Source organism: Lepus europaeus, chromosome 9 (assembly GCF_033115175.1).
Source record: "Lepus europaeus isolate LE1 chromosome 9, mLepTim1.pri, whole genome shotgun sequence".
Classification (NCBI taxonomy): Eukaryota; Metazoa; Chordata; class Mammalia; order Lagomorpha; family Leporidae; genus Lepus; species Lepus europaeus.
The window spans coordinates 70091441-70235619 of record NC_084835.1 but is presented as its reverse complement, the minus strand read 5'-3'; the positions used below and the strand labels follow the sequence as shown (position 1 = coordinate 70235619).

Sequence of the window (144179 nt, the reverse complement as noted above, 5' to 3'; positions counted from 1 at the left end):
CCATTGATCAGTTTTTTCTTTTTTGATTGTGCTTTTAGTATTTTATCCAGAAACTTCTTGCCTAGGTCACAAAAGTTGTCTTCCATTTTTCTTCTAAACATATCATTTTTATGTCTAGGTCTATAATCCATTTTAATATGTATAAAAAGGTGTGAGGTTTTTAACAAGTCTTACATTATAAAAACAAATTAAATGGAAATTCAGAGTTGAAATGTATAGGAGCAGTGGGTGGGCACTGGGTTTAGTAGACAAGGTGCTGGTTAGAACACCTGTGTTCCACGTCGGCGTGCTGGGGTTTGATGCTCACCTCTGCCTCCTGACTCCAGCCTCCTGGGAATGCGGATCTTGGGAGGCAGCAGGGATGGCTCAGGTAGTTGGGTCCTTGTCACTCACAAAGGAGACCTAGATTGAGTTCCTGGCTCTGACCCAGTCTCTGCCACAGCGGCATTTAGAGAAGTAAACCAGTAAACAGGAGCTCACTTTCTCTGTGTCTCTTTGTCTATTGCTGTCTACTGTCTCTCTCAGATAAGTTAAAAAAAAAAAAGATAAAAATATAAAAGTACAACAGCAGAAGTTAAAATTAGATAGACCAGCAGTATAACTGAGGTGGCAGAAGAATCAGTGGGTTAAAAAAACTCAATAAAAAGCAGTAACTAACTATACACTGTCTATCTCAGGAATAAAGGCTGGCTCAACATTTGAAATTTAAACAGCATAGCCACCACATTAGCAAACTAAAAAAGAAAAACACACAATCATATTAGTAGATATAGAAATGGATTTAACAAAATTCAACATCTATACATATTTTTAAATGTTGGGGCCAGCGTTATGACATACATAATGGGTTAAGCCACCGCTTGCAACTCTGGTATCTCATATGGGCTCCGGTTCATGTCCTGGCTGCTCCAATTCTGATCCAATTCTCTGCTAATGGCCTGCGAAAAGCAGTGGAAGATAACCCAAGTGTTGGATCCCTGACACCCACGTGGGAGATCTGGATGATGCTCTTGGCTTCAACCTGGCCCAACTTTCTCTCTCTCTCTCTCTCTCTCTCTCTCTCTGTAACTCTGCCTTACAAATAAATAAAATAAAAAATCAAAACCTAGAAATGAAAGGAAATTTCTGATAACTGGCATTAACAGAAACGGTGGTTAACGTAATTGGTAGTACAAGACTTTTCCTGTAAGATCAGCTATAAAGCAATATCATATCGGAGTTCTCACCCACACTAAGGTAGGGGAAAATGGCATTCAGATCAGAAAGGAAGAAACAAACCTTGGCATTCATAGATGGAATGGCTGCCTACATAGAAAATCCCGAGGTATCTTCTATGATGAGTAAGTGTAGCACTGTTTCAAGATGCATGGAAAAAACTATCATATAACTGTGCTAGCAATGAACAACTGCAAGTAGAAATTCCAAGAGCAGGATCCATTTCATAGCAGCTCCAAAAATTAAAAGACTTATGAATCTACCAAAATGCGAGCTGGTCTCATATGTTGAAAATGACAAAATCCTGCTGAAAAAATCATTAAAGATCTACATAAACAGAAAAATATACTTTGCTCATGAGTTGAAAGACTCGGTGTTCCCCATATTGGCATAGATTCAGTGCAGTCTCAAACAAAATATCAGAGTTTTTGCAGATGTAAAAAAGTTGACTCTAAATTCTTATGGAATGGCAAAGGAATTAGAATAGCCAAAAAAGTTTCAGAGCAGAATCTGTAAGCGGGTCTTTTTGTTAATGCCATTTGTAAGAAACTTTATTTCTAGGCTTTGACATTTTAAGATATGTATAGATGTTGAGTTCTCTGAAATGAATTTCTGCATCTGCTAATATGATCGTATGTTTTTCTTCTGTGGTCTGATAATATGCTGGCTGTGTCCTTGAATTTCAAGTGTTGGCCAGCCTTTATTCCTGAGATAGTGTATAGTTAGTTACTGCTTTTAAATCTGTTTTTTTAATCCACTGATTCTTTCTTTAGCCACTTCAACTATACTGCTGGTCTCTCTAATTAATTTTAATTTCAGTCATTGTACTTTTATTTTTTATCTGACTGTTTACTTGAGAGACAGAGACAAAGAAACAGACACAGAGAAAGTGAGCTCCCGCCTCCTGGCTTGCTCCCTCAAGTGCTGCAGTGGCAGGGGCTGGGTCAGGCTGAAACCAGGAGTCAGGAACTCAATCGAGGTCTCCAATTAAAAAAAGATTTATTTATTTGTTGTGAAAATTAGAGTTACGGAGAGAGACAGAGAGGTCTCCTCTCTGCTGGATTATTCTCCAAATGGCCACAGCCAGAGCTGGGCCAGACCAAGCCACAGGCTTCAACTGAATCTCCCACATGGATACCAGGAGCACGAGCATTTGGGCCATCTAATGCTGCCTTTCCCAAGTGCATTAGTAGAGAGCTAGATTGGAAGTGGAACAACCAGGACGCAAATGGGCACCCATACAGGCTGCCAGCATTGCAGGCGGCGGCTTCACCCATTACACCACAATGCTGGCCTCAGTCCAGGTCTTCTTTGTGAGTGACAAGAAAACAACTACTTGAGCCATCACTGCTACCTCCCAATGTGTGCATTTACAGGAAGCTGGAGTTAGGAGCCAAAGGTGAGCATCAAACCCCAGCACTCCGATGTGGAATGCAGGCATGGTAACCAGCACCTTGACCATTAAGCCAAATAGCTGCCCACTGCTGTTACACATTTCAACTCTGAATTTCCATTTAAGGCATGTTTGTGGTGTGTCTCATTGAAATGCTCCATTCATTGAATCATTCTAGACACACTTCCTTTCGTTCTTTAAATGTTGCTGTCTTTAGTTCTTGAACACATTTATAACCCCTGCCTTGAAGTCTTCCCTTCTAAATCTAACATTTGCCACCAGGAGGCGGTTGCTCGGGACTTCTCTCTCCTTCCTGAGCATGGACATGCTTTCCTGCTTCTTTGAGGGTCTCCTAATTTTTTGTTGAAAATGGGGCATTTAGGATAATGTCAGAGAGACTCGGCTCTCTCCTCTCCACTAGCTGCTGTTGCTGCAGATCCTGTTGTTTATCACTTTGGTAATTTACCCGGATCAAACCTGTAAAATCCACTTCTGAAGTGTTCAGCGATTGGCATCTCTGTATTCGCCTTACTGATCCCGGCTCCCCACGGTCATCCCTGAGTGTGGAACACTTGTGACTGAGGAGAGTTTGCGCCCCTCCTCCTGGAGCCAGCAAGCTCTCTGTACTGTGTCATCGGATCTGTGCAGGGGCAGGGGAGGAAATGAAAAGATCTGGCCATGTTCAAGTCTCTCTGGCCAGCCATCGCTTCCCCCTCCACCCCATGCACGCACAGAGCCTGGGGATCGATGGGGACCATGGTGCTTGAGCACTCTCCTGGCTTGCCTCAGCCTGGGAAAGCTCTGTCCTGCCCACCCCTGAACCCCCAGCCCATAACCCGTTCCCTCACTCGACTCTGAGACCTCGCTGCCACACACACCGTGGGTATGGGCAGGGCCCAGTGCTCCAAACCTGAAACAAGTGAGCCCCTGTGGACGATGACAGAGAGGCTGCCAGTCCTCACCTGGCAAAACCCTGGTGTGTATGCATTCTTGTAATTGTTTTGAATTTGTTCTTTTATATATTCAACCTGATGCACTGACATAACACAGAATTCTGTCATGTTCACATTCCATAGACTGCAAGGGTACTTGTCAAAGTCTAGAAATGCAGTTCTGTGTGGTGGTTTCTGCTGTGGGGTGGATATGACTTGAGTGTCTCCCAAAGCTTTGTGTGTTGAAGGTTTGGTTCCCAGGGTGGTAGAATTGGGAGGGAGTGAAATCTTTAAAAGGTGGGGCCCCAGTGGGAGGTCCTTAGGTCAATGAGGGGTGCTACTCTCAGAAGGTGCTATGGGATGCTGGTCTCTCCATCCTCCCAGCACACCATGGGAGTGCTTGTTCCTGCATACATTCCCGCCGTGATGCCATGAGGTCTCCACCAGAGCTGAGCTGGTGCCAGCCCCGGGCCCTAGATGTTCCAGAACTGTGAGCTAAATGAGCCTCTTTTCTTTATCCAGTTAACCTACCTAAGACATTTTATTGTAGTAATACAAAACAGACTTACATAGTCTGGAAGCCAACATGTTCTTTTCAGGTTTGTCAGAGAGCTATTCACAGGCTTTGTGAAATAAATATTCTTGTCACCATTGCAGTGGCTTCTTATAGATCCAGTGAGAATAATCTTACCGACTGTGAAAAATATCTAACATTCAAAACATTTGTGACAGGCTGTGAAATCCCAAGCTTATTATGGTAGTGAGTAATTGCAGTATGTATAAAGCCACATTGTGATATGTAACTGTGATTTATAATGCTTTGGATACCAGGTATCATATTTTGGATCAAACTCTTATACCCCACCCTTCCAATCATTTCCACATGGCATCTATTTATCTAGCTTTATCTATATATATTCATGCATATATAAAGTGAACTGAAATCATTTCTAGAAATAATCAATATTTTCTAGCAATCTTAGAGATGATCAGATACATGCTGGGTATCACAAAACCAAACATGATCATTACAGTGTAACTGTTAACACTTAACTTTTCAAGACGTATTAATCCTGTATTGGATGAAAATGCTTTAGATCAAAAGGCACCCTAGCAGCAAAATTCCATAGTTCCTAAAATTCCATGAAAGTATGTATCTCCAAAGGTATCAGGCCTCCATTGCATGTTTATTACTGAACATGCTAAAGTTATTGAGCCTTATTTCTATTTTCCACCCTGTTGCAACATAAATCAGATTGATTTGGTGTGGCCTAGAGGTAGCACATGCTAATGGACCAGGAAAAAAAAAAGTGCTTTAGGAAAAGCAAAAAGAAACATAAAGAGGTGACAGTTCTTCTTCTGAATCCACACACAGTAATGTAATACATCATGGCTACCTATGGATTTTATAGAATTTTTGAAAAGACCCTTTATAAAATGCATGTCTTGGTCCCTTAAACATATTTCATTAGTGAACAGCTGTTTAAGGTTAACCAAAATAAGCCCTCACTGTAGTCTCATGCGTTGGCTTCCCCAGATCAGCACATTGCAGGCCTCATTTAGGGCTTTTGAGAAATCAGTTACACAGAGACCGGAGAGGGGACATGACATGCGGGCAGTTCCTGTGAAACTGAAGTCAACCACAAACTCTGTAAGGGCCAGCCCACGACACGGCTGCCAAAGCCAACAAAGTGGACGGGGAATGCAGGACCTTCCCACGAGGGAATGGTCCACTCCCCTACACATGAGCATCAGGGAGACTGGGCTGAGCTCCAGCATAGACCAGAGCCACACATAGGAGGCCAATCAGAAACAAAAGTGGGAGAATTGGGTAAAGAAACAATATATTTTAATATCAAAGAAAAATTATGATGAGATCTGAAGGCAATCTTTGAATGTTTGAACTGTGCTTGTCGCAGGTTCTATCCCCATGGCTCCCCACTGGCTCCCCACCGGCTCCCCACCATCCAGTGATCCACCCCCACCCCTTTCCTTCTGGTAACCGGGCAGAGTTGTTTAGGTTGCTGCAGGGACCCCTTGATCTCTGGAAGAAGAGGCTCTACCAAAGCCCCAGGCATAGAATCATGATGAGTCTAAAGCAGCCTTGGAAATCTCAGTCCTCATGGCCAGCGGTTGGTGTGGGGAAGGGCATGTGACCCCATTCCGGCTAAGGAGGAGTCGTATGTACAGATGTAAGCTTTCGCCTGTCTTATAACAGGCAAATCCACTAGCTGCCCTTCACCCCTTGGTGCCGTCTCTTGCTTGCAGCATGAGGATACAGCCGCCAATTCATGACAAACATGAGCAGCAAAGCGGGAGCACTAAGCGTGGCAGTGCCAGAGTGGGCACTGGGCCTAGTGGTTAAGATATCAGCTGGGACACCTTCACCCCGTTCCAGAATATCTAGGTTCAGAGTTCCGGCTTTGCTCCCAGTTCCAGCTTCCTGCTAATGCAGACCCTGAGAGGCAGCAGGTGAAGAATCAAGTACTTGGCTGATCACTTGCGAAATGTGTTGAGGGATTGCTGCACAAGCTGAGAGGCTCCAAAGTCCCTTTCAGTTCCAATGACTATGCCATGCCTTTACGTGCAAAAAATGCACTAGTGATATCTTCTAGCCATAGATGAAAGAAATTGGCTTTAGAGGAGTTAATTGTTTTCTAGGATTAAGAATTCTGCCTTGAGAATTCTGCCTATTCCAGTATTTGGAAATGAGTAGACTTTGCTGAGTTTCTCACCTTGCATTTGTGTTGAGTCAGTTGGTGGCCCATGATTTGCTGCCACAGGTTGAATTTGAATTAAACACTGTCTATTTCAATTAAGACTTGCTCAGGCCAAGTTTCCATTTCAGTGCCTTGCTCTGAATGAATCCCCTCAAGTAGCTGGATCCTTGCCACCCACATGGGAGACACAGACTGAGTTCCCAGCTCCATGCTTCAGTCATGTCCATCCCTGGCCACTGCAGAAATTTGGGGAGTGACCCAGCACATGGGAGTGCTCTCTCTCTCTCTCTTTCTCTCTCTCTGGCTCTCAAATAACATGCATATTTAAGCAGTAAAGAATCTACAGGCATTCATACTCCTTGAGATGAACACAGGCTATTGAGGGCTTCAAGATCAGTAAGTTCAAGTTTTGCAGCCAAGTCAATGATGTAAACCCTCTCCACTCAGAGCCCTGTGGGTTTCAGCACTACAGAGGGAGCCATGGGCCCGTTCCAGCTGTGGAGAGCTAATCTACTTGGATTGCAGAGTGGAATCAAGGGAGATTTCACAAAGGAAGTGACATCTTGGCCAGACACTGAAAAACCAGTAGGATTTCAAAACCCAGAGAAGTTGTGTACCATCTCTTATGAAGGGAATCAAACAAAAACAAAGGGGGCGATATGGTGCAGAAACAGCGCTTCGGGCTATCACGAACTGACTTCATGTGATGTTTGCCACAATCCCAAAAAGCCCCACCATCTGTTAGGGTGCCCGGCTGTCCCAGCCTGTCCAGGACTCACCTGGCTTTAACACTGAAAGGCCCGTGTCGTAGAAGTCCCAGTCTCAGATAAACTGGGACAGTTGGCCACCCAACAGCCCTGAATCCATTTTCTTTGTTGATGACAGCCTTGTTCCGCAGAACTCGGGGCTACAGTCTAGGTTTGTGCTGCCACTGAGAGCCCAGGGCTGTGCCCAGCTTTTTTCTGACTTCCAAGTTATGAACTGGCCTCGGCACAGGGCTGAGCTCAGGCCCCAGGCTTTCTCACGAGCCAGCCTGAACGCAGGGGCTGTAGTACCTTCACAGAGGGGTCTCCTACCCTGGCGCGGGGCCCTTCTGGGTGGTTCACCTCCACAGCCCAGCCCACAGTGAGCATCAGGAGGATCTCAAATGCAGCATGTGGGAAAAGAGCTTTTATTTCAATGTTTTCTGTCCAAATAACTCACTCCTGGGAAAGAGACTGGGAACCTCAAGAACACCTATCAGGATTATTTGGGAAGCTTTTAGCTGATGGCCATGATTCAAAAATATCAAGGAAGGCCAGGAAATCTATACCAACAAATGTAAATTTCAGTGGAGAACCCGAAGCTAGCGATAATCCAGATGTTTGGTGTCCTGTGGTCTCGGCCTCGATGTTGATCACTTGGAGTTAAGCTGAGGGTATGAGGCAATGTTCTTAGAGCGTGTCACACACGAAAATGTAAAGCTGGATTTAATAGAGCAAAATGATAAAAGCCAAAGCCAGATAACATTTTCTCTAAAAGAAGCAAACATGCCCAAACAACTTGGCTAACACCTATTCTTAGTCATAAGGATTACATTAATTATCACCAAGGGGCCTTGTCCTCTGTGAATAGGACATTGCCTGGTGCTCTTCCTGTCCCTGGTTTCCCAGAGACTAGAACCAGAGCTGTCACTAAATTATGTACGCGCCCCCTGAAGCCCGAACTGGGCAGCCCTGTGAGGGCTCCACTGGCTCAAGCCGGGACACACAGCACCCAGCCAAGGCCCTCCCTAATCCTAGCGGCCACGTAGAGAGTGTTGATGGGAATTGTTCTAATTCCAAGGGTTACCAAGCCGTACATGTTCTTTAAGTGACACAACCATTATTTACAAACGAGGGTGTGCCTGCCTTGAGACATATTTGTAGTTTTCTGAAATAATCATAACCACAACCTTGGGCAACATGAATAAGAAAAACTGAAAGAAGATACGACACACACTAATAGAGCAGGCTTTACAAGATCAGATGTGTTTGGCATCGTTTCATTGTCAAGAAGAGAACCGGCCACAGTGTGCCAAAAAGAAGAGGAGGAAACTAGGAAATGAAGACTTCAGATATTACAAAATAATCAAGATATGCATAAAAGCTGGAATAAAGCATGAAAAAGTGACATGTAAATAATGTCCATGGGCTTCTTTGCCAACCTCAAGAGAAGAGCATTCTCCTCCCCAACCTCCATTTGGTAAAACACTACGTGTCAAAGACTGACTTATATCTTGCCCATTCATTGATCGTTTATTTATATACTCACTTAACAAACATGGATTCAGAATATACCATGTGTCCCACACTAGGGTAGAGTGTTGAAAATACAGGATTCCAGGGTGGGTGTGTGATGCCGTAGTTAAGACATCACTTGGGATGCTCATATCAGAGTGTTTGGTTTGAGTCTCAGTTAATCCACTTTCAACCCAACTTCCTGCTAATGTACACCCTGGGAGACCCCAGGTAGTTCAAGCACTTGGGTCTCTGGCCCCCATGTGGGACACTCACGTTGAGTTTCACCTCCAGGCTTATGGTTGGCCCAGCCCTGACTATTGTGGGCATTTGGGGAGTGAACAACTGGATGAAGCTCGATTTCCCCACACCCCTCCTCCCTAGGCCATCTTCTTTCAAAAAAAAATCCCCTTCTAGCAGGGAGACAATCAAATAAAGATAATCATGGAATAACAAGGAGAATGATGTGATTGAAATAAATGAAAGCCTTCCCATTTTGAGAGAATTTTATCATTTTGTCTTTCTGAGTCATTACTGTTAAGGTACATCCCTTATAAGCAGAGTATGGGTGACTGTAGTCTCCAGTATCAGCTAATATTTCCTGCCTTTTAAGTGAAGAATTTGTTTGTTGATATCTCAATTCCTGTCTACCATTCCATTCCATGTTTACTACATTTCTTGCTTATTTTTCTACAGGTTCCTGTCTTCTAATACATGAAGTTTTCTTTATTCTCTTGTGTGTCTTCTTGACTTCCAAGTTATAAATTGTATCTCTATTTTGTTAGAAAATTACTATCTAAAAATTTAACATGGGATTCAACAGTGAAGCCACTGCGATGCTGGCAGCCCATAGGATCACTGGTTTACATCTTGTTTGTGCCACTTCTGATCCAGCTCCCTGCTAATGCACCTGGGAAAGCAGCAGAAGATGGGCCCCTGCACCCGGTGTGGGAGACCCAAAAGAAGCTCCTGGCTCCTGGCTTCAGCCTGGCCCAGCCCTGGCTGTTGCAGCCATTTGGGGAGTGAACCAGTACAAAGAAGATCGATCTCTCTCTCTCTCTCTCTCTCTCTCGCTATCTTTCTACAACTCTGCCTTCAAATAAATCTTAAAAATAAAGTTCATGGAAATTGAATGAAAAGATCAATTGCTTTTGGTGCAAAAACTTGTTTAAATCTAGGCATGGTTTTTTTCAAAAAATGTATTTGCCATGAAATTTTTCCTTCTTTCTTTTCCTCTTTTTTAAGATTTATTTATTTGAAACTGCAAGGCAGAGCAAGAAGAGAGAGAGAGAGAGAGAATTTTCCATCTGTTGGTTCACTCCCAAAATGACCACCAGGAGTCTAACCCTCTACTCCACAGCCCTGGCTCCTGCCATGAACTTTTTGAAAACTCCTCATCGGCATGGATTTCAAAATTTTTTGCAACAAAGTTACCTTATCTTTTCATTCCATTTTCCACCAACTTTCTGAAGTATGTTTTATATGTGTGTGTGTGTGTATAATAGTCCGTATATGTGTATAATAGTATATATATACACAAACATAATTTTAAAATACAAATCAATAGTAAATTATGATTTGATTCAAGAAAAGTAATTCTTTTTATGATATATCCAGGATGCATCAGTTCAATGCATAGAAAGAGATTAATTTTGCAGAAAAAAAAAAAACACTAAAAAAGAAAGACCATTTAGGAAGGATAGAAAGCCCACCTTCCGATTCTACATCTGACTTCACCACTCACAAGCTGTAAACTTTTAATAAATATTCATCTTTTTGGGTTTTCCTTTAAGAAGGAGTGAATGACAATGGCCCTCAGAATGGAAAAATAAGATAATACATGTAAAACGATGAGCCTGCTACCTGGAACATAGTAATAACTTTAAAATTAAGTATTATCATTCCAATCATTTTTAAGGGAGACACCTTGATTATTTCACTGTTTTGTTGTTCCCCAGGAACACATATCACGATGCTTTGAGAGCAGGACTGAAAATGTAAAGCGAAATCACTATGTGATTGAGTGTAGCATAGTTTATGTACCTTGAAGACAGATATCTCCTTTAACCCTATCTTCTAAATGGATGTATTTGGGTTTTTTTAAAGATTTATTTATTTATTTGAAAGGCAGAGTTACAGAGTAGCAGAAGCAGAGAGAGAGAGAGAGAGAGAGGGAGAGAGGTCTTCCATCAGATGGCTATGACGGCCAGAGCTACGCCGATCTGAAGTCAGGAGCCAGGAGCCTCCTCCAGGTCTCCCATGTGGGTGCAGGGGCCCAAGAATTTGGGCTATCTTCTACTGCTTTCCCAGGCCATAGCAGAGAGTTGGATCAGAAGTGGAGCAGCCAGGACTCAAACCCATGCCTGTATGGGATGCCGGCACTGCAGACAGAGGCTTTCCCTGCTTCACCACGGTGCCTGTCCCCTAAATGGATGTGTCTTTGAACTGCATATTTAAAGCACTGGTTGTCATGAGGTCCTGGCAGTGGGTAATAGTGTGCACTCCAAAGAACCTGGTAGCCCTGTCATTCGAGTATCACTCTTCTAGTTTGTGACAGGACAAAAGTACCTCTGCACTTGGATTTGGGCCATCTGTATTACACACAGCTTTGTGTTTTCATCTTATCTATTTTCCAGAAATGGAACATACTATGTAGTGTGAATAGTTGTTTGCACTTTGTCTCACCAATACTTCATGGAAATCCCTTCAACCAGAGTTGCTCAGCTCCGTTCTCAGGAATGGCTACCGAATGTTCTATTACTGAACAACCACTTTGTCACCAGGTGTTGGTTTTACACTGGGATTTTGCATGCCTTATTATTTTGTCACTACAAATGGATCCTTGATGTTTCCCAACTAGTCTATTCCTGGAATCTGTGTCATAAAAATAAAAACTCCAATTCATAAATGGCCCTTTCAAGTCGAAGAGCATGTAAATTGTAAATATTAATAGGCTCCACCAGCTGCCTTCCAGAGCATCTAAAATGCTTCTCATCTCGATGACTACACAGATGCTGACACGAGTTTTAAGGGATCTGGAGGAAGCCCCAGCCTTAACCACTACAGAGAGGGGGAGAAAGGAAACTAAAATCTAAAAATCTAAGAATTAAGCCTATCACAACTCAACAAAAGATGCATGGTATTAAAAATTGCATTATAATGTCTGCACAAATATGTAAAAAGAAACTTAAAGAAGACCATGCGTGTTCTTTGCATGCTGTACCATATTACACTGTAATTCATTCATTGGAATGAAGTAGAGCTCCAAATTATACTTCCTCATGATTACAACCCCCCAAAATCTGTGTTTAAGTTTAAATAAATAGAAACGCAGTGTCTTCGGAGATGAGATTAGAATGTATTTTAAATAAACTTATTTTAATAATAAAATTATTCTCAAATATATCCATGGGGTTTCTTTTCAAGTGAAGCCTGTTTGTCTTGTATTTCCTTTCATGAGATTCATCATTTGAAAACCAGGAGCCAGTGCTGTGGCGTGGTGGGCTAAGCCTCTGTCTGAGGCTCTGGCATCCCTTGTGGGCACCAGTTCGTGTCCCATCTGCTCCTCTTCTGATCCAGCTCTCTGCTAATGGCCTGGGAAAGAAGTAGAAGATGGTCCCAAGTGCTTGGGCTCCTGCACCTTCGTGGGAGACCCAGATGAAGCTCCTGGCTCCTGGCTTCAGATTGGCCCAGCTCCAGCTGTTGTGGCCATTTGGGGAGTGAACCAGCAGATGGAAACCTTTCTCTCTGTCTCTCCCTCTCTCTGTAACTCTACCTCTCAAATAAATAATTTTTTTAATAAATAGTAAAAGAAAACAGTTTCCCTCTAAAAGCCTCCTTGCAGGAGAGAACGCCTGTCCTGGTTTTGGACTTATCCAACTAAGTGGCCTCTGCCCTGTGCCTAGGAACTCACCTACAGGAAGAGCATGGCTCATAGGCCCACTCTTGTCCAGCACGCACCCTGGCCCGCGCTGGCCCTTGACTGCACTCTAGTCCCTGGGATGTGAGCTGAACCAGCACACACCACTTCCAGAGGGCCCACAGCAGCACTTCCACACGCACCACTGCAGCTCTCGGGACTTCTGCAGGCCTGAGGGAGATTCCCACCACGGCTTGGGAGGCCGCCTGGTGATAGGGAGCCCACGCCTGGGAGAGCCTGCCAAGGGCTGCCCTGTGATCAGAAACACCCCTTTTAGATCTGACTGGAGCAAGACGTGCCATGTGGAGTGGCCACTAGTGAGATGCCTGGGACCAGAACTTGAATTGGGGATTTTTCCGATTTGGGGAACATTTGCATATACAAATGAGATGCCTTGGGGCTAGGACCCACAATGAAACATGAAATTCATTTATGTTTCACATACACCTTACACATATAGCCTGAAGGCAACTTTATACAATATTTTTAGGGTGCTTGTGTTTTTGTTTTTGTTTATTTTTTTTGACAAGCAGAGTTAGTGAGAGAGAGAGAGAAAGACACAGAGAGAGACAGAGAGAGAAAGGTCTTCCTTCCGTTGATTCACCCCCCAAACGGCTGCTGCGGCCCGTGCGCTGTGCCAATCCAAAGCCAGGAGCCAGGTGCTTCTCCTGGTCTCCCATGCGTGTGCAGGGCCCAAGGACCTGGGCCATCTTCCACTGCCTTCCCAGGCCACATCAGAGAGCTGGACTGGAAGAGAAGAAACCGGCACAGACTCCGGCGCCCCAACTGGGACTAGAACCCGGAGTACTGGCACTGCAGGCGGAGGATTAGCCTAGTGAGCCGCGGGTGCCTGTGTTTTGACCCTGACCTGTCCCATGAAGTCACTGTGGAATTTTCCAGGTGAGATGTCATGTTGGCACTCCAAGTTTTGGATTCGGGAGCATTTTGGATTTCAGGCTTTTGATTAGAAATGCCTTCCTAGCCTGTGCCTTCTGATTGCATTAATCTACTGAGATTTGGATTATTTGCCAAAAATACAAAAACAAAAAAAGAAGAAGGAGGAGGAGCAGAGAAAGAAAAAGGAAAAGAACAGAGCTGTGGAATGACAACAAATTAGGTTTGAAAGTACAATAAAAGTCCACTTTGAATAATTGGTTTTCTGCAGCTCTTCCACATCAGTGGTGTTTACATAAGAGTAGTTTCCTCCACAGCCCTTAGCAACTCATGAATCACAGTTCTTATCCTCACTCAGAGACAGCTATGGGGACAAACGCAATGAATATGGCGACGGGAGGGAGCAGCCCTGAACTCCCCTGGCGGCTGGCTCACCAGCTCCCACAGGCCTCATTCTCCCAGTGCAACCTTTATCCCCACCGTGACGCCTTTGGGAAACCAGCAGGATATCACTTCCAGGTGTGAGGGGCTCCCCACCACCCTGCCTTCACCCCGATATGCAGAGGTTGCCAGGATCCCATCTTGCTTAGCGCCTTTTCCACGCACGGAGGGGCGCCCGAGCCGTCTGAGTGGGTGGCAATGGTGGCGCTGCGTCAGCTCACAGTCAGGAGCCCCAAGGCCCCGGGCCCAGCTCCCAGTGAGCACCCTGAAGCTTGACCACAGGCCCTTCCTGTCGCTCTCCTTGGGCCTGCTGTTTTCATCTGGGAAACAGACGTCAAGAAGCTGCTGGGCACCTACCTCGCAGCGGTGCTGCGAAGGACACAGTGAGATCACACGCTTTAAGGAAGACGCAAGCTATTGTATTTATTTTGAGAACTGGCAGAAATACAACAAGCATAGTGACTTCCTCGCACTGAGGAAGTCGCCTGAATGCTGTTGCATATGGACTTTTACCCCAAGGATATGGAAGCTCCCGCACAGCCCCCTGCTCGGCCTGAATGAGCTCCCCACGGTCCATCTCTTTAGCAATGGGGGTTCCTGTAAATTGGCAACCATAACCGCAAGCGTTCTACAGACTCCTGAATTTCCTTATCTGGACCAATCCGCCACCATGCTGGATGGGAACAGTCAATAGTTCCTAGGTTAATAAGTCTCTGCCAAGTATTTCCTGCTGTTATCGGATGTCCAGGAAGCGCCCTACACTTATCAGAGGACATTGCCCATAGTGGAGTGACACTTCCCTTCTCCGGCTCATCTTCTTGCCGCTACATGTCATTCTTCTCTCTCATAGTCCGCACCTCCACTTTAACACGATGTCCCCGATTCCTAAAAACAGTCAGTACAGCAATGTCCCTGAGAGGCCAGATTTGCAAGGATGCTTGCCGGCAAACGCAGGAAGTTCAAATTTGGCTGTGCTATTAAAGTCCTTTTAGAGGAACCCCGGTTCATGGCCACATTCAGTACAGCTGCTTGATGTATTAACTTGCACTCAGGAGTCCAGAATTTCATCTGTAGCCACTTCCTGTTCCCATGTCTGAAGGAACCAGTGAGGTCTCTCTGTGGCTGCACAGTCCGTCTGAGGTGGTGACGCTGGCTGGGGAACTCTCCCTGCCTTGTGGACTGTATCAGGGCACTTGGTCACTGCGCACCGGTAGGCAGGAATGCAGGTGAGCTCTGCGCGTGGAGCGGCTCCCCGCCGTGGTTTGATGTCTGACACTGGAGACCTGCGACGTTGAATTTGGGGCTGATTCACACAGAACCTGTGTTAGTCATGGCATGCTGCCCGCTGGGAGGAATCTCAGAAGAGTGGAACTTGATGGACTCAGAGTAAAAACAATTTTAAGTAATTCTTAGAAAGCTGACAGACAAGAGAGAAAAAGGGAGGGAAGCAGAGAGGCCCATTTCCAAAGTGACTGAGACTAATTTTTTTTTTAATTTATTTGACAGGTAGAGTTATAGACAGAGAGAAAGGTCTTCCTTCCATTGGTTCACTCCCCAATTCCCCAATGGCTGCTATGGCTGGCACTGCACTGATCTGAAGCCAGGAGCCAGGTGCTTCCTCCTGGTCTCCCATGCAGGTGCAGGGCCCAAGCACTTGGGCCATCCTCCACTGCCTTCCCGGGCCACAGCAGAGAGCTGGAATGGAAGAGGGGCAACCAAGACTAGGACCAGCACCCATATGGGATGCTGGCACCACAGGCAGAGGATTAATCAAATAAGCCATGATGCCGGCCCCATCTGAGACTAATTTTGTCTTTGACCTGTTTTGATTTGAAGGTCAGACCTGCATTAGAGAGGTGGCTGTGTGGAACTTGGATGCAATCAGACCAACCTTCAGCTGTTTTTTTTTTCCTTAGATTTGTTTATTTGTTTGAAAGGCAGAGGCAGAGAGAGAGAGAGAGAGAGAGAGCTCTCCCATCTGCTGGTTCAGTACCCAAATGGTTGCAATGGCCAGAGCAGCTGGGCCGATCTGAAGTCAGGAACCTAGAGCTTCCTCTGGGTCTCCCACGCAGGTGCAAGGGCCCAAGGACTTGGGCCATCTTCCACTGTTTTTCCAGGGCATAGCAGAGAGCTGGATTGAAAGTGGGGAAGCCAGGACTCGAACCAACACCCATATGGGTTACTGGCCCTGCAGGGGGTGGCTTTATCCACTATGCCACAGCACCAGTGCCCCCTAGCTGTTTCTAACAGACCGTTTGGTGTAGTTAGGAGCACACACGCTAAAGCCAGATCACCTGGGTTTCAGTAAGGACTTGGTCTCTAATTCACAGAGTGACCTCAGCAGGTTACCTGAGCTCTGTGCCTCAGCTTCTTCATCTGTAAGGTGGGAATTGTAAGCATGCATACTTCACAGAGAATCCCATAAATTGATACATTGAAAGTGCTGAGAACAATGGTGGGCACCCAGAGAGCTCTGTGCATGTTTGTCTCACCAGCATCACTTTTCTAACCAGGGACACAGCCAAAGAGCCCTGACACTTAAAAGTGTCCTGGGGCGGGTGGCAGTAACACAGTGGGTTAAGACTGCTTCAGATGCCCACACCCTACTTTAGAGTTCCTGGTTCTGGTTCCAGCTACTCCGCTTCCAACTGAGCTTCCTGCTAATGTGCCTGGGAGACTGCAGATAATGGCTCAAAGACTTGAGTCCCTGCCGCCCACATAGAGATCCAGAAGGAGTTCCTGGCTCCCAGCTTTGGCCTGGCCCAGTCCTGGCTGTTGTAGGCATTTAGGGAATCAGCCAGTAGACAGAGATCTTTATCTATTGATCAATCCTGCAATCCTATTTCTATCTATCTAAATCCGCCACTCTGCCTTTCAAATAAATAAATCTTGTACAAAAAAATGTCCTTTGGTTGTGGCATGAAACTGGTGGCTCCCAAGAAAAGCAGGCAGGGAAAGGGAAGGGAGAGGGCACAGGCCGTGATGGGAGAAGACTGAGGGGGGCTGGGTGAAGAGGTTGCACTGATCTCACCCGGTTCGGTTCAGCTCGTGACATTTCACGAACATTTGCTTGTGAGGCACTGAGCTAGACACAAAGGCAGAGGAGTTCCAAAGGCGCCCAGGCTCCGAGCCAGTCCTTGACCCAAACTCATCCCTCACTGCCACGCCTCCCTCTGCCCCTCCCTCTGTGTCCTTCAAGGACAACCCCAGGCCTCCTGAAACTCCTGCCCACCCCACTCTCACTGTCAGGGCTGCCGCAGCAATTACAACCACTTGATACAATTTGGAAGAGGGTTATTAAAGCGAAAGTTTCATGTCTTGCTACTTACCTTAAATGGGCTTCTCTGTCTCCCTTCCCCAATACACACACACACACATGCACACACATTCACACAAATACAAACACATTCACACACATGCACATACATAAACATACATGCACACAAAATACACACATTTACAAACATGCACATACACAAACATGCACATATACACACAAACAAAACACAAACATACACACACATGCAGCCAGGGAACAGAGGACACCACAGTGGGCAGCAAGATTAAAAGTCCAGGCTCAGGAGTGAGCAAATCCGTGTTGAAGGTCCCACCCCTGCCACGTGACCTTGAGAAAGTCATGCTGCTTCTTTGAGCCTCCGCTGTTCCATCTTCAAGTCGGGGGTTATACTCAGTACCCATCTGCAGGGGCTGCTCTGAGGTTCACACCAGACACCCCATTAATGGTTAACGGTAGCTATCCATAGGATGGGACATCTGATCGATCATATTTCACTCCTTGAGCTGCTTTGCCAATGACTTTCCGCTATGGAATCCTACGGGAGACAGAAGAGTGGAAGGTTGGAAAGTGGTGCTCTCAGCTCACTTCTGCTTCCTCAGTGCATGGTCTAGGGCAAGTCACCCAACTGCTTTCTGCCCTTTGCTCTCTGAAATACTGGGACCCTGCGGACCACTTCACCTAAGTCCTGTGAGGCTTGAATGAGGTCAGCTACGCAGGGACTCAACACACAGTGCAGGGCCCAGAGTAAATCCCCAGCAAATGTGAACATTTGTGCCCTGGACAGAGATATGCTTTGAGAACTGCATGTGCTTGGGCAGGAAATCCTCACTTTGTTTTCACTTCTTGCCTTGTATAATCCCCAGCGTTGCCCAATAGGCAGTCAGAACCCTCCACTGGATGCCCCAAACCTCGCCTTATGGACTACTCACGTATCCCAAGAAGAGCTTACTCATTGCTGAGCAAAGAGAACACTCTGATCTCTTTCCCCTTGTTGACCACGGGGAGGAAAATGCTGTGTGTGTGTGTAACACCATCATGCTTTCCTTCCAAACCTGACAGAGCAGGCAGATAGCACAAGGTTTAACGCAGGCTTGTTGTGTAACTGTCTGCAGAGAGGGCTCCGGGCCATAAAACCAGCACCCTTTACCCACAGCCTTTGAAGCAAAGTAACTTGTACATAGAGCAGAGAACACCTCTGGGATAGCTTCCTCCCTGCCATCAGCACGGCAGCCTAGCGTGGCATCATCTCCCGGACACTCTGAGTGCCTCTGGGTGCCCAGCTCAGCGGCGGCTCTGCCACCACAATGTGGGTCCGCCTGTTCCCAGCGCGGACCAGCCCCTTGCATCTTTCACCAGCTTGTGTTGGGGAATGAGCAAAATGTTCTGAAATGAGCTTGTTTCGAACTGTCTTCGAGGACAGCAACCTAGAGGATGGAGCGGACAGGCGCGATGGGTGTGCTGTTTTGCTCATGCGCAAGGAACTGGGAAAACAGGGTGGGGGGGGGCGGCAGAGAGAGCTTGGCAGTGAGACAGGAGTGAACCAACAAAAAACAACACAACCTAAAAGGGACTTGAGGAGGCTGATGGGGAAAGGGGGCATCACATTGACAACTTGGCCCGAAATCTGGACACTGTAAGAGACAATTTAGTGCTGGGTCATGCCCTGGGCTGAATTTATTGCCGCTTTCCTTGTTAACTCGCCTCATGTTTAAAGTCAAAACTGCCATAGGCTCCGAGGGATTTTTATCTTTGTCATTTGTGTGATCTGCCTCAAAGTACATACTTCCAAGTAAGGCAAGTGACGCCCCACTGCCGCCGCCGCCACCACCACCAGGCCCTGCCAGGCTGGAGGGAGAAGAGGATTCGGGGATGCTGAAACAGATGTCTCAGAGGCCCTGCGCTTGAAGTTTGGCACCAAGCGTGTGCTCTGGGAAATGAGTGCAGCGGGCAGACTGCGCTGCCCGGGGAAAAGTGACAGGGACACAGGATGTCGCTGGCTACGCACTGAAGAGCCCTGCGGACCCCAGCCATGGCTCCTTGTCCTGGCTTGTGGAAACGGGCCGGCCCCGGGGATTCGACCCTAATTCGAAGCCCCACTTTGCCAGCTCCAGGTGAGCAGGGCAGATTCATTCCTGAGCCAAGACAACGTTACAAATGAGGTGCGCTAAGAACCCAGCTCGCACTTAGCCCCCAGAGAGCGGCTCCTGTCCCTCAGCGGCGGCGTCGGGGAAGGCGGGGAGCCCCGCGGAATGCACCCCAGGGGCGGGCAGTCGGGGTCTCCATCCGCTCCGCAAACGCAAGGAGGCCGCAATTTGTAAGGCGCAATTAGAAAACGCACGACGTGTCGGCTCGGAGGCTAATGATGTTTATACAGACATACCACACCGATGGAAGAGGCCCAACATTCCGCGCGCCGCGCAGCCCGGGGCGGGGGGCGCGCCGGGCCCGCCCCTCCCCCGCCGCCTTCCTGCGCTGCAACCTGGACTTGACCCCCTCGAGCCTGGCGTGGCGCGGCCGGGCCGCCCCGCCGGAGCCGGGCGCTGAGACGGGCCCGGGCGGCCGGCGTCGCCGCGCGCCTGCAGACGCGGGCGGCCAGACGCGCGCGCGGAGACCCGAGGCCACGAGGTGGCCAGAGCGGCTGTGGGAATGTGTCGAATGCCCGGGCCTTTCGTTGGCCGTGGCGGGAGGTGGGTGCGGGACGTGCACGGAGGGAGAGCTTGTTTCATGCGAGACGCGGGACAGCTCCACGGCGAGAGTGGGGAGCAGAGACCTGGAGCTGCGCAAGCCACAGATCCAAAGCGCCTCCCCCGACCCTGGCCGTCCTGGGCAGGCAGCTGATTCGGGCCGTCTCTGCGCCTCTCCAGGCCTGGATGCCTCCACCTTACACAGGGACGCGTAGCTTGGATGTTCCCAAGGTCCTCTCCTGCCCCAACATTTGCTATTTCTAAACTTGATTTCTTTGTGGGTATCAAGACTTCGGGCAAAAGGAGAAAGTACCCCATTATTAAGAATTAGCCAGAGGGCAGCCCTAGAGACCAAAAACAAAACAAAACAAAGTTGCAGAAAGCCCCCAAACACTAGAACCCAGTGAATTTTACCCTTATTGCATTTTAGAGATTACTTGTTTACTTCTTAAGTAACAAAAGTAATTGATTAGTGTTAGTGCTGGGAAAAAAATAGCATGCGCTTGGGTCATTTGTCTTACGGAGGAAACATAAATCCATAAATCCTCCCTTCTCTAAGAACTAAAACTCTCTTCATTTCCAAAATACACTAGGCAGATCTTCCAAACAAGCCTTCTTTCTTCTTGCTAAATCTTTGCTCTGAGCTATCTGAGACCGAGAGCTTTCTTTCCCTAAGATTCATACCATCTCTGAATAAAGGGAGAAAAAAAAAAAAGCCATTCAGCAGTTGCAGCCTGGGAAAGCTACACCCAAGAAGAGACACTTCGATTTTATTTGGAGAGAATTTTTCAGTCTGAAACAGAATGACGCCTCATCTCCTAAAAATGCATGCAAAATAGTTTATCAGCTGTTACACAAATCTTTATCATGATCCTTATGTATCTCGGACTGGGCAGAGGGACATCAGGGCTTCGAGTTAGGCCACAGAATGTACCCTATGTAGGTGATTCAGACGCTGCTAATCTCACTGCCCCACGGTTAGGAGTACAGTCCTCGCTGCAGTCCCAGAAGGGAATAGAAACTTCGCTGATTCAAACTGGTACCCAGGTATTCTGCGATCAGGAAGTGTTGCCAGTGCAAAGCAGCTTTCTAATGAACAGCCTCTGGGAGGATCTTCCAAATGCTCAGCTGAAGCCTTTCCTCTCTCAAGGTCAAGGTCACCCCCAACCCACTCCGGCCCTCCCCACAATGCTCCCTCTGCAGCCAGCAGCCTCCTGTGCTGGCCTCTGATAGGCAAGAGCCTGAGGAGACACAGAAGTACGCACCCTGCTCCTCCCCCAGCCTCCCAGGGACAGTCCTTGCAGCGGGTGAGTTTGTTGTGGTGACCTTGTGAGCCAGTGACCCACCGAGAAGGACACTGTGTCCAGTCGCTGCCGTTCTCTGACCTCATTTGTCTGCCTTGAAATCAAGGAGGCGGCCAAGGGGAGGGGAGAGAGGAAGTGGAAAAGGACGATTACAAGGACCAGGGACTGCAGCTGCTTTGATGACAGCGACTAATTGGAATTGTGTTTCCTGGAAGAAATTGTTTTAGACTGAAGGTGGGCCTGATGTTCACAGCGCCCTGACCAACTGCCCTCTCTCGTGCCCTCCGGGTTCCCAGCCTCCTCCTTCCGTGGAGAGATTCTGCTCAAGGCCAATGTCACGTGCTCAGCACACAGGCTCCGGGCTAGATGCCCCTGCTCCGAATCCCTCTTCTACACAACCTCTCTGAAGATCTTCAATGCCTGCCAGATGGGATTGGTGATAGTTCGTGCCCTGAGGGGTGCTGTGAGGTTGAGCTAAGTTACTGTTACTTGCTCAGAACAGGGCGTACCACTGCCTGCAACTTTCTAATGTTCTACACCAGGCTTCCTCTCCCGGCTGGAGCGCTGCCTGCTACAGCCGCTGCAGCTTCATGCCAGGCTGAACAGAAAGCGAACTCTGTGTGCAGCAGGCAGCAGAGACATGAAATCAGATGGACACTAGGAAAGCTGCCATGGAGAGTCTATGAGAAGATGTAGAACCCTCCCAAGAAACCTCACTGTCGATCAAAAATACAGCTATGCAGGGAGAGAGTTATGTCTGTACTGAGCACGTGCAGGTTTTTTCTTGTCATTATTGCCTAAACGATCCGGCATAACGGCTGTCTGCATAGCACTGATACTATACTAACAATAACATCAACAGAGATGGTTTGAAGGACATGGGAGGGAGGGGGCATTAGGCAGAGCAGTTAAGGCGCCGCTTAGGATGCCTGCATCCCATATCTGAGTGCCTAGGTTCAAGCCCCAGCTCCACTATTGATTCCATCTTCTTGCTAATGCACACCCTGGGAGGCTGCAGGGGACGGATCAAGTACTTGAGCCTCTGCCACCCATGCGGGAGACTCAGATGGAGTTCCTAGCTCCTGGCTGTGACCTGGCCCAGCCCCTGCTACTGCAGGCATCTGGGGAGTGAACCAGTCAGTGGATGGAAGATATTCTCTCTTCCCCCTCTCTCTCATTGCCTTTCAAATAAAATGAAAATAAACATTTTTTGTTAAAAATAAAGTGTATGGGAAGATATGCATAGATTCTGTGGACAAAACATGCCATTTTTCTAAGGGACTTAAGCATCCACAGATTTTGGTATCTTTAGGGGTCCAGGGCCCAATGTCCCACCCATACAGAGGGATGAGTGCACTGGAAAAGGTACCAGCTATTGATTCGAAGCCAGTTAACACATTTGTACACTAATGCGTGGAAACCCTGCAGTGGCCCCAAGGTAAGCATTTCACTCCATTATTGCTAGGAGGAAACAGACTTAAAGAGCTCAGTCCCCTGGTTGTACAACCAAGACTGAACACAGCAGTGATAAAGAACACTTGGGGAATGACCGGCCCGTGCCAGGCGTTGCACGCCTTGAGGAGGACACTGTTCTGGTCCCCATGTTGCAGCTCAGGAACCGAGGCAGAGAGGGTAAATTACTCACCCACGGCCCCACAAGCAGGCAGAGCTGTGTTGGAGTGCAGGCTGCTGGCTCCCAGCCCACAAGCCCAACCACGTGTGCCCCCTCTGCTTATCTGCCAGCCAGGGATATGAAGCCCCGGCCACACCGACCCTCACTACCCCAAGCCACGGTCCCTGCCCAGAGAGACCTTGAGAACCACACAGCTCCTGGAGTCAGGCCCACGAGAGACCAAAGCCACCCTCTATCATTGCCTCATGCTGACCTGAACTTTCAAGACAGAACGGCTGTCGATTGTTCTTGGTTCTGGTTTTTTTTTTTTTTTTTTTTAATTGTGGTTTCCAGGAACCATAGCATGACTTCTACACATCAAGAAGGGATGGCCTTCTCCTGCCATTTGCAAGGGTTTTCTTCTTCCCTCTGACACTGAGAGCTTTCCGGCCTGAGCTGCCCCTGCTGTGGAAGCTGCCAGCAGTCTCTGAGCAGAGGCCAGGATAAACCTGCAACAGGGCTCAAGAAAAATGGCCCCGTACCCCGGCTGGCCAGGGGACATGGGAGAGGCACAGGCCCTGGTGAGCAGGCAGAAGCGGGGCCCTGAGTCCCTGAGCCACAGGCTCAGCCTCCGTGCCAGCTCCTCACCAGAACGCACCTTGACCTTCAGCTCTCTGGAGTGCAGGGAGAACGTTGCCAACTGAGGCTTCCTGTTCTTTTGCGAAGTGAGCTACTGGCATGTTTTCTTCCTTCCCCTCCACACAGGCTTGAATCAAGAAGCTGTTGAAAGCATTAAAAGTAAAAGTTTAACCCTTTCTCCTCCCAAGAGGCATTCATCTAGAGTTGAAATAAGCAAACACCTGGGTAACAATTTCATAAGGTAAAATGAATTTCCAAGGCTGGCGCTGTGGCAGAGCAGGTAAAGCTGCTGCCTGCAGTGCTGGCATCCCATATAGGCATGGGCTTCAGTCCTGGCTGCTCCACTGCTGATACAGCTCTCTGCTATGGCCTGGAAAGCAGTGGAAGATGGCCCAAGTCCTTGGGCCCCCGCACTCACATGGGAGACCCAGAAGAAGTTCCTGGCTCCTGGCTTCAGATCCACACAGCTCCGGCCATTGCGGCCAGCTGGGGAGTGACCAGCGGATTAAAGACCTCCCTCTCTCTCTCACTCTCACTCTCGCTCTCGCTCTCTCTCTGCCTCTCCTTCTCTCTGTGTGTAACTCTTTCAAATAAATAAATCATTTTTGAAAAATAGCATTGCAGCTATCAAAAGATCAACCTGCCCTTCTAGTAAAAAAAAAATAATAATAAGAGCCCACATGCACAACACTTGGATTTTCAGTTCAGACACAGTGCTAGACAGCTAAAACAGACCATTCAGCATTGGAGAGTGAGGCAAACAGAAGCCGTGCTTATTATAGTTAATTCAATTAAAGCCATAAAAGCAAACCACGGTTTTGCAGTGGGCACTGACCATTCCAATTGCGTGGAGGGTTCGGAGTCATGCTCTTAATGATGGGCAGAGGCCCACGCTGCCACGGTTCCTCAGCCCTCCGTCAACGGCCCCTCACCTGGACTCTGCCAGCCAGCCTCCTGCACCCTGTGACCGCTCTGCTCTGGTCTCTGGTTTTGAAGATGATTGCTACTGTCTTTTCCAGTTATAAAAAGAATTGCTCTCCTATTCCCTATTCCTAAGAATTTCAAACCTGAGTGGACTTTCCCTGTTTGGTTTCTCGCCATCTCTCACTGCCCCGTCCCTCTCTGCTTCTCCTCCCTGCTCCTGCTGCAAAGCCGGCTCTGAACCTCCATCTCCCAGGAAGGCTGGCGGCCTCCCTTAACCCTACACTAGGTGCTGGGTGTACCGTGACAGTCCCTCAACTCGCTCAGCCCCCATGGCGACGGACACACGAGACACACAGGAGAGTGCGATGTGGTAGGATTCCCAGGAAAGCTGATACATCGCTTTCAGATTCCAAGGCACTGGCAAGGCATAGCCCTGGATAAGAACTTTACCTAGAAAGGGACTTTTCAGGCAAATGGAATGTGGGGCAAGAAAGCACGGAGGTCATCACCTCTGTGATGCCCAAAAACACCTGCTGGTGGTCCTGTTGCCTGGCGTGGCTGCTTTGCAAGGCTTTGTGTGATCCAGCATCACTCTACCCCTCCGCCCCGCCTCCACTCCTTCCCAGCTCATCTCTGTCTTCCTACCATATGCGGTTTTTCTCTCTTGCTTTGGCCCAGGCACATGCCCTCTGGAAGACTTCCCACCCTGCCACCCTTCACCTGGCTCATGCCAGCTCCCGCTCTGGGTCTCCGCTGAAGTGTCCCTTCCTCTGGGAAGCCTCTCTGGACCACCAGGCCCAGGAACATCCCACTTACTCTTTCCCATTGCACCCTGTACTGGGGTACCTGACACCACACCACGCTGTCTCCACCTGTTTGTTTCTATTCCATCCTGGGCCACAAGCCTAGTGGAAGCAACAGCCATGTGCAGACAGCTTATCTTTGTATCTCCACACCAGAAACAGTGGTAGGCACACAGTAGGTGCTTGTACAGGCATTGTAGGGGCATTAACTATGGCTGAAGAAGAGGAGACTGGGGGAAGAATGGTACAAAATGAAGGTGGAGAAGTGAGCGGGAGTGGATCATGACAGCCTCGAACGTGTGTCCCAAGGGGAGACAGAACAGAGACCACAAGAGAGCACATGAAGAGGAACGCGTGTGCGAACGAGAGCCCAGCCCAGGAAGTCACTGAGTGGCAGCAAGCACGCGTCTCAACTTGGCTGAATTTTCTCGAAGGAGCGAGTAAAGCCCAGCCAGCCCCGGCCATCGTGGATTCCCTTGTAATAACAAGATAGCACTGTCAAATGGAGCTGGCTGCTGCGTGTGTCAGCAATTTCTCCATCGTGTATATAAATGGGAGTGGTGTTTGTTCATATCTGGAAACAAATGAGACACTTCTGAAGACACGAAGAGACCCAAGAGTCACAAAGAGGCTGGGGCCGTCTCCTGGTCGGGAGCCTGCGGTGTTCTCGGAGCTTCTGCCTCTGAGGACCATGGCCTGGCACGCTTCTCGCCACACTTGGCAGCGCCACCTCTGAGAAGGCTGACTTGGCCAGGGGCGCCCCCATTCCCTGCCCACGAGATGTGTCCAGGAATTCCGGCCCAGCGCGGGCAGCCCCAGCCAGGCACAGGTGCAGAAGTGCTGCATCCCGGTCCCCGAGCAGGACACATCAGATGGGTGTCCTTGCTTCTTCAGAGCGCCGCTGCTGGACTTTGCTTCACGTCCCCTCCCTGCCTGGCTCCCGCCTCTGCCTCCCCCATGCTGCACACCCCTCCTGGTCTTTCCGTCCCCTACAGAAGCAGGGCAGACCGTGTTCCCCTAAGCCCACGACACAAACAAGCTTTCTGCCAGAAACTCATACGTGCGTCATCTCCGTCAAAACCATGGCCATCAGAGGAGGGACGCATGCTCAGAGTGGTTTCCAAGGCTGATGGCAGATTTTTTAAATGTCTTTATTTATTTGAGAAGCTGAGAGAGCTCCCATCTGCTGGTTCACTCTCCAGATGCCTGCAATAGCTAGGACCGGGCCTCCCCAAAGCCAGGAGCTGGGAACACAGTCCTGGTTTTCTACACAGGGGTGGCAAGAGTGCGGCCAGCATGGCTGCCTTCCGGGGTCTGCGTTAGCAGGAAGCCGGTGTTGGGAGCCGGCGCCAGGAATCAAACCCCGGTGCTCTGATGTGGGACGTGGGCATCTCGCTCATAGGCCAAATGCCCGTTCTCTCAATGGGAGCTCTGAAACTGAAGAGATGCTTCATTTCTCACGTCCAAGAAGGAGCCCACTGGCAGCCCTTAGGAATTCCAGGCCTGGTGCTTAGCAGTGTTGTCATCCTGGGGCCTCCCACTGCACCCTGGGAAGAAATAATGACTCATCTGTGCAGAGCTGTTGGGGAAAGGGTGCCCTGTGACACCATGCCAACTTTCCCAAGAAAATGGAAGCCTTTCCAAGTGAGCTTGCGGGGAGGCAATTGTGTCTGGGGTGTGTCTATTTATACTGAAGATAAAGTTGTAGAAGGTCAGTAATTCTAGTTTTCTGCATCAGGTATTTGGCAAAGGGAAGTTTCAAATGCTTGTGGGTACAGTGCAGAAATCACTTCTGCAGGTCAGCTTTGTGAACTTGACAATGCTATGAACTGAGGGAATCATTTACCTGTACTTCTGAGCATTCCCTCCAGTTCTTGTTTCAATATTTCTCATGGCTACCTGGCCACATTCAAAGAAACAAGGCAGTTTAATGAAAAACTTGAAAGCAAGGGTTTTAAATAAACAAAGGGAACTTACAGCTGTGTACTATTGACCCTCCGATAAGAAACAGGTGGAGACTTCAGTGTCTTTTGTTAAAAACCCTAGATTTGGGGGCCAGTGCTATGGCTTAGTAGGCTGAACTTCCTCCTGCGGCGCCAGCATCCCAAATGGGCACCAGTTCTTGTCCCCACCACGCCTCTTCCAATCCAGCTCTCTGCTATGGCCTAGAAAAGCAGTGGAGAATGACCCAAGTGCTTGGGCTCCTGCTTCCACATGGGGGACCCAGAGGAAGCTCCTGGCTCTTGGCTTCTGATCAGCCCTGCTCTGGCCGTTGCAGACATTCGGTGAGTGAACCAGTGGGTAGAGGAACTTTCTCTTTCTCCCTCTCACTGCCTGTAACTCTGCATCTCAAATAAATAAATCAATAATATTTATTTTTAAAAAGACAAAAAAAAACCTTAGCTTTGTCTCCAATACATGAACATTTCAATCATTTGTGAGTGGTTATCAGGTTTCTCTCTCTCTTTTTCCCCCAGAAACCTTTTATTTAAGGTATACAAACTTCATGCATTTCATAAATACAAATTTAGGAGTAATAGTGATTCTTCCCACTGTACCCACCCTCCCATCCCCACTCTCAGCCTTCTTCTTCCTCCTTCTCCTATTCCCATTCTTATTTTTATTAAGATCTATTTTCTTTTTTTATAGAAAGCTTTTATTTAATAAATATAAATTTCATAAGTACAACTTTTGGATTATAGCAGTTCTTCCCCCCATACTCACCCTCCCATCCCCAAAGCATCCCACTTCCTACTCCCTCTCCCATCCCATTCTTCATTAAGATTCATTTTAATTATTTTTATATATAGAAGATAAGATCTATTTTCAATTAACTTTATACACAGAAGATTAACTCTATTCTAAGTAAAGAATTCAGCAAAGAATATTAAAAAAACCGTTCCTCAACAGTTTTTTCATTTCACTTTTGATTTCTTCTGTGACCCACTGTTCATTCAGGAGCATGTTGTTCAGTCTCCTTGTGTTTGCATATGTTATAGAAATTCTTGAATTGTTGATTTCCAGCTTCAATCCATTGTGGTCAGAGAAGATGCATGGTATGATTTTGATTTTTTGAATTTGCTGAGCCATGCTTTATGGCCTGGCCTGTGGTCTATCCTAGAGAAAGTTCCATCCACTGGTGAGAAGAATGTGTATTCTGCATCTGTAGGATGAAAAGTTCTGTAGATATTCGTTATGTTGATTTGATCTGTAATGTCAATTAACTCTGTCATTCCTTGATGATTTTCTGTCTGGTTGATTTGTCCATTGCTGAAAGTGGGATATTGAAGTCCCCCATTACTATTGTATTGGAGTCTATAACTCCCTTTAGATCCATTAACATTTCTTTTAAATAGCCAGATGCCCTGTAATTAGATGTGTATACATTTATTATAGTCACATCTTCCTGTTGAACTGATCCTGTAATCATTGCATAGTGCCCTTCTTTGTCTCTTTGAACAGTTTTTGTGTTAAAGTCTATTTTGTCTGCTATTAGGATGGCTACACCAGCTCTTTTTTGCTTTCTGTTAGCATGGAATATCTTTTCCCATCCTTTCACTTTCAGTCTGTGTGTACCTTTGTTGGAGAGATGTATTTCTTGTAGGCAGCAAATAGATGGGTTTTGTTTTTTAATCCATTCATCCAGTCTTTGTCTTTAATTGGAGAGCTGAGGCCACTTACATCCAAGATGACTATTGATAAGTGATGATTTGGCTGCTGTTTTTTCCATAAATATTCCTATTGTTTACTTCAGATTTCTCTTGTACCTTTACTGAGAGATTTTCTGCCTTCACCTTCTTTCATAGTGATGACCATGTTTCTGTGTGCAGCACATCCTTAAGCATCTTTTATAAGGCTGGACAAGTGGTGAAAAATTCTCTCAATTTCTGTTTGCTATGGAAGGTCTTTATTTCACCTTCATTCATAAATGAGAATTTTGTGAGGTACAGCATGCTGGGTTGACAGTTTTTTTCTCTTAAGGCTTAGAATATATCTTGCCATTCTCTCCTATCCTGTAGGGTTTCTGATGAGAAGTCAGTTGTGAGCCAAATTGGAATTACTCTGAAAGTAATCTAGTGTTTCTCTTGTGTACAATTTAGAATCTTTTCTTTATGTTTTACTGTGAAGAGTTTGACTACAATGTGTTGTAGTGAAAATCTTTTCTGGTCATGTCTATTAGGGGTTCTATGTGCTTCCCTTGCTTGGATGTCCCGTTCGTTCTCCAGATTAGGGAAGTTTTCTGTAATTATTTCACTGAAGAGGACTTGTAATCCTTTCTCTCTTTCTATACGTTCAGAAACTCCTAAGACCATATGTTTGGTCACTTGATAGTATCCCATAGATCTCCAACACTGTTTTTACATTCTCCCTCTTCTTTTTTTTTTTTTTTTTTTTTTGGTCTGACCATAACATTTACAGAGATTTGTCTTTTTACTCGGATATTCTTTCTTTTGCCTCACCAATTCTGTGAAGACTTACTTTCCATCACATTTTTTATTTGTTCTATTGAATTCTCCATTTCCAATATTTCATTTTGATTTCTTGTTAAAAATCTCAATTTTCATGAGAAAAATTTTCTTTCATGTCATGAAAGGATTTCTTTAGTTCATGGATTTGCTTCTTATTACTTTTAAGTAATTCTATTATCAATTTTTTAAATTCCATTTCTGGCATTTCTTTTTATTTATTTGCTTTTAAAAAAGCAAGTTTCCCACTTTCTTAAAAAAAGATTTATTTTATTTATTTGAAAGACAGAGTTACAGGAGAGTTAGAGGCAAAGAGAGAAGTCTTCCATTCACTAGTACACTCCCCAGATGGTCGCAATGGCCGGAGCTGTGCTGATCCAAAGCCAGGAGCCAGGAGCTTCTTCCGGGTCTCCCATGTGGGTGCAGGGACCCAAGGACTTGGGCCATCTTCCACTGCTTTCTCAGGCCATAGCAGAGAGCTGGATTGGAAGAGGAGCAGCCAGGATTCAAACCAGCACCCATATGGGATGCCAGCGCTTCAGGCCAGGGCTTTAACCCATTGTGCCACAACACTGGCCCTTGGCATTTCTTCAATCTTTTCATTTTCACATTCTAGCACTGAAGTGTTGCGTTCCTTTGGGTGCATCATGTTGTCTTCTTTATGCTTGTTTCTTGAATTGCTACATTTATTTTTAGGCATTTGTGGAGGTACTTGTTGGTTTATTTCTTTTTCCATGTGATGGCTTTTATCTTTGGACTATGCCTCTGTGAATTAGTGGAGTGTCTGCTTTCTTAGTGAATATCTTGAGGTATATTCTGGGTATGGTCAGGGAGCTCTGTTTAGTGCTCTAGAGTAAAGGGAGTGTCCAAGGTGACTCCAAAATTGGGCATGGTAAATCTTTTATATATATATATATCTGAGGGGAGGTTTATTTGGCTCTGTTGGCATAGTCTCATGCTCACCTTCTCTCCCCAAAGGAGACCAATGCCTGGGCGCCAGCCCCAGTAGGTACAGTTTTCATCTGTGCTGCCACAGGAACCACACAAAGGATCTGAGTTCACACAGCAGACTGCACAGATCCCATGTGTGGTTCTGCAGCAATGACCCTCACCAGGGAATCAGGGAGCCCCGAGCATGTGGAGCTGCCCACAGTGACTGCCCCAAGACCCTGCCAAACCCTGTGCCCTTCCATGCAACCACGGTGTTTTCACTGTCCCAGCACACAAGGCTCCCACAGTCACGAGCACCCAGCCCCCTGTCAATTCTCCGAGCTAGACTCAGCTGGGTGCTGGGCCCATGGATGTGAGCTGGCGCAGCTGTTACATATGTCCAAAATGGTGCCCTCACACTCTTAGCCAGTTACAGGACACTGGTGCCAGGTGGCTGGGGAGGAAGAAATGTGCTGCCCCTTTTATCTCCTGCAGGTTGGCAGGTACACTGTCCCGCACGGGGCTCCAAGCCAGACTCATGCCAGCATCTTCCCACAGTTTTATCACTTGTGGCTTGGGCTACTGCAGTCTAGTCTCACCTCACTCCAAAGTTGGTGCTGAGGCTCTCGGCTACTGGGTCCTGAGTTGTGCACATCCACACCCTCCACGTAGGTCCACAGTGTCCCTCTAATATGCATAGAGTTTCCTCTGCTGTTTTTTCCCTAACTCTTCCCTGAGATTGCACTCCTTCCACTTTTTGTAACTATTTTCCCCTAGACTAGAGAAGTAAGCTCCCTCCCTATTCCACCATCTTGGTGCCTCTCCAGTTATTTTCCTCTTGACCAAGCTGACATCAGTCAAATCCAGGAAAGACCAGAAGCAGCATTTATGGCCACACAGAGGCTCTAGGCAGCAAAGCTGAGCCCCGCTCTGCTCCCTACCGGGTCCTGGGGTTGGGGGAGCATCAGCACGAGGTCATCAGTGGGCTTACTCATCCCACCTGGCCCCAGGTGAGCGACTGGGCTTCTACTTCATTCTAGAGCCCAAAGTCTATGCTTAAACTTGAAGCCCAGACAGTGGGTTCCCATCTGCCTCCCATGGGTCCGCTTCCCTGGCCAGTGAGTGACTCTGTAACTTCACACCAGGCACTCAACCGAGTGAGTGCTTAAGTCTCACTCCTTCCAAGCACTTCATGGAGAGGTCATTAACCCTGTTGCTGGCCATCTGTGGAGGCCAACTGGACCAGTCCCCAGCCACATGTAGGGCTGCCTCTTGGCTCCATACCAACCCCAAACAAACCTGAGTCCTTCCTTGGTTATCTCTTCACTCAAGATCATTTGTGAGCCACAAAGATTCAAAAGGTTCTGAAGAGGGGACAGGATGTGCGCTGCACACCTCCAACTCTGCACTCCCATCCACATGTGGGACTGACAGCATCTTCCCCATAATGGGACAGCGCAGCCTCCCCACCCAGCACAAGACTCTCGCACCTGATTCTGGTAAACCCAGTGGCACACAACTGCCTTCCCCTGCAGCAGGGAGATGACAAGTGGCAGGTAGTATGGGGTATGGTGTGTGGGGTGGAGGGGTAGAGAGCCTGATAGCTAATGAGAATCACAGCGAATAAGAACCACAATCTTATTGTGGTGCTGTGGTGTAGCCAGTAAAGCCGCTGCCTGCAGTGCCAGCATCCCATATGGGCGCTGGTTCAGTCCTGGCTGCTCCACTTCCGATTCCTCTCTCTGCTATGGCCTGAGAAAGCAGTAGAAGATGGCCCAAGTCCTTGGGCTCCTGCACCCACATGGGAGGCCCAGAAGAGGATCCTGGCTTCGGATGGGCACAGCTCCAGCCGTCGCAGCCAGTTGGGGAGTGAACCATCGGATGGAAGACCTCCCTCTCTCTCTGCCTTTCCTTCTTTCTCTGTGTAACTCTGAATTTCAAATAAATAAATAAATCTTAAACAAAAAAAGAACCACGACAGGACTCTGATTCCACACTGCCTCATGAGGATCAGATCAACTACTGGGCAGCTCGTATCTTCCAGAAGATGGTCCCAATCCTGCTCACCCTTTACATCACAGACTTCGAGTCTTCCACGGATTTCACACCCACAGTGAGAGCCAGCTCCTGCGTCCCCAACACACAGGGCACATTTTCTGCCCACTTCCGCAGACTTTCCCATGCAAAGCTGAAAATAACAACTCGTTTCTGTTCTTTTTTTATTTTTTTATTTGACAGATAGAGTTAGACAGTGAGAGAGAGAGACAAAGAGAAAGGTCTTCCTTCCATTAGTTCACCCCCCAAAATGGCTGCTATGGCCAGAGCTGCGCCGATCCGAAGCCAGGAGCCGGGTGCTTCCTCCCGGTCTCCCATGTGGGCCCAGGGGCCCAAGCACTTGGGCCATCCTCCACTGCCCTCCCAGGCCACAGCAGAGAGCTGCAGTGGAAGAGGAGCAACCGGGACTAGAACCCGGCGCCCATATGGGATGCTGGTGCCGCAGGCAGAGGATTAACCAAGTAAGCCATGGCGCTGGCCTCCTGTTTCTGTTCTTAACCTAAAAATCAGAAGCAGGCACCCCACCATCAGACCAGGAAACAGTAGCCATGCTTTCTGTGTGGGCAGGTGCAGCGCCGCAGCCTCGGGCAGCAAACCTGAGCAGCAGGAAGGAACAGGCAGGCGACTCCTACCGAGCGGCTGGGATGCACTCAGCAGCACGGGGCGAGCCAGTGTTGTCACAGGTAGCAGCTCTGAGCAGTAGAGTGGGAGTTGGCAGTCTCAGACATCTGGCAGCCAGCTGGGGCTTTCCAAGGGGCCCCTCGTGGTCCACCAATGCCCGTGTCCCGGGACATTCGGCTGAGAGGCAGTGTTCACCACACTGGCAGCTGAAATGTCTCAGGGGCATCCCCAGGCTCTGGAGGCTGCAAATGAAACTGGAAGCCACCCCCGGGGGTTCTGAGCCTGTGTTGAAGACCTGTGATCTGTGAAACCCCATGACACAGCCAGATTATGCAATTGCTCCTGTGTATCTCTTACTTGTTTCTCTCCTCCTCCGTGAAGTCCTCCTGACTGATCCTCCCAGCAGCATCTCTTCCTCCTTTCAGTTTCAATTGGCACCAACCTTAGTATAGCTTTGTGTCAGTCTCAGTATTGCTAAATGGAACTTTCACTGTTATTCTTTAAAGAGGAGTGTATATCCTGGTTAAGCAAGAGTGTGTGAGCCCTGCAGAGCTCTAGTAGACACGAGGTTGGAGTTAGAGAGACCTCGCTTCTTTCTTCGGATCTGGCACTTATGTGGTCTCTCCTGCTTAATGCACAACAATGCTGCAGTGGGGAGAAATGGTCCCAAGTTTGCCATTGATAAAGGGACTCCTGTGCCTTGAGCCAGGAATAGTTGGCAAAAATTAAATAGGATCAGGCTTTTAGAGACTCCAGGGGAAAAAAAGAAAACTCAAAAATGTGGTCAGATAAGGGCCTAGGTGGTGATAAAATAAGTAGGATAGGTGGATAGATAGAGACATAGATGTAGATGTAAATGTAGATATATAGATATACATATACATATACATATAGGGGTAGGCATTGGGAGTAGCAGTTAAGATGCAACTTGGGATGCCCACATCCCATGTTGGAGTGACTGGTTTAAGTCCTGGATGCTCCACTTCCATCCAGCTTCCTACTAATGCCCACCCTGGGAGGCAACAAGTGATGGTGCATGTACTCGGGTCCCTGTCACCTACATGGGAGGCACAGATTGAGTTCTGGGCTCCTGAACTCAGTTTGGCTGAGTCTTTGCTGTTATTAGTATTCCGGGAGGAAACCAGCAGATAAATGATCTCTCTCTCTCTCTCTCTCTCTCTCTCTCTCTCTGGAAAAGGAGAGGAGAGGAGACGAGGGGAGGGGAGGGGAAGGGGAGGGGAGGGGGAAGGAAGGATGGATGACACTGAAAGTGCTATTTCTCTATTTTGCAAATAAAAATGAAAATAAATAAATGTACATAAGAGCTAGACATAGAGGGTTAGATGCTAGGCAGAGCTAGCTAGATGGATAGACCGACAACAGATTCTGTTTTGAAACAGAATTAAGAATGATTGCTGTTTGTGGGACTGCAGGTGCACAGGACAGTCTCCGGCTAGACAGACACAGCTCAGAAGTCCCCTGGTTTGGGGCCGGGAGCTCACTGTACAGACCATAGCTCCTCAGGCTTGTCACCAAAGGTGCTACCTGGAGCCCAGGAGGAGCCCCATGCCTGAGGCCAAAGGTCATGGAGACTATGACAAGGTCCTTTTGGAAATAGCCATCCATATCTTACCTGTCCATGCCCAGGATCTGCAAACCCTCTTCAAAAGCTCTGGTCAAAAATGGCCAACTGGCCTGTTGGATTCTTCCCTTGCTCTGCCTTCCCCACGCCTCCCCCCAGGTCTGAAGTGGCCTTTTTCTCCCCTACACTCCCATGGTTCTCGTGTGACCATCTCAGAATACCGAACAGTGTCGATCATGCACAGCTTCTTGGTTTAGTCAGAATAACGGCCCCAGATGTCCACAGCCTAAGCCCTAGAGAGACTTGGAAGACAGTGTAAAGACCCTGGCACGGGGATAAGCCCCTGAACTACCTTATGGGGAACAAAAACACATCATATGATCCCTTAAAAAAAAAAAAAAAAAAAAAGCAGGGGCAGGCACTGTGCCATAGCAGGCAAAGCGCCATCTGCAGCACATCTGCAGGCAGCTCCCATATGGGTGCTAGTTCAAGACCCTGCTGCTCCACTTCTGATCCAGCTCTCTACAAATGGCCTGGGAAAGCAGTAGAGGATGGCCCAAGTGCTGGGGCCCCTGCACCCACGTGGGAGACCCAGAAGAAGCTCCTGGCTCCTGGCTTTGGATCAGCTCAGCTCTGGCCATTGTGGCCATCTAGAGTGAACCAGCGGATAGAAGATCTCTCTCTCTCTCTCTCTCTCTCTCTCTCTCTCTCTTTCTCTTTCTGCCTCTGCCTCTCTGTGGCTCTGCCTTTCAAATAAAAAATAAACAAACAAACAAACCTTCCCTGCTTGTCACCAGCAGGAGGGAGAGAGAATTGCAACCTGGCTGGCTTTGACCACAGAGGAAGGGACCATGAGCCAAGGAAAGCAGGCAGCTTCGGAAGTAGGAAAAAGCCCAGGAAGTGGATTCTCCCCTACAACCTCTGGAAAGGACTGTAGCCCCGCTCACGTCTGGATTTTAGCCAGGTGAGAGCTGGGTGGGACTTGTGACTTCCACAACCACGATGCCATATGGAGATAAATCCACACCCCCCACAGTGGACTGTAAGCACTCCGAGAACAGGTGTCGTTTCTCCTACTAGTGCACCTGTGCCGGATACATGGTAAGCAAGCACTTCATGTACGTGGGAAGAGAGAACAAGGAACAAATACATCTCTGTGTACACAGAGCTGACTGCTGAGAGATGGCACCCAACAGAATGGGAGGCAACAGCCTCAAGCGACAGTCACCTGAGCCCCAAGGGGCAGGGGAGGTCAGAAGTTGCCACGAGGGACCACTTTTTGCTGGAAGACCTGCACTTTCTCTCGTGTAGGGAAACATTTCCGAGAAAGAGACCAAATGCAACCCAGCACTGAAGGGAAGGGAAGGGCAGAGGGCGAGCCGGCTGCAGGCTGCTGCTGGAGGGAGCGATGTGGCGGGCGTGAACTTGATCTGCGCTGTGAAGGGCAGCCAGGATGTGGATGCGTGGAGATGGGGGTCAGGCATAGCTGGAGAAGAGTGCACGAGGTGGCATGGCCAGCCGTGAGGAGATGAATGTTGCCAACTGTTTTTGATTTTCTCATGTCCTAGTAACAGCTGCCATCCGAGCTCCGCCCTGCAGGCTGCTGACCCCATGCGAAGGGCGTTTTGAGACTCTGACTTGTTTTTTTGGGTGCCCAGCATCTGATCCATTTGCCGCTCGCGGACCTCCCTGCAGCAAGGAGCGTCGCAGCGTACCCTCCTCCCGCTGACGACCAGACGCCGGCTTCCCCAGGGCCGTGGGCTTGTGTCCGGGGGTCTGGCCGTCAGCTGTGCATCCAAGCGGGTGGCAGAACGCAGGTGGGACCAGGAGCGTTTGTTCTGATAGCAGTGCCGCAGCAACATCTGGACTCCAGAGGCAGCCGGGCAAACGGCTCCTCCCTTGTCTCCAGCACATTTCAGAGAATGGTTGTCCAGCCTGCTCAGCCATGCTTTGATCTACCCAAATCCCATCAGAAATTTCTTCTGTCCTTAAATCAGTCCAAATAAATTCCTGTTTTTCACCATCAAGATAGAGCAGATGTTAAAAGGCTCGTATGGTAAGTTAGGAACTTGAGGCTCAGAGAGGTGAGGTGACTTGTCTAAGGTCACATAGCTCACACCTGCGTGATTATATAGTGGACATAGTATATACTGGCACAGTCTTTGCAGGAGGTACATTGGGAATATGTGTCAAGTCCATTAAAATGTTCAAGCCCTGGGCAGAGGTTTGGCATAGTACTTAAGATGCCACTTGGAACACTCTGCTCCCATGTTGGAGTGCCTGGGTTCAAGCCCCAGAGCCACTTCTGATTCCAACTTCCTGCTTACTAACGCACACCCTGGGGAGCAGCAGCTGATGGCTCAGGTAGTTGAGACCCGGATCGGGGTCCAGGCTCCAGGCTTCAGCCTGGCCCAGCCCCAGCTGTTGTAAGCATTTGGGGAGTGAACCAGCAGTTGAAAGAGTTCTTTCTGTCACCCAATCCATCTTTCTCTTGTGCACACATGCTTGCTCTCTCTCTCTGCCCCCAATTCACTCCAAATAAAATGAAAATAAATAAACATGCAAGCCTTTCAAATCACTGTTTCCATTTCTAGCCATGTTCTAAGGCAGTGTTCCTTAATTTTTCTTATTATTGTCCCTCTACTAAACAGCTTTTTTAAAGATACTTTTCCCTTGCCTCCTTATGAAATTTTATATCACAGATATACTGTATATATATTTATGTATTGCACTTTATATCTGTAAGTTACAGATATAAAGAGGGAGGTTTATTTCAGCCCAAGAATCAATTTCAGTCCCCATTAGGGCAATTATTACCTCCACTGAGAGTTCATGTTCTAAGAAAAAAGGTTCAAGTGCAAACATGTCCAACAAAACACCCATTAAATAGCTAGTAGTTGAAAATGCACAGAAAAGAGGAATCATAAACATATCCATCAATATGAGGAACAGCCATGTTAAGGATCTTTGACAAGTAAAACCCGCTTATTAGAAACTCTACAAATATTTTATGGTACAGTAGATTTAAGCAACTGCTTGGGATGTCCACATCCCATATCACAGGGTCTTGTTCAAATCCCAGCTGCTCCACTTGCACTCCAGCTCCCTGCTAATGCACCTGAGAAGCAGCAGAGGATGGCCCAAGTGCTTGGGCCCCTGCACCCACGTGGGAGACTCCCAGCTCCTGGCGTTGGCCTGGCCCAGCCATCGTTGAGGCTCTTTGGGGAAAGGACTAATGGGAGGAAGCTCTCCCCCAACCCCGCATGTCACCACTATGCAAGTCACTAAATTACAGAATATAAAAAAAAGTATTTTGTGTTTAATTCAAAAAGTTGTAAAGAGGGGCAGGAACAAAGTTTAAAAAGTTCATAATAACTTTTTAAATATTTGTGTGTTAGTAAGAATTTTTTTAAAGCAGGATAAAAGTATATAGAGATTGCTTGGTTAGAGCTGTATAAAACCAACACAAAGTATCCACGATTAAAGTAGAAAAAAAAAAATAGAATAGCAATGGTGGCCGGGAGTGGTTGCCCCGTGGACCATGTTTACTTCCCTGTTCTTCCCTGTGTTTTCTGTGGATAATGAGCGCGCATTGCTGTTCAACAGAAACTCAGGTGATGTTGTTGAGGCAAGCTCGACCCCGACCAGAGTCTGGCTGGGGGGGAGTCTTCAGGCTGCCGCCGCCCCGTGCTCTAAAGAGGACAGGCATCCGTTCCCCACCGTCTGCCACTGTCTCCTTCCCTGCCTTGCTTCAGACACCTGTCCCCAGGTCCACAAAGCAGTGACCGGAGACGTAGCATCGGTGAGAAAGTGGCGGTCACCACAACTCAGCCGGCCCTTCGAGAGCTTCCCAGCAGCCCACGTGGGGGTCTCCGGAGGCCACGACTCCCAACACAGCTCCTGGTGGGCACTGGCCTCAAGCTTTAGATTGCATTTCTAAGGGGCTGATACCCGAGCGCATTCTGGAGAGAGGCCTTTGGCCCCTCCCCATGGTAGGATGATGGGTGCGAGTGTCCCTCTTTCCCTGGTCACACCGGACACCAGCAGCTCGGAGAGTACCGCCCCAGGCACCGACACCCCGAGGCCGCACAGCCTGACTCCTGCCCACCCTGGAAGGCCAAGGCTGTGCCCAGCCCGTCCTCAGGCAGGCCAGGCCTCCCCAGGGCTCTGTGTAGGGTGCTTGGAGCAGCGTCTGACTCTCCCTCTGAAGCAACTTTCGGCTCTGGGGGCTATGTGACGTGTCCAAGCCTTGGCCCACTCTTGGGGCACAGGCCACACAGACTCAGCAGTACCTACCTGACACCTGTGCCCTGACAGCATCACTGCCACACCCACTCACCTTCCCTGCCACCTCCTCCTGCCTTATCCAATCATCTCAAACTACCCGGAATGTGGAGTGGACAGTTAGCCTAGTGGCTACGACACCTGTGATGGGCCAGCATTGCAAAGCCAGAATCTCCTGTGGGTGCCGGTTTGAGTCCTCAGAGCTCCACTTCCAATCTAGCTCCCTGCTAATGTACGTTGGTGAACAGCAGAAGAAGGCCCAAGTCCTTGGGCCCTGCCTCCCATGTAGAAGACCCGGATGGAATTCTGGGCTCCTGGCTGTGGCCTGGCCCAGGCCCAGTCATTGCAGCTATTTGGGGAGTGAATCAGCAGATGAAAGATCTCTCCCTCTCTCTCTCTCTCTCTCTCTCCCCTTAACGCTGCCTTTAAAATAAATAAATAGATAAATAAATAAATAAATAAATAACTGCCCCATATCAGAGTGCCTGGGTTTGAGTCCCAGCTCTGTCTCCAGCTTTCTGCTAATGCAGCCCCTGGGAGGCAGCAGGCAGTTAAGGCAGCTCAAGTAGCTAAGTCTCTGTGATCCTCATGGGAGACCTTAGCTGTGTCTTGGGTCCTGGCTCCAGCCCTGACCCAGCCCTTGCTCTTATAAGCACTGGGGGAGTGAACCAGTGGAAGGGAGATTTGTCTGTATCTCTACTAATTTTGTCCTGAGATTTTTGTATCCTTGGGCCAACATCCACCTTTCTCCCCGAACCCCCAGGTCAGCACCATTCTACTCTCAACTTCTGCACGTTCAGCTGCTTTTAGACCTCTCATGTGAGTTCCTGCAGTCTTGTCTTCTCTGGTTGGCTATTTCGCTTAACAGAAAACCCTCTGGCTTCAACCTTGTTGTCGCAAATGCCAGGATTCTCCTCTTTCTTAGCTGCGTAGTATTACATGATGTGTGTGCGTGTGCGTGTGCGTGTGTGTGTGTGTGTGCGCACCGCATCTTCTCTATTCCTGCCTCATAGTTGGCATTTCGGCTGCTTCACACCCTGGCGACTGTGAACACTGCTAGGATGAACAAGGAAGGGCAGGTATCTCTTAACGGACTCATTTCTGTTCCCCTGGGTACATAGAGCCAGCAGCAGGACTACAGGATGAGCAGGTGTATTCTTACTCTGCACATCCCTCACCAGCCCTGGCCACGGGCCACCTGCTCTGCCGAACACATGGCTGCAATGTTCAACAAGACATATGTGGTGGGAGCACAGGGCATGACAGCTTTTTAAAAGCAGTCAGGAAATCAGGTGCTGAGCTGCATCCCTAAAGCTTCTCCCTGCATTACTGGGCCCTGCGGCGTGCACGGGAGCACCGCACTTCCCTGCAGGTTCACCTGCCCACTCTCCTTGCTCCTGCTAGCTCTGCTTCAGTGCTGCAGCCTGCAGGGCTTCCTGGTTTTCTTCCTCCAGTAACTCCTGCACTCACCTCCAGTCATGGTGAGGCCCTTGTCCCATCACTTCCTAAGTCCTTAGACCGCTCCCTAGGGCCCCCATGGGAGATGGGACTCCCTTCTTTGGTTTCCTCAAAATCACTTCCATTCCCGTGGGTTCCTGAATGCCAATCTTCCACATCCTGCACCCTCAGTTCCCCTGGGTCTTTCCCACGTTTCCATCCTCAGGAGGTCCCAGTGTGCCCATCACTCAGGCATAGGCAACAAACACAACCAAAACCGCCCAACTCTGCTGACCTCTCATGGGGAGAGCCCCGGGTGCTCCACTGGGGTGGCAGGGGCTGAGGCACCGCCCTGGGAGCCCAGCCCTCTGAGATGTCCCCCAGTCGAGGTGCTTCTGCCAAATCCATCATCAGCTGCACCACCGAGGGGTCAGCCCCTGAAAAGCCCAAACTTCCCAAACCACCACCAACTTCCCCCGAGGAGATGGCCCCGTGTCACCACCCCTCATCGCTGGAGGGGGATTGATTATGCTCGTCACATTGATGACTGCTCCTTCTTTTCATCTGGGCTGAAAAATGGCCGCGGTCCCGGCTTCTGGAGATTTTCACTGGCTTCTTTACCTTGATTGCTTTTCCTGCACATGGAAGAGCGTGCTCTTGCCAAAGCTCGTTCATCCCCGCTTCATAAAGCATTTTATGGACTACTCTTCTGGCATAAAGGCCGCGTTCTCTCTTCTTGCATCTGTGGGCTCTACATACAGAGACCGAGCAGCGAGGAATAATTACACGTCCAAATAGCGCAGCCCATATCCCAAGTCTAACACTCCGAGGCTCCATGGGGAGGCCCCGGGGACTCGTTTTCTATGATCCTGAGATCCCTTTGGCCTCCATCCTTGCCCTGCCCATGGTTAATCTGCCAGGGAAGAGAATCAGAGCTGCGATCCCGCCGCGGGCTCTGACAGCATCCACGGAGCTTTCTGCAGCCTCTGTCGCCGGGTCCTGCGCTCCCATTAGCCGCTTCTGAGATAGGGATCATGACAACTCTCCAAATGCAACGCTTTGATTCCTCGGCCAGGAGACATCTGCTCGCTTCTTTTTACCTTCCAGGGCCAGGCCAGCGTTGTCCCCCGGCTCCCGAGCGCCGACTCCCTGCAGGGACATCCTTACATCTCCTTCCTTTCCTTGCCTTCGCGTTAGCACTTCTGCTTCCAACGCTTTCTTTCACCTCATCATTGCACGCCATATTTCAGCTCAGACCAAGAGAGACCCCGCAGCTGACAGGCAGCTGCAGCATCTGGGAAGCGTGCTGGCTCCAGGCTAGCCCTGGCTGCAGAGGCAGCTCACTGGAATTACCCCGAAGGAGCCCGTCCGCTCTGTGTTTACTCACAGGTGGGACGAGGAGGGAAAGGAACAGACCGCATGCTCTGAGCGTCAACTGCAGATGCGCAAGCCCGCCCCACCCCACTCCCACCGCTCCACTTCCCACCCTCATCCCTTCTCCTCCCAACCCCCAGTGTTCATCACTCCTGCTCAGCATGGTCCTTGAGTTCCAATCAGCTGTTATCCACCTGGCCGGAAAAGCCAGAACCAGAATCCGTCTCAAATACTCTTTTTGGGTTTCACCAGGTTCCCTGTTCCCTTTGCAAAACACAGGTGGGCAGGAGCCTTCGTGGGTGACGAGAATTGTTTAACTGCTTCAGAATGATGGTTTGCATGCAGAAGACTTTGAAACAAAAGCCCTGTGTGTGTGTGTGTGTAAAAAGGTCACAGGGTTAAGTCCTTGTCTGAATCTCTTCTAGAAAGAAGTGTGGTCACACTAAGAGCATGGGCACCTGGGAGCCAGGTGAGCATCAGAGGTTGCAGGAGACCCAGCTAAGGAAGCTCCCCAGGCACACGGGTGGGCTCCGGGCCTGCAGCAGGCTGGTGAGCTCTGCGTTGCATTTCTATTTCTATGTTGTACCTTTGTCTCCAATAGGGGGGTCTGCAACCAGGCCTGCAAGACCCTGGCACATCTGAGGGTGGGAACAGCAGTGCAGAGCACCCAGTCCTCATAGCTCCCCCCTCCCCAGGAAAGGCTACTGAACATGCCCGTTAGCCGAGTGAGACCCCAACCTAACTGTTCCCAAGCCAGAATGAACCACAGTGGCAATTGCCCCGTGAGACTCTTCCGGGTCCTGATTCTAAAGGGAAGAGACTGAGAGCACCCCCCGTGCAGCTCCTGTCCCGCCGGTGGACACAGCCTGCGGGACCCTGGGCTGCTACCCTGTCCCTGGGCATGAAGCTCCGGGAGGTCTGGGAGAATGCCTGAGGTCGCACAGCAGCCGGTTCCAAATGGGCTGAAAGTCCAAATTTGGGGGTGTGGCTTTCGGCCACTCAGAAACAAGCCGTAGCCATGGTGTCATTGATAGGTCTCCTAATAAAAACGCAACACTGTAAAGTCCTCGTTGTGGGTATCCACGGTGCCCACATCCACGGACTCTGTTTGGAGACCGCTGAGGCCAAATGGTTACCTTCTGCCTGCTGGGTAGCTCGGGGTCTCCCGCGAACACCAGAAACGTAGCGCCTCTCCAGAACATGTTAGCATCCCCCCAAAGCCATCATGTCATCGAAGCCCACCCTTCCACCGAGAGCTCCTCGGGGGCTCCTGCTCACCTGCAGCTCTCACCTGCTTACTGCCTGCACCTGCCTTTGCCCACGCTCCCTGCGTCACGCCTGACCCCTTTCAAACAACCCTCCACACCCCCTACCGTGAGCCCCCCAAATGCAAACTTGACCTCAGTGCTCCTCTACTGAAAATCCCCCCCTGGGCCTCCCCAGGTGTGCACAGGACAATGCTCGGCCTCCACAGCTCCACATACCTGGCTTTCTGCGAGCCGGCCTCTGCCTTCACGTCCAACCTCCGTTCTCTCTTCTCCCCTCGTCCTCTACTCCACGCAAAAGTGCTCCCGACACGCCCTTCATCCCCTCTGCGCCTTGACCCACACCATCCCCTCTTCCACAGAGGCTACACCAGCCCGTGTCTCCTTTCCTGAAGTCTCCTCACCCTTCCAGGCTGAACTCAAGAGCCATCTCCTCCAGGAAGCCCTCACTTACTGCCATAACTTATAGCAACTTGGACATACTTGGATCATGGGGCTGAATTCGTGCTTATGTTTTGGTGTTTTCGCTAAACTAAGCTCCTCAAGAGCAAAGACAAGACTTTCCATCTTTGTATCTTTTTAAAAAACATACTTATTTTACTTATTTGAAAGGCAAAGTTACAGAGAGAGAGAGAGAGAGATATATATATATCGTTCATCTCCTGGTTTACCCCCCAAAAGGCTGCAAGTGTCAGGACTGGGCCAAGGAGCCAGGAGCCAGGAGCTTCTTCCAGGTCTCCCACATGGGTGCAGGGGCCCAAACCCTTGGGCTATGTCCTGCTGCTTTTCCAGGAGCATTAACAGAGAGCTGGATCTGAAGTGGAGCAGCCGGGACTCAGACCAGCACCCATATGGGATGCGAGCATGGCCGGTGGTGGCTTTACTCTCTATGCCACAGCACCAGCCCCACATCTTTGTATCTTAGTACATGGCCTGGCATATCAGAGCTATCTAAGAGATGCTAATTTAATAGAAGAAATGAATTGATGTAGTGAACACCTATGCCTGGCACTAGTGCTACAGAAATGAACCTAACAGAAAAAAATTCCTGTGCTTCCAAAGCTTGTAACAGAGGGATCAGACAATAAACAAATACAAAACAATAAAGTGTCACTTTGTGTTGTATGTTAAAAGAAAAAGAAATATGAAATATTTATACAAATAAAAATTTAAATAAGTAAAAATAAAAATAAAGCCAGTGAGGAGACTGAGAACAAAGTGGATAGTGGGGCCGCGGCTGTGGTGTAGCAGGTAAAGTCTCTGCCTGTGACACCAGCATCTCATACGAGGAGGGAGGAGAATACAGGTTGCTTGTGAGCTATTGTCAGTATCTTAGTTCTGGGGTGAACTGGTGGCTGCACGGATTTGTTATAGAAGGAGTAACTAACTAGCAAAGCCACTCATGAACCAGACAGGGTAACTAACTCCTCACGAGCTGCACATGGTCATACATCTGATTCTATGCCCTGGAGAGCTGCAAAATAAAGTAACTTGCCTGGAGCCAGAATGGCCATTATTCTGAAATATGGTCTGTACTGTTTGTACTTAAAGCAAACCTTCAGGGGCGGGCATTGTGGTGCAGCTGGTAAGTGGCTGCTTCCCACACCACGACTACCATATCGGAGCTCCGCATGGAGTCCCAGCTGCTCTGCTGCCCTTCCAGCTCCTGGTAAAAGCACCCGGGAAAGCAGCGGAAGACGGCCCAAGTGCCTGGGCCCCTGGGAGACCCAGATGGAGCTCCTGGCTCCTGACTTCAGCCTGATCCAGCCGTGGTCATTGCAGCCATTTGGGGAGTGAAACGGATGGAAGAGCTCTTGTGCTCGCTCCCTTGCTCGCGCTCTCTCCCTCCCTCCCTCCTCTTCTCCTTCCCTCTCTCCCTCTATCACTCTGCCCTTCCAATAAATGAATAAATATTTTTTTAAAAAAAGAAAGGAACTCTTCCGAGTTAATACCTGCTTACATGAGCAATTCTCACCAAAGTTTGGGTAGGTTCCTTTTTTCCCCCACTTGCTGCTGTTTACCTTATGTATCCATAGCATCCACTGAGCAGCTGTGGATCTTTTTTTATAATCTATTTTTTTTTGACAGGCAGAGTGGACAGTGAGAGAGAGAGAGACAGAGAGAAAGGTCTTAGTTTGCCGTTGGTTCACCCTCCAATGGCTGCTGTGGCCTGCGCACCGCGCTGATCTGAAGCCAGGAGCCAGGTGCTTCTCCTGGTCTCCCATGCGGGTGCATGGCCCAAGCACTTGGGCCATCCTCCACTGCCCTCCCGGGCCACAGCAGAGAGCTGGCCTGGAAGAGGGGCAACCGGGATAGAATCCAGCTCCCCAACCTGGACTAGAACCCAGTGTGCCGGTGCCACAAGGCAGAGGATTAGCCTGTTAAGCCACGGCGCCAGCCGCAGCTGTGTATCTTAAGGTATCACTACAGGAAGTCCTGGGAGCCAGATGGACTGGGCAAGGCACACACTGTGACAGCTCCACAGGCTGCCCCTGGTGCATCGACAACTCTGGTACCATTGGAGGGGGGCAGAGCCCAGCACTGGGAGTTCAAGACCTAAGTTCAAGTCCCAGGTCTGTTGCCCTTGCCTAGCTGAACTAAGGCACACTCCTTAGTCTCCTTGCACCTGAACGCCTCACCTGCAGGCTGGAGTTGGTCAGTTCCCCAGAGCTGTGGTCACAAAACACCACCAACTGGGTACCTGCAAACAGCAGAGGCTCACTCTCCCACTCTTCCTTGTACTCTGGAGGCTGGGTGTGTGAAGTGGGGGAGGCGGCAGGGCCCCGTGCCCCCAAGAAGGCTCTGGGGAAGAGGCGTCCTCTTGCCTACTGCTGGAGCTTGCTGGCCCCTTTTGCCTCCCTTGGCTTGCAGCCACATCACTCCCAGCTCTGTCTCCATCACCCTTGGCATTGTCCCCGTGTGGCCTTCTAATGAGCACACTTGGATCCAGGACCCACCCTAGTCCCATATGACCTCATCTTAACTCATCACATCTGTCAAGAACTTCTTTCCAAATCAGATCACATTCTGAGGCTCTAGGTGGACACAGATTTTGGAGGGATGTCAAGCAACCCAGTGCGTGGACTTAACATTATAAACCCAAAGGGCCATTGTAAGAATTAAATTAGATAATGCATGTAAAAGCACTTAGCACAAGATAAGCTTTCAATACACTTTAGCTGCTAATCTATATAACTAATATCATCACCATCATTTCTCATCTCAGGGAAAGGAGATGCTACTTCTGAAGTACTCTCTCCCGCCAGCCAACGTGATCGCAAATGAAATTGTCACACAGGCCAAGGTTCAGGTGGCGACCCTGAGATCAGCCACCTTGGAAACCTTTGGCAAGCTACTCAACCTCTCTCTCAGCTCCAGTGTCTTAACACCAGTGGGAATCAGCTGTCTACCACCCCTTCCATGGCATTTGTCACGGGCCAGGCCCTCTTCTTCGAGACACACCAGTGTTGTGTCAGTCTTCAGAACAATGCTGTGAGGTAGGTCCTGTTTGGTCTCTGTTCTCCAGTCGGGGAAACTGAATCGCCAAGTATCCAAGCAGCTGCCCGTGGCCACATAAGAAGTAAGTGACAGAACCAGGGCTCCAACCCAGGCGTTCTGGCTCCAGAATCCCTCAAGGGCTTTTATAAGACAAGGCTTCGAGGAAACATGTAGCCAGGTTCAGTCCATAGTAGTCCATACGGAGCAGGCAAGAAGTAGTAGTGGTGGCCAGCACTGCGGCTCAGTAGGCCATTCCTCTGCCTGCGGCGCCGGTACTCCAGGTTCTAGTCCCGGTCGGGGCGCTGGATTCTGTCCCAGTTGCTCCTCTTCCAGTCCAGCTCTCTGCTGTGGCCCGGGAGGGCAGTGGAGGATGGGCCAAGTGCTTGGGCCCTGCACCCACATGGGAGACCAGGAGAAGCACCTGGCTCCTGGCTTCGGATAGGCGCAGCGCGCCGGTTGTAGCAGCCATTTGGAGGGTGAACCAACAGAAGAAAGATCTTTCTCCCTGTCTCTCTCTCTCTCACTGTCTAACTCTGCCTGTCAAAAAATAAAATTAAATTAAAATTTAAAAAAGAAGCAGTAGTGTAGGAATTCTGGCTGCCTCTTGCAGACCTGCCCTGGTGTTGAACTTGGACCTGCCTTTCCTCGCACTTCAGAAGCTCTGTGCTTACCCATGGTGCCCAAGGCCACAGCCATGTTCCAGCTCTAAATGTGCAGGCCAGTCAGGTTTCCTTCCGGTTCCTGGGATATTTTGCCCTCTCTTTCCATCTTGCTCTTAGTCCCTGGAGTGTCCTGCAGCCATGCTGCCTGGGAGGGGCAGAGAGGGAGAGGACTGGCAGCTCTGTCTGGCAGCCAGGGCACTGCAGGGGCTTCTTTCCTGGGGTGGGGACAGAGGGAAGCCACAGGCTGTTGGGCACTTCTCAGAAGCCTCCACCCCGGGAGCCACTCACGAAGCCCAGGGACTTGTCTGCTGGCCTTGGCTAAAGACCCCGGGAAGTTCCATCACCTCACACCAGCGCCTTAGATTTAAAATCCCACCACAAGAGGAGAAAGAGGACAACTGTTGCCCTGTGGTCATTGCCAGTCTATGATGGCATCAGAAGGCTCACTCCTGAGCCATGAGCATGGTCTCTGAGCATGGTGCGTTCCCAGCCGCACGCCCCACGTTCTCACCATGCCCAGACCCACCCTAGGCCGGAGGAGCTCACACAGCTGCTCGCCACTATTCTGAGATGCAGCATCCACGGCATTTGTGTCGATGCCTGGTGCGCGGGTGCCAGTAGACGGCGCAGGAGAGCCAGCAGGAAGCCCACCCCAGTTCTCCTCCTGTCTTTCTTGCTATTGCCACTGTCCGGGCACAGACATGGCAGCTGTCCCGGAAATCCAGCCACCCAGAGAGTGCACATTCACCATGACAGAACTGGGTGGTAACTTGAGCAACTTCTGGGCATGTTCGTCCACTCTCCCCAAAGCAACGGCACGCGGACAGACATGGTCCAAGAGGTAAAGTAAGGGACAAGACTTGGTGGATTGTGAAGCCAGCACTCGGCCACCCCTGCTCCACCCTTCCCCTTTTGGGGCTCCTCCCCCTCCATCCTGGCACCTCGTGCCCACGTGGGAGCACTCACCCTCTTCAGCAGCCCCACCCTCCTTGCTTTCTACACCATGGGAGGTGCCTTTCCTCTACTGCCTGGGCCCAGCCCTCATTTTAGCAACAATGCGAGTTATTAAAGAAACAAATCCCTGCTCATTGTCAGCCTGTTGGGCTGCATCCCTGAGTACCGTTCTGCCTATCACAAGGAAAATGCTCCAAAGATGGGCTGGTGAGACCTCCTTCCTCCTCTGCCCCCAGGCAGGCTGCTGAGCGGACACAGCACCAATGCATCACACGGTGAGGTGGCGTTGCATCCAGGTCCTGAGAACACGCCCACAGCAGCGGTGGTGTCTTCACACTGCGCGTTCTGGGGAAGTAGACGCAGCAATCTGATGCCAGGCGGGCCCCAGTGCCAGGCCAGAGGCAGGACTTGGGTCACTTGCTCCTCCCAGGCTTGCCAGGCACTCCATGTGTTCGAGGCAAACCTCGCTCCCTTCCCAGGATCCTCCAGATCCAGGCCTTCCAGCAGGCACCTACATGGTCCCTGGTGTTCCCCAGAGCTTACCACTGGCCACAGGACTCAGCCCAACCGAGCCATTCCAAGAGGGCTTTGGAGGTGCTGGGGTCGAAGCGAATCGCACTCTCTGGGAAGCGTCAGTCATCACCAGTGTCTTCCTAGCTGACCTTGCCTTTCAGCTCTGTCAGCAATGCACGGAAAACCCCAGGTTTCTTCCCTAGCCTGATGCTCTCCTCATGCTTGTGGCTAGCTTACGAACTTGGTGGGGGAGGAGTCAAATATATTATATGGCTAGTCCACATACCTCACATAAGTGGAATCATACAATATGTATGTGCATGTATTCACATATATATGTGTGCTTATATATAAAATATATATGAATATATACATAGAATTCCAATCATATACACATATATTGAGTATGCCCATGCACACACACACACATATATATACATAGATTCTAATCACACACACTCATATATGCCCACACACACACACACACACATATAACTCCACTTTTATGAGGTTCCTGAAATAGTCAAAGTTATGTAGACAGAAGTGGAATGGAGATTCCCAAGGGCTGAGGGAAGATGGACTGGGGAGTTAGAATCTATTTGGGGTGGAGTTTCAGTTTGAGAACATGGAAAATTCTGGAGGTAGAGTGGCGATGCTTGCATACCAGTGTGAATTTACGGAATGCCACTGACCAGTCTACTTAACAGTGGTGAAAATGGTAAATTGGATGCTACCTGTATGCCGTCACCAATATATACTATGAATATATTGTATGTTTATAGATATTAGCTCAAGTCATGCTCAGATGGACTTATCTCAGATGGTTTATATTTCCCTCAGTGGATGTCTCTCCTCCTGCTCATACTGTCCCGCCAGGTTTGTGCCCTCTGTCTCCCAGCTGTCTCGAGGATTTGGCTGTCACACAGCCCGCACAAGCGCCACCACGACACAGCCCTCCCGCCACATCGCCCGCAGCCACCCTCATCTCCATTGCTTTTAAGTAGAAAGCTTTACTGGTTAAAGAGAAAGTCCATGATTTTCAGTGGTACATTTAATAATTCATAAATCAAGAGAAGTTCAAACAAGTTCAAAGTTTAAAAGTTTAAAAGTTTTGCTGAAGCTTTAAAGTTTAAACTGTCAGAGGCTTTGACAAAAAACTTTTCCTGTCTGGAATATTTAAGATGGCTATGCCATATTCTATCCAGGACTTTCCCCAAGTCTGTCTCCTGAGAAAATCCCTGCATTGTCCAAGCCAGGCACTGCTGGCAGTGACAGTGCGTCCCGCGGGCCCCGAGACGGCCACCCGGGTGTCCCACAGGTGCAGGGAGGCGCCTGGGGAGAGGACAGCCACCCACGGCAATCTGTACTTCACATGAAAGCACTTAGCCAGCATCACCATCGTGTGGGGATTCCTCTCTAAAAAGAATGGAAGTCGCACATTGAGATCCCAGCAACTGCGTGCAGCAAGGTCTTGGCGGGAGACTGCGAGTTGTGTATAAGCTGCTATTTCTAAATCAGATGCAGAGACCAAATCTTCCGCTGGCCTCCGGCTGACCTCAGAAGTCTTTTTTGAAGCCTAATCACCGCATTTGCATGAGCAATTGAGTGCAGTGTCAGCCACCCACGCCATGGCACTCCGGAGTTCACTGGGGCTGTATTTCCATTTCCAACTCCATTCGAGCAAGCGAGCCTAGAACGGCAGGGCCTTCCGACATCCCGGCCCTGCGCCCACTTCCTGCAGACACCACGATGCTGTGGTCGATCTTGTTCTCAGAAACCTGTCACAGCTGCCACTGGCCTTGCAGCTCAGATCCAGAGGCTTCTCCCGGAACTTCCTAACCCATTACACTCCCATCAGACACTCACTGCTTTGTGTTTCTTTGGCAGGGTCTTCTGTGCAGTTCCATGGCCATCAGCATCGGTGCCAGGAGCAATTTCCAGCCTCATTGTCATCGTGTCCCAGGTTCCAGCATTTGGTGACATGATGTTGTAAAATCGTCCCATAACCAACTCCACGGCACCCACTCTTAAACAATAACAATGATGCTCCCACCTAAATCACCCCCTTGTGATCCCAACATCAACCTCCTCCCCATGCCTGTACCTCCTGCACAAGACATCAACACTAGGCGCTCTGCTGGGGTGACTGAAGACTCCTTGTGAGAAGCCCACCAGCAATGTCCAAGCCTCTCCCACACAAAGGCCTACTGGCATCCAGCACTACCCACCTCTTCCTTCTTGAACCTTCCTATCTGCTCCACTTTAATCAAATGCTTCCTGCTGCTCTTGTGCCAGCTCCAGCACTGGGCTGGCCCTCCACCCCCAGCTCCTCTGCCCCTGCCCTGCACAGATCTGCCCTGGGAAGAGTGACCTCAAGGCTGAGTCTCTCTTCCTCTGCTCCCTCCTTGGTGCCAGTACCACATCTCCTTCTCCCCACTGGAATCCAGCAAACCCCATGCCTCCCATTTAAGGTGGAAACCAAGACCCATACCCTGTGCAAAGCTCACTCGTCCTCATCGATCTCAAACAGTATGCTTTTTCTTATCTAAGTCTCCCGTTTCGACCCTAGCTGGTTGTCCACGGCAGCCATCAGCATCCTGGTGTCTCCCTCTCAGCTCGGCCATCTGATCTGAGAGCAGTCCCTGTGGCTTCAACACCATCAGCCCCTTCCTTCCTGAACTCTTTCCATCCCCACCAGGACCCCCTCCCTCTGACTTGCACCATCTCTCTTTTGAACCACATTGCCTCCCTTCAGGCTGCCCTGTCCCATCCCCATCCCCACCCCCTCTTCCATCCCCCTCCTCCAGCCTTTACAAAGCCAGACTGGAAGCATGGGCATTGCTGTCTGATGATGGCACTGTAGTTCCCAAAGCTGCAGTCCACACTCCCAGGAACAAATACAGCACCTGTCCCGGTCAAATCCCATCAAGCTTGGGGGCCACACATTCCTCCACCAGCCCTCCTCTCCTCTGTCCGCCTCTGCACCTGCCGAACTGGAATCCCTGCTGTTCCCTGAGCCAGTCCAGCTCCTCTTCCTGGCAGGTCTTCCTCCTACTCGCTGCCTGGTGAGTCCCTGTTCAGTCATGGAGCTCTGCTCACTCACTCTGTGAGCCTTCAAGGTCTCCTATCAGCAAAAAGACCCTGCCTCTCTCTCCCACAGGCTCAGAGACCACCACGCCCCACGCCAGAGCCCCTCTGTTAGACACACTTTCCTCACTGGGGCATGCTGTCCTGCTTCTCTGTGACCCCTCAGCAGTCTGGTTGGAGGTGTCAGCCTGTCTTTAGAATGGACTCAATCTCGTGGCACTGAGGGACACCCTCGGGGGAACCACGTGTGGCTCATCAGCCCAGCGTCCCATTCAGACTCTGTGCACTTGCAGTTGTAACCCGGCACAACGTTCACTCTCAGTGGTGAGCACGGACTTCTGGAAAGCAAAGAGGAACCTTCTCATTTAAGTGAACTTCCCCACCCGGGGGACTCACCCACCTTTCTGTGAAGGCCGTGGCTCTGTGAACCAGAGGCACACACCAGGTCCTGCGTGTCCCGTTCAGTCTCCACTGGGGTGGCCCAGAGTGGTTTATGCTTAGCAGATGCATGTGTGCTTCATGGAGAGCACTGTGGATGACTGTCTGTCCTGGGAAATGGATTAAGGCCATGTCAGACATTGGTGGGAGATTCTCTTTTGCTATATTCTGTGGGGAGGTGGCATTGCTTGTACTTGCACAGTTAAGGTGAGAGAGAGTCAGACAAACCAGGGTTTAAGTCCTGGCTCTATCAGCGTGCAACCCGCGGTCATCCCTTAACCTCCCTGCTTCAGTTTTCTCATCTATAAAAAGGGGTGTGGGAGAAGACGCCCCACAGGGCTGTTGCAAAGGTGGAATGATGGGGCCGGCACTGTGGCGTAGCGGGTAAAGCCGCCGCCTGCCGTGCTGGCATCCTACATGGGCTCCAGTTCGAGTCCCAGCTGCTCCACTTTCGATCCAGCTCCCTGCTATGGCCTGGAAAAGTAGTAAAAGATGGCCCAAGTTCTTGGGTCCCTGCACCTGCATGGGAGACCCAGAAGAAGCTCCTGGCTCCTGGCTTCAGATTGGCTCAGCTTTGGCTGTTGTGGCCGTTTGGGGAGTGAACCAGAGGATGGAAGACCTTTCTCTCTCTCTGCCTCTGCATCTCTATAACTCTGCCTTCAGATAAATAAATAAATCTTTTTTAAAAAAAATAAAAAGATGGAGTGAGATCATGTCTTGAAAGCATTTATCATGGAGGAAACCTTCAGTCGTAGCTACCACTTACTGTGCAAAGACACTGTAGGTGATGGAACCATATACACATATGGGGACACGGCAACTGCACAACTGGTAATGCACACTGCACACACACACACAGGTCTTCAAAAGTCTGTGGAAAAGTCCATTTAAAATAATTTTATTTGGGCCAGTGCCGCAGCTCACTTGGCTAATCCTCCGCCTGCGGCGCCAGCACCTCAGATTCTAGTCCCGGTTGGGGCACCGGTTCTGTCCCGGTTGCTCCTCTTCCAGTCCAGCTCTCTCCTGTGGCCTGATAAGGCAGTGGAGGATGGCCCAAGTGCTTGGGCCCTGCACCTGCATGGGAGACCAGGAGGGGGCACCTGGCTCCTGGCTTCGGATCAGTGCAGTGTGCCGGCCGCAGCAGCCATCTGGGGGGTGAACCAATGGAAAAGCAAGACCTTTCTCTCTCTCTCTCTCTCTCTCTCTCACTGTCTAACTCTGCCTGTCAAAAAAAAAGAAAGAAAGAAAGAAAGAAAATAATTTTGTTTGGGTATAAATATTGGAAATTCATGCGTAGTTTTCCATAATATCCATTTTCCATGAACTTTTAGAAGACCCCTTGTAGGCATATGTGTGTGTGTGCGCGCACATGTGGTATAATCATATACTGTACCTGTGTAAACACACATTGCCTGTAATAATGTATAAACCTTGCAACAATCCTATACTGTAGGTGCTATAATTATCTCCCGTAAGAGACAGATTAAGAAACCTGCCCAGTGTCACACAGCTTGTAAGCAATAAACCTGGAATTTAAACCCACACAACTTGAATTCTAAGTCTGTGCTTTTAACTCTCCATTAAAAAAGGCTCCCAGTGAGGGGCTGGCAGTGCCGGCATCCCATATCCAAGTGCTGGTTCAAGTCCTGGCTGCTCTGTTTCCAATCCAGCTCCTCGCTAATGTGCCTGGGAAAGCAGCACAGGATGACTCAAGTATGGAGTTCCTGGTCCTGGCTTCAGCCTGGCCCAGCCCTGCCCTGGCCATTGTGGCCTCTTGGAGAACGAACCAGTAAAAAGCTGTCTCTTTCTCTCTGTCTCTCTCTGCCTCCCTTGCTCCCTCCCTTCAATCTTGCTCTCTCTCACTCTGCCTTTCAAATAAATAAATAAATCTTAAAAAACAAGTCTCACAATGACTCAGTGCATTCTTGAAGTCAACAAATGGTAATCATCACCATCATCATCCTCAAGGAGCCAGCCACATCTACCCCAGATTGGAAAAGATGCCCTAGCAAGGCTGACTCCTGGGTCAGCTCCAGGGCGGTAACTTCATTGCATAAATGAACCATATTTGTCTGGCAGCTTCTATGCCGCCCCAGAGGTCTGTCTGGTGGGACGATAATGCCCAGGCCCTGGGGAGCCCCGTCAGGGAGGCTCGGAGTTCCAAGAAGTGAAGCCAGAAGACGAGCTGGCTCCAAGTCCAAGGGCGCGACAGCGGGCACAGCTTCATCCCATTGCTAGCCGCCTTCCGTCTTTCCGCTGGGGAAGGAGAGACCGATTGATTCCTGCCTCCCAACCATCGCCAGCCAGACTGGGATGTTGTAATCCTGTCTGTCTGGGATCGTGGCCGCACAGAGTCAGAAGGGAAAGTCCTCGCTGGGCGGTCCTCGCCTTCCACCTCTGAGCCAGGAAACGAGAACTCCGAACCCCGCATCACAATTACTTGTGCAACATGTAAGTGGGAGGAAACGCATCTCAGTGCCATGGCTTGTTTACCAGAAATGTCATGGAGCCAGTGTCCCCGGCCTTGTCATCGCTTGCAATGACTGGCCCTCCTGCTTTGCCCATTTCCCCCAACACACTCTCATCTCCAAGAGCAGTGTTGGCCTCGACCCCTTGTAAGGTCTCTGTCCTCTGTACTCTGGAAAATATGTCTCCCACAAGCGCTTTTGCTTCTGGAATCAAACCAACCTGCCTTTCACTTCTGACTTTTTGGCGGTAGGCAAGTTGCTCTCTCTAAGCCTAAGTTTTTGCCTATGCAAAATGGGTATAATGAGGCTAGCACTGTGGCATAGCAGTTAAAGCTGCCGCCTGCAGTGCCAGCATCCCATATGGGTGCTGGTTCTAGTCCCAGCTGCTCCACTTCTGACCCGGCTCTCTGCTATGGCCTGGGAAAGCAGTAGAATATGGCCCAAGTCCTTGGGTCCCTGTGCCCACATGGGAGACCTGGAAGAAGCTCCTGGCTCCTGGCTTCAGATCGGTGCAGCTCCGGCCATTGCAACCATCTGGGGAGTGAAACAGCAGATGGAAGACTTCCCTTTCTCTCTCTCTGCCTCTCCTTCTCTTTAACTGCCTTTCAAATAAATTAATTAATTTTAAATGGGTATAACAAAGAACCTAAGTTGGGAGAGTCAGGCTCATGGCAGGCAGTAACAGCAGCAGCTGACACATACTAAGATTCAATGCCTGCCCCTTACTGTGGTAGGAGACCTGCCCAATCTCACGGATTGTCGCTGTTTTCTGTCGCTCTCAACCCAGTGCCACCGACTGGCCAAATTACAGAGAAAAGAGGAATATTCGGGCTCACGATTGTGGTCCAAGGTCCCAGGGTGTCCTAGCAGAGTCCCCAGGTGTGTGCACAGCATCACGTGGCGAGTGACAGCATGGACCCAACTCTCTTCTGGCCCCTCTCTCTCTGATTACACAGCTACCAGGATTCGAATCCCCTTCTTGGGGTTTGTTCATTTTGTCAAAGCAGCTCACAGAACTCAGAGGCAGACTTTACTTACATTTTCCAGATTATCATAAAAGATATGATAACACATACAGATGAACAGCCAGAGGAAGAGCTGCACGGGGTGAGGGCAGGGGGTGGGGGGGTGGGGGGCGCGGAGCTTCCGTGCTCTGTGTGGAGCCACCACCCCCCAGGCACCTCGAAATTCCACAAAACGCCTGAACAAGCTGATGTGATGCATTTCTGCGTTGCTGACCAGCATTAGTGATGTCATTTACACACTGCTATGGTCTGAATATGATTTGTCCCCCCATGGGGTTCCTGAACTAGAAGCTTGGTCCCAGGGAGACAGTGTGCAGGTGATGGGATCTTGAAGAGGTGGGGCCTGACACGCTGGGCTGACAAGGGTGCTCGGGTTCCTCCAATGCCTGGCCATGATTTGGACCTCGAGGACTATAACAAGAGGGGCAGGCTCTTTGTTCTCTAAACAAATGACTGCCTAACAAAGATAGTTCTCCAATGAATTGGTTTACTGCAATGCACACACAAGCAGAATAAGCAAAATGAGAAAAAGAGATATATGAAAATACAGGGGAAATGGGTAAAAGTAAATTACTAGGGCGCCGAGTGCTAATAATGAACCAAACACAGTGCACCCAAGGAGGAAATTGTGCAAATGGTCCCTTCAAAGGGAGACAGTCCCTTCAAAGTGCCCTTGAACAGGTGCAGACTGCTGTCAGGTCGGCAGCAATGACGTAAGGGACTTCTCACTCCCGCAGTCAGTGCCTTTTCAGAGCAAGTTCTAGCAAAGGATGGAGTCACAGTGAGACGTGACTCAAACAGCAGTGGGAAGGCACTGGTATCTGGCGTCCCAGAAGGTGAATTATCTCAGCTTCCAGATACCAACCTTGCAGGGAAAAGCCCTGGTCTCCCACCACCCCATCTGTATATTGGCATACAACTCTCCATGTGGGTGTCAGTCAGGCACTCGGCTCAGCGACAGCCCGTGGTACAAGACGTTCAAAACACAGTTAGTGTAGTCAAAGCATCATCCCGTTGATCCTAAATAGTCAGTCTGGAGATTCCTCAGTAACCTGAATATAACTCTACCATACAACCCAGCCATCCCACTCCTTGGAATTTACCCAAAGGAAATTAAATTGGCAAACAAAAAAGCTGTCTGCACCTTAATGTTTATTACAGCTCAATTCACAATAGCTAAGACCTAGAATCAACCCAAATGCCCATCAACAGTAGACTGGATAAAGAAATTATGGGACATGTACTCTATAGAATACTATACAGCAGTCAAAAACAATGAAACCCGGTCATTTGCAACAAAATGGAGGAATCTGGAAAACATCACACTGAGTGAATTAAGCCAGCCCCAAAGAGACAAATATCATATGTTCTCCCTGATCGGTGACAACTAACCAACCACAAAAAAGGAAACCTGTTGAAGTGAAAGGGACACTATGAGAAACAGTGACTTGATCAGCCCTTGTCCTGACTGTTGATGTACAATGTAATACTTTATCCCTTTTAGTATTTTTTTTGTTCTAGTTAATACTATTGAACTCTGTAATCAACACACACTTATTCTTAGGTATTGAAATTTAACTGAAAAGTGATCCCTGTTAAATATAAGAGTGGGAATAAGAGAGGGAGGAGATGTACAATTTGGGATATGCTCAATTGGACTTGCCCCAAATGGTGGAGTTAGAAATGTGCCAGGGGATTCCAACACAATCCCATCAAGGTGGCATGTACCAATGCCATCTCACTAGTCCAAGTGATCAATTTCAGTTCACAATTGATCACACTGATAGGCCTAAGAGTCAAAGAGATCACACAAACAAGACTAGTGTCTGCGAATACTAACTGATAGAATAAAAAAGGGAGAGAACGATCTAACATAGGAAGCGGGATACACAGCAGACTCACAGAATGGCAGATGTCCTAAATAGCACTCTGGCCTCAGAATCAGCCCTTAAGGCATTCAGATCTGGCTGAAGAGCTCATGAGAGTATTTTAGGCATGGAAAGCCAAGACACTCTGGCAAAAAAAAAAAAAAAAATGACCTAAATGAAAGATCTCTGCGAGTGAGATCCCAGTGGAAAGAAAGAGGCCATCAAAGAAGGAGGTACCTTTCTCTGAAGGGAGGAGAGAACTTCCACTTTGACTATGACCTTGTCTAAGTAAGATTGAAGTCAGCGAACTCAAGAGGCTTCCATAGCCTTGGAAACTCATGACTAGAGCCTAGGGAGATTTCTGATGCCATAAACAAGAGTGTCAAATTGTTAAGTCAACAACAGGAGTCACTGTGTACTTACTCCTCATGTGGGATCTCTGTCCTTAATGTGTTGTCCAATGTGAATTAATGCTATAACTAGTACTGAAACAGTATTTTACACTTTATGTTCTGTGTGGGTGCAAACTGATGAAATCTTTACTTAATATATACTAAATCGATCTTCTGTATATAAAGATAATTGAAAATGGATCTTGATGTGAATGGAATGGGAGAAGGAGCAGGAGATGGGAGGGGTGTGGGTGGGAAGGAAGTTATGGGGGGGAAAAGCCATTGTAATCCATAAACTGTACTTTGGAAAATTATATTTACTAAATAAAAGGTAAAAAAAAAAAAGCATCATCCCGTTGATCCTAAATAAAGCACCCATTTACTTAGATTCTCAAGAATCACAACACAGCACAGCACGCCTTTCAACCAGCTAGGGGAAGGTGGCTGGGGCCCCAGGGCTCTACCTACAGGAGAGGATTAATGCTGGTCTCTCAGGGGTGTGGGTGAGCTCAAGAGGGGAGGTTGGCCCCTCCCCATCCCCTGCTTCCCGGCTCACTCTAAGGCCCCCTCTGCCAGCAGCCAGCTCTCTTTCCACTTCTCCAGCCACCAGAATCTTTATACATTGCCCAACGTCAAGCATTACGTTATAGCCACACAACAGACTAAGACAGAGTGTATGCACGTCAGTGTACGTACCCGGAGTTCCACAGCCATTGCCAGGGTACAACATCAAAGCACTGCTTCACCCAAAAGAAACCTCACATCCTCAGACAGCCACGCCCCATTTCCTCTGTGCCCTCAGCCCTCTGCAACAACGGATCCATTCCCATCTCCACAGCTCTGCCTGGCCTGCATATTTCACACATGTCGGTCCTCCATAGCTTCAGATGGCTCAGCAGCAGATTCAACCACCCACGAGCAGAAAATACCTGAAAAACGATTATGCCTTATCCTGAATCTTTGTCGACTTTTTTTCTCATTATTCTTCCTTAAATGATACAGTGTAACAACTACTAGCAGAACATTTGCATTGTATCAGTTACCACCGGTAATCTGGAGTTGATTTAAAGTACATGAGAGGATGAGAGGGCCGGAAATGTGGCGTAGCCGGTCAAGCCTCCACCTGCAGTGCCAGCATCTCATATGGATGCTGGTTTGAGTTCTGGCTGCTCCACTTCTGATCCAGGTCTCTGCTATGGCTGGGAAAGCAGCAGAAGATGGCCCAAAACCTTGGGCCCCTGCACCCACGTGGGAGACCTGGAAGAAGCTCCTGGCTCCTGGCTTCGGATTGGCACAGCTCCGACCACTGCGGCCAATTGGGGAGTGAACCAGCGGATGAAAGACCTCTCTCTCTCTCTCTCTCTCTCTCTCTCTCTCTCTCCTCTCTCTCTTTGTAACTCTGACTTTCAAATAAATAAATCTTTAAAAAATAATAAAGTACATGAAAGGATTATGTAGGTCATACACAAACATGATGCCATTTTACATAAAGGATTTGCTCATTTCTGATCACCTACACGTATCAAAGAATGACTGAAAGTAGAAGCACACCGTAAGTGGTCTCTGTGATTGACTTCTTCCACGGAGCATGATGTCTGTGGGAGATTTCCAGGCACGGGCATATCGGGCCTGTGTACTCATCTGGTCTGGCCCCGCCAGGACAGCCACAGGCAGGACGAGAAATCCAATAAGTCCATACGTTGGTAATTTTGCACAGGCCATAGATGATGCTCTAAGTATCCAAACAGGTTTTGGAAGACAAATGGTTCCCCACCCTAGCATGGTAATATAACAGTTTATATTTGCTCTTTTTTTTCTTTTTTTTTAAAAAGATTTATTTTATTTATTTGAAAGTCAGAGTTACAGAGAGAGGTAGACAGAGAGAGGTCTTCCATCCGCTGATTCACTCCCCAGATGGCCACAACGGCCAGAGCTGTGCCGATCCAAGGCCAGGAGCTAGGAGCCTCCTCCGGGTCTCCCACATGGGTGCAGGGGCCCAAGGACCTGGGCCATCTTCTACTGCTATCCCAGGCCATAGCAGAGAGCTGGATTCGAAGTGGAGCAGCCAGGACTCGAACCGGAGCCCATATGGTATGCCAGGGCTTTAGGCCAGGGCTTTAACCCTCTGCACCACAGTGCCAGCCCCAATATAACAGTTTAACAAGGAAGCTTAGGGGCAGGCACTGTGGCACAGCAGGTTAAAGCTCTGTCCTGAAGCGCCGGCATCCCATGTGGGCACCGGTTCTAGTCCCAGCTGCTCCTCTTCCCATCCAGCTCTCTGCTATGGCCTGGGATAGCAGTAGAAGATGGCCCAGGTCCTTGGGCCCCTGCACCCACGTGGGAGACCCAGAGGAGGCTCCTGGTTCCTGGCTTCAGCTTGGCGCAGCTCCAGCCATTGCAGCCATCTAGGGAGTGAACCAGCGGATGGAAGTCCTCTCTCTCTGTCTCTCTCTCTCTCTCTGTGACTCTGTCCTTCAAATGAATAAAATAAATCTTTAAAAACAAAAAAGGAAGCTTAGAGTATGGCAGACAAAACAGCATGAAAGGTGTTAGCTTATCAAAATGGTGTTGGAAATAGGCATTTTTATTCGTTTGTCCGCCTCACAACTTTCCCCGAGAACCTCCCACACCCAGGGCCATGGAAGGGTAAAAAGAGGGGGCGGATTCATCTCTGCCTTCAGGAGTTCGGGCTGATAAAGGCAACAGGCGGGCACGGTCCTCAGATGCCAGGGTCTGACTCGACCCTCAGCACACGGAACGTCACAGGGGGTGAAGCTCATGGTAAATTTCCAGCTCACTGCAGAAGCCACCAGCAGTCTCTCAGACTTGTTTCTTGTAGGAAAGAATGTTCACCAATACCACCTTGCTTTCAGTTGTATGAGAGCAGTTCAAGAAGTACACGGAAAATGGAATTCAAAGTCTCTGTTGATGCACAAAAATTTGAAACTGATGTCCAGTTTTTTCATAATATGAACACTTTGCTACCCTCCAATTGCTTTGCGCCCAAATAAACTTATCTTTTAACTCTGTTCTTCCGTGAACTTTTTGAAGTACTCTTGTGTGGAGCTTGATGAGTTTTTTTGCTTGTTTATTTTTTGGTTTTGGTTTTCAATGGGATGGGGCTGTTTTGAGGAATGTCGCATGTCAGGAGCTTGCAGGAGAGAACTGGCTCATAAGTCAAGGAGGAGAGAGCTGGGGGAGGGCAGGCCTCACGCTGGGGCTGGTACCGCCTGCCTTGACATCAGCCCCGCTGATCTCATGCATGTGACGTGCTCATGGCCGTGTGCTCCAAGCCTGGAGGAATTTCACTGCGCTTGAACAATTCTTCATGCACTCAGAGGTCAGCATTTGAATATCGAAAACACTTCTGATTCAGACAGGCTGAGGGGTGATGAGACGCAAAGGTGTCTGTCAGCAGGAGCGAACCTGCATGTGGGAACGCTGCGATGTCTCCCTGCAGTCACAGAAGGGCAAGTTCAAGACTCCTTGAAGCTCAGAGGTGTCTATCACATCAGCTGAGAGAGCAGGTGAGTAACGAAGCATGTGCCACAAATGGGATATGCATGGTGTTTCCAAACATTCCTTGGGGATAAGCAAGGTTCTTGCTCAAGATTCTCAGACAGCGGGGCCCCAGGATTTCAAACCCCGGTCATGGAGCAAGGCCAGCAGCTCGGCCCAGGACCAGCCCCTCCCGCAGCCCACAGCCTGGGCCTCACGTTCCAGCTGCCACCTTGGAGCAGACCTATCAGAGCCTCTTGGGAGCCCCCCAGTGCCTCCCCGACCTGGCTCACTGATCTGAAATTCCACCTTAGAAATTTATATCCTTCCTCCAAAGCGAATACTCCCGGGAGAAGAAGCCCAGCTTTTATCAGCCATTTACACCTCAGTGCAAATGTGTTTATCAGAGCCTTTGCCAAGGAGTAGTTATTGGAAGAGAGGAGGTGAAAGGAACCAAGTACGAGAAATGAGAAATGCCGGAGGATGCAGAGAACGGTTCCCAAAGCCACAAAAGACTAGCTGAAGAAGACGAGGTGCACCAGACAGCCTTGGCCTATCCCAGGAGTGCCGGCTGGAGAGGACACGCCGCTGACCCTCACTTGCTGGGATCCAGGTAGGGGACGGAGAGTGCAAGACAATCACCGTGATGCAGGGGCTGGGGAACAGAGCCGTGTCTCTGGGCGCACAGAGCAGGCATCCATCAGGGCGTGCACACTGCTCTCTAGTCTCTCAAGGGAGGGAGAGCAGCCCTTGCGGAGTGGACCTGTGCTGCCCAAACAAAGCAAGAGGAGAAAAGAGCTGCCATCCCCCACACATCCTCAGGAGTGCCTTGCTTGGTGGTAGGACTCCACCAAGAACCTTAAGTCTATTGAATCACACACAGACTGCATTTAAAGAAAGGGAGTAGTGTTTGTCTAATCAGATCTGCTCCTGCACCCTGGGAGGACAGAGGTCATGACCCGAGACTCCCACTGAGCTACTGTCTCAGGTCCATCAGCGAGGTGACCCCCAAACCTGGCGAGGCCAGGGATTTCTTGTTTGCAGAACCTGAGGATTTCACAACACTCGCCCGCGATTACAGCTCAGAGCTGTCTGGTTCTCTGTGGGGCCAGGGCACCCTAAAAGAAGTTATTTTAGAATGCATTAATTGACTTCCAAAGTCTTCTTGGCTTCCTGCAGTTGCTGTTATTCCTGAGAATCATAACGGAGAGCCAGGGCTGTGTGAAGAGCCAACAGTACCCAGAGCCAGAGTCGGTCTAGCTGACTCACTACAAGCCCACAGACCTCAATTCAGCCAAGGCGTGCAGACTGGTCATTAATGGTGAGCTCAGGACATTTAACATCATCCCTAGAGAGGAACAAGGACACCTCAACAAGTTCACAGAAAATGGAATTAAAACAGAAGTTTATTTTGGTGCACAAAAAAAATTGGAATACATGCAATGAGACTTCAAAATTTTATGAAAAATGCGTATTATGTAAAATCTATGCATAGATTTCAAAATGTGCTTGCACCAAAATAAGCCTATCTTTTAACTCCATTTTCTATAAGCTTTCTAAAGTATCCTCATATCCTCGGGGCAGCATGTGGCGCAGTGGTAAAGCCACCACCAGCAGTGCCGGCATCCCACATGGGCACTGGTTCAAAACCCAGCTGCTCCACTTCCAATCCAGCTCCCTGCTATGGCCTGGGAAAGTAGTAGAAGATGGCCCAAGTCCTTGGGCCCCTGCACCAGCCCAGGAGACCGGAAAAAGCTCCTGGCTCCTGGCTTCGGATCGGTGCAGCTCCAGCCATTGCAGCCAATTGGGGAGTGAACCAGCAGATGGAAGACCTCTCTCTCTCTGCCTCTCCTTCTTTCTCTGTGTAACTCTGACTTTCAAATAAATAAATCTTTAAAACAAAAAATAAAATAAAATAAAGTATCCTCACATCCTCATATCTTTACTTTGTTTTATTTTTAGTTTTTTAATTTTGGCTTACAAATATCTTTTTTTAACAAGGCCAGAATTTTTTTTAAAGATGTATTTATTTATTTGAAAGGCAGAGTTACAAAGAGGCAGAGGGAGAGAGAGAGAGGTCTTCCATCTACTGGTTCACTCCCCAATTGGCTGCAATGGCTGGAGCTGCACCGATCTGAAGCCAGGAACCAGGAGTTTCTTCTGGGTCTCCTGGGCTGGTGCAGGGGCCCAAGCACTTGGACCATCTCCCACTGCTTTCCCAGACCATAGCAGAGAGCTGGATCAGAAGTGGAGCAGCCAGGTCTCAAACTAGCACCCATATGGGATGCCAGCACTGCAGGCAGAGGCTTTACCTGCTACGCCACAGCACCAGCCTATATCTTTACTTTTAAGATACAGGTGATAGTTCTTTTGCAAAATGTGTGTGTGCAAAGTGCCATGTCCAAGGAGTGGGAGTAAGACAGATACATCATGCTCTCCAACAAGTGTGCCTGCTGAGAACGCTGCTGAAAGCTGTAGAAGAGGAAGCTCCACTTGTCTTCGATTGGTCTCACAGTAACGTATTCTTCTGTAGCAGAAGAGAAGGAAGACGCCTACCTCGGGAGCTACAGTGTTAAAGATCCTCCTTGTGAGTGAGTGAGTGATGAACTGTGAAGCCATCATAAAAAGCACTTCATATGGCTTTAGTTACTACAGGAGCCAAACTGGTCTCAGACTCACGCAGTTCTACCTTGCCCATCTTTCCCGATGTAGCCCGGAGCCCATGACATTGGAAGGATTCCTTTTTTCCCTCCCACTACAGCACTTTAAAACAAAACAACAGACCCCCACCTACCCACCCATCCCGCGGAGATTCAGATTTTATCTTTTTCTGGAGGACTGGTTCTGAAACGATTTTAAAAATGTGTTTGCAGCATCTGAAAGTTTCCTACCTCCCACACATACGCTCTGAAGTTTGAAAGAACACATCATTTCTAGTTTGATGTATCTCCAAAACTGAGAACACAATGCAAGGGAGTGGATGTCTTATTTCACTCCACAGTGCAGGCACAGTTCTGCCTTAGACATGGTTTTAGCATAAAGTAAATTGTATTTCCAGGATCGCTGCCAAACATAACAATACAAATAATGATGACCAAAAACAGGAAAATGCAAGTGAACCAGAAGTGATGATGTTTCATAAAGAAACCCCATAAATGTCCTCAATATGCTTTGGTTTTACTTGCAGATCAATTAATTAAACCAAGCTGGCAAAAACCCCAGCATCGAAAACTGTACTAGGAGAGAGCTCAATAGAAATCCAATAGGGATACAAATAATTCCTTAATGCAAATGATGAGTTGCATCTCAGCAATCAATGATTTTCAAAGTGGAGCTCAGGAGAGTCTACTCGCTCTCTATCTCTATCTCTATCTCTATCTCTATCTCTATCTCTATCTCTCTGTCTCTTGCTTTCTTTCTCTCTCTGTATTGGCTCAATAGTAACAATTTTCCTAAATCTCTAAGCTACTCCACTTCTAGATTATTAGAATTTCTAGCGAGTTATCATCATATCAGCATGAAATCGGTCACAGGGCATCACTCTGCATTAGCGTCAGCATGTTCCCAGGCTGTTAGAAAATTTCCTTGCATAGAACTCCAAACACTACTGGAAGAGAGCTAAAATATCCATGTTACTGATAAGGAAACTTAAGTTCTGAAGAGTGAACTATTCAAGTTCAACAGGTTCGGGGTTTTTAAAATATGATTTATGTATTTATTTGACAGGCAGAGTAACAGAGAGAGGGAGAGACGGAGGGAGATTTTCCATCCGCTATTCGCTCCCAAGATGGCCTTAAAGGCCAGGGCTGGGCCAGACTGAAGCCTGAAGCCTGGAGTTCTTTCAGGGTCTCCCACATGGGTGCAGGGGCTCAGGCACCCGGGCCTTCACCCACTGCCTTCGCAGGAGCAGTAGCAGGGAGTTGGTTCAGAAGCAGGGCAGCCGGGGCTCGAAACCAGTGCTGATCTGGGATGCCAGCATCGCAGGCGGCAGCTTAACCTGCTGTGCCACAATGCCAGCCCCCAAACACAGGATTTGGAAGTGGGAAAAGGGAACACAGAAACTCTACAGGAGCACTACCACCCTGTGCCCACTTGACAGCACTCGGGAAACTGAGCGGAAGGGATGGCTTAGCGACAAACTGCTCGAGCGCTCTGGGCTGTGTTCCTCCCACGGCAAGGCTGCTCCGAGGCAGAGCCGTCAGCATAACATCCTCACAGCGGCGAGGTTTGCCAAAATGAGGGAGCCCTATAATACGGCACTAAATAACACTAAATTAAAATTGGCCTTTCTACCTCATTGCAGTAAAACACATAGAACATAAAAATCATCATTTTATGACTCGGGGGCTTCTAGAACATTCTCAACACTGTGCCAACAGCACTTCTCTTGGAATCTTTCAGAACACGAAAAAGAAAACTCCTTATTTTAGTGCGTGTATATCTTTCACAACTCTTACATTTGATGATCTCTCTGCAAGGAAGAAAAAGAAAGTAAGCTTAGAGCCTGCAGCAAACAAGCACCCAGCTAGACTCTGATAAAATAGACTTCGTTTTGGTTTTTCTGTTGGGATGTTTTGTCTTTGTTTTTATTTGACCCAAATTTCTATTGTTAAAGTAAAAAATAAAATGCTTCTCCAATATTTCAGTAAGATGGTAAATTCACTTAAGGAAAGGTTTTAGGTAAGAGTGGTATACATGGCGTGGTGATGCAGCCAACACAAAGGAGGCACGCGACTGGTTGAAGCCCCTCTCTGGGCACTAGAAGGAGCAGACAGGGAGGAATGGAACGGCCACTCCTGTCAACGTCAGTTAAGCTTCCCCGGGCTGGGGCAAGGACTTGGGAGGCAGAGGCTGGTAGCATGTGCCAGCATGTGGCTGGTCCTGACCCTTCTTTCCTGTTGGCAGTCCCTGGCCCATCCTGCCTCCTTGGATGGAGACAGAAAAAAAACCCTGCTTTGGGGCAGTAGCAGCCCCACCCTCCTGCTGTCTCCCCCCCCCCCCCCGCACCCCGGGATGTACAGCGACCAACCACAAGGGCTGTGTCCTCCTTAAGGGGAGAGCAAGAGCAGGCAGCAGGCAGGAAGCTCAGAGACAGGTTGGGGAGCCTGGCTGGCGGACTCCACCGAGCAGCTGCGGGCCGTGTTCAGGGGCGCTGCTAGAAGCAGGAGGTGAGGAGGGTGAGGCCAGGGACCTGGGACGGGCATTTGGATGGAGTGCTTGCCCCTGAGGCCCCGGGCTTGCAGAGGAAGGCTGTAGCGCGGCCGTGTGGGAGTGGACGTGTGTGATGAGCTGTCTCCCCGCCGACAGGTCTGCTCCCAGGCCCGTCTCTGCAGAACGGAGCCTGCATGCCTCCAACGTGAGGCTCCGCTGCTGCCCGATCCTTCCCCGCCTACAAATCTGTTTCTAATGAGTCACCATTTGTAAATGGAACTCCCATCCCAGGCTCTTCATTAGTAAGAGGTTATCAAGAAGAAAAATGGGGCACCCATCTGGAGATAAAAATCCCTGATGTCTAACAGATTGTCAGGAAGATTTCCAGCCCTGTGGATCTGAAGACAATGCATGCACTCACACACTCACACACACACACTCACACACACACTCACACACACTCACACACACTACTCCTGCCCAGAGCAGTCATTCATTTTATATGTTCAGCCTAAATGAGACCACAGGAAAGACAAAGCTTCTCCTCTTAGACAACATAGCCATCATTTTAGACATTTAAGACATTGAAGCCATCTCTCCTATACAAATTGGTACAGCTCCACGTATTGCAATGCTGTCCCTAATGTTAACAAGACCAGAGGAACCCGGCTCTAAGAGGTTTTGATCCATAGAGTTCACATTTTCCTCCAGGTTCTGCCATGTTTCTTTGTTTTCTTCCGGGTAAAATTTGTCTCAAGAGTTGATCCTTGTGCCCTTGTCCACCTCCTCACCTCCCACACTCCACCGGGCCCCCATCCTCACCACACCAGTGATCCCACATCGCCAAACCCAATCATTGCCTCTCTGTCCTCAGCTGGCTTTCTCGGCAGCATTTGACATGACTGAACTCTCTCACTTAAAGCACTTTCTTATCTCGGCTTCTGTAACACAAAACCGTTCTGCTTTCTGTCCGACCTCACGGGTCACTCCTCGATCTCCTGCCCCCCCATGCTACTTCTCGAGCAGGAGAGCCAGGGAGCAGCCATGAGTTCTTCCCTCTGCCCTGCAAACGGTCCTCCCTGGTCGATCCAGCAGGTCCCAGATGATCAGACACCATCCAGAGACCGTGGACTCTGAGATGACACCTCTCACCCTGATCCCACCCCTGAATCCTGGACTCAGATATGCAACCATCCACTTGATACCTCCAATTGTGTTTATAATGCTCATTCCAAATTTAACTTGTCCTAAACTGAACTTTGATTTTTCTCCCCCATATTTCTTCCTTTCTCTTCCTCTTCTCAACCATGGTATCAACAGTGGCTGCGACAAAACCATTTCTCCCAAGGACCATGACCTTCGGGCTGCTCTTCCTGCTTCTGCTCCCCTAATCAAAACTCTCCCAGGGCTTCACATCTCAAAACCAAATTCAAGTCCTGATCTTAGCCTAGGATTTGCCAACCCGGCTGCCTCTCTGTGACCTCGTCTCCTCCAACTTCCTCTTCCTTCCCCACAGTCCCCACCACGATGCCCAGGCCTGCTCCTCCAACACGCCACACGCATGTTCCCACTTCCTGGCCTCTGCGCTCACTGTTCCTCTTCCTGGGGTGCCCTCGCCCTGTGGCCGACTTCTTCCTCAAACACCACTCCCCTCGTGCATCACCTCCATTAAAGAGGATTGCCCTGATGGTCTAATCTAAAACTGGCCATCCGCGTCCCTCCTGATCCATCACGATGCATTACTTCACTTGTGAGCACTCCCATACCTAACACAACATGCTGTTCCTTCATTCTCTGTCTCTCCCTGCTAGGGTGGAAGTTCCTAGACAGCAGTGGCTGCATCTGTTTTGTCTCCTCAGTCCCCAGACGCTAGGGGAGAACCTGGAACATAGTACATGCTGAATCAATATTTGTTGACTTATTAATAGGTGTTTATTCTTTTCTTTTTCTTTTTTTTTTTTTTTTGAGGAAGATATTTAATGTCTTTAATTTCTTTAGGACAAGATTCATGATTATCTCAAATGTGAAAACCAGTCAATAATCCGATGTTCGTTTTATTGCTACGTATTCACAGTCACTTCCAAGCCCACTTCCGGGGAGGTCTGGGGCCAGCGGCAATCGTGCCCAGCCCATCCGTGCCGTGGGCCAGCCGTCGTCCCGGCGCGCTGTGACTGGGCTCAGAGGTAGGCACACAGCCACTCCAGCTGCCCAGGGTTTGCGCTGCTTAGGAACAGCAGCTCCTTCCTCCCGTCCCCCGTGTGAGCTTTCTCATGTTGAAGCCAACTGTTCTCCAAATAATACTGAATGCAACTTTCAAATTCCTTTGGGTTATAGTTGGAAACCAAGATGGGAACAAAGGGGTCCAAGGCGTCAAATCCTTCCTTTCCCAGCAACTCCTGGGGCAGATAGGCATTCCGGGGCTTAAAGAGAGACCCAGTCTGGCTCAAAGTCGACACAATGGCACCTCCATGCCAGTCATTTTTCATCATTTTCCGCAGGTTGTGAATAAGGGCCAGTTCTTCTGGGGTAACCGGGCTTTTCCTTTTTCAGTGTGGTCCCGCCCCAGAGAGCACTGACGCCGTCCACTGCTACCAGGAGATGAGAGACCCAGTGAGCTCTGCTGCCGCAGCTCTTGCAGCACAATTGCAACCGCATCCGTGGCATTCTTCACACGCGCGATGCCCTGTTCAACCACTTCTCCCAGAGGACTGCCTTTCTCGATGCTTTCTCTCTTATTCCAGAGATACTTCTCTTGAACTTTTATCTGGCTCAGGAAACGTTCATTTGTAGTTTTGAAATTCTTCAGCCAAGTTGAAGCCTCTGAAGGCTGATCGAAGCGCTGTCTGTTGTAGGTGGACTGCAAAAGATCTGGGCAATTTTTCACCCAAAGATGAGCATCTGGAATATGCACTATCAGCCGGTCTTGTTTTGCACAGAAATGAATAACATGGCAAAGACTGAGCGTTTTTCCTGTTCCCTTCTCTCCATACAGAAGATATCGTACAGTGGGGTGAGCAAAATTGGTGTTTTTCAGGTAATGCAGAAGCTCCAGAGCTGGTTTCCTTACCATCAAGCAAGCGTCACCAAATGTATTCACCTGCTTCACAAAGCAAGGCGGCAGACCGTGGGAGTCCTGGAGAGGAACACGGTAATGCTGACCCTCGCGCTGCTCCCCATGCTTGGCCGGATCTCTCTCATTGGTGCAGGAAACCACTCTAGGACTCTCAACTGGAACCTGGTTATCTAGGTGAGCAGCAATGCTTTGCAGTGCCTGGGTCCCCATGTGCAAAATATGTCCAGGTCCCACCTTTTGGACCATGGAGGCAAGTCTTGTTATTTCTTTCAGCATTGTCCTTGTACTCCATGAACTGAGGACCAGCATGCCTCCTGCGGGGACCGGCACACACCGTCAGCCACCACCGGCTCCAAAGCGCCAGTCCCGCAACTGCTATTCTTTTCCCTACTCTCATGTGTGATCCATCTGAAAAAAATCATCCTTTCATCTCAATCCTAAATACATCCGGTTCTGTCCTACATGAAGCCACCATGCTACCTTGGCAGGACCACTGCTTGCCTCCTGACTGGCCTCCTTGCTTTCTCTCTAATGCCCCTACTCGGGAGAGGCTGATTAGCAGGTGCCACATTAAGTTCGATAAGCAGAAGGTCTGGTTCTCCTTCACAAACAGTATAATGACTTTGGTAAACAATAATGAGTATTTCACAGTAGCTAAAAGGATGTTGGGTACTCTCATCACAAAGAAATGATAAATGTTGGAGGTGATAAAAATGCTAATTCCCCTGATCTGACCATCCCACAGTGTATCCGTCACACTACACCCACGATTGCATACACTTATTATGCGTTGGCTAAAATTCTAACTTAATTTTTTAAGTAATGCAAAAGTCTTAAGCAAAATAGCAGCCAAAAGAAAAATTCGTTCTCCAGAGAGCTTCAGTGACTTAAAACACAAGTCAAGCCCCTTGTCTGAAACCCATGAGTGGTTCCCAAAGCTCTCTTTCAATAAAGCACACACTTTTTAAAAGGAAAAAAAAAAAAGATTTTTAAAAATTTATTTGAAAGGCAGAGTGACAGAGAGAGAGGAGGAGACAGATGGAGAAAGAGATCTTCCATCAAATGGCTACATCACCCAGAGCTAGACCTCCCTAAAGCCAGGAGCCAAGAACTCTATCCAGGTCTCCCACATGGCTACAGAGGCCCAAGTGCCTGAACCATCATCCATTGCTTTCCCAGGCACATCAGCAGGGAGCTGGATCAGAAGTGGAGCAGCCAACACTTGAACTAGTACTCTGATATGTGATGCCAGGCAGTGGCTTACCCAACCCCATCACAATGCCAGCCCTTAAAGTGCAAACTTTTAAGGCTGTTCTAAAGGCCAAGAGGGCAGTGGTCTCACAACCTCTCGCAGCTCACGACCTCTCCTCCTTGTCCCCTGAGCTGCAGCCACATTCTTCTCTGATGCCTTCAACACCCCAAATTTGCTCCTGCCTCAATGGTTTTGCAGATCCTGTGGCTTCAGGACAGACAGCTCTTCCCCAGATAACCACAAGATTGACACCTACCCAAGTGTTAACTAAAATGTCACCTTCCCAAGGAAGACCCCCTTGGTCACTCACCTAAGTCAGGTCCCCGCGCAGTCACTCTCTGTCACACTATTGTACTACATTTTCCTCACAGCACATACGCACATACTTTTAATTCCTGTGCATATTTTAACTTGCTATCCTCAGTAAAATATTCTACCTTCTTCCCCATTATATTCCCAGTACGCTGTATAAATATTGGCATTGTTATTGTTTGAACATGCATAGTAATTCATCAACTATTTACTACATTGGATTAAATTTGGTAGCTTCTAAATTTTTGTTGACAGTATTTTTTTTCTTAATAAAACTATTCTAAATCTTGGGAAGATTTAAAGATCTCATTGTTTATATCAGTCAAGATGATTAACAGCAGCAAGCAACAGCAGAAATCCAGAGGTTTGAGCCAATATGAGCACATCTTGCCCTTACTGCACTGTCCAGTGAAGGTGTTAGGCAGGTAGCATTTCTTTCTTTTTTTTTTTTTAACAAGTCTTTGTTTTTTTTTTATTTTTTATTTCATAAATGTGAATTTACAAAGTGCAACTTTTGTATTGTTGTGGCTTCCCCCCCTAACCTCCCTCCCTCCCGTGGCCCTCCCCTCTCCCTCTCCCATCCCACTATTTATCGAGTTTCACTTTCAATTACCTTCATATACTGAAGATCAATTTAGTATATACTGAGCAAGGATTTCAATAGGCTGCATTCACACAACCGCACAAGGTATAGGGTATTGTTCGACTAGTAGTGTTTTTAAGTTTCATAGTAAAACACATTAAGGACAGAGATCCTACGTGGGGAGCATGTACCCAGTGACTCCCGTTGTTGATTTAACAATTGGCATTCTTATTTGTGACGTCAGCAATCACCTGAGACTCTTGCTATGAGCTGTCTAGGCTATGGAAGTCCCTTGAGTTCACTGACTCTGAACTTGTTTAGTCAAGGCCGTGTCACAGTGGAGGTTCCTTCCTCCCTTCAGAGCAAGGCGCCTCTCTCCTTGATGGCCTGTTCCTTCTGCTGGGGTCTTGTTCACCAGGGTCTTTCATTTAGATTGTTTTTTGCCATCGTGTCATGGCTTTCCATGCCTGTGAGACTCTCATGGACCTTTTTGCCAGAGGCAGGTAGCATTTCACACAATGATTCCCAGACATGGGCTCCTTCCATCCATGGCCCTGCCATGCCCTGGCTTCAAGTCTTGCACTGGGAGTTCTGCACCTGCCTATTACACAGACCAAGGGAAAGAGCAAGCCCAGATCTCCACAGAAATTGTGCAGGTCAGGTCCCAAAGTGGAAGATTCCACTTCTCCCCACATCCCATGGGCCAGAATGCGCCATATGGCCCCAACTTAACTGCCGGGAAGGCTAGGGCTACTGAAGAGGCAGCTCCAGACCTGATAAGTATCGACCCCATCCCTGCTACACTGCTTTATGATCTGCAGAGAACACTGTGACTTCCAGGCATCCATCACCTGCACAGGTTTGAGCATCACCTTTAAGGTATCTGGAGTTTATGGAAAGTGATGAGTCAACTCCATCAGTCAAGGACAACCCCAACGTAGTAGGTTCTGGACCTGTCAGAGCAGATGACCACACAACTCTGCTGCAACAGTCCTAACACCCTCAGCAGGCACCTTCCTGTGTCTCAACATGTGCAGGCACGCATAATTCCAGCCGTAACATCAGTGCAGTCTTCAGTTTGCCAGCTTCAGCCTCTGAATTTATTGCAAGGCCTGGTTTCTCACTGGACAAATTAATTTTGAGAGCCACAGTTTTAAGATGTTACTGATGGTTTCTGCCTTTTAGCTCTTTTCAGCCTATTTTTTTTTTTTTGTCCAGCTATAGATGATCTAGTCCAAAGTCAAAGGAAACAATCTACATAAATCCATTAATAGCTCAGCTAAGGTGGAAGCAAGTTCAAAAAATGGGGTGTATCCTGACTCTAAAGGGCTGGATTTGAATACCTTGAGATTCGTTGTAAATCTAAGCCAGTGAAGGTAGGTGGCAGGTCCCACTAGGGAAATCTCTCCTACTTTCTTGGTTTAATCTCATTCACCTTGGACTTAGTCTTTGATCTCCATCTCATCATTGTTTCACTCAAATAATTAATGGAAATTACAAGGTCATAAAGATAAGAAACAAAAGTGTATTTCACAACAACATAGAATTTCATGGATGAAAGGAAAATATCCAGGAGTGAATGTTTGGCACGGCTTGACATAAGATAGGAATGGGGACACCCACATCCCCTATCAGAAAGCCTGGGTTCCAGGCCTGGCTTCATTTCTGCTTGCAGCTTCCTTCTAACACATATCCTGGGAAGCGGCAGGCAATGCCGCAAGTACGTGGGTTCCTGCCACACACATGGGAGACCCAGACTGAGTTCTAGGCTCCTGGCTTCAGCCTGGCCCAACCCGGGATATTTCATGTATTTGGGGAATGAATTGGTGAATGGCAGGTCTTGGTCCCTCTCTCTCTCTCTCTCTCCTTCTTCTTTCAAATAAATTAAATAAATAAATACATTTAATTAAATATCCAGGGGCCAGTGCTGTGGTGTAGTGGGTTAAGCTGCCTCCTGCAGTGCCAGCATCCCATGTGGGTGCCAGTTCAAGACCCGGCTGTTCCACTTCCAATCCAGCTCTCTGCTATGGCCTGGGAGGGCAGTAGAGGATGGCCCAAGTCCTTGAGCCCCTGCACCAAAGTGGGAGACCTGGAAGAGAATCCTGGCTCCTGGCTTCAGATCCGCATAGCTCTGGCCACTACGGTCAACTGGGGAGTGAACCAGTGGATGGAAGACCTCTCTCTCTCTCTCTCTCTCTCTCTCTCTCTCTGCCTCTCCTTCCCTCTCTGTGTAACTCTGAATCTCAAATAAATAAATAAATCTTTAAAAAAAATAAATATCCAAATATCCAGACTCCAATCCCACACCAAGAGCAAGTATGGAGGCATATTGGAGAAAAGTACATGAAATAAATGTATAGAATCTTTCAAGTTTCCAAAAAATTGAAGTACTAAACTACATCCAGGTAAATACATGAAGGGACAGAAAACAGATAAAATAGCTGGGGAGAGAAATGAATAAACTGCCCAAAAACCTTAAAGCAACTTTTAATTCATTTGAAGTCATTTTGCAAGTAAGGACCCTAGTCAGAAGTATAACTATTTATTATGTAATAACTATTTATTGCATATTTATTATGTAATCACTATTTATTACATATTTATTACGTAATAACTATTTATTACGACTTATGAAAGATATCATGGGATGGGCTGGAGCAGAGAGTCTTCAGGGTATTGAAGGATGGCACCATGTGATTAGCGAGAGTGAGGTGTGCATGAGGATCACAGCATGAATGCAGAAATAAAGACAGAAACACGCAAGGGAAGAGGAGAGCACGTGATGGAAGAAAAGCCTGCTCAGTGGCGTGCTCTGTGAATGGAAGAGGACAATACCATCTATTGAGCAAGGCTCTCGTTGTGAGCCGGCACCCTGGGTCCGTTCTGTGTTACCATAACAGAGGACCGCAGACTGGGCGATGTACAATGAGCAGAAATTTGTTGGCTCACGGTTCCGGAAGCTGAGTCCAGCACTCCGCAAGGCCTTGTTGCTGCGTCTCACGTGGCAGAAGGACACGGTGAGGGCAAGCAAGAGGAAGCAAACCCACTCCTGTGACAGCAGCATGGATCACTCACGACGCCGGGGCGCCCCCGACCCCAGTACCTCCCCGCAGCACAGCCTTAAAGAGCAAGTTCCCAATACGTGAACTTTGGGAGACACATTCAAAGCATAGCACTGGCTGAGGAGTCCAAACTTGAAGTAATCCGAGATCAGGAGATAGCGCAGGGTCTTAATCAAAGGAGAGAGATGGTGAAAGCCATGATGACTTTGGCGGCCCTCCGCGAGAGAAGCTGGAAGTGAGGAGACCAGTTAAGAGGCTGCTGCAGTCATGTCTACGGGACGTGATAGGGACTTGGCTCTGAGAGGTGACAGCTCGAGCTGCGAGCCAGAGATCACTTCAAGGGACTCTGCCGAGGATGGAAAGATGCTGGTGGGTGACTGGGTACAGGTGGGAAGGAGAGGAAGGCGTGAACAAAAACCCTGGGGACCGGAACAGGGGTGGTGGCACTGAGCCTGAGAGGAACTTCCGAAGTATATGGTACAATTTTTTTCAGGTTAACGTTGGTAATATCTATTCTGAGTTAGTCATATGCGGAATATTTAATTTCTAATTCTGAGACACATGGTTAGAATTAAGGCTCATAGTCTTGCTGGCTTTAGTTTCATCTAACTTTGAAATTTACAAGGTTGAGGGGGGGTTGAGCATACACATCACAATATTATATAGCTGCCAGGTCATGTTTTAATCTTTAGCAGAATAGCAGAACAATGCTACATGTAATCAAAACATATTTTACAAGGAGAGGCAATCAGAACTCCAGACCCAAATGGTTCTTGACTGTGCATAGCTGGTATACCACAGCTAATTGATCTTCTAAATATCAAGTGAACCTTTCACCCGACATGTTCTGTTCTTTCTTATAGTGACTTCTATGTAGCAAATGGAAAGAGGTCCACCTGATGTCAAAATCCCAATAAAAAATAGATACTCAATCCAGAGGAAGGTAGACACCAGGGAAGATGTATCCTAAAACCTAGTGCAAAAGCGAGGCATGCAAATTTCGGGAGGAGAGCAATGTCTGTTAGTGGGATGAATGTAAACATGAAGACCTGCCAGGAGTAAGCAGGAAAGGCAGAAGACGGAGCAAAGCCACCCCACCGTGAATGGAGAGTTTAGGACAGAGAGCGCCGTAGCAAACAGAAGTAACCAGGAGATCGCAGAATTAGACAGGCGTGATTAGCGCAAAATAAAACTAATCAGGTCTTTAGCCGAGAGACTTTGGCCTTTGACATTGCCGAAAGCACAGATTTTTCTCAGATTTTTGAACTTCCTGTATAGTAGCAAAGTGCACCCTGAATAAAGACAGCACAATTCTGCTAACACAATGGCGAGAAGGAAAGAGCCACTGGGAATGAAGTAAGTTCTTCATCAGAAGAATTACGTTCAGGATCTCTGCCAGGTGTCCCCAGTGGCAAGCCTGGATCATAGATGGGATTGCAGAAGGAAGAACTTTGCAGAAGGAAGAACTTTGAAATTTATTTGACATTGAGGTATGTATCAGAGACTTCTAATTGATCTCCAATAACTAGTCTTCTTGTCTGGCTCATGTAAAAATTCCCAAAAGTTAGCAGGACCCCTAGCTGCCTGAAACAAAACCTCTATTTCCCAGCCTCCTTTGCAGCTGAGGGAGAGCAGTATCACTAAGTGTTGGTCTGTGGGCTGTCAGGGGGAGTAATGAGTGCATTTTCAGGGGTCACGGCCTGTTCTTTTTTTTTTTTTTAAAGATTTGTTTATTTATTTATTTGAGAGGTAGAGTTATAGACAGTGAGATGTAGAGACAGAGAGAAAGGTCTTCTGTCCATTGGTTCACTCTCTAGTGGCTGCAACAGCCGGAGCTGGGCCGATCCAAAGCCAGGAGCCAGGTGTTTCTTCCAGGTCTCCCATGCGGGTGCAGGGGCCCAAGGACTTGGGCCATCTTCTACTGCTATCCCAGGCCACAGCAGAGAGCTGGATTGGAAGTGAGTAGCTGGAACTATAACCGGCGCCTATATGGGATGCTGGCACTGCAGGCGGAGGATTAACCCACTGTACCACGTTGCCAGCCCCGTGGCCTGTTCTTGGGTCTGAGCCCTTCCTGCTTAGTGAGATACGCATGCCGGCTGAGGCTGGAGAAGCCATCTCGGATCACCAAGTGAAAAGCACATGTTGAAGATGGCGACGCAAGGATAAAGGAGCCTGGTCGGGACGATGAGGGAGCCACCACACCAACTGCAGGCCACGTTTACTCGAAAGTGAGACAGGGTCCTTCTTGTTCTCCACAAGTCCCTGACAACTGCTTACCTGTCTTTAGGGCAGTTAAGACCTGCAGAGACGGGGAGTGGGGGGGGTTTCAACCCAGCGGTGTGACCATGCTTGCCTTGGAAAGCAGAAACTTCTTTCAGAGTAAACATGGGGGTATTTCCAGAAGTCCACACAAAATGAATTGCACGATAAACTGATTTTGGTGTCAGAAATTTTTGAAATGCAGGTGCAGCTTTTTCACAACACAACATTTTTTTTTTTCATGAACTTTTTGAAGACTCCTCATAAGCTTAGATTTCAAACAGTTTTGGCACCCAAATGAATTTGTCATGGAGTTCCGTTTCTCTCAAACATCTTGACGTGCTCTTGTCCTCAGATAGGGTCTGACGGGTCTGAATAGACATCAGTTTTGATTGACAGTGAGAAAAACAGGAAAAGGGTAAACACCTAACCAGACAACAGATAAGGTAGGGTTTGGGACGGGGAGACCGAATTACATGGCACCTTGTATGCTGAGACACACACATTAGGAGAGAGAGATCAGTCAGTTGAGCTGGAAGTGAGGGTGAAACAGCCGTGGTTCATCAGCAAGGGATTATAAGCTGCCGGCTCCAGACATGGCAGAGGGTGGAGGGTGCGGCCCAGAACGCAGGGACATTGTGAGGAACAAAACCAACAGCAACCTTAGAGCACCCTTGCAGAGCTAAGAAAATTCTGTGGAATTTTTCCAGGGAGCGTTTTCACCGTTAGCTCATGGATAGATGGCAACAGTGTCACTATGCACCAAGTGTCAAGGAAAATGGAACTACAAGAGGACTTCAAAAACCTAGGAAAAAATAGAAGTGAAGGTAAGTTTATTGTGATTGAGAGAGATTCATAAAGTTCGTGGAAAACACATATTATGCAAAAAATGTTCATGAAAGGTTAAAGATCTTTAAAGATCCCAGAAACTCAAGGGAGGTAGAAAAACGGCGGCCCTGGTTCTGTCACAGACGTGGAGGACATCAGGCTGAGAAGGTGGGGAGGCCCATTCTGGCAGCCAAACAAGCAACTGCTCTTTAGGGCTCACAAGCAAAGGGAGTATCGCGGTCTTGGCTCCGCGATAAGAGTTATGCAGAAGGCGTTTCACAGTAACCACTATGGAACAGAGGTTGCAACATAATTTAGTTCCAGATTCTGGCAGAAAACTCAAAAACTCCATTATGCAGTTACCCAACTATTAAAAAGGAACTGTGACTAACCCACAAGCAGTAAATTGGAAGCAACAATTCAAAAAAAAAAAAAAAAAAGAATTACACGGAATCAAATAAAGAGAAATTAATTGAGAAAGCCGGGTTATTACTTCAACAGGATTAGAAAACCAGGAAAAGCATTTGTCAAGAATAGAACAGGATCTGATTCTTTAAAAAGCAAAACTTATGTGACGACTAACAGTTGAAGACAAACAAAAATCATCTTTATTTTAGGAGGACCACTTTCTCTTTCTTTAATGTAAAGATTGGCCAAGTGAGACACACAGGAATGAGAAGGCACAGAGTTCGAAAGGCGGGGATAGAGCAGAGCCAGGGGAAGCCAAGAGAAAGCCTTCTGGGAACTTTTACCAGTAGTGAGAATGTGACACTCAGGAGGAGATCTCCGGAACCCCTTTGGGCAAGGAGCGAAAGCTGTGGTAGAACGAGGAAGGAAAAGACATACACCAATTAAAGACTTTAGGGGAATTCTGCTTCCAAATTCAGTTTGGATCTACACTGATTGGAGCTATGAGAATGTGCTACAGGTGACTGGTACCAGCATACTTCAAAAAGCTCATGAAAACATGGAATTAAAAGAGAAGTTTATTTTAGTGCAAAAATTTTTTTTTCAAATCCATACATGGTGTTTTCATAATATGCATTTTACTTGAATGCGTTGAAGACCTCTGGAATAAAATCATGACAGCAAGTTAAGCAACACTTGTGACGCTGGTGTCCCATATCAGAATGCCAGTTTGAGTCCCAGCTGCTCCACTCCCAATCCAGAGTTCCCACTAACACTCCTGGGAAGGCAGTAGATGATGTCCCAAGTGCTTGGGCCCCTGCCACCCATGAGAGAGACCCAGGCATAGTTCCTGGCTCCTAACGTGGGCCTGGCCCAGACCTGGCTTTTGAGGCCCTTTGGAGAGTGAACCAGCAGATGGAAGATCTTTCTGTGTGTCCCTCCCTCTGTGTGTTGCTCTGCCTTTCAAATAAATAAATAAGAAAAATAATAGAGGTTGTGAGAGCCTGAGAGCAGCTACCGAAGAGCTCTGAGGGAAACTCTTAGCTGAAATGTGTAATAGCCACAATCCACACTAACTCTCAGATTGCCCAGTAAGAGTCTCCTCCACAGAAAAACCTTCAAGAAAGTGTGCAGACTAAGCCTGAGCTTCACTTACAGACGAGGTAAACCAGCAGAAGATAAAGTTAGACAGAAATTCTCGTTTCTAAAATGTGGCAAAATGAGGAAAATCGTGCTAACATAATCTAATATTTTAGGAGAAAAATAAACATGCAGGCGAGGGAAATTAGTAGACACAATTATGTCGATCTCAAAGTTCTTTTTATGAGTACCTGAAATTTAACTGGGCTTGTTTTGAAAAAACACTAATCTGACTCAAGCCTTACACAATAATGCAACTTCTCTTCATGATTTATCTTTTTTCTTTTTGAAGATTTATTTATTTATTTATTTGAAAGGCAGAGTGACAAGGAGAGAAGGAAACACAGAGAGAACGAGAAAGATCTTCCATCTGGTTCACTCCCCAGATGGCAACAACAACCAGCACTGGGCCAAGCCAAAGCCAGAAGCCAGGAGCTCTGCCTGCGTCTCCCACGTGGGCGCAGGGGTGCAAGTCCTGCCTTCCTAGGTTTGTCATCAGGGAACTGGATCAGAAGTGGACCAGTCAGGACTGGAACCAGTGCTCCAATATGGATGCCAGTGTCACCAGCAGCAGCTTAACCTACTGAACTACAACCAGGCCCCCTTGAAGATTTCTTGAGGACACACGGGAAAGATACTGCATCGCACACTAACATTTGCTGGTCATCTGTCTGCTCAGAGTTCGTCTCCCTGACGCTGTCTTTGATACCATCCTCAACACCGCCTCCCCGCCTCTGTGGGCTGCCCACTGGGCTCCTCGTACCCTCGCCCTCCCCAGAAGTCCTGGTCAGCTGCACACTCCCTAGCCCACCCCCCAGCACCAACCCAGACCTCAATGGCATTCAGCAAGCGCCATCACCTTCACCTGGCCCACACCTTAGCCAATGGCAGCTCTTCACGTGCTCTTGGGGAAAACCCAATTTCCTCCAGGACTGTGAAGTAGAAAACCTTCCAGAAAAAAATCAAAACCTTGCTCTGTCTTTGCACACATGGGGAAAAATGATAGTGATAACAACAGCCAATGCTTTTATAGCATTTCCTGATATCCTATATCTATCAACTCCTTGAATATCTCCATTATCATTATTTTTATCACTGCTGTTAATTACTGTCCCCTTTTTACACATTTACACGCACTGGCTAAGTAGCAGGACAAGTTTCTGGCCCTGCTTCTAGGCTGGCTCCAGAAGCCACATTCTTTCCACCATACTGCACGGACTCTCCCCACGGGCTTCTCTTCCTGTGCAGGGCGCCTCTGCAGTGTCCCTGGCCTCTCACCTCCACTCGCTGCCACTCAACTCCTTGGGCCTGTGTGGGCTCCTCCAGCAGCTGCTCCGTCAGATCGTGTGCGTGCACACACACGCTCAGGTGCAGCACACCGCCGCCCTCACACTCATGCCATCTTTTCTCCACAGGTCACCAGAGTGTGGGCATCCAGAATCAAATGCTTTTTAATCAGCCTTCAGCTCCTTATGCCTGGTAAGAGCCCACAAACAGCCACTTTTTAAATTCTTAAAACACAGGTTTTGAATGCGTAGTGCGGCATTAATAGGACTACCTCTCGGGTTTTCTGAAACCCTGAAGGTTAAAAACATGTTCAAAATCCTCCAGAAGTATGCTTCCCGTGCCCCTACCAGTGGAAGTTCGAGTGCGTCTTCCAGGCGGGCGCTTCCAGGTCCTGAGGCGGGCAGGTGGGTGACCTCAGCGCAGTGGGCACTCTGAGCCCCCCTGGCAGTGGTGCTGCGCTGCCAGGGTCCCCATAACCTGGGAACTGGCAGTGAAGAGAAAGAACTGTAAACACAGCAGCGTTGGGAGCAGCTGTTCAGGGTGGGAGTTTGTGTGTGTTGGGAGTGGGACAGGGCCTTGCCCAGGGCAGGGGAGGGACAGGTCAGCCGCAGTCAAACTCTTTTATCTCTCAAAGAACAGCTGCGTGCTGCGGCAGGGAGTCCCCCATACCAAGGCCTGGGCACCGCGAGTCTGTCTGAACAAAACCAGCCACTGCGAAGGTTCCGGGAGCTCAGAGAGGCTTCCCTGCACCCTTCCAGGGGGCACCTGGTTTCTGGGCCCAGCGGGAAGAGACCTGCAAACAACACCTGGCAGTCAGTGGCTTGCAGAGGAGAGAGGGGCTAAGAGGAAGATAAGTCTCTCTGTTTCCCCAGGTGTGTGGGAAGTAGAGAAGACAATAATTTCGAATACGGGAGAAGTGTGATTTTTGTCTCTGCATATATGAAACGGGTCATGTCAATTACTTTGGTTATGATTGTGATTCCTTCCTTCTGTCTTCCATTCCACGCCAGAGACCACGGCCTGGCCCTGGCGCCCCCTTCCTTCAACCTTGTCCTGCCATGACGTCATCTCCTTGCCAAAGGGTAACCTGCACTTTGGTGAGGTCTTTATGTTCTCGTCTGGCCCTCAAATTTGCAGAATCGCAAAATGGGTTTTGTCTGTTTCCTCTGTATGAGCCAGTGGCTGCTAAATTGACTCATGCTAATTAAACCCACGAGAGGCTGATTCAGAAGCTGAGAGAACAATGTGTCAAATTACAGAGAGAGGGACGCTGGCCTGCCAAGCGAGGGTGGGTGTTTGAGTGGGACACTGTGCTCGGGGTGAGCAAGTCCACCCTGGAAGCCGGACAACAAGACAGAGCATTGCCTTGTCAACACAAAAGCTGACCAAAGGTGTTTGCATGGTGTCACTAACATTTCTAGAAATCTCCTATAGACTAAAAATCTTCCGGGACCATCATGGTGGCACAGTAGGTAAAGCCACTACCTACAGTGCCAGCATCCCATATGGTTACTGGTTTTGAGTCCTGGCTGCTCCACTTCTAAGCCAGCTCCCTGCTAATGCACCTGGGAAAGCAGTAAAAGATGGGCCAAGTCCTTGGGCTCCTGCACCCATGTGGGAGACCTGGAAGAAGTTCCTAGTTCCTGGCTTCGGGCTGGTCTAGCCCTGGCCATTGTGGCCATTTGGGGAGTGAACCAGTGGATGAAATATTCCTCTCTCTCCCTCTCTCTTTTTCCATCCCTCTGTTAATCTGGTTTTCAAATAAGTAAATAAATCTTTTTTTAGAAAAATGCCTTCCTTGATTGCTATGCTTAAGAAACCAAGATTTGTATTTAGAAAATGTTCCACTTGGTAAGAACACCATAGTGGCAATGATACATTCTCATGGCCAAAATTTTGTTTTTCCCATTACCTGTTAAAGACATTCTTATTCTATTCATACTTGTCACTATACTTAGAATTGTTAAACTTATCATACATGTTTATCCATTATATTTTAATGAGTCATTTAGATTGTGGAAAATAAATGTAGGAATCATAGCTTAGCACCCAAGAGCAGGAAGGACACTAGCAATCATCCAGCTGAGTGGTTTTTAAATTGTGTCCCATAGACCCAAGGGACCTGCTGGGTCAAGGGGCTGGGCATGTAAAAGTGAACAGAAGCCTGAGAAGGTGAACTGAAGCTGCCCTCCCCTGTGGGATGGGATATTCCAAGGCAGTGACACAGAGAGAGATCGACCTTCCACTTGTTGGTTCACTCACCTAATGGCCACAAGAGCTAGGGATAAGCCAGGCTGAAGCCAGGAGCCAGGAACTCAAGTATTTGAGACTTCGTCAGCTGCTTCCCAGGCGCATTAGCAGACAGCTGGGACAGAATTGGAGAAGCCAGGACACGAACCAGCACTCTGATGTGGGATGCCAGTGTCCCAAGTGGTGGCTTCGCTCACTGCACCACAACGTTTTATATGTATTAGCAAAGAGTGACAGGATAAGGTTAACATCTTGAAGAACCAATTTGGGTGATGCAACTAGGGAAGGCAAGAATAGAAATAAGAAGCCCAACTGGGAAGCTAGAGCACTTCTCCAAGGGAGACCTGCTGGTGTTGGGGACCAGGGTAATAGCAGTAGAGGTGAAGTGGACAGATTTGAGGTATAGTTTAAAGGCAGCATAGATAAGATGTGGCTATGGAAGTTGACAGTGACTCGCCCACTTACTTACTGCATCCAGAAAATGTGCAAAGTAGTGTAGTGATCAGCTTTTCACTATTACAACAAGCATACTTGAGAGAAGCTAACTTGTGCATGAATGGCTTACTTCACTCACAGTTTGGAAGGGTCACAGTCCAAGACCAGGTAACCTGACTACTCTGGTAACTGATGATGATGTTTGAGGGTGAAACATGCTTGGAGAGAGGATCATATGGTAAGCTAGGAAGCAGAGAGAGAGAGAGAGAGAGAGAGAGAGAGAGAAATTGGGAGCAGGTGTCTTCTATGTCCATTTGTCTCTATTTATAAGGCCACTATATGGGGCCGGCGTGGTGGTGCACTGTATTAATCCTCCACCTGCAGCGCTGGCATCCCATGTGGGTGCCAGGTTCTCATTCCGTTTGCTCCTCTTCCAGTCCAGCTCTCTGCTGTGGCCCGGGAGGGCAGTGGAGGATGGCCCAAGTGCTTGGGTGCCTGCACCCGTATGGGAGACCAGGAAGAAGCACCTGGCTCCTGGCTTCAGATCGGTGTGGCTCTGGCTGTGGCGGCCATTTGGGGAGTGAACCAATGGAAGGAAGACCTTTCTCTCTGTCTCTCTCTCTCACTGTCTGTAACTCTATCTGTCAAATAAATAAGTAAAAATCTCTAAAAAAAAAAAAAAGCCACTATAATTCAATCATGGGGCTACATCTCAGCAACTTAATCCTATTTCATCACTCCCTAAATTTCCCACCTTCAGACATCATAATTGGATTAAATCTGAACACTTACTCCATTAACCATGAGTATAAGACTGAATTTAAGGACCAAGATCCTAATATATGGGCCTTTGGGGGACACCCCAACTAAAAATCAAATTATAGCCACTACTAACAATGCATCAGGCACTGGACTGGGCGCTCAAGGAGACAGTCAAGCGCCTGCCCTTTCTGGAGTTCACATTCCAGTGCAGGGAGACAGACAATAAATGAACACAGCCATAGGTAAAGAGTTAACTTTCTCTGCAAGACCTTGGGCAATCAATTGCAGGGCTCCCACTAAGTGCTTTTCTTCTCTCAGAAACCACTTTCCTGTACCCCTGCTGCCAGTCAGTTATCCAATCTCCTGACAATCATTTCCTATATTTTGCTCAGTTTTCCAGCATTAGTAAGATGGAAGGGCTAATCTATCTCCATTATTTCACCCTGGTCAGAATTGGAAGTGTCCATTTATTGCCAAAATTTGATAAAAGGGATAAAGGAAAGGATAAAGTCAAAACTATTCACCAGGTTCTGACTATAATAGCGCAGTAGGTGGTTATGAGATGGAATCAAATGGCTTTGGGTTTATTTTTCTCCCTCCCTTCCTTCCATTCTCTCTCCTTCCCTTCCTTCCTCCCTTCCTTCCTTCTTTCCTTCCTCCTCTCTCCCTTCTTTTTACTACTTTGTGTATGAATATTTAAAATTTATTTTGTTCTGAAAATGCTTGAGAGATTGATGGTGGAAAGGAGGCGAATCAGTAGCCTGGTCTGGGTCAGGGCGAGATGCACACAGGACCTGTGACACTAGAGTGCACAGTGGAGGCCAGAGACAGCCCGGAACACTTGAGCAGAGGAGACACAAATCACTGAGATGGAGAATCCTACAGAAGGAGCAGATGTGTGGCAGGAGACTCAGAGCTCAAACTTGCATATGCTAAGTTTGAAATGTCTGTGAGACATTCCAGGAACAACAGCAAGTAGGCAGTCCAACATCTACATCCAAAACTCAGAGAAGAGCTACGCTGAAGATTTAAGTATGAGACTGGTCAACATATGGATAGCATTTAAATCATGGAAAGCATGGGAAGGGAAGGGAAGGGTAGGGAGGGGAGGGGAGAGGGAGGGCAAGGAAGAGGGGAGGGGAGAGGAGGGGAGAAGGGAGGGGAGGGAAAGGGAGGGCAGAGGAAGGGAAGGGAAGAGAGGACCCAATGACAAACCATGTGGAGTGTCAGCATTTCCATGGAAGAGGAGCCATTACAGGGGAATGAAAAGGTCTAGCAGTAGAAGAACGGAGAAACCAGACTGCACGTTTTCAAAGGTATTTCAGGAGGGAATGCAATTGGTTCAAATGCTGCTGAAAGGACAAGTAAGGTTACAATTGTGAAGTATCCATTGGAGTTCATAACTTGCAGGTCGTTGGTGAGCTTATCAAGATTAAGTTTCCTGAGTGGAGAAGGGGAATTGGGATCAGAATGAGTTGAAGAAGGAATTAGAATAAAGAGAAACAGTGTGTGCAGGCAATGAAAATGTAGGGTAACCCTGGAGAGACGTGATGAGTTAGGGGAGGTTTGATGTTTTGTTTGTTTGAGATGCAAGACACAGGGTATGGTTATAAAGCCAGGAGGTTAAGGATCCAGTGAAAGATAGTAACAGAAAGAACAAGGCTCCCAACAGGGGTCTAGAAAGGTCTGCATTCTGGAACCCACCTCTGAGTGCCCCTGTTCTGTGGCCTTCTCAGATCTCCCCAAATGAATTAAGACCTCTCTTAAAGCAAGGACCAGGGCTGGCGCTGTAGCGTAACAGATAAAGCCACAGCCTACTGCCAGCATCCCATATGGGAGCCAGTTCGAGTCCCAGCTACTCCACAACCGATCCAGCTCTCTGCTATGGCCTGGGAAAGAAGAAGATGGCCCAAATCCTTTGCATTGGAGACCAAAAGAAGATCTTGGCTCCTGGGTTTGGATTGGCCCAGTTCCAGCCATTGCAGCCAATTGGGGAGTGAACCAGCAGATGGAAGAGCACACCCTCTCTCTATCTCTCTCTTTCTGCCTCTACCTCTCTGTAACTCTGCCTTTAAAATAAATAAATAAATCTTAAAAAAAAAAAAAAACACAAAGACCAACCCCTCAGTTCTTTCCTGAGCCCACATACAGTGTTTGGAAAAATAACAGGATCATGACCACCCATGTGAAGGAACGGACGCTGGTCTTGAGGAAGTAGGTCAGATTTTGCAGGACTGGATTAGTTGCGTCAAGAGCAGGTTGCTGTAAAGTGAGGCCATGCCATGTACCTGGCCTCTTTTGCACGCGCCTACTTCCCCTTCTGCTTCTCTGCCAAGTGGATCAGCCAGGGGTCCCTTGCCAGATGCGCGCATCATGCTGTCAAGAGTTTTTAGCAGGGGCCAGCGTTCTGGCTCAGTAGGTCAAGCTGCTGCCTGTGACACGTATGTCCCATATGAGCACTGGTTCAAGTCCTGGCTGCTTCACTTCCAATCCAGCTCCCTGTTAGTGTGCCTGGAAAAGCAGCAGAAGATGGCCCAAGTGCTTGGGGCCCTGCCATCCATGTTGGAGACACAGACGGAGTTCCAGATTCCTGGCTTTGGCCTGGCTCAACCCCAGCAGTTGCAGCCATTTGGAGTGTGAACCAGCAGATGAAAGATCTCTTTCTCTCTCTCCCTCTCTCTCTGTAACTCTGCTTTTCAAATAAATAAATAAAGCTTTAAAAAAGAGACTTTCCAGTCACCGTAATCATGAGGGAAATAAACCTCGTTTCTTTACACATTACCCAACATCAGGTATTCTGTTATGCCAACACAAATGGAACTAAGACAGAATACATAAGTGGATGAATGAGCAAAAGAATGAATAAAATGAATCAGATAAAATCACCCTTGAAAAAGAAATAAAGATATCCATGCATTGAACTACCCCTAGACCACAAAACACTTTCTTGCAATTTTGGTGAATGTCCCCAGAGCAGAAAATAAGTACAATAAAAACAAAATTTTTATTATGAATATTTTAGACACAAGGAATGTAATTCTTTTTCTGAATTAATCACAACTGATGAACAGCTACTTTCTGTGTAGATCCACATGCTTCTCTCATCATTCTAGGGCAAAGAGCAGTTGCTGCATTTTACATCTGAGATCCATTCTCATTTATCAAAAAATACTTTAGCTTGGAAAGTGCTACATAATTACTTCCATTATTTCCACAACATCCCTGTGTGTTGATATAGTATTATTATGCCATCAATTCTCAAACATTAGGTCAGGGATAGAATCAAATCCTAGATAATCCAAAACAGCGAATAATAAATAGAGTGGGGAACAGCAGGTTTGTCATCTTAATTTGTGCTCTCAGGGGTTAATCGACCATGTCAACACACCAATGACAGGGGGCTAGCTCAGAAGCATCTTGTGTGGCAAGAGAACTGCTCAGGACTTTTGGATTTCTGAGATTTATTCACCAAGTGGATCAAGAACTGGCTGAAGATTTGGACCACTCTACAGGAAGAAGGGAACGTAGGTCAAGGACAAAGCAAAAGGCAAAATTAGATTGTAGCACTTGGAATACAGAACACTGAACTAGAATTAGAACTATAGAACTTATAGAACTAAGAGCTAGGATATAGAATGTTGAACTAAGAACTAGAATTAGAATACAACTTACAGAACTGTAGAACTAAGCGCTATAGAGCTAGAATAGAGAACTCATTACCTAGAACTGAAAAATCAGCCTTCCTCTCATTTTATAGATCAGAATGAAGCCCAGAGGAATTGCATGACTTGTCCAAGATTACCCAGTAGTTTAATGAGATGTCCCCACAGGGAGTGGCATTCAGTGATGCCTGGTCCAGAGCTCTACACCATTTTGCATCTGTAAGGGTCCCAGTTTCCTTCACTTCCCTGAAAAAAAAAAAAAAGAATTTAGAAATTCTAAAGCATGTTTTAAAATGTAAAGATTAAGTTGAAATCCAAGATAGAGTATTAGGAAAATTCAGATTTTTGAAGTTTATGTTACTCTGTATACTTTCATGGCTATTAAGCTATTAACTCACTTAATCCCTTGGAAATTTTAATCTCATTTACATATGAAGAAACAGAGGCGACAGAAACTAAGCAACTTCCCACAGGTCACACAATTAGCAAGTGACGCATCAAGACAAGAATTTAGGTCTGTCACTCCAGGTACACTTCTCTTTCCACTCTGTCACACTTCCAATGGGATCACACCTTCCAGCCTAGACAGATCATAGCCCAAAGTCCTGAAAGATTTGGAGACAGAATTAAGCAACCGCTATTGGCAGGGGAAAATACATGAAGAACAAGCAGACACCAGAAGAGTGGAAAGGAGTCTTTGATTGTGAAATTTGAGAAAGTCTCCATTCTGGGAACTAGCGTCTGCTCAAAGCAAATTCTTGATGTCAATGCTTGGCAAAATTCTAGAATGAATGGCTACCCATCTAGTTTGTGAACGACTTAGGGAATACTGTTATGATCACATGGCACTAACATGGGTTCAGAACATGGTCAATGCAACAATGCTGGGAGTGGGGCCCGATGGGAAGAGCTGAGGTCCCGAGGCCTGGTCTCTCATTGATGGATTAAAGTCTCCATGGAAAGGGCTTGGGGGAATGGGTTTGTTCCTTCTTGCCCTCCCTCCCTCCACTCTGCAGGGACATAAGAAGAAGACCTACGTCCAATGTCAGTCCCTTGATCTTGGATTTCTCAGCCTTCTGATCTGTCGTAGAATAAATTTCTGTCCTTTTCAAAGTACCCAGTCTCAGATGCTCTGTTATAGCAGCTCAAAGACTAAGACACTCACATATCCATGCTTGTTGTTGCATTGTCCACAAGAGCCTGGAGGTCAGCACAGCCCAAGAGATGAATGGCTGAACAAAAGGTGGTACATTCATACCATGGAAAATCATTTAGCCTTAAAGAAGAATGAAGTTCTGATCCATGTTACAACACGGATGCACCCTGAGGACATTATGCTCAATGATGCAAAGAAGACACAAAATCAGGCCAGCCCGCGGCTCACTAAGCTAATCCTCCGCCTTAAGGCGCCGGCACACCGGGTTCTAGTCCCGGTCGGGGCACCGACTCTGTCCCGGTTGCCCCTCTTCCAGGCCAGCTCTCTGCTGTGGCCAGGGAGTGCAGTGGAGGATGGCCCAAGTGCTTGGGCCCTGCACCCCATGGGAGATCAGGATAAGCACCTGGCTCCTGGCTTTGGATCAGCACGGTGCGCCGGCCGCAGCGCGCCTACCGCAGCGGCCATTGGAGGGTGAACCAACGGCAAAAGGAAGACCTTTCTCTCTGTCTCTGTCTCTCTCTCACTGTCCACTCTGCCTGTCAAAAAATTAAAAAAAAAAAGAAGAAGAAGACACAAAATGACAAATACTGGATGATTTCACCTATGTAAGGTATCTTGAACAGTAAAATTCATGGAGACAGAAAGTGCACTGGAAGTTACCAAGGGTTGCCAGGAGAGTAGAATGGGGATTTGTTGCTTAAAAGTACAAAATTTCTTCCTGGGAATGGGAAATTGTGATGATGGCACAGTGAGAATGTACTGAACACCATTAAATTGCACCACTAAAAATATCTAAAATGATCATTTTTATATCATGTACATTTTATCATAATAAAAATAATTATGCCAAAAAACTAGTCAATGTAATTTTTGCAATCAATTACATTCATATATAACAGTAAAGAAGAAAGAACATGATCATTTGATAAAATTTAACATCCACTTGTGCTTTAAAAAAAAATTATCTTACTAGAAATAGAAGAGAACCTCCTTAACTAAATAGTTTCTTTAAAAAAAAAAAAACCTACAGTAAATAGAATGTTTAATAGCAAAACATTTAAAGTTTCCACCCTAAGATTGAGAATGGAGTAAGATGCCCATTATCATTACTTTTTTTTTTTTTTGACAGGTAGAGTTATAGACAGTAAGAGAGAGAGACAACGAGAAAGGTCTTCCTTCCGTTGGTTCACCCCCTAAATGACTGCTACAGCCAGCACTGCGCCAATCCGAAGCCAGGAGCCAGGTGCTTCTTCCTGGTCTCCCATGCGGGTGCAGGGCCCAAGCACTTGGGCCATTCTCCACTGTATTCCCAGGCCACAGCAGAGAGCTGGACTGGAAGAGGAGCAACTGGAACTAGAACCCAGCGCCCATATGGGATGCCGGCGCCACAGAAGGAGGATTAACCCATTGAGCCACGGCGCCGGCCCCATTATCATTACTTTTTAATCAACATTGTTCTGAAATGCATATAAATCAAGAAAAAAGAGATAAAATTCAGTTATCAGAAAAAAAGAAATTCATCATTATTTATAGATGACATAATTACATACATAAGAAAGCTAAAATACTTCACAATTGGAATTAGTAAGTGAAAAGCAAAGTCTCTACTTAAACTAACAATACACAAAATCCTGTAAGCCATAATAAATGAAATAAATGAAAGTTTTAGATGTTCACAAGTACAATCTCATTCAAAAAAACAAAATACATAAAATAAATCTTGGGGCCGGCGCTGTGGTGCAGCAGGTTAACACCCTGGCCTGAAGTGCCAGCATCCCATATGGGCACCGATTTGACACCTGGCTGCTCCTATTCCAATCAGCTCTCTGCTATGGCCTGGGAAAGCAGTGGAAGATGCCCCAAGTTCTTGGGCCCCTGCACCCACCTGGAAGAAACTCCTGGTTCCTGACTTCAGATCGGCGCAGCTCCGGCCATAGCGGCCAATTGGGGAGTGAACCATTGGATGGAAGACCTCTCTCTCTCTCTCTTTCTGCCTCTCCTCTTTCTGTGTAACTCTTGACTTTCAAATAAATAAATAAATCTTTTTTAAAAATAAAATAAATCTAACAAAATGTGAACAGGAGAGCAATACAAAAACTATGTAACATTATTGTGAGAAGCTCATAAAGACCTTAAAAAGAGATTTACCATGTTCATGGATCCAAAAGAGTCAAGATGTCAATTCTTCTCAAATTGATCTATAGTTTCAATGTAATCCTAATCAAAATCCCAGAGAGAGTGTGTGTGTGTATGTAAACAGGCAACGTGATCCTAAAACTTTTATGGAAATACAAATGGCCAAGGGTACTCAAGGTGATCTTGAAAAGGAAAAGTTGGAAGATTTATACTTCCAGATATGAAGAAATACTGTCAAGTTGTGATGATTAAGACAGCAGAAGTTTAGTACAAAGAAAACAGAGTAATAGACTAGTGAATGCAAACCTGACTCACGTATGTAAGGTCACTTGACTTGGGGAAAAAGTGACACTGCAACACAAGAATGGTTGCTTTCAAAATACCATGTGCCGGGGCGGAAGCTGTGGGGCATCAGGTTAAGCCGCCATTTGCGATGCCAGCCACCCTACTCTAGAGCACTTGTTCAAGTCCCAGTTACTCTGCTTCCTGCTAATGCCCTTGGGAAGCAGTGGATAATGGTTTAAATGCTTGGGTCTGTGCCACCCATATAGGATGCTCACATGGAATTTCTGTCTCTGAGCCAAGGCCAGGCTGCTGCAGCCATTTGAAGAGTGAACCAATGGAAGATCTCTCTCTCTCTCTCTCTCTCTCTCTCTCTCACTGCCTTTCAAATGAATGAATATATATATATATATATATATATATATATATATCTTTTTAAAGAACAAATTATGTGCTATCATTTGAGAATCCAAAAACAAAAAATGGGGCCAGTGCTGTGGTGTAGTGGGTAAAGCCACTGCCTGCAGTGCCAGCATCCCATATGAGTGCCAGTTTGAGTCCCAGCTGCTCCACTTCCAATTCAGCTCCCTGCTATGGCCTGGGAAAGCAGTGGAGGATGGACCAAGTCCTCGGGCCTCTGCACCCGCATGGGAGACCTGGAAGAAGATCCTGGCTCCTGGTTTCAGATCAGTGCAGCTCTGGCCATTGCAGCCAATTGGGGAGTGAACCAGTCGATGGAAGAAGACCTCTCTCTGCCACTTCTTCTCTCTGTGTAACTCCTTCAAATAAATAAATTTAAAAAAAAAATTAATTTTGACCTCAAACCAGACACAAAGATCTACTCCTGATATTATAGATACAAATGTACAATACAATGATACGTCCAGAAGGAATCACAGTAGACCCTGTAGGTAGAAACAGATTTAAGTGCAACACAAGCAGTATAGTCTAGAGTAGAAGTGAGTGCTGCCCAAACATGGAATCTCCTTCCAAACATGGACAAACTGCTTACTTGTGCTTCAGCTTCCTCATCCGTAAAACCACTATGCTCGAGAACATTACAGGCATCGAATGTGATGACACAAAGTACCTGACATCTACCAGATGCTTGACAAGAATTACTACTGGGACCAGCGGGTGGCGTGGCGGGTAAAGCCACCACCTGTGATGCCGGCAGCCTACATGAATGCCAGTTGAAGTCCCGACTGCTCCACTTCCAATCCAGCTCACTGCCAATGCTCCTGGGAAAGCAGCGGAAGATGGCCCAAGTCCTTGGGCCCCTGCACCCACATGGGAGACCCAGATGAATCTCCTGGCTCCTGGCTTCAGACCCACCCAACTTCAGGTGTTGCGGCCATTTGAGGAGTGAACCAGCGATGGAAGATCTCTCTGTCTCCCGCCCTCCCTGTAACTCTGCTTTTCAAATAAATAAATAAATCTTTAAAAAAAAAAGAATTACTATTGTATCCTTTATACTATTGTATCCTTTATGGAGATATTTGTTTACATTTTGTGTACATTTTTTTTTCTTCCTTGGAACTACCCATGTTGTAGGTCTCACTCCACATTCCACAAGCATTTGTTGAAGCTGCGGTGCGCTGGTCTCCAGCGTGGCAATGGGGAGAGGAAGGAGGTGAAGAAGCAACTGACAAATTTCTTCCCAGTCCCCAGCAGTCCCCCATGTGGTTGGACAGTGGGACATGGACCTGAGAAAGCCAGAGAACATGGCGGGAGGGCAGAAACACCAAGCTCCACAGCCACAGCACAGATCATTAGAACACGGCCACGTGTGCAGAGAGAGGTGGCTGCACAGAGACCTAAGTGTTTAAGGAGCCTGAGGAGGGAGAGATCAAAGGCTGAGAAGAGGCCGGTGCACTGAGTCATGAGAAGTCATGAGGACTTGCCCTGGAATCCAGCCTCTAAAAGGTGGCAACCCCTAGAGCTGGCAGGATTTGCTCTATTTGCTTAAGAAACACCCAGAACTGGAATTGCCTGGGCGGGGACTACAGGTCGGGACGAGGGAGCCCTGGCAGGGAGAGGAGAGGGAGGAAGTCAGCCGGGGGACACCCACCCACAACCCTCTCCCGCTGACCTCAGCCCTCTCCTGGGGGCGCTGCGGCAAACAAGGACTCCATGAGCCCTTTGTATGTGGGAGTGGGACTGCTCTGAGCCCTTCACTGCAAGGGAAAGTGTCTGCGTGTCTCCTCCCCATTTTCAAATTCTTATTTTATTGAGTTTGCAGTAGAAAGCAAACACGACTCCTCCCTGCCGTCCAGAACCCCCAGAATAAGATGACTGCATCTGAAAGAAAGAAAACTGCAACCTAGTAGGTTTCTAGGCTAAGACACACAAGGAGGCGTAAGAACTTGAAGTTCACAGACTCACTGATCTTGTGGCTATATCCCCAAACCTGGTCTTAATTTCTTCCCACTCTGCCTATGTAGCACTCATGGCTCCACCTGACTTAAGTGAGTCACTATCAATCTGTGAATTACCCAAGTGCCTATTTCTCCTTCTTCCTTCCATTGACTTCATTTATTGCTACCTACCACTTATTCTAAGAATCTATCAGAGGATACTGGGAAGAGAGAATGAAAAGCCATTAATTAAACGTCAGGGTAGAGGCAGTAACTGGTATCTGAAGACAGTGGGGATTTTTTTACTATTTTTATTAGTATCATTTTATCAGTGTTTTTTCTATAACCAGTCTCCCTCTTTCTCAAGGTTTTACAATTCTCTCCCTCCCCTTCCCCATCCTAAATTATGGGGGTTAGAGGCCAGCACTGTGGCGCAGAGGTTAAAGCCACCACCTGCAATGCTGGAACCTCCTATAGGCACTGGTTCATGTCCCAGCTGTTCCACTTCCCATCCAGCTCCCTGCTAATGCACCTGGGAAAGCAGTGGATGATGGCCCAAGTGTTTGGGCCCCTGCAGCCATGTAGGAGACCTGGATGAAGCTCCTGGCTCCTGACTTCAGCCTGGTCCAGCCCTGGCCTTTGTGGCCATCTGGGGAGCAAACCAGCTGATGAAGCTCTTTGTCTGTGACTCTCCCTCTGTCTCTGTAACTCTGCCTTTCAAATAAATAAATCTTTAAAAATATACGTGGGTAGCTTGGCTCAGATGCTGCCTGGTCATTCCTGGGAGTCTTTGTGCAAACTCCTGTTCACACATCTCCTGCGGACTTGATGATTACCGATCATTTCATTCCAGATGTACTAAAAGAAAAGCATATTTGAATCGTCACTTTTCTTGATTAAAAATTTGGTGTCTATGTAAAGTTTTTTCAAAAGGAACAAATCCTCTTCCACCCTTAAAACATGCTCCTCCCCCTCTTTTACTCTAAAAAAAAAAAAAGTATTCTCTGTTTATGCTCCACCGCATCCTCCACTGCCACTCTGGCTACCCGGGGGTCCTCTCTGCCTCCTCCCCCGCCCTCACTCTCCACAGTTCTGTCAGTGCCCCTGCCTCCTGCTCCTTCCCAGGGGCACTGCCCACATCCAGACCTTGTTCCGACAGATGCAGAAGCCACCTCATCTACCCTGAATCTGGTCTCTACCTCCAACCCATCCTCCACACAAAATGATCAGTATCTGAGGCTACTTCAAAATGCTCCTAGAAAATGAACTAAAAGATAAGTTCATTTTTTTAAAGATTTATTTTGAAAGAGTTACACAGAGAGAGAGAGAGATCTTCCATCTGCTGATTCACTCCCCAGACAGCTGCAATGGGCAATGGCCAGGTCTGGGCCAGGCTAAAGCCAAGAACCAGGAGCTTTGGGCCAGTGCCGTGGCTCACTGGGCTAATCTCCCACCTGCAGTGCCAGCACCCCGGGTTCTAGTCCCGGTTGGGGCGCTGGATTCTGTCCCAGTTGCTCCTCTTCCAGTCCAGCTCTCTGCTGTGGCCCAGGAAGGCAGTGGAGGATGGCCCAAGTGCTTGGGCCCTGCACCCGCGTGGGAGACCAGGAGAAGCACCTGGCTCCTGGCTTTGGGTCAGCGCAACACATCGGCCATAGTGGCCACTTGGGGGGTGAACCAATGGAAGGAAGACCTTTCTCTCTGTCTCTCTCTCACTGTCCACTCTGCCTGTCAAAAAAAAAAAAAAAAAAAAAAAAAAAGAACCAGGAGCTTCATCCAGGTCTCATGCTTGGGCCAACTTCTGCTGCTTTCCCAGGCCATTAGCAAGGAGCTGGATCAGAGGTGGAGCAGCTGGGACACAAACCAGAGCCCATATGGGATGCTGGTGTCACAGACTGTGGCTTTACCCACTACACCACAATGCCAGTCACAAGATAAGTTTATTTTGATGGAAAATTCATGTATTTAAGGGAACTTAAAATACACAGAAAATGTGTATTATGAATAAATTATGCACAGATTTCAGTTTTTTGCATCAAAATAAATTTACCTTTTAATTCCATTTGCCATGAAGTCTTTGAAGTCCTCGGGTACACATTCATAGCAGTGCCCTGAGAGCTTCAGGCTGAAGGGCCAAGGCTCTGGGGGAGCACACAAGGACCCAAAGGTCAGCGTCTCTTTCCAGCCTCTCTGCCCACCATTCCCGGATTCACTCCAACCCTTCTGGTGACCTGGCTTTCTCAGAGCCGCCCGTAACCCCTGCCATTTCTCACCTCTTGCTCTGCCTCATGCCAGCAGCCCTTTCCGGCCCACTCCCTACTTTCCACACCAAAGTTCTTCCAGGTGCCCCCTTTCACTCCACTGCCGGCACTGGCTCGCACCTGTGTCCTCCCACGGCTCAAGGGCTGCATCTTGTCTCTTCTTCCCCAGCACCTGGCTGGCAGATAGCAGATGCCCAACATACACCAGATACACTGAGTGAACACCTGAATCTGCCACGTGCATATTTAAATAGTTTTGGAGTTATTAATGTAAAATACAACATATGTAACAGTGAAACACAAATATGCTTTTGAAATATTTTCGCTGGGTCTGCCATTGTGGCAGAGTGGGTTAGGCCACTGCCTGAGATGCAAGCAACCCATACGGCTGCTCCAACTCCCTGCTAATGCACCTGGGAAAAAAACAGAGGATGGCCCAAGTGCTTGGAACCCTGAGCCATATGGAAGACCTGGCTTTGGCCTGGCCCAGTCCTGGCCGGTGCAGCCATTTGGGGAGTGAAGCCACAGATGGAAGATCTTTCTCTCCCCCTCACTCTTTCTGTAACTCTGCCTTTCAAATAGATAAATAAATCTTTAAAAAAACACACACACACAAAATTTTAAAAATAAATAAATAAGATGCTTTCATTGCTTTGCATCCAGAGCACAGAACCAGTCCTTTGTTCTTCCCACAAATCAGTGGCGTGGAGCCAAGGCATTGGCTTGCTTTTGCTTCCTGGGTGATCAGAGTAAACATGGATTGCATTACTTATTAAATGCAGGTGCTCAGTGCATTTCATTTGATCACCTCATCTGATCAGCAGAACTACCCCATTGGGTAAGATCCACTATTACATTTGAGGAAACTGAGGCCTAACAGAAATAACAAGGTAATTGTCAATGGAGTTGGAACTTAGAATCTAACTTTTGACCCAAAGTTCATGCCCTTAACCATGATGGCTTCCATGAGTGTTGGGGTCAGAGGCTAGCATACTGGTGAAAGCAGGTAGACGTAAAATTAGTTTTGGAAATTCCTTTTCATCAGAAATGTGCATCTTTGGCAGGAAGTTGGAACACATAGGAAAATTCCTGGGCACATACTGACAGCCCAGGTCCTCCAGGTACAAGTCTCAACTCAGATCTCACACACATTTCTTGTCTCCTGAATCATTTTAGAACTCAATGCCCTAGCTTCACAATACCTTTTGTCACTCTCAAATCCTTATGAGCACTGCTAAAATGAGCAAGCCCCTAACTGCGAAGCACCTGGAGACGGACAGCTCCTCTCTCAGAAAGCTCAGCACAGCCAGGTCTCACCCTGGAGGTGGAGCTACTCACGGAGACAAGAGGAGGACAGTGACTTGCGTTCGGAAACAATGCTGTGTGGGGATAAAAGCTGCCGTCAGCGCACTCCGCAGGCTGAGGCGTTGACACAGAGCGCACGTAAGAAATTCCAGCTGCAGGAAGAGCCAGTTCCCGTGCGCCCATCCCACCTTCTTGTGGGACCTTGGATTGAATGGTACCCTAATTGTCAACTCTGTCAAGTGAGTTCATGTACATGAAATATGAAGACAGGATGACCCCACTGAGGGTCACGGCCTCTGATACAGGCAGTGATGTCCATTATTTGAGATTTCTGTCTTGGGGAAATGGCGTAACGGAGGCCTAGTTCTTCCTTTCCTTACACTGCACTTCCAAATGGTCTCTGACTGCCTTTCTCTTTTCAGAGGTGATAACAGATGCCCCAACCCCAGCAGACCAAACAAGGAGCTTGCAGTTCCTAACACTTATGTGAGAAGTCTGTGTACAGGGGATTTGAAACTATCATTAGAAATGGAGTGAAAAGATAAGTTTCTTTTGATGCAAAAAGATTTTTAAATTCATGCATGGATTTTCTTTTCTTTATTTTTTTTAATCTGACAGAGTTAGACAGTGAGAGAGAGAGACAGAAAGAAAGGTCTTCCTTCCATTGGTTCACTCCCCAAATGGCTGCTACGGACGGAGCTACGCCCATCCGAAGCCAGGAGCCAGATGCTTCCTCCTGGTCTCCCACACAGGTGCAGGGGGCCCAAGCACTTGGGCCATCCTCCACTGCCTTCCCAGGCCACAGTAGAGAGCTGGACTGGAAGAGGAGTAACCGAGACTAGAACCTGGCACCATATTGGGATGCCGGTGCCGCAGGTGGAGAATTAACTAAGTGTGCCACTGCACCGGCCCCATGCATAGATTTTTCTTAATATGCATTTTCCATTAACTTTTTGAGGAGTCCTTGTATTTCTTTCCTTTGCAACAGTAAGATTAAATCAGAGATTTGCAAGGTCCTTGAATAACTGATAGATGGATGACAGATATAGATAGACTGTAGACAGATATATGATTGATAGATAGATAGATAGATAGATAGATGCAGAAGAAGCTAAAAGCATGGACCAGTAGAGCTTTTTAAGTTCTTTTGAGAAAGTTTAAGACTGTTTTCTCATGGGAAATTCTGATTCAGGCCTTTTTTATTTTGTTTGCACCAAGTATGCCATGGCCAAACTCTAATTAACTTTGGGCAAAGGAGGTCAAGAACAAAAGCCCTGGATTAACATCGAGGAATCATCAACTCTCACAGAACACAAGAGTACAATGGAATCTACTATATGATTTTTTTTGGTGGACACAGTAGCTTAGCAACATGTATTGACTTCCTGTTATAAAAAAGATGAGTCCTACCAAACGTAGAGTTCCTGCATGATGACTCATATATGAGGCCGCACTTTTCCTTTAGAAGTTGCGTGGAGCCTAGAAGGTGGCCACAAGCCATTCCCGTCAGGGAAAGTATATGTCAATAGCGAGATGAAAAGATCACAAGGACAGAAATGGAAAACGTTCCACTGCCAAGCCCAAGGGCCCTAGCAGAACCATTCCCAAGCCAAGCAACGTGCTCCTGGGGCCACAGCTGCTCATCCCAGCTCAGGGAGCCCGCATGGCTGGAGAAAGATCTGGATGCCCACCAGCTTGTTCCATTTGAATCAGGCCACGTAGCCATTTGCGCACGCACAGTCGGGAACGTTAGGCACATTCACACTGCGGTGCAGCCGATCTTCGGAACTCTTCTCATCCTGCAAGACTGAAACTCCGTACCCAATAAGTAAGAAGCACCATTCCCTTCCAGTAGCCACTGGCAACCACCCTTCTACTTTGTGTCTCAATGAATCTGACTTCTCTCAGTGCCTCCTCTGTGTGAAATCCCACTGTATTTGTCTTTTGTACATCTGGCTTCTTTTTTTTTTTTTTTTTACCTTTTTTTTAAAGATTTTATTTATTTATTTGACAGGCAGAGTTACAGACAATGAGAGAGAGAAAGACAGAGAGAAAGATCTTCCTTCCGTAGCTTCACTCCCCAAATGGCCACAACGGACGGAGCTGCGCAAATCTGAAGCCGGGAGCCAGGTGCTTCCTCCTGGTCTCCTATGCAGGTGCAGGGCCCAAGCACTTGGGCCATCCTCCTCTGCCTTCCCGGGCCACAGCAGAGAGCTGGACTGGAAGAGGAGCAGCTGGGACTAGAACCCGGCACCCATATGGGATGCCAGCGCTGCAGGCAGAGGATTAACCTAGTGCGCCACGGCGCAGTCCCCTAGCTTATTTCACTTAGCATCAGTGTCTTCAAGGTTCCTCCACACCGTGACACGCATAAGAATTTCCTTCCTTTTTATGGCTGAATATTATTCCACGCATAATAAATCTTTCCTCCCACCAATTTTTGTATGAGATGAAAGAAGTACAAGGCTTGACATTTGTGGGATGAACTTGACACTTGGTATATCTTTGTGTCTCTTGCTACGGGAACCACAGAGTATCCACAAGAAAATATCTGTCATACAAAGCACCGTGCGGCCCATAGAGTCAGTCTGGGATTCTAAACCGGCATCTGGGGAGCTTTAATAGGTCTGTGGTTGGGCTCCAAAAAGTGCTTTTTTAACAATGTCTCAGGGCCGGCGCTGTGGCATAGCGGGTAAAGCCACCACCTACGGTGCCGGCATCCCATGTGGGTGCTGGTTTGAGACCCAGCTGCTCCATTTCCAATCCAGCTCTCTGCTATGGCCTGGGAAAGCAGTAGAAGATGGCCAAAGCTAGATATCAAGCTAGATCAGAAGCAGAACAGCCAGGACTGGAGCCAGGCAGCCCCATATGGGATGCAGGCATCCCAGCACCCCTGAGACTGAAACTAAAATTGTGTGCCTCTCCTTTTTCCTGAGAAAGAGTCTTCAGTTTTTATCATCTTTCTGAAGACATCTTAGGCCCCTAAGTGTTCAGCATCACAGGTCTATCTCGACTTTGTTAAGGTTGGATGGAGACCAAGGATGCATGAGGACACTGCAAGCCTGTGGCAGACGCACCTCCTGGGAGGGACACCCCGCCCCCACTGCCACACCTCACACTCTGGAGCACCTGCTTCCCAGGAGGACGCTCAGAGGACTAAGCACATGGCTGTGGTTGGCCTAATGATTCTTCACACTTTAAAAGAAATTATTTCGGGCGGCAGGCGCCATGTCCGGCTGGGAAGGTGGTGAGAAGAAGCTCCTGAAACAGCCCAAGAAGCAGGCCAAGGAGATGGATGAGGAAGATAAGGCTTTCAAGCAAAAACAGAAAGAGGAGCAGAAGAAACTCGAGGAGCTAAAAGGGAAGGTGGCAGGGAAGGGCCCCCTGGCCACAGGTGGAATTAAGACATCTGGCAAAAAGTAAGCTGTTCCTTGTGCCTCAAGTGATGACGCCCTTGATTGCATTCCTAGCTAAACATCTTGATTCCCGGCCATAACATCTTATGCCACCCGTAGTTAGAATGAAGTGTTATCTTGGAGTTATCTTGGAGCCTGTTGTACATTTACAAATAAAATTTTGTATAAAAGGGAATAAACCCCACAAAAAAAATTTTTAAAAATTTTAAAAAAAGAAATTATTTCGGGCCAGCACTGTGGCGTAGCCCTTAAAGTTGCTGCCTGCCGAGCTGACATCCTTTATAGGCACTGGTTCAAGTCCCAGCTACTGCACTTCCAATCCAGCTCCCTGCTAATGCACCTGAGAAAGTAGCAGAAGATGGCCCAAGTCTTTGGCCCCTGCACCCGCATGGGAGACCCAGAAGAAACTCCTGGCTCCTGGCTTCAAATTGACCCAGCTCCAGCAGTTGTGGCCATTTGGGGAGTGAACCAGCAGATGGAAGATCTTTCTCTGTCTCTCTGCAACTCTGCCTTTGAAATAATTTTTAAAAAAAAAAGAAAGAAATGATTTCTCAATACCAGAAAAATAAAAGTTACTACCCAAAATACAAGGGTAATTGAAAAAACTCATTAAAAATGGAATTTAAAGATATATTTGTTTTGGTGCAAAAACATTGTGAAGTGCACGCATACAAGGGGCGGGGGCTTCAAAAAGCTCTTGAAAAGTGCATAAGACCACCGCCACCAGGCAGCCCTCCATCACACAGCACTACACTGCAGCTCTTCCTCACCCTGCACTGCAGCTCCCTGCTGGGCTGTGGGTGGCAGGCACTGGGTGCTTTAACCCAAGTCCCCAACTCCTACACCTGCAGCTAGAGCGTTCTTAGAATTTCTTAAGAGTTCAGTAACTACTCCAGGGACGGAAACACCTCCTGCTCCTGCCGGCCCCAGGGCGGGTCTCAGCCCTCACTGGTTTCCTTACCTCTGTCTCCTCAGTGAGCAGCTGCAGCATGGGTTAGGGTCATGGCTGACGAGTCCATCAGAATGAGTGGCTTTTACCATTCCTCTCGACACACAGGCTACCCCAGCCACGCTGCTCTGTGTGTATATTTGTGAAAGCACCTGCCCCTCTCCTGCGCTCGGTATTAGCACCTGCTGCACCTCCACCTGCAGGCCCCCCTCCCCTCCCACACACACTCACACACACACACACACTCACATACACACACACAGAGGCTCACAGCACTCAGACTATGGCTGCCCGCACTGACCCTCTGTTATCACGGTTTTCCACTCCTCTGCCTCTGAGTTTTCCAAGGCACGGCTCCGTCCCCAACACCAGGAATTCAATTTTTAAAAACTGTAGAATGTATGAGTGAATTCGAGTGAATAAACACTCCCCACCCCCACTGCCCCTATGGCTCTGCCGTTCAACAGGGCCGTTTCACAAGCCAACACCTGGCCCCCACTGGGCTGTGTCCTAACTACTGGCCTCCAGGCTGCCTTGTCACCCTCCACCGTGGCTGTCAGAGTGCCGGTTGCTGCTGGCCGGGGAAGGCACATGCACAGACTGGAATAAGTCAACAGTGGGAGCTGGGGGGCAGGAGGAGGAGGAGGGTGCTTGAGAGGAACTGATGGGACAGGGAAGATGAGAATGGGAGTGGCAGGCACTGTGTGCACACCAGCACGAGACGCTCGGACTGGGCTCCGAGAGAACAGGGAAGTCCCTCGGGCTCCAAGAGAAAGATGGTGCGCCAAAAGCACCCTGAGAGATGGTGGGCAGCGGGAGGGACGTGCACTCCTGGGGAGGGGGGTGTCCGGGGACAGGCCATCCATTGGCCGGGGTTGCAGCTGAGCTTTGAGATCTAAATAGGAAAATGACCATGAGTGTAGCCACAGAACCAGCAGCTCCCTCTCCTTTCCTTAGCTCCCCCAAAGTTTCCCCCCAGGCCCTGCATAACCAGGACAACCTCAACCCCTGCTCTGTGTACGTCTTCAGTGACAGGCTGCTCTTCAGCAAACTTAGCATGCTTAGTAACTGAGCATGTGGCCTGTGGTTTCATAAAGAATTCAGTTCTCGCCAACCCCACGGCTCACTAGGCTAATCCTCCGCCTGCGGCGCCGGCACCCCGGGTTCTAGTCCCGGTTGGGGCACCGGATTCTGTCCCAGTTGCTCCTCTTCCAGGCCAGCTCTCTGCTGTGGCCCGGGAAGGCAGTGGAGGATGGCTCAAGTCCTTGGGCCCTGCACCTGCATGGGAGACCAGGAGGAGACACCTGGCTCCTGGCTTCAGATCATCGCGGTGCACCGGCCACAGTGGCCATTGAGGGGTGAACAAATGGAAAAGGAAGACCTTTCTCTCTGTCTCTCTCTCTCTCACAGTCCACTCTGCCTGTCAAAAAAAAAAAAAAAATATTCAGTTCTCGTCCCCTTACCCTTCTCGTGGTGTTGGCCAAGTGACTGCCACTCTTGGAGATCTGGTTCTCTCATCTGCAGTGGGTCCGCCCTGTCTACGGTCCCTTGGAATATTAATTGTTCATGCAGGTAAAACGTGTAGTCCATTGCCTGTCACACAATGCAGAGTTTTCATTTCTATGTTTAATTTCTAAGATGCAATGAATTGCTTTAAAGATTTATTTATTTGAAAGGCAGAGTTACACAGAGGCAGAGAGAGAGAGAGAGAGAGAGAGAGAGAGAGAGAGAGAGAGGGAGGAGAGGAGAGGTCTTCTATCCACTGGTTCACTCCCAAATGGCCGCAACTGCTAGAGCTGGACCCATCTGAAGCCAGGAGCCAGGAGCTTCTTCCAGGTCTCCCATGCGGGTGCAGGGGCCCAAGGACTTGGGCCATCTTCTACTGCTCTCCCAGGCCATAGCAGAGAGCTGGATCAGAAATAGATCAGCTGGGACTTGAACCAGCACCCATATGCAATTTCTAATTTCCAACAAGAGGAAATCAGCTACAATATCCAGTAATTATAGAAGTCCTACTAAATCTGTCTGTCATACTCCAGATAAGAAAGGAAAATATTCCGACAAGAGCTGGAAATTCTGAATCATAAATACTGTGTGTACTGTTTGCTTCCTTTAAAAAGATTTATTTATTTATTTGAAAGGGAGAGGTGACAGACAAAGGAGGAGAGACACACAGAAAGTCACAGAGGTCTTCCATGTACTGCTTCACTCCTCAAATGCCCACAATAGCTGGAGCTGGGCCAGGCCAAATCCAGGAGCCAGGGACTCCATCTGGGTCTCCCGCATGGGTGGCATAAGTCCTTGAGCCATCATCTACTTCCCCCCGGGGTGCACATTAGCAGGAAGCTGGATTGGAAGCAGAGGCGAGATTCGATCTTAAGCACTCTAATATGAAATGTGGGTATCCCAAATGGCAGCTTAGCCCACTGCACCAAACACCTGCCCTCCGCTTGACTTTTTTTTTTTTTTTTTAAGATTTACTTACTTATTTGAAAGGCAAGTTGACAAAGACAGAGACGGTGAGAGACAGGGACAGAGAGGAGAACCCACTGGCTCACTCCCTAAATGGCTGCAACAGCCAGGATTGAATCAGGCCAAAGCCAGGAGCCAGGAGCTCCATCCAAGTTGCCCATGTGGGTCACCGGAACAAAAGATACCTGAGCTATCATCTGCTGCTTCCCATGGGCGTTAGCAGAGAATCAGAAGCACAGAGTAGCTGAGACTCTAACCCGGCACTCTGATACGGGATACAGGAGGTGGGCGTCCCAGAGCAACTTAACAGACTGCACCACAACCTTATACAGCTTCCCTTCCCTAATAAACAAGCTCCAGGTTTTAAATTCCTACCATCACCAGATCTGGCCTCAGCTCCTTTCACACATTATCCTAACTTCTCACAACAACCCTGGAAATTCAGTATGAAGTCTCCCACTTTGAAGATAAAGATACTGAAACTGGGGCTGGCGCTGTGGCGTAATGGGCCAGTGCCGGCATCCCATATGGGTGCTGGTTTGAGTCTCGGCTGCTCCTCTTTTAATCCAGCTCTCTGCTATGGCCTGGGAAAGCAGTGGAAGATGGCACAAGTCCTTGGGCCTCTGCACCCACATTGGGGACCTGGAGGAAGTTCCTGGCTCCTGGCTTCAGATGGGTCCAGCTCTAGCCGTTGCAGCCATTAGAGGAGTGAACCAGTGGATAGAAGACCTCTTGCTGTCTCTCTGACTCTCTCTGTCTCTGTCTCTGTCTCTCTCTCTCTCCCTCCCTTCCTCTGTTTGCAATTCTGCCTCTCAAATAAACAAATAAATAAAATCTTAAAAAAAATAAAGATACTGCCAGTGCTGTGGCTTAACAGGCTAATCCTCCGCCTTGCAGCGCTGGCACACCGGGTTCTAGTCCCAGTTGGGGTGCCAGATTCTATCCCGGTTGCCCCTCTTCCAGGCCAGCTCTCTGCTATGGCCCGGGAAGGCAGTGGAGGATGGCCCAAGTCCTTGGGCCCTGCACCTGCATGGGAGACCAGGAGAAGCACCTGGCTCCTGGCTTCGGATCAGCGAGATGCGCCGTCTGCAGCGGCCATTGGAGGGTGAACCAATGGCAAAAAGGAAGACCTTTCTCTCTGTCTCTCTCTCTCACTATCCACTCTGCCTGTCAAAAAAAAAAAAAAACATAAAAAAAATAAAGATACTGAAACATAGATGATTACTGGGCGTGTTGAAGGGTCACTTCTCAAAGTGGCATTTTCAATGTTTCCCACATTCTTTAAATGCAGTTGTTAGCAAAATCATGAAATCTAGTGACCGTGTCTAGTTAAAAAATCCCTGCATATTTTTAAACAATAATTTTCTGGTTGGCATAAGTGACACATATTTACCTGCTAAACGATGACATCCTTTCGTATGTACAAAGTTGTCTTATAAATTCTTCATTTAGAGTTGAATGTCGTTCCTCTGAGCTCCACATCCTACACAAGCTGGACGCCTGCAAAACTCGGGGCCTGTGTCTGCCCTACATCGATGGTGCCGGCCCGTCCTCTGTAACACCTCTGAAATTCTTGTCTCTCTGTGTAATGTTTGGATCGCTTCTGAACCTGGCCACCCAGCCTGTGTCACATCCTCCACACGTCCACAGATGCCGGGAGGGAAGTAGAGCCGAGCGAAAAAAAAATAAATCCCCGAAGCCACTGAGCAGTACCAGTTTCTGACACAAGTGCTATTTTGGTGTCTTGGTCTTGTACCTGATGAGTGAACAAGAATTCTGCCTGGGAACATGGGTGCCCATTAGTAGGAGGAGTTGAGAAAGGGACGGGCCACTCACCAGAGGCTCTTGGACCCCAGCAGCTCGTTCACTTGAACTTGATCCCCCACGGGACAGAGACGAGGATCTTCCCGTGTCTGGACTCAATTGACACTGCCATTTAACAATGACAATTGCTACAAGAAATGTCCTACAAGCAAATAACAGATTGCGAGAGCACACACTTCACCACCCACGCCACATACCCAGGCACGGAGATTGACGCACTTGTCACAGCAAACCAGAGGTCAGTCTACGCTCCCTCTGCAGAGGAAACTCAGGCACAGATGTCAAGTCAGTTAGCCACCGTCACAGAGCTGCTCGAGTCAAAACCCAAACACAGGAGCCACTCGGTCTGACGGCCGGCCCGATGCTCTTTTATGGCACCATGTCTATTAAACAGTTTTCGTCAGTACAAAGAAATTCCTAGCTTTGTAAAGGAAAAGGAGCTATTCTGGTTCAGACTTGGGGGATTCACAGTTCCAGAGCAGGCAGGCCCCAGGGGCCCAGCCTCTGGGGATGGCGTTCCTGCCAGCAGGGTCCCAGGTGGTCCAGAGCATTCCTCTGCAAGACACAGGGCGCACCCCTGTGTGTCTCTCTTTAGAAAACCACCAGGACCCTGTCAAGAGGGTTCTACACCAACAACCTGATCCAATAGGATCACTTCCCAAAGGCCCCACCTGTAAGCACAACTGTGTTCCTCACATTCTATTAGTACCACTAACATTAAGACTTTGGGGGTTAAACTGTACAAGTTTAAGAGCCAAATCATGTGCAAATCATGGCACCATATATATGAATAGATACACATATATAAAAGGTTATATCATATATGTATACATATATCATATATGTAAAGACACGTACATGTGCATTATATATGCATACACCTATATCGTGTACCTACACATTATATATATCATATGCATGCATCATGTGTGTATATATACCTACACATGTATCATATATGCATAACATACACCTGTATCATATATGTTTGCACATATAGACACATATATATGTGTCTGCATATGCACACGTATATTGGTATAGACACACACACACACACACACATACATACACAGCATCTCCTTTTCCCTAGACCGCAGAAGAGAAAGCTGAGGCTCAGAGGCAGGAGGACTGATGGAGTTGAAGGCCACTCCATGAGATCACAGCAGAGCTGGGGTTTTGGTGCCACAAAAGCTGGCCTTGTGCTAGTCCCACTTATCACACAGCAGGCTGAAAGCCCCAGGCAGTTTAATGGAGACCTAGAGTCACTGCAGGGGTGGGGTGCACGGGCTTGGGAAAGAGGCCCAGCTTTCCTGGCTTGCAGACCGGGAGTCTGGCCATGGGACCATGCCCCCCCACACACACACTCAGTAAACAGTCCAGACGTGGACAGTGGCTGACACTAGAACAAGGCAGTCAAGTGCGGGGGTGTTTTCTAGATGAGCATTAGGAAAAACAAAACAGAACAAGCAGGAGTTGAGGCTGATGTGCAGATCTGCGGCCCAAAGTACCAAAAGGGAAAGTGCAGTCATTCACAGACAGCTGAAAACGAAAACAAAGGCGGGAAAACGGAGACAAAAGCTATCTCGCTGACAATCTGCCATTTCCTTTTTTTCCAGTTGCCTTTTTCCCCTCTTGGGAAACTGGCATCTGTCTCTCTGCTCACCAAACACACAACATGTAGGGACAAGGGCTTGGCTGACTGGCTCTGAGGAGGCATCGCTGTAAGGTGGCTGGGGAGCCCAGCCGTGGACAGCCCTCAGCTAGTGTACCTAGCAGCTCTGTCCACAGCCAGGCACGCGGCGTGCCACCTGCTTAGGAAGCTGTGGACACGCAGGAAGGGAGACAAGGCCGGGGGTTCTGAAACGGACCCCTTTCTCGAACGTGATTGCCTGGTTCCACACTCCAACTGAGAATTAACTTTGCATAACATGACTTGCATTGAGCAAAAACAATGTAAAAAGTAGTTACTTAGCAAGACCAAGGTTAAAAGGAGAGCTGAGAGCGTGCTTAACATAAAACAAATAAACAAGCAGATGATCCCTAAAGAAGGAAAATGCACCTCTAGGAAATTCATCTATTTTTAAAGTTTGAAAGAGCTGTAACAGTTTCCTGAAGCTGCTAAACCAAGCAAAATGGGGTGCTGGGATAAGACAGCTGGCTCCAGTGGGCCGCCGTGAGAACTGCAGGACTCTGGTGCTCCCTTTCCCACGGACAGCCCTCCACAGCTATGACTGGCTCAGTGCTTCTGCAACCACAACCCACGGCCGATGACATAGGAAGGTTTTCTGGGAAGAGCCCCCATGGTTGCATATCCCAATGCTCAGAACCCGGGGGATCTCATGAGGTCTCACAAGTTACGTTTTGGGGCACAGGTGACCTTCAAAAGTGAAGATAGTCTAGGTGCAACTAATCTGGTTACACGGGCCCCTAACGCGAACTTTCTCCAGCTGGAGGTAGGAGGGTGGAAGAAGTCAGAGGGGCGGAAGCACAAGAAAGACTCAACTCAAAGAGGAAGGAGACACAGGGAGAGGAAGGCGGGCAGCCTCAGGAGCAAGGGCGCCAGGCTGCCAGCCAGCAAGGCAACAGGGACCGCAGTCCCGCAGCCACGAGGCGCTGAGCTCTGCCCGCAGCTTGGCTGAGTCTGAAAGCAGCTGCTTCCCCAGAGCCTCCAGGTAAGAGCCAGCCAGCAATCTACTGATCTCAGCCTTGGGAGACCCTGAGCAAATTCCAGCGGCGCCCACCTCAACTCTGACCTTCAGAACGGTGGGACAATGAATGGGTGTGGTTTTAAGCCATCACATTTTTCTAACTGGTGACAGCAGCAATGGAAAACTCGCACAGTGGGCAAAGATGAATGGTGATTTCACACACTAACAGAACCAGAGGAAGAGAAGGAAGATCTCCAGCTGGAGATCTCTGCATAGCCGCTCACTGCCTTTGCAAGCCCTGGGGTGGCCAACTCACATCTCCGGAAAACTGAGAGGTAACAGAGAAGTCGCTTCCAATCCCAGAAAAACAGTTTCTCTCTTTCCAAATAAAGCTTGACTGCTCCCCCCACGTTCTCATGTTCTGCCTCGGTGGATTCAACCAACCACAGATGAAAAATATCCAGGAAAAAAAAAAAAAAACTGCCGATCCTGTGCAGACTTTCTCTCTTTGTCATTATTCCCTACACGATAGAGCAAAGCAGCTACTGACATAGCATGGACATTGTATCATGGGCTGTAAATCATGATTGAATACATAGGAGACATAGGTGATAGGAGATGATTTAAAGTATATGAGAGGATGTGCATGGATTCTATGCCGACACTGCTTTATTTGAGCATCTGTGGATTTGGGTATCTGCAGAGGTGCTAGGACCCATCCCCCACGGTCACCCAGGGACGACTAGAGAGGAATTTTCTGCATCTGACCAACAGGTACCAGATTTTCACCCATCTGGAGGCTCTGCCAGGAGTGACGGGAGGGCAGTGAAAGCTGTGTGACATGGCCACAGGGCAGGGCATCTGGGTGCAAGGGAGGCTGTGGGTGGGATGGAGGGATGACCTGTGTTGGAAAGGTCCCACCCTGCCTCCTGGCCTCGCACCCCACAAGCCTCTCCCAGGCTCCCCGTCCTGTGAGCCCAAGCTCACTCTTTGACTCATTGCACAAGCATCTCCCTTGATTCCATCAGCCTTCCTCCAGATCACGTCTTGCCCAGATTCAATTTGTCTTCTCTGAGGCAGACACAACACCCAGAAAAGGAGGATTACTTGGTGGGGGGAGTTGTTTTTGAAGGATTTATTCTTCTCCCTCAAATCCCAGCTTTCCCTTGATGTCGAATCCATTTGAAATAAGGGATTGTAAAAGGTTTCAGGGGGCATCGTGAAATTTAAACTTTCACATTCACTCTTCTGTATTGCATCCAAGGCCTCTGACTAGCTAAGGTCAGCCAAAGACGTAACTTACTCCTCAGATTTATCCAGGCTTTCATTTCAGTCCAGCAAATGTTGACTGAGGGACTCCTACGCGTGCTAGGCACCGGTCCTCATGGGATTCACCCAGCCCCGGGAATCTTGGCACAGATAATTAAACTGCTAGACTATTACAGAGATTGCTGCCCCCATTGCGATTGCCCCAAGAGAAGTGGGCAGCAAAAGCAGTGGAAAGAAAGAGGCACACGGCCCTGGGTCCCACAAACTGCATTTTCAGTAGCCTCCCCAGGTGCATTAGCAAGGAGCTGGATCAGAAGCAGAGCCCTCCAGGAATCGAACCAGCACTCTGATTTGGGATGCCAGAGCTGTGAGCTGCACCGCATTGTCAGCCCCTATAAGTTAATTTGAAGACATTTTCATTACTCCTAAAAGAAACCTACGCCTTAGCAGCATCCGCCTCCTTCTATCCCATCCCTAGGCAATCACTAACATACTTTCTGTCTCTCTAGACTTAATCGAGTTATGGTATTGGGGGGTGGGGCTAGTGGGAGGTCCTTAGATCATTGGAGGCGTGCCTTGGAAGAAAGTTCTCACAAGAAGGTTGATTGTAAAGGCCTGAGTCAGGCCAGGCTGTTCTCTCTGCTTCCTGGCTCACCATGCAATTCTTCCCTCTCACACCCTCTACCAACAGACGTTACACCAGTGCGGCCACCCTGTCTCGGACTGTGACCTCCAGACCCTCTTTCCTTCATAAGCAGCCTGTGTCAAGTATTTCATTACAGTAACGACACACGGACTCATGACAACAGATGGGAATCATAGAGTAGGCAGTCTTTTGCGGCTGGCTTCTTATACTTAGCATAATGCTTTCAAGGTCTGTCCATGCTACAAATGTGTCAGAGCCTCATTCCTTTTCACTGCTGAATATTAGTCCATTGTTTGGATACGCCACGTTTTGTCCATCCCCTTGTTAGCTAGTGGACATGGGGTTGTTTGCACTCTGTGACTACTACGAATAAAGCTGTTATGAACAACTTTGTACAAGTTTCATATCCCATGGTTTTCAGCATGCCACTCCACCATAATATTGCTCAGTTTGCATTACAACTATTTTACTTCTCCTCCCCTGTTGAATTTAGAATCTCCTAGAGCCCTACTACTCTCAGAATGTGCCATGTGGTGAGCAAGTCTGATAAGTGAGTGAACAGGTGAACGGGGTCAAGGCTGCATGGGTGCTCTTGAGCAAGCTGGGACACACGTGGTCAGATTTATTTTCAAGCAAGGAAAAGAAGAGTTTTGGCAACAAGCCAGGAAGGCGGTATAGGAAGAGAATAATCCTAAACCCAGGTAAGTACATTAATGAGAGCAGCAGCCCTTCCCATGGGCATTGCATGTCACTTTAGAGCCTCCCTCATCCTGTCATAAGCATCCTCTCCTCTGTTAACATGGGGCTGGCAGGAGAGTTGCCAAGAAAATTAGAGGAAAGGCTTGGCTGACAACCTGCTCTAGAGAAGCCCCTTGGCACACTATAACTGTTCCCATTGTGCAGAGGGGAACACTGAGGCCTCCCCAAAGCCACCCAGGAAGCAGTGGCAGAGTTGGCTGGAAGTCATACCCCCACCCTCCCTCCTGTCAGGTTGGCTCCCATTTCAGTATCAAGACCCATATTATTCTAATCACTTATTTTTAGTCTCTGAAGCTATGGGACATCAATACCTGCAAGGAGCCACTCTCGACCTGGGTGCCCACAGCAAAAGTCGGTAGGACAGCCCCTCTGGAGGTCAAAGGCAAAAGGGCTCTCCCAGAACCAAGGGCAAGGACCACCAGGGCACCAGCCAGAGGGGACATCACCCTTCTGAAGGTCTTTTTTGGTGTCATGGACATAAAAAACAAAAAGTTCCCATGAGCCTGTCCATGGAGCAGGCTACAGCTCACCCCCGGGACACCTCTCTCCTCTTTGCAGCTGATTAAAAATGCCAGAGCATGCAAAAGGAAGGCTGCACGGGCCTAGCAGGTGCTATTTCGAGAGCCCAAGAGGCTGCCAGCCACCTGACTGTGCCCAGAGCACAGGACACCCTCAGTCCCCAGAGGGGCAGGAGGCCCCTGGCAACAGCTCACGGTGCACAGACCCTAAAATAACCAACTAAGAGGCGGATGCTATTTCTAAAAAGTGCAGCCTGTTCCATCCTGAATGCCAGCGGTGGGCATATCTGCTCCCATCACATACGGATGCTTTCTTAGAGGGCTGGCGCCCAACGTCACCTCCCAGCGTGGCTCCTGCATAGACTGGGGCTGGGATTACCATGAGGTACAAGGTAGGAGTTGCACCTTCCATCCCAAGTGAGGAATTCTCACAAACACGGAATCAAGAGCCAGCATCTGAGCTCAAGACATCAGCTGTGTGGGAGGAGGCGCAGGACCCCGAGACTCACAAGAGCCCCATCAGGGCTGTGACAGGTGACACAGTGGCCGCAGCAAGGGCACAGCGTCCGGCCTCAGCTGCCTGCACTGCACAGGGGACGAACATATGTGAGTGGAGAGCACCAGCCACAAGCCCGGCAATGATTTACAAGCAGCAACGTGGTGAAGAGCCAGACTCGAGGCTTAGGCTACCCAGGTCTGCATCCTAATCCTGCCATGTCTCCTCCTCCACCTCCACCTCCTCCTTCTTTTTCATTTGAGGGGCATAGAGACAGAGAGGGAGAGAGAGAAAGAAACAGAGAGGCAGAGAGAGCTCCCATCCGCTGACTCACTCGCAAACGCCGGCAATGGCTGGGTCCAGGCCAGGCCCAGGCCAGAAGCCTGGGAACTCAATCCAGGCATCTCATGTGGGTGGCATAAACCTAACTGGCATAAACTGGAACCATCACTGCTGCCTCCCAGGGTCTGCATTGGCAGGAAGCTGGAGTCAGGAGCCGGAGCCAGGCATCAGACCCAGGCACAGTGCTATGATACATGCACGTCCTAACCAGCGTCCTTAACCGCTAGACCAGACGCCTGCCCCTGCCATTTCTTAAGCATCCCTGTGTTTGTGCAATGAGGTAAACATTAAACCCATTTCCTTTAATGGTTATAAAAACTAGATGGATTAATAGTGACCTTAGCGTAACACTTAAATGTCTGGACTATTGCTTTCCTGCACCCCTGAAGCCTTGGTCTAAGCAACAGAAATCTGAGAGTGATGTAGATTCTGGAATGGCCAAAAATGGACGATAAAACAAGTGAAGGGGTAAGCCCCGTGCTTCTTAGGATTGGAAGGCAGAGAACGCCTGTGATTTGGGGAGCTCTTCCGAAAAGGAGCTTGGGAGAAAGAACTGTGTGGTCCCAATGACACAGCCGAGTTCAGAAATGGTGACATTTACCACTTCCTGCCTGGAGCCGGAAGGAGCTTGCCTAGTGACCGGGAAGGCACAAACGACCTTGAGTCCTGAAGTGACACATGCTCCCTCTCTGCGACCTGCTTCAGTATTGTGGGGAGCAGAGCTTTGATGAGAGCTCCTTAGAGAAGAAATTGAGCCGTCATATGCTGGGACACACTGAGCCAAATGTCAGCCCTCGGCTGCGGGGTGCACCTGTGAAAACAAGACTCTCCCACCAGGGCCTGCCAAAGCCTGGAGCGTGTGCGGCTGTCACCAGCCCGTGCAGTGTGGGAGGGAGAGGGCGCGGGCAGGCCTGGGGTGAGGACCTGCCCACAGCACGGACGGGGCTGGCTGCACTGGCACTGAGAAGGAAGCCTGTGGCACAGCCGTGGCTTGGACCACAAATGCAGCCGGACAGCAGGGCGTCTTCCCACCCCCAGCATCCCACTGCCACAAGGATTCCTTCCCACTCCCCCACCCTCCGGAATGCTCTCTGCCACCTGCAAAGGGAAGCATCTCCAGGACGTGAGCATGACTTCTGTCGACACCCGCCCTTCCCTCCTGGATGTCCGTCTGAAGACACGGTGAGCAAAGCGGGAAGGCAAGTTTTCTCAGGAGGGCATCTCAGGGGCCTGGGACCAAACAAGACGCTGAGGAAACGGCTGCAAGGCTTCCAGGAATAAAACCGAGCGTATTGTAAAATCGTGATGGGGATGAGCAAGAAATGCAGGCGAAGAGCAGGTGTGCCCAGCTCAGTAGAATGCTTCTCTACTTTAGCTCTCAGCATTTATTAAAGAGATTTTAAAAGGCAGACGACGCATTCCTCTACTTACTAAACACTTAACTCACACCTGCCCCAGGCCAGGGCTGTGCCAAGTGGAGCACAGGGAGGAACTCACTGCCACTTCCTTCTGGTGGAGAAGGCAGACGGCGATCAGAGGAGGATGCACAGGACTTCAGGGTGCCGGGTGCTTGCAAGGAGCCACTTAGGGAAACGAGCACTTGCAACTGTCAGTTTCTGAGCTAGAAGCACTTCCCTCCGGACAGTGGAAGACAGGGGCGTTCTTGGGCTCAAACAAGCCACAGGCTCTGCCACCTAGCCAATGCCTGTAGGATTTTTATTATTATTATTAATCTCATTACAGAAGAAATTCAGCTATCATTTTCAGGAACACTTTCTGAGCCAAATTTCAACCCTGGGCCATGGGATGCACCTGTGAAAAAAGACTCTCATCTGGGCCTGCCAACACCTACCACTCTAAACAGGGCAGTCAAGGAAGGCTTCAGGAAGGAGGTGACCCTGGCGCCTTCTGCAGGGGGTGAGCCATGGGAACTCTCGGCAAAGAGCATTTCAAGCAGAGGGAGAGGAGGCCTGGGCACAGCAGCGTGCCTGTCAGATGAGGGGAAAAAGAAGGCGAAGGCAGCGAGGAAATGGGGCTGAGACAGCACGGGCCTCACTCAGTCTTTGCCCCTCAGGTCTGAGAGTCCACACACAGTACTGGGTGCTAGGGATTTTTTTTTTTTTTTTTAAGATTTGATTATTGGGGTCGGCACTGTGGCGTAGAGGGTAAAGCTGTCACCTGCAGTGTCGGCATCCCATATGGGCGCCAGTTCAAGTCCCGGCTGCTCCACTTCCAATCCAGCTCCCTGCAATGGCCTGGGAAAGCAGCAGAAGATGGCTCAAGTCCTTGGGCCCTTGCACCCGCATGGGAGACCTGGAAGAAGTTCCTGGCTCCTGGCTTCAGCTCTGCGCAGCTCCAGCCATCGCAGCCATCTGGGGAGTGAACCAGTGGATGGAAGACCTCTCTCTCTCTCTCTCTCTCTCTCTGCCTCTGCCTCTCTTTAACTCTGCCTTTCAAATAAATAAATAAATCTTTAAAAAGAGATTTGATTGTTTATTTGAAAGACAGACTTACAGAAAGAGAGGGAGAGACAGAGAGATCTTCTACCTGCTGATTCACTCCCCAAATGGTCACAATGGCCAGGGCTGATCCAGGCCAAAGCCAGGAACCAGCAGCGCCACCTGGGTCTTTCATATGGGTGACAGGGACCAGCTCGCCAACTACTGATTTCCCAGGTACATTAGCATGAAGCAGCTAGTACCATAAAGTACTCATGTAGGATGCTGATGCCACGGCTGGCAATTCAACCTGCTGTGCCACAATGGGGCAGTGGTGCTGGGGATTTAATGGTGAGCAACCCTAAGACAGCCATAAATAATCACATAAACCTAAGTTATACCAACAAGTGCTAATGTACCCTTGAGGGTACTTCAAAGAGTTTGTGAAAAATGGAATTAAAAAGGTTTATTTTGGTGCAATTTTGAAATCATATACCTACGGGATCTCCAAAACTTGGAAATGTGTATTGTGAAAAAATGGTGCATGAATTTCAAAACTTTTTATTTTAATTTGAAATAGAGAAAGTAGGAGAGACTGACAAAGAAACAGACAGACACGGATCTCTCCCATCCACTGTGTCATTCCCCCAAATGCCTACAACAGCTGCGGCTGGGCCAGGCCAAAGCCAGGAGGTGGAATCTCCATGTAAGTCTCCCATGATGGTGGCAAGGAGCCAAGTACTTGAGCCATCACCTGCTGCCACACCAGCAGGAAGCTGGATCAGGAGCAAATGAGGGGGGCCGGCGCTGTGGCACAGTGGGTAAAGCCGCCACCTGCAGTGCTTGCATGCCATGTGGGTGCTGGTTCAATCCCATCTGCTCTACTTCTGATCCAGCTCTCTGCTATGGCCTGGGAAAGCAGTGGAAGATGGCCCCTGTACCTGTGTGGGAGACCTGGAGGAAGCTCCTGGCTCCTGGCTTTGGATGGGCTCAGCTCCAGCTTTTGCGGCCATCTGGAGAGTGAACCAGTGGATGGAAGACCTCTCTCTCTCTCTCTCTCCCTCTCTCCCTCTCCCTCTCTCTGCCTCTACCTTTCAAATAGAAGAAAAAAGTAAATGAAGGACCTGAATCTAGGTCCTTTGATGTGCATCCCAGGTAGTCTCTAAAGCACTCCATCCAATACGCACCCCGAGACTACAAGGTCTTTACATGGAAAAAACTGTATCGTTTAGCTCTATTCTCCAGACTTTCTGAAGTCCCCCATATAACAAGGTCACCCAAGCTGGGGGCTGAGGGGAACACTGGGCACGTCTCCCTGCCTGGGGATAGACCCCCGCTAAGACCTGGGATGTAACTAGGAGTGGTCCACGGGGACGGGATGAGGAAGTACAGGTGGAGAGAGGATGCTCAGAGGCCCTGGAGTGAAAAGAGTGCCCATGTGCCTGGAGAGCAGAGATTTGGGATCTGGGGGCAGGTGGTACAAACACACCTGGAACAGAGGCAGAGCCAGGTCTCGCAGGGCCCTGTGCACTGTGCTAGGAGACAATGAAATTTAGGACAAGGAGATACTACAGAACTTTCATTGAGAGGCAACATCATATTTAATGCACAACAGATTGCAGAGACAAGCATAAATCCCAGGAGGCCAGGTGGGAAGCTGCTGCACAAAGTACAGGTGAGAGATGCAGGCCGGTGCCTCTAGGGCAGGGTTTGTACACAGCACTTGAAGAAGTCTATGGTGGTTGGTGCTGCAGCTCACTAGGCTAATCCTCCGCCTGCGGCGCTGGCCCCCGGGGGTTCTAGTGGCACCCTGGGGGTTCTAGTCCCAGTCGGGGCTCCAGATTCTGTCCTGGTCGCTCCTCTTCCAGTCCAGCTCTCTGCTGTGGCCCGGGAGTGCAGTGGAGGATGGCCCAAGTGCTTGGGCCATGCACCCGCATGGGAGACCAGGAGAAGCACCTGGCTCCTGGCTTCAGATCAGCGCGGTGCGCAGGCCGCAGCAGCCATTGGAGAGTGAACCAACGGCAAACTAAGACCTTTCTCTCTGTCTCTCTCTCTCACTGTCCACTCTGCCTGTCAAAAAAAAAAAAAAAAAATCTATGGCATACCAGGCATAACGCTAGGTAAGAAATGAAAAGAGAAAGCCAAAAGCCGATTCTCAGAAATAAGTCGGACAACACCGCAACCAGAAATGGGCCTTCAGTGAAAAAAGCGAGCAGGGCAGAGGCAGCAGGTTCCAGGAATCAAATGGCAGGGAATCCACCTGCTGCGCTCCACGCTGCTGCTGGCAGAGGCTGGGCGGAGACCAGGGAAAGGAACAGAGGAGAGAAAACCGTGGTGCCTACCACTGCCTGGGGCCAAGGCTCTGAGCAAGCTCCAGGCCCAGAGGACAAAATGACACTCCCCCGGGGAACAGGGCCAGGCCGCCTGCCAGCTCTGGGCTGTGTCATGACGGCCTCCAGTCTCGCAGGACCAAAGTTCTGGGAATGCTTCTGAACCTGGCTCTGGACTGGAAGCCCAGACAACCGCAGGACGAATTCTCAACACCGGCAGGTGGGGAGAGGCAAGGCCGAGGGAGCAAGACGAATCCAGCAAAAGGGAGGGCAGCAGAATCCACCCTCAGAACAAAAGTCACGCCAAACTGAATTCATTTTTACAGGACAACAACAACAATCAACCACAATATTCACAAGGGATCTTCAGAAAGGTCGTGAAAATGGGTGTTAGGAAAAAAGTATGCATAGATTTCAACTTTGTTTGCATCAAAATAAACCTTTCATTTTGCCACAAACTCTTCTGAAGTACCTGTTGGGGGGGAGGTGTGTGCATACATCCATACAGCCTGCCTTAGTGGGAGCAAGTAGTGGAATACCTTTCATCTTGAAAGCATGAGAAATTACGAGGCAAAAACAGTAAGGAATGAAACATGAAAATGTACAAAGATAATTTAACATCTTAGAAATGAAAAATATAGTCATTGATGTAACAACTGAATACACTCTCTTCTAGACACAATCAAAGATTGAATACACCGAAAAGAAACAGTTTGGAGAAAAGTAAGCCTATCCTCTTTCACACTGCCAAAAGGGGGAACCTTCAAAAGAGAGGAACACTAAGGAATCTTCCCAGACTGAAGTTCATGGAAATGCATCATGGGTTTCCAGAAGTAATCCTGCCAGAAATGGAAGAGCCACTGATGGGACCATAGGCCAAATCCATATGGGATCTGAGGGCCACGTAGTTGTGCAGTCATAGGCTTCATTGCTGATGTCAATGTAGTTTACTGAATTTGCAGCTTGTTCCCAAATGGTTCAGAAAACCACCTGTGATCACACTAGGGGCTCGGGCCAGAGAGAGATAGAGATGAGGATATGCAGTGAAATATTCACCTGGCAGAGGGGAGGGCGCTGTGGCATAGTGGGTAAAGCTGCCATCTGCAATGCTGGCATCCCATATGGACGCCAGTTCAAGTCTTGGCTGCTCCACTTCCGATCCAGCTCTATGCTATGGCCTGGGAAAGCAGCAGAAAACGGCCCAAGTCCTTGGGCCCCTGCACCAGCCCAGGAGACCTGGAAAAAGCTCCTGGCTCCTGACTTGGGATAGGCCCAGCTCTGGCCAATGCGGCCAATTGGGGAGTGAACCAGCAGACAGATGATTTCTCTCTCTCTCTCTCTCTCTCTCTCTCTCTCTCTCTGTGTGTGTGTGTATGTAACTCTGACTTTCAAATAAATAAATAAATCTGAAAAAAAAAGAAAAAAGAAATGTTCGCCTGGGAATCTCAGTGGAGGGAGATGGGAATGCTTTGTACTATTCTTGCAAATTGCCTGTCAGTTTTAAATTATTTAGAAGTAATCTAGCAAAATATAAATGGGACAGACATTTGATGCCATGATTGAGATGCTACTTAGGCAGCCACATCCCCAATCATAATGCTTGGGTTCAAGTCAGTTTCTATTCCAATTCCAGCTTCCTGCCAGTGTGTACCCTGGGAAGCAGCAGGTGATGGCTTAAGTAGTTGGGTCCCTGCCACTCATATGAGAGACCTAGATTGAGATCTGGGCTGCTGGTTTGGCCTGGCCAAGCCCCAGCTCTTGCAGGCATTTGGGGAGTGAACTATCGGATGGGAGATTGCTCACTCGCTCTCTCTCTCTCTCTCTCCCCCTGTCTCTACCTCCTTGCCTTTCAAATAAAATGAAAATAAATATGTTATTATATATACATATAAATATATGTTTACAGATAGATAGATAGATAAGGCCCTGAGTTACGGTGATTCAACCTACAGTTTTCAAGTTTCTGATGGTATGGACCTCACACACATTCAGTAGGAACTGAACTTGGAACGTTGATTGAGCTCTTTTCCCGGGGTAGTGACAGGCAGTCCCAGTCCTGTCTTGAGACGACGGCTAGTGACAACAAGCACAGCTCTCAGACAGCCCCATGGTGACAAGGGGAACAGCCTCACTCCCACTCCACAGTGGACTGTGCTGAGAAGCTAGGCTACTTGATAAAATAGGTGGAGACAATGCATTTTCCACTTACGATATGCTCAGCTTCTGATGAGTTTATCAGGACGTAACCCCACATAGGCTGAGAGGCAACTGTGATTATATTTATTAAGATAACCTAGTGTAATGTCAAATGGAAATAGCTGGTTCTCGAGGCCAGTGTTCTTAATCAAACAAGAAACCATTTGTCTTAGTAAAAACTGCCTTTAAAGCAGCCAGCTCTGTGACACAGCAGGTAAAGCCACTTCCTGCAGTGCCAGCATCCCATATGGACGCCGGTTCCAGTCCCAGCTGCTCCTCTTCTGGTCCAGTTCCCTGCTAATGTGCCTGGAAAAGCAGCAGAGAATGGCCCAAGACCCTGGGCCCTTGAACCCACATGGGAGGCCCAGAAGAAACTCCTGGCTTCTGGCTTCAGCCTGACATGGCCCTGGCCACTGTGGCCATTTGGAGAGTGAAACAGAGAATGGAAGACCTCTCTCTCTGTCTCTTTCTCACTTTCTCTCTGTCTCTCCCTCTCTCTTTCTCTGTAACTCTACCTTCAAAGAAAAATTACTTCTAAAACACAGAAACAGAACTTCACTCCTCTTGCCCTGAAAAAGCAAAACAAAACAAAAACCACGTCCAATCAGGCTTTATCTCAAGAACGCAAAAAATAGGATTGTCACCCGTACGTGTCAATGGTGAATGGATGTCGACTGCTTATCCCGCAGAGGGCGGAGCCTCTTCCATGAGGCAGGAAGTGGCTGACTAGTTACCACGTGGAAGCTGCCTAGGGTGCACACTTTTGCCTGTGTGTGTAATGTGCCATTTACACACACCCCACTAAAGCCATTACCGATGCTGTCTTCTTAAGTAAATGGTACTGCCTGCTACAAATGAGGAATCATAATAAAAGTGACGCTTCATCGAATGCCTGCTAAGGGGATCCAGCATTCCTGTAGACATCCGAGTGCAGGTACTACGGGGACAGATAAGGGCTGAGCTTTCCCATCACTGAAGCAGGATGCTGTACTGCACAGGTACAGCGTTCAGACACTGTATCCTGCGCTGACTAGGCTACACCGGTCTTCACAGAGCTAGGTCAGTCCAACCACTTTGTTTTTGTTTTTCCGTCTGTGATAACAGAGAAAATGTGGCGGCCACATTCTAAGAGTGACACGGATAAACCAGGCTTCTTCCTGAGGAAGCAACGGGGGTGGCAGAGTCTGGGAAACAAGCCCTATAGGACGAGCACAGGAAGTGAAGGTGTTTATACTTCAAGGAAACACAAGAAGGGTTTGCAAATACCCAGCGACACAGGGACGGGAACAAGAGTTGATTCCCTCTGAGTCGTTCAAAGGACAAACGCTAAGCAGCGAAGGAAATGCGTACGACAGAAGACGTTAGCTTTGAAGAAGGAGAACCTGCCAGTGGTGCACACGCTCTGTGGCTCTCCAAACCAGGCCCTCCAATTCCTGGATATTCATGAACACCAGCGCTTTGGAGAAGTGATTCTTAAAGCACAAGACCACACCAGATGACGCTCCAAGACCATTCCAAGGCCACTATGACACATCCAGAATCCAACCACTGGGCCCCACTGTGCTGACTGGTGAATATTGGAGCATTTACCTCACATGTAAATTGCAGAAGCACCCGCAGAGTGAGTCAGCCTGATAGTGACCGCACAGTTCATGTCTTAAGCTGGAAGTCACTCGACTCTACATGTATGATAGGATTGCACACACCCACACATACACACACACGTGTACATTCACGCAAAACCATGCCTGCAGACATGTACATACGTGTGCACACGTACACACACACCTGTACATGGGCGCACACACTGAAACTGGTGGGATCTAAATCAAGTCTGTACTTTGATTAACAGTTGCCTGCCCATGTCAGTTTCCTGGTTTTGATCTTGTGCTCAAGTAGACAAGATGATACCACTGAGGGATGGTGAGTGGAAGCTAAAGAGGGCTCTGTGCTCTTTATGCAACTTCTTGTGACTCTATCATTTCAAAGTTGAAAGTGCAAGACAAATTAAGAAAATGAGGGCCGGCGCCGTGGCTTAACAGGCTAATCCTCCGCCTTGCGGCACCGGCACACCAGGTTCTAGTCCCGGTCGGGGCGCTGGATTCTATCCCGGTTGCCCCTCTTCCAGGCCAGCTCTCTGCTGTGGCCAGGGAGTGCAGTGGAGGATGGCCCAAGTCCTTGGGCCCTGCACCCGCATGGGAGACCAGGAGAAGCACCTGGCTCCTGGCTTCAGATCAGCGAGATGCGCTGGCTGCAGCGGCCATTGGAGGGTGAACCAACGGCAAAGGAAGACCTTTCTCTCTCTCTCTCTCTCACTATCCACTCCGCCTGTCAAAAAAAAAAAAATTAAGAAAATGAAGGAGGGAGAGGAGCAAGAAGGGGAGGAGGAAGAGGAGGAAGACCTTTCAGCTACTTTCCTCAAAGTTATAGAAGAACACGGAAATATAAAGGGTCTTCAAATAGTTCATGGAAAATAAAGATTACCAGAAAAAAATGCATGGATTTCAAATTTCCTTTGCAACAAAGTAAACTTGTCTTTTAAATTTCATTTGTCCACAAACTTTTGCAAAGCCCTCATGTGTTATCAGTGGACAAGGAAGGACAACTCCCCAAGGAGGGGATGGCTTGCTGATCGCCCATTTCCTGGACACTGGACACTGCCAGTGAGTCCCTAAGTAGACTTCAACTTCCTTCTCCAGCCTCTTCTCCCCAGCTCCATCCTTTCCTTGGCAATCCAGCTGCCAGACGCACAGTTTAAAGATCTAGCCCAGCCTCTCAGCAGGTCGCCCTCACTAACAGGGCTCCTGGCCTCTCTGGCTCTCACGCCCACACCAAGTCAGCCACGGTGGAACCCTGCTGCACACTGGGCTTCTGCGCGCTCTCACTTAGCTCAGACTGAGGTCACTGCCCGGCACATCCTTCCCCTCACTCTTCACCTAACTCCTCCTCCTCTTTCAAGCTGCCGACTAAGTAACTCAGACCTGGGCTGCCCCTCCCTACTTCTGCCCCACAACAGAGCTAAGGCTTTCTCCTCGGCGCTCTGCTTGCTTCTCTCCAAGGGCCACTGAAAATATCACAGACAGCTCTGTCCAACCAGGATAGAAGCTCAAACAGCAAGAAGCAAGCTGGGCACACGCATCAGGCCTGGCGAATCAAAGATGCTGAGTGGCTCTAAGTACTTGCTCTTCCTACAATTCCGTGATATGTTCGTGTCTCGCTCTCCTCTGTGAACAGTTCCTCGGAGCAGAGACCATTCTTCTTCTGTAGACCCTGGGTGCAACAAACCTACAATCAGCTCACGTGACTTACAAGCAGGATTTCCTGACTGCCAGGAGGCAGAATGAGTTGCCTTTTCCTGAGACTGTGAAGAGTCAACCAGACAACTCACTGGCAGCCAAAGTCAATGGAGACCAAAGATAGCCTTGAGCGTAGCATCCGAGTCAAATCAGAGGGAAGCCACACAGACTGCTGCACTGCACCTGCTGATGCAGCTCCAGGGAAGAACGGACAAGGTGCTCAGAACAGGACTACAAACAGCCACACAGCCAAGGACGGGCTCCTTGGTGATCTGCACACACACGCACAGATGATCCGACAAAATAAAGAAATTCATCAGATTAGGAATGTGCTGCTGCGGTAAAGAGAAAATAGCACTTAGGGTAGAGAGTGAAGTGCATGTTCAAACTGACATGCCCCTGCAGCTGTCCTAATTAGAACCACGTGACGGTGAGGGAAGAGCCAGCCCAGCGAGACAGGTGCATTACCGGGGAGAGGGCAGGAGAAGTGAGCGCCAGGAGTAGACTAGCTCATGAGTCTGTCATGTCCCTAGGTGATGCTGGCCCAGAACTGCCTCCCTGATAGCTCCTTCCACATTCTCCAGTTTTCTTTGGGTCCTCCTTAATTCAGATTTCCATGCTTGTGGGGGATAACCTTCTGTCTGAGTACCGTGCAAGGAGAAATAGCTCAGAGCGGACTCAGACATCACCTGAGTTGAGTGCCTGTCCTCTGACTGCCCGTGATGGACCCCTCAAAGCCTCCAATCACACAGACACTGGTCACAGGCCTTGCAGAACCTGGCAAAGACTCGGTGCCTTGGCCAGGGCTTGCACTTGGGGAAGCTATGACATATTTGTGACTCAGGCAGATGCAAGGGAAGGGTATAATGCATCCAGTGTTGCTTCCAAAGGGACTTAGGGCTATATAATAAGCACAAGATCTTCCAAATCAGCAGGTCACATCTCGTCCCTTCAAAGACATCCACTAGGCTGCAGCTTCCCAAAGGCTGCCCAGGCGTCCACTGAGACCTGCTGTTTATTTCATCTGTCCAACTCTACACTGGACAGAGGGTCTCAGCCAGCAGATATGAGTCTCCCCCTTGCCTCCCCTCCATCCTCCTGGCTCTTTGGGATGCTGACTCAGAACAGGTGCCTCTACATAGTCAAAGATGCTCGTGTTAACTGAGTAGCTATTTTGTGCCTCACAGAGACCCTTAATACAGACTATCTCGTTTAAAACAGAGAATAAAAGTTCCCACTAGCAAGTCAGAAAGATAACTATTGAGGCCAACGTTGTGGTCCAGCGGGTTAAGCCACCATCTGTAACACTGGCATCCCATATGGCTGCTCCACTTCTGATCCGGCTCCCTGCTAATGCACCTGGAAAAGCAGCAGCAGATGGCTCAAGTACTTGGGACCCTGCTACCACATGGGAGACCCTGATGAAGCTCCTGGCTCCTGTCTTCAACCTGGCCTAGTGCTGGCTATTGTGGCCATTTGGGGAAGTAAAACAATGGATGGAAGATCCCTATCTATCTATCTATCTATCTATATCTTTCCCTGTAACTCTCCATTTCAAATAAATTTTAAAAAAAGAAAGATAATTCCCCCCCAAAAATCAGTTTCCATTTCATCTTGAGATTTTCTATGAGCAGCTGCTCTGTAAACCTAAGGAGGTCTCACATAGAAGTCACTCTGCCAGTATCACTGCCTCTAGCTTGGAATCCATGGAGGCTAGAGGTGTCCCACCTCACAGCAAGTCAAGGAGGCACTGCCCTCCGGTCCCCAGCTGTGGGAGTTGGGGAGGTCCTCAGTACTGGTCTCCTTTCTAAAATCATCAACACCCCAAGGTAGCTTACAAGTACTGGCTGGACATCAGCCACAGAAAATGCTACTTTTGGTAAATGCCAACCCCCTAATACAAGAGAGCCCCTGTTTCCTATTCCTTCTTTTCCTCAACAGCTAACGGAGAAAAGGCACGGATGGTGGGGGCAGGTGGGGAGAACCGCCCCAGTGTCTCTCCCAGCTGCACTTGGTGCTGTCACCGACACGGTAAGGACAGAGCACTTACAGCAAAGAGGCGGAGGACACAGCAAAGCGTTCACAGCACCTGCCCTCGCACAGCAAAGCGTTCACAGCACATGCCATCCGAAGGCCTCCACTGGGACTCCAGGGCTGCGATTAGGGCAATCACCCTGAGGAAGCCTCTGAAAGAGGCGCCAAGGACAAGGTCAGCTGGCCGGCCCGAGGCTCGCGGTACCAAGTCCCAGGGCCTGGCTCCCCGGGGCCAACCCCACAGCACCAAGGCACCGTGCAAGGAAGGCAAACAAGACCGAGAGGTGAAGAAAAGTCCCTGAGACTCCAGAGGGCTTCAGAGTGGCCTGCTCAGCGGCCCACTGACTCAGAACACTTGGCCTGGGGTGCTTAGCGATGGCAGCCCCTTCCTCTGACAACGGCGGGCACCGAGACACGGAGGGCACGTCCGCAAAGGTTCAGAACAGCGGGCAGCGGGCCCCCAATCTAAACCACCAAGCTGAACACAGCAAGCTTTCTGGTCTTGAGCGGAGGGGCGCCCGTGGGCTCCTTCCTCCTGGGAGAAGCTCCCGAGTGGCCTTTCGCATTCCCGGTCACAGGGATTCCAACAACCAGGAAGAAGGGAGTGACTAGAACAGCACTCAAAAAACGAAGACATAAATATCCCGAAGCCTTCATGGCTGGTCGCTGTGGACAGGACCGTGTGAGGTGTTTGCACGGAGCCGCTCAGAAAGCGCTGTCTTGTTTACCTAAGGGCCCCCACGCGGCGGGCCAGATACTCCCCACTTCCTGCTCATCCTCCGGGCCCCAGGATGTGAGCGGGGTGAGGAGGATGGAGACTTCCTGCCGCGGGGCTGACCCACGCCCGAGGAGGCTCTGTCCAGCGCGGCCGGGCAGGGGGGCATCTTGCTTCCTCTTTTAAATCATCCAAGAGGTGGAACGCAGGGCTGGGCCGGAAGTCAGCTCATTGTTGCTGAAGTCACACTCGGGGTCTCCAACGTGGGGCTCGCAGCTCCGCGCGCGGCCCAGCGGAGGGAGAGGAGGGAAGCGGAAGCGAAGGTTTCCTCCGGCACGGGGACCGGCAGCCATTGGCTCAGGACAGTCACGTGGTACCCAGCCCCGGGCGCCGGGAGCGCACTGTCCTCCCCGCGCTGGAGGCTTTGGGCCCCGCGCAGCTCCCTGCGCTGCCGCAAACCGGCAGGGCAGAAGCGGCTGGTTCTGCCAGTCATCCCTCTATAGCTCCAGCAGGACCGCACAACATGTCTGGGAGGGGGCCTGGGGAAGGAAGGCATTTGGGGCCATTGTTAGCGAGAGAAAAAAAACACTGGCTCTATAAACACGCATGAATGGCCTGGCTAACTCAGCTGCCCGGGATCCTGTTGAAAGCTTTTACTCATTACTCTTGGTATTGTTATTATCGAAGACAGTCCCTCCTACACATCCTTCCTTGCTCCTGGCAGGGGACACCTCCCGATCCGCAGCAGAGAACAGTCAACCTCTCCTCGCAGGGAGTGCGGAGTGGGAAAGCACCCGGTCCGAGCTGTTTGGCACCGCTGGTGGTGAGTGGAATTCTTGCCCGTGTTAGCTAATTTGAACAAATGCATCCACATAGCACATCTGAAAGGGAGATGCAAGCCCATGACATAGAAAGTTAGGGAGAACAATTTAGGAATATTTTTCAGAGAGGAGGCATCCACAAAGGATCCCACACACAACCAGAAAGTTCTCGGGTGGGAACTGACACGGAAAAAGTCTTCATATAAGTAGAGCTATCAGAAACAGGTGGCATTTTTTTGCTCCCATTTAATCAGGGTTCTGCCCAACCTTATTTTGCCAACATGAACTTCTGAGAGGGAACGTGGGAGTTGGTCCCCCAAGGTGCCAGTCTCTCCTTGAGACCCTCCTGGGGTTCCTGAGACAAAAACACCAACTTTGCTGTGTGAGCCTTAACACCTGCCTTGGCTTCTTGAATAGCCATTGCCATTGGATTCAGGGGCCGTGAACTCCAGCCATTGCCATAGGATTCAGGGGCTGTGAACTCCAGCTCAGTTTTATCATCTGCTGACATCACGTTACTTACCTCATCCATTTTTCCCACGAATATTCAAGGGGCCAGGTCTCCTGTTAGACACCAAAAGCAAGAGCAGTGAGCGAAGCCCCTGTCTGCATGGGGCTTGCCCTCTAGAAGGATTATTGTGAAGGAAGATAAGGCATTGAGAGAGCTTGATTTGGCACATCAGAAGCAATAAATAAATGTTTACTTAATGGATTATTAAATCGATAAGTGGATGAATGACAGACATGAGAATCCTGGACAAGACTTTCAGAATGAAAGCAAAGCCTGTGTTCTGTAAATGTTTGGGGAATATTTAACCACTCTAGAAGCTAAGCGTACCTCAAAATGTTCATTTGAAAATGTGTGACACTATGTATGAATTTCAAAACATACTCATTCACTTCCTAAAGATTGGAAATTCTGAAAATATTGAACTCAGATTTAAACTTAAAAATCATACCCAAAGGAAGAGAATACTTGTAAGTTATTCTCCAGGTTGGTAGAAATAAACACTTTCTCTCCTGGAATGCAGGGTCTTGGTGAGGAAAAGTACGCCAGGTTTCCAAGCATTGGAGCCGAGAGGTGGAAGCCTTCTCTCGCATCTCATGCGGGAGGAATGAATCTGGGGCATTTTGGTCTTGGCAAGAGCCCTTCAGTCTCATTGCGTGGGGGACCCAGTTTCCATGATCACAGCCACTCTTCATCAGTGCCTCTGGATTTCACTGAAGAAGCGGCCAGGGGGTGGAGAGCCACCTTCCCTTCCTGTGTCCCAGCCCCTCCTCTGGTGCCAACTCCCATTCGGAGGAGAGTCACAAGGAATTGTTTGTGCAGGGAGCAGCCCAGCCTTCCCTTTCAGTCCCTGTAGCCACCCCCTCTCCCTCTGATCTTCGCCACCTAATTCCCAGCAGCTGGCTTTGTTGCCGCAACAAGTGGGAACTCTTTCTTAATGTAGCACAGAGGTGTCTGTAGGCAGACAAGCATGGCACACTGCTGGCCACAGCTGAAAAGTGATTTTCGAGACTTGTTTGCGCCCTTGTGTGACTAATAGTTACCTGCATCCTGGCTGGGATGAGACCTCTCTCCTACTCATCTGGCACTTGGAACACAATCGTCTTGGCTTCCCAGATGCTGCCAAACTCTCTCGTGGGCAAGGCAGAGGAACACGGTTTGGCCTGACCTGTGTAGCAGGCCCCAAAGCAAGGCTGGACAAGTCAACCAAGGACTTGGAGACATTGGCGTCGGTTCTCTCCAGGCTGACTGGAATAGCTTTGAGGGGTCCAGGGAAGAAGGCTTTTAACATTCTCCTCTGGTTGAACAAATCTTACTCTCTGTTTACAAAGTAAACATATATACTAGATTTAAAAAAAAAAAAAAAAGCCAGATTTCAATTAGTCAAAAATTGAGAATGATAGGCAGCACGTGAGCGGCTTTGGTGTTGAACAAATCAGGAAATTGAGTGAGTGAGTGAATGGATGGGCTGATAAGAACAGAGGAAGAACAGAGCAGTCGAGCTGTCTCTGTATTCTAGGAGCTGATGGACAGAGGCCCCCAGTAGAGGGAAAATCACTGATGGTAAATTGCCGTCTACTCATGGCCAGGAACACACGTGCAATTCTAGATCTGTTTAAAAAGATGAGACAGCTGCACCACATATACAGATATGAAAAATACCCAGTCGGCTTTGTGTGAAGAAGACAACAGCTCGGGGCTGAACAGCATGGGTGCCCAGAGCTACAGGCTATGATGCCTGTAGCTAAATTTTGTTCAGTGTATGTCTGTAAATGCACAGACCATCCCCAGAAGGAGGCAGCACCAGGAACACTGGCTGGGTCTGAAAGCAGTCTGTGGAACCAGAGGGAGGGAGGCTTTCTTCTCAGCGCTCACGCTCTTCACCTTCAGCCTTTGGCAACTTGTACACAGATTATCTATTGCAAAAAAAAATGAACACATTTCTTTTTTCCTAATAAAAATAAAGTTAAACTAGCAATGGATCTGTATCTTTAGAAATAAAGACAGGCAGGTGCTATGGCACAGGGGGTTAACACCCCGGCCTGAGGCGCCAGCATCCCATATAGGCACTGGTTCAAGAACCGGCTGCTCCACTTCTGATCCAGCTCTCTGCTGTGGCCTGGGAAAGCAGTGGAGGAAGGCCCAGGTCCTTGGGCCCCTGCACCCATGTGAGAGACCCAGAAGAAGCTCCTGGCTCCTGGCTTCAGATCGGCCCAGCTCTGATCATTGTGACCAACTGGGGAGTGAACCAATGGATGGAAGACCTCTCTCTCGCTCTCTCTCTCTGCCTCTCCTCTCTCTGTGTAACTCTGACTTTTGAATAAATAAATAAATAAATAAATAAATAAATAAAAAACATTGGAAACCCAAGTGCTGTCTTTGCCTCCACACAGGTGTTCTTTGCCTCCACACAGGTGCACATGATGCTCTCCATAGAGTACTGTGCTTTCTTGGGAATTAAAGCACCCAGTCATCACAGGAACACCCCCTCCGAAGACCAGAACTCAACCATCCCCTTCCCTCGTCAGCAGTCATGAGGCTTCTGAGCCCAGCCCAGGGACTCTGCCCTGTGTGAAACAAAGCTGAAACAGGGCTACACTCCCACTGCTGCACCGCTGGCCAGGAGCAAAGTGTTCCAATGACTGAGGAATGACGTGCTGAGTGCCTGCGCTGTGTGAGGCTGACCACCCCCCCCCCCCACCACGTGTCTCTTAAATGTGTCAGGACCACAGACACTGAGGCCCACCTGTCACAAATCAGATCGCTGCGACGGGATGGCCTGCTTATTTTTAATGCTGCCTTATTCAAACCACAGGCAGCGAGCAGACTGTGTACATTCTGTCCCCTGGACCAAGTCAGGGCTTTATGTTTAAATCCACAATTTGTCCAGATGGTTGACGTGTGGGACCTAAAATAACAGTTCAGCAATATCCCTGAAACTGATCAACACTTTCAGGAGTTCCAAAAGAATGCCCTTTCTGTTCCCACGGGCCCACCTACCCCAGGCTCAGCCCCCCGCCTTTCCCCTGCCTCTGCCAGCTGCCCACTCCTCTCCATGCTGGGCTCTAGGACAGAGGGGGTCGTTCCTGGATTACTTGCCCTCCTGCCCATCCTGTTCCATTGGCTGGACGACCCTCCCCTCCTGCCCTCCAGTCTGAAGCCTGCCCTCAAGACCAGCCGCAAGCTCTGTGTCTCTCTTCTTTTTCCAACCACTCGACCCCAGACAGCTCAGTCCTTCTGCAGGGCAGTCTTTCTGTCCTGTTGACTGGTTCCTTGGCAGTGCACGGTGCACAATCCCAGCTCTCGTTTTGTGACTTCCCTGACACTGGTATTTGCTGCTACAGGTTGAGCATCAGAAATCCCCAAATCCTAAATTTGAAATGTTCCAAACTCCAAAACTTTGTGAGTGCCCACACGATGATGCCACAAATAGAAAATCCCAAGCATAAAACAGTTGCATGCACAAAACTACTTAAAATATCAATATAATGGATACATAACAAGTATACTGTGTTTGTGAAACATAAATGAATTTCACACTTAGACTGGATCTCATCCCCAAGATATCTCCTTGTGTGTACACAAATACTCCCTAAAAATCTGAATTGTGAAACACTCGTGGTTCCAAACAATTTGGATAAGCGATGCTCAACCTGTAACAACCAGAACAACAAGAACCTAGGGCTTAAGAGGTGGGGAGAGATGTAGGCTGGGAGAACAAGAGTTACATTCATGGCAGGAGCCATGTCCAGGCCAACAGACAGGACAGGAAGCAGGTCAGAGACACCAGGGCCCTTTCCCTGCCTCCCTGTCGATGGGGAACAGCCATGGAGATGAAGGGTGGTGGTGACAGCAGGGCAGTGTGCAGTGTCAGCAGCCAGATTCTCTCCAACCTCAACAGAACTCCATCACCCTGAGCGCTGGAGTGGGGTCCAGTGGCAGAAATGCTGGCCCCATGACCTGCAAGTTCAATGTGCCTTTAAGTGCACCGGCCCCAAGGACTACCCTGGGGCTATGGAGCTACTTTGCCTAGGGAGCAAAAGGCCAACGTTCCCTCCAGGGCAGAGCCAGTGAGCCACAGAGGTGAGAATAACTGAATTGTCACATTTTAGGAGTGTTCTGCAAAACTGAACTGACGACGACGACGAAAACACTGCCCTCAGCGAGAGCCAGAGTGAAGTCATGCCCTGCTGGGGGCCTCTCCGCCCACCCCTGACCTGTCTCCCTAAGAAGCCACTTGCACAGGGGCCCCTCTCTGAGGGCCTGTCAGAGCAGAGGTGGGGGCTGGAGGAGCACCCTTGGGACCCTGTGATGTTAAGGAACATCAAATGTGGTTTTTTCATTTCCTAAAATGTCCCAGTTTGTCTGCCCCTGTGGAGCAGTGGCCACGCTGGGAGATATGAGCTAGCAAGACCGTGACGGGATGAAACTGGACAGTAAGCCACCAAGGTCAAGTGCTGAACTTCACCCATAGTCATAGCTGTGAACACTGAACCTTCACTGTGTGCAGAGCACAATCCCTTTCTCGCCCCCCACCCTCACTCCCAACCCGGGGAATAACCTGCATTTTATAGATGGCTGAGAAATGAAATCATTTGCCCAAGGACGTAAGGCAGGGCCCAGGCCTGCCTTCTCCCACCGTGGGCGTGTGTGGCTGTGACTTTAGGCTCTCTGTGTCACTCCCAGGCCCACCCTGTAACTGTCATGCTCACTCCAAACACTTTACTTCTTGCTCCGAAAGGAAGGACGGTTGGCATAACCAGAAAGCTCTAAGCAGCTTGCAAAGCAAAATAACTCATATTCCGCAAGCCTTAAGTAATCTATGAGGGGAAGGAAGGGTTACCATCGCTCTGTTTCCAGATCAGAGATTTCCACCAGCCCTCCCACACTCACCTGAGAAGGCACAGGTAGACACTCGGGCTGAGGTCTCCAGGGCTGCTTTGATTTAGACTTTATAGCCTCAGCTTTTTCCCCAGTTATATAGGGGTTTTGCCTTCTTCCCCTCTGCCTCCCAAAAAGCCCAGGTGAGAGTTTTTATAGAAATGTTCTTTGGACACATAAAAAGCGAGGGGGAAAGGGTGGACACTAGGCTTTTCTCTTTGTCAGGAAGTGCTACCTACCTAATAAAGCCAAACCCAAGACACCACAGGTTTTAATAAGAAAAAGTACCAGAGAGATGCATACTGGGGGGAAAAAAAAAAACTAGGGATGGGCGTTTGTCTAATGGCTGAGATGTCAGTTACAACACCGGTGTCCCACATCTGAGCACTGGAGTGGAGTCCCTAGTTCACTCCTGGCTCCGGCTCCCTGCTAATGCAGACCCTAGAAAGCAGGACATGATAGTTCAAGTCCTTGGGTCCCTGCCACCCACATCAGAGTTCCGGATGGAGTTCAGGGCTCCTGGCTTCACCCTGGCCCAGCCCTAGTTATTGCAGGCATATGGGGAGAAAGCTGGTGGACAGAAGCATGCCCTCTCTGTGTCTCTCAAATAAATAGATAAGTAATTGTTTTTTATTAAAGTTCCTCCTCAAATAGATTCAAATTAGTATCTTAGATGGCTGAAGAGTGGCTTGTTAGGTGGTTACTAATATCTTCTAAGCAGCACAGCACTGCCTATGTAAAATGGAATAGCAAAGAAAGGAAATGAAAGTTCCTTTTCTTCACTGCCTCGATTGCACAGTTCAGCTCTGGGGGTCAAGGACAGGGGACCTGAGGCCCTTCCCCCCCGTGCAGAAGCAGCAGTGTGCCTGCCCCCGACCAGGGAAGCAGCGGACTCAGGCAGGGCGAGGGAAAGGACACTGCAAATGTGGTGCCAGGCCCAGTGGCCAAGCAGGAGGCCAGGGGACATGGGAAGCCAGAGAGGCAGCCAGCCAAGGCAGGGGCTGCAATGGTAGGGAGCTGAGTGCATGGGAGGGTGTTGAGTGAGTTAGTCTAACAATGGCCATGGGAGTACGCCTCTCTTATCAGAGGGATCGCACCAGCGTTAGAAGCGTTGCCCTAGAATTCAGTGTATCAGTGTGGACTCAGGGCCTGCTAAAACGTAGAAATAGACATTGAAGTGTCTGCAGGTGACCTTGATCTTGGCTTTCTCAACACTATCCTCCACTGAAGGGAACAGCTGATTCCAACGTGGTGGTAATGAGCCTAGAACAGCTTACTGGGCCAGAAAGTAAGAAAAAATGAAAAGAGTGATGGGGAGATGACAGGAGCCAGTTTGAAGTAGTTCCCCACTGCTTAAATATAGGTCACTTGGAGCATCAGATAAATAATGAAAGTAACAGACCATTGAAGAGTGGGAATCTGGGCAGGTGATGTGGCACAGCAGTTATGGGATGCTCACACATCTGACACAGCTTCCTGCTTGTGCATCCTGGGAGGCAGCAGATGATGGCTTGAGTACTTGGGCCCTTGCCAGCCACATGGGAGACTTGGATTGACTTCTGGGCGCCTGGCTCCAGTCTGGCCCAGCCCCAGCTGCTGTGTGCATTTGGGGAATGAGCCAGCAGATGCAAGATACCTCTCTCTCGGCCAGCGCCGTGGCTTAACAGGCTAATCCTCCGCCTTGCGGTGTCGGCACACCGGGTTCTAGTCCCGGTTGGGGCGCTGGATTCTATCCCGGTTGCCCCTCTTCCAGGCCAGCTCTCTGCTGTGGCCCGGGAAGGCAGTGGAGGATGGCCCAAGTCCTTGGGCCCTGCACCCACATGGGAGACCAGGAGAAGCACCTGGCTCCTGGCTTCGGATCAGCGAGATGTGCCGGCCGCAGCGGCCATTGGAGGGTGAACCAATGGCAAAAAGGAAGACCTTTCTCTCTGTCTCTCTCTCTCACTATCCACTGTCTGTCAAAAAAAAAAAATATATATATATATACCTCTCTCTCTCTCTCTCTCTCTTTTCCCTCTCCAGCTTTGGCCTGGCCCAGCTCCTGGTGTTGTGAGCATTTGGGAAATGAACCAACAGATAGAAGGTTTCTCTCTCTGTCTCTCAGATAAAAAAATAAATAAATAATAAATACATAAAAGCAGACCACATGGAGTAAACTACTGGGGCAGAGTTCTCAGTGAAAATTCCCTATATTCTGGGGCTTACATTGTATATTAAGAATTCTTCCTGGGGCCAGCACTGTGGCGCAGTGGGTTAACGCCCTGGCTTGAAGTGCCTGCATCCCATATGGGCAGCTCCGGCCATTGCAGCCAACTGGAGAGTAAATTATCGGATGGAAGACCTCTCTCTCTCTCTCTCTCTCTCTCTCTCTCTCTCTCTCCCTCCCTCCCTCTCTCCCTCTCTCCTTCTCTTTCTCGGCCTCTCCTCTCTCTGTGTAACTCTGATTTTCAAATAAATAAATAAATCTTTAAAAAAAAATTCTCCCATTCCTGAAAGTTTACCTTTCGCTCCAGAGTTGACCGTTTGTGCCGAAAGCAGTGGGAAAAAAAGCTGTTGCAATTAGGGATCAGGATAGTTATATTCACAGGACAGTATAAAAGGGACCTCAGGCACATTTACGATTCTGATACCCAGTGAGACACCCACTGTTTAAACAAATTCATAACCTGCTGAGTGTTATTTATTTACCCTGTGCTTGGCAGATCTGCACAGCAAAATCACCTCCCTGCACTTCTGAAGCAAGGATCCATCGGTCACAGCCCCCCTATTTATTGCACCCTGAAGTTTATGACATTTCAAATAAAACGTCTGCTGCAGCCATCAGTCGGCCTTGCAGCGGGGTTTCAGTACTGGTCAGCATTGACCTTGTCAGGTTTCTTGACAGAGACCCCTCAAATCCCATCTCTGTGCCCCACGGGGGAAGCAGGAGTGGGACTACAGGGGAGAGGATAGATTGAAGGGGGAGAATTGGGGAGTTGTTAAAGGAACATTTCTCTAGCAGCACATTTCTAAGCTAAGTTTAGTGAAAATGATACTGTTCCTTTAAAAAGGATAACAATCCTTTTAGAACTTCACACAGAATTGAGAAATAACAGTTGTCCAAGATCAAAACACACGAGGAAGACGGTCCCTCACACCAGGTTGATGCAGACTCGTGGGCTCTGCGCCGCTGCCCCAGGAAGCACGTGGCAGGCGGCAGACTCCCGTGCCAGCCCGTCTCCATCTTGCCTGCAACACTCAGCGCTCAATCAGCGTGAGGGCAAAGTCAGTCCCCACGCCTGGACTGTGCTAGCAGGTGCCATTCTGCCCGCCCTGCTACACAGCAATCCTCAGCTTCTGCAACCCAAAGACGGCGATGAGGTAAACACAAGAGAGAAACAAACCCAATCGAGTCTGTAGCTCGTCCCAGCGGCGCGTCCTGGGTGGAATGTGGACGAAGGGGTGAGAGCTGGGACGGGACTTGATGTCTGGATGTCCCAGAAGCAGCTGACGTGGCACTCGTTGTCACTTGCCATGAATGGGAAAGGTTTAATGTCATTGCAGATGCTCTTTGACAAGACACATGAGTAAGCCATCATAGGAACCATCTTTTTTTTTTTTTTTTTTTTTTTTTAAGGGAAAGGGTTCATTGGGGGAAATCCAACAGACCAGAGGGAAGGGGCGAAGAAGGAAAAAGAGGGAGGAGAGCTTAAGAGAGAGAGAGATCCAGAGACAGAGAGAGAGAGACAGAGAGATCAGGAGATGGAGAGAAAGAGAGCCACATGTTCAGGAACAGGTCCCTTTAAAACTTTGCCCGGGGGGGTGGGGGGGAGGCAAGGAAGTAGGAGCAGTGAATCCCATTAGGATGGGGGTGGGGCTGACACCGGTGGTTGGGCCATGTGGACACCTGGCTTCCAGCAATGGCGGCAGGGGCTAGAGCCTAGGATGGTGTCAGGGTGTGGATCGTGCCATAGATAAGACTGTGTCATTTTACTAACATTCCCCCCTTCTGTTTTTTATAAAGCAAGAGTTGAATGGGATTACATTAGCCCCAAAAGTCCAGGGGGGGTAGAGGAATGATGATCTGTCTTTAGAGCTACTTCCTGCTGACATGGTGGGAAGTGGTACTCTTCGCTGGCATGGGGCGAGGTCTCAAGCCACTGTCTCCTGGGTGGGGAGCAGAGTGTATCCCTGTAGCAGCAGCAGCGTTTGGTTGACTGCCTGGTTGCTGAAGGCCTTGGTTTGTTCCATTATCATCTATTTTTATTATTACTATTAAACAGGAACCATCTTAATTTGTTCTTTAATTGATAGCATCTCCTCAAGGGGTCTACAGGGCTATGCCAACCTCGGGTGCCCAGGTGCATTCTCTCCAGAGACTGCTAATAGCCCCAGCTGGGCAAAGAGCTTTTTGCTAAGAACAGAGGCTGAGAAAGTAAGCCTTGGGAGATTTTGGCCAATGCACCCATGGCAGAACACCCACAGAGACTAGTCTGCACCCACATTTCCCACAGGCTGCTGGGACCAGTGCCCCACAGGAGTCCTGAGCCCCTCAAGTCCAGCCTCCCAACAGCCACTGTCGGTCCTCAGGGGGCCTGAGTCTCTGCACAGACTTCTGGAAAGAACAAACAGGTTGGATGCTTCAGAACATTCTCTCCTGTCCACAGAAGCCACCTGTAGATCAGAGGCACTTAACCGACCCCCCACCCCAAGTGGAAGGAGCAGGCGTTGGGGGCGGCCGAGCGGGCAGCTCGCCCTGCGGTTCACCTGTGCTACAGATGTGGAGAGGTGCGTGCCCCAGCTTCTGAGCAGGAGGAATGCGTGCCTCTCGCTCAGGTTGGAGTGTGAGGGGGTGCAGGAGAGATTGTGCAACGCAAGCTCTCTGTCTCTTGTCTTTCTTCCTCGGACTTCACTCTATCTTGAGTAAAGTTCAGTTTTGCGAGATCAAGCCCGGTTGTAAACACCATCTTTAAAACCTTTACACTGCTTTGCTGCAGAATTTATGATTTGTTTACACTCGAGGTGAGGAGCAGGCAGAGGGGTAATCCTGAAGCCTTTGGTAGGCTGCTCAAAAGAAAAAAGGGAATGCGGGCACACGAATAAAAATGCTTCCTGTTCCATCCGTGATTTGTGGGTGCAGAATTCTTCCCAAGAGAGAGAGGTCATGCCCCAAGGAAATGAGCCCCTGCAGCCCTTTGGACCAATTAGAACAAATCCCTGGGGTCTCAAAAGAATCTTCTGGAAATGCACAGATTCAGAGGTTTGGTAAATGCTCATGAGAAAACCAGGCGGGTGCCTCAGGGGCGAGCTGAGGTATTGCCAGCTCAGTGCCTTCTGGGAGTTAAAGGGCCGTCACCAGCACGAGCCCAGGTGGAGCCAGGGCTACAGAAATATCCCCAGAGAGAACCTTCTAAGCAACAACCCAGCCATGAACTGTACTTTTGGTAAGAACTTTTGAAAGTCAGAGGCCAAAGAGAGACCACTTGCTGGTAGCAATTAAAGAATCCAAGATGTTTTCAAGAAAAGTCACACAGGGCTGGTGCTGTGGGCATAGCAGGTAAAGCTGCCGCCTGCGGTACCCACATCCCACATGCATGCTGGTTCAAGTCCCTGCTGATCCTCTTCCAATCCAGCTCTCTGCTATGGCCTGGGACAGCAGTAGAAGATGGCTCAAGTCCTTGGGCCCCTGAACCTGCATGGGAGACCCTGGCTCTTAGCTTCACATCTGTGCAGCTCCAGCTGTTGCAGCCATCTAGGAGTGAACCAGTGAATGAACAACTCTGTCTCTCTCTCTGTCTCTCTCTCTCTCTGTGTGTGTGTTTGTGTGTGTAACTCTGCCTTTCAAAAAAAATATATAAAATCTTTTTTAAAAAGTCACAGAAGATTTAAATTCTTGCATCACAGCCACAGAACCAGTTATCGTTTCAGTAATGGGAGCCAAGAGATAAATGAGGGAGTAAAGGATGGGAACTAAAAGACTTGGGTTTGGGGCAGACGCTGTGGCACAGAGAGCAAAGCCACCACCTGCAGCGCTGCCATCCCATATGAGTGCTGGTCCAAGTCCTAGTCCCGTGTCAGCGCTGGTCCGAGCCCCAGTCCCATATGAGCACTGGTCCAAGTTTCTGCTGCTCCACTTCAGATTTAGCTCCTGATAATGCACCTGGGAAAACAGAAGAAGGTGGCCCAAGTACATGGGCCCCTGCACCCATGTGGGAGACCCAGATGGAACTTCAGGCTCCTGTCTTCAGCCTAGCCCAGCCCTGACCATTGCAGACATTTGGGGAGTTAAACAACGGATGGAAGATCTCTCTCTCTCTTCTCCACCCTGTGTCTCTCCTGATCTCTGCCACTCTTGTCTTTCAAATAAAAAAAATGAATCTTTAAAAACCAAGAAATTCATGGAGAGTAGATAAATTTGAATACAAATTTTTTTAATCTTAGAGTTTTTTCATAATATGCATTTTCCATGAAATTTTGAAAGTCCCCATGTAAACCATAATCTTTACCAATACTAAATTCCTATGACTCCCTATCAAATAAGAAGTAAATAATTCAAAAATAACAGGGGCCGATGCTGTGGCGCAGTGGGTTAAAGCCCTGCCCTCAGTGCCAACATCCCATATTGGCGCAGGTTTGAGTCCCGGCTGCTCCACTTCCTATCCAGCTCCCTGCTGAGTGTGCCTGGGAAAGCATCAGAGGATGACCCAAGTCCTTGGGCCCCTGCACCCATGTGGGAGACCTGGAAGAAACTCCTGGCTCCTGGCTTTGGATCAGCACAACTCTGGCCATTGCAGCCATCTGGGGAATGAACCACTGGATGGAAGACCTTTCTCTCTCTTGTCTCTACCTCTCTCTGTAACTATCTTTCAAATAAATAAAATAAATCTTTAAAAAAATAATAGGGGCCAATGCTGTGGCAGAGTGGGTTAAAGCCCAGGCCTGAAGCACCCGCATCCCATATGGGCGCTGATTCAAGTCCCAGCTACTCCTATTCCGATCCAGCTCTCTGCTATGGCCTGGGATAGCAGTAGGAGATAGCCCGGGTCCTTGGGCCCCTGCACCTGAGTGGGAGACCTGGAAGAAGCTCCTGGCTCCTGGCTTCAGATTGGCACAGCTCCAGCCATAGCGGCCATCTGGGGAGTGAACCAGCAGATGGAAGACCTCTCTCTCTGTGTCTCTACCTCTCTCTGTAATTCTGTCTTTCAAATAAATAAAATAAATCTTTTTAAAAAGTAAATAATAAATAGTTGACTTCAGGATAGCTTTCCGTTATAAGTCATAGGTTAAGTAGCAGAAGAGATTAACGAGACAGATGTATTATGAATTAACATCAGGCAAGACTTAACTTGGTTTTCTTGAAAAGACTTTTGTTAGTTACTCTATAGCTCGTATCTCCACAAGGCTTGGCAGCCACTCTGATGTACTACACTTGCAGTGTACTATTGGAAAGACAAGATTAAACATCTTTAGTCACTGATTTAAGGAATCTGAGTAATACTGTTTGGCTTTCTACCAGGCATCTTAAATATTTAAGAGAGAATGTGTCAATATTTGGATTAAACCAAAGAAAGATGCCAGAAAACACGTGCCCTGGTGATCACTAAGCTACTCCCCGTTTCAAAAGAGCTCCATTTTGTCGCCAGCATGAAGCTACACAGGTGGCAAGCAGAAGGAAACAGAGAAGGAAACAATTTAGGTTCATATATGTCCTATGCTCCCGCAGGCGCCTTGGACTCTGCTAATCTGTTTCATACAATGAATTGAATTAGGTCAGGAACAGTAGGCAGGAAACTGGTCATTTCCAGGTTTGCAATGTATCATATCATTCCAAAACATAAGGAACTAATGTGAGGGAAAAACTATGAACAATAAAGCTATATACTAAGAGATCATTCACGTTGATGAATCTGCAGCGCCCGGACTTCTAAATAGTTGAAATTTCCAACCAAATCTGAGACAACTAATAAGGATACCTCATAGAGTTCATGGACAAATAAAACTAAAAGATGTTTATTTGGGTGCAAAAAATTTTGAAATCTATGCATATGGAAAGTCTTCAAAAATGCACTTTTGTGGAAAATGCACAAGTGTGAAAAATTACACATGGATTTCAATTTTTGGCACCAAAATAAATTTATCTTTTTTTTTTTTTTGAGTTACAGAGAGAAAGGAAGAGACAGAGATCTTCCATTGACTGGCTCACTCCCTAGATGGCCACAATGGCCAGGGCTAGGCCAGGCTGAAGCCAGGAGCCACCAGCTTCTTCCAGGTGTCCCACATGGGTGACAGGGACCCAAACACTTGGGTCATCTTCTGCTGCTTTTCCCATTAGTAGGGAACTGGTTCTGAAGTGGAGCAGCTGGGACACAAACTGACACCCATATGGGATGCTGGTGTCACAGGCTGCAGCTTTACCCACTACACCACAACTCCAGCCCCTATCTTTTATTTTAATTTTTTCACAGTCTTTTCGAAGTGTCTGTGTACATGATTTCTGAGATATTTTCAGTCTATCAAGTTCAAGATGTGTCTGCCATTGCTTACTTTCTGGAAAGCCACGTCAGTCATTCATGGGTGCATTCATTCATTCATGCCTAATGATTGGATGCCTAGTGAAAACCTGTGCAAGGTGCTCATAGGTGACAGGGGCTGTTAGTCACTGATCATCGTTCTTTCAATGCCCCTGTGAATCAGAATTCGTTGTGACAGCCTACCTTTTTTTTTTTTTTTTTAATTTTTGACAGGCAGAGTGGACAGTGAGAGAGAGACAGAGAGAAAGGTCTTCCTTTTGCCGTTGGTTCACCCTCCAATGGCCGCCGCGGTAGGCGCGCTGCGGCCGGCGCACCACGCTGATCCGATGGCAGGAGCCAGGTGCTTCTCCTGGTCTCCCATGGGGTGCAGGGCCCAAGCACTTGGGCCATCCTCCACTGCACTCCCTGGCCACAGCAGAGAGCTGGCCTGGAAGAGGGGCAACCGGGACAGAATCCGGTGCCCCAACTGGGACTAGAACCCGGTGTGCCGGCGCCGTAAGGCGGAGGATTAGCCTAGTGAGCCACGGCGCCGGCCGTGACAGCCTACCTTTAAGGACAGCAGTGTGGCAGGTGAATGCCCCTGTTCCCACGTCAGCTTCTCTGATCTGAGCCACACCAGGGAGTAAGCAAATACAGGCAAACAGTGTTAACATCCCCCAAACACAGAAGGAATCAGTTTCTCAGGACAGGCAGGGAAAGAACGCCGATGGTGGACAATTCTCAGTTCCTTGACCCAAAACACATTCTTTGTATCACTTTGGGTAAACGAGGTACTCAGGCTGAACTGAGTTTTGTCTGCCTTGGGCACTTCTGTATTCTCAGCACCTAAGAATAGCACATGGCACTTGGGAAGTGCACAAATGTTTGTTGATGTTAACAGAGTGGACTTAGAGCAAAATTCATGGCTACCTGAAAAGTAAGGAGTGGAGTTTTTAGAAACGAGGCGGGCACTGTGGTGCAGCAGGTCAAGCCGCTGCTTGCAATTCCTGCGTCCCATATCAAAGCGCAGGTTCGTGTCCCCTCCACCACATATTCCAAAACTGGTGAGACAGCAGCAAAAGTCTCCCCATTGTGTCTTTTTTTTTTAAGATTTATTTTATTTTATTTATTTGAAAGAATTACAGAGAGAAGTAGAAACAGAGAGAGAGGTCTTCCATCCCCTGGTTCACTCCCTAGATGGCCACAATGGCCGGAGCTGTGCCGATCCGAAGTCAGGAGCCAGGAGCTTCTTCCGGGTCTCCCACATGGGTGCAGGGCCCCAAGAACTTGGGCCATCTTCTACTGCTTTCCCAGTCCATAGCAGAGATGGATCGGAAGAGGAGCAGCCAGGACTAGAACTGGCGCCCATATGGGATGCCGATGCTTCAGGCCAGGGCTTTAACCCACTGTGCCACAATGCAGGCCCTCCATTGTGTCTTAACATTTCATGTGGCTCCATGGTGACCGTATGTGTTTGCCAATCCAGCATCCATGTGTCCCTTCTTCTCAGCTATCACGCGCCACCCCCAGGATCTATCCTCCTCCTGACCTTTATCCCGATTCCAGTGGACCCCAACTAATCCAAGCTCATTTGTTCTCCTCCGGTCTTTGCCAAATGCTTGGGGCAGAGATGGGTACATAAGAATTGGGGGGTCAGGTCTGGTGCCGTGGCATAGTAGGCTAAGCCTCCTCCACCTCTGGTGCCAACATCCCTTATGGACACTGGTTGGAGTCCCAGCTGCTCCAGTTCCAACTCAGCTCCCTGCTAAAGGCCTGGGAAATCAGCAGAAGATGGCCCAAGTGCTTGGGCCCCTGCATCCATGTGGGAGACCTGGATGAAGTTCCTGGCTTCTGGCTTCGAATCAGCCCAGCTCCAGCCATTTGAGGAATAAATGGAAGCCCTCACTCTCTGTCTCTCCCCCTATCTGTAACTCTGCCTCTCAAATAAATAAATCAAAAAAAAAAAAAAAGAAAAGAAAGAAAGAAAGAAAGAATTGGGGTCAGTGGAACTTGATGCATTTTCTGAGCGTTTCTGGGAAACGAATTTCCTTGCTCTGCTGAAGAGCTACCGGATGCCAGCTCTTGCTGCCTGCTCATGAAGAAGGAGTCTTAGCCTGGACACCTGCTGATCGTCGGCCACCAGCAAGATGATGCAGCCTTGGGACTGGCAATGAGGAGCGACTGAAAGACCCTGAATCTGAGGCTGTGTTTTTGAGCTTCTGGATCTGCTAACCTACACCAGGCCCATCTCGGATGCTTAGTTACTCAATCAGCCACTTGTTGAAGCAAATTTCAGTTGAAGCTCCTGTTTCGTGCAGCCAAAAGCATTCCGACTGGTACAGGCCCCCTTGGTTCCTGTGGACGGATCTTACCCAGCCAGCCATGGAATCTGGGAGGACAGAGACCACACTGCATACACAGCAGGAGTCCAGCGAGTATTTGACACGGGCTGCTCGGTTACGACAAGACCCCTGAAGGAAGCAGCTAAGTCCTTCTTAGGCTTGTTGCTTGTTTGTTTTAAGATTTGCTTGTTTATTTGAAAGGCAAAGCAATAGGGTGGTGGGGGGTAGTGGAGAGACAATCTTCCATCTACTGTTCACGCTCCAAATGGTCACAACAGCCTGGGCTGAGGCTGGCGGAAGCTAGGAGCCAAGAACTCTATCCGGGTCTCCCACCAAGCACTCAGACCATCTTCCACTTCCTTCCCAGGCACGTTAGCAGGAGGGAGCTGGTTAGGAAGCAGAGCACCCAGGACTCAAACCAGCGCTGCCTGATGGCATACCAGTGATACGAGCCACAGTATAACCTACTGCTGCACAACACTGGCCCCCTCCTTGGTGTTTGTGCGTTCACCCTAAATTATTCATTTGGCCCCAGAATGATCAATAGACAATTATGAAGATAATAAATAATTAATGAAACAATTAAACAATTAATGAAAATCACAGCTTTGGATATTCTGAAATTTGGGATCCATGGCTAGAAAATATGACTCCAAGCCTCAAAAGTTAACCAGCCTTCTCCAATTTCTTCTCTATATTCCCAATCATCAATTTTCTCATGGTTGCATCTATCAAAATCCCAAACTCATGGGATCTTGGCGGGATTTAATAAATATGCTACTGAAATTGTGAATGTGGCTTTTAATAAACATATTCATGGGCTTTAAAGAAATAAGCCTTTCAAAAGCTAAAGTCGGTTGAAAAGTCTCCAAAGTCCAGGGAAGAGATAAAAACTACCTTAATCAAGCAGCAAGCCAGTGAGCAGCTGCCCCCTTATCATGGGGGGGGGGGGGGGGCTGCATTGGTTCGGGACCTAGACGGCACACAAAGCCTTCAGAAACATCCAGAGCCTTTGCCAAAATCTCCGCACATCCCAGCATCGGACCAACCACACCAGGCCTGATCTCTAGCAAATCCATTTGCCCTTGCAGGGAAAGTCTGCTCGGAAGCCACACCCCTCCATGAGAAGGTTGCAGGTGCACTGCAGGAACTGGCGTCTGTGCTGACTTTAGGGAAAATGGAATGTACTTATTAGGCTTTCATACAACACATTACAAGGCACCTGCACTAGCACAGATCAGTGACAGGATACTTACAAATCAGTGAAAACCTACAGATTTCTAGCCCAAGCTCCAGTCCCTTCTTGATCCTCAATGTGCCCCCTCCCTCTCTTCCCTGTCCCTCACCCAGAATGTCTCCCACGCTGTCATCCA

General features: G+C 48.7%; 2 protein-coding genes and 1 long non-coding RNA gene across 3 annotated transcripts; 1 reads left to right on the top strand and 2 right to left on the bottom strand.

Annotated features, from left to right (window-relative positions):
- Positions 1–52223: 52223 nt before the first annotated feature.
- Positions 52224–125287, bottom strand: LOC133766573 (uncharacterized). Its single transcript, XR_009866726.1, has 3 exons — positions 125067–125287; positions 88061–88166; positions 52224–52312 (listed from the first exon to the last, which is right to left on the bottom strand). It is a non-coding gene; the product is annotated as an uncharacterized LOC133766573 (long non-coding RNA).
- LOC133766572 (small ribosomal subunit protein mS29-like) lies at positions 68680–70031 on the bottom strand. Its single transcript, XM_062200238.1, is given in 3 exon segments — positions 68680–69145; positions 69147–69206; positions 69208–70031. Coding segments are annotated over 3 exon segments (1203 nt in total). The 5' UTR covers positions 69987–70031; the 3' UTR covers positions 68680–68781.
- Positions 100635–100837, top strand: LOC133766571 (translation machinery-associated protein 7-like). Its single transcript, XM_062200237.1, has one exon. It carries the CDS (start codon positions 100643–100645, stop codon positions 100835–100837), a length of 195 nt encoding a protein of 64 aa, XP_062056221.1. The 5' UTR covers positions 100635–100642.
- Positions 125288–144179: the final 18892 nt, after the last annotated feature.

Excerpts from the sequence above, each read along its gene's own strand:
- LOC133766571 (XM_062200237.1), top strand. The coding sequence starts at position 100,643 with ATGTCCGGCTGGGAAGGTGGTGAGAAGAAGCTCCTGAAACAGCCCAAG.